Source organism: Hemiscyllium ocellatum, chromosome 18 (assembly GCF_020745735.1).
Source record: "Hemiscyllium ocellatum isolate sHemOce1 chromosome 18, sHemOce1.pat.X.cur, whole genome shotgun sequence".
Taxonomy (NCBI): domain Eukaryota; kingdom Metazoa; phylum Chordata; class Chondrichthyes; order Orectolobiformes; family Hemiscylliidae; genus Hemiscyllium; species Hemiscyllium ocellatum.
In genome coordinates, this window is record NC_083418.1 from 27,085,644 (window position 1) to 27,229,822 (window position 144,179).

Consider the following 144,179-nt stretch of genomic DNA (forward strand, 5'->3'; position numbering starts at 1 on the left):
GGTAATTTTGTTTTCAAATTTCTGTTTGCCGTAAAAATCAAAAGTTTGAAAAAATTGCTGAATGATATTGGAAGAGAGAAATAACTGATACAAATGTACAAGCTTAATACTGGACTTTCCTTTTAAAAATTCAGCAAATCATCTCTTTAAAAGCTTTGATTTTCAATGCAAAACAGAAATGGAAAAGTGGTTTGGACAAGTTCAACTTGATGCTATTTTGAGAACTGGTCAAAATGCATGCATAGGTGCACATTGGATGACGGGCATACAGTCATGGCTGACTTATGTTGTGGAGACCATCTGACCATGTGTAAGCTCCAGCTTCTATCCTTGTTGGCCATTTTTGGCATGGCATACACAAACTCTAATTAAATAAAGCTAGAACGATAAACTAGAATGATAATTGTATCATATTGCACTGAAAAATCTGGTTCACTAATGTTTGTTAGAGAAGAAAATCTTTTACTGAAAATGTGTTGCTGGTTAAAGCACAGCAGGTCAGGCAGCATCCAAGGAACAGGAAATTCGACGTTTCAGGCAAAAGCCCTTCATCAGGAAGCCCTCCAGCATCTGCAGACCTCACTTTTTACAAGAAAATCTTTTATCCTATATATGACTTCAGACCAGAGTTTTATGGTTAAATCTGAAGTACCTCTGAAATAACTGAGTAGATCAGGTTATTTTGACCGTTTTTTCCCCAAGATGGGTCATAAAGGCAGAGTTGCTGATCTGTCTGGATATGGCTATTTTAAGTAATGTCTGGAAAGTGGCCAGTTCTCCCAGTTCAAGATTTTTTCTATTTTAGTTTACTTTAGCAGGCAGTCAGAAACTACTGGTAGCAGAGAAGCTGATATGTATAAAAAAAAAGCTTCCCTGCTTCAACAGATGTTTCTTGCTGACTCTTCTGCCTTAAACCTCTCCTGCCTGTAAGAACCTGAGTTTGAATTTACCATTTGCCAAGGGGGTGTGTTTTGGGGGTGATGTTGGTATTGGAACAACTCCTTCATTAAGTTGTGATTTTGAGTCGGTTGCGTTTCAAATTGTTGTTGTTCTAAACTCTGTTTTCTTTTGTTTGTGTTTCAACTGTAGTATGTAAATAAATTTTGTTTTGCTTAAAGCTGAGTGGTTTGACCAGCTGCATCACTCCTGGAATACCCACTTCACATCTGCCTTTAAAATATGAAAAGGTAAAGGTCTGAGCTACCTTCTGAAAGTGTTTTAAGGAGGGTCTGGTCTGGTCCATAATACAGTTGACAAGGTGATTAGGATTTGTCATTACTGCTTTCCAAGGAAGGGAATGCTTCAGATTAAGGTCTCTATGGGATTTAAAAAGAACTCTTTATTGCCATTTTTAAAGGGTGACCTATTATTTTTAAACAGTGTAGCCTAGTTCTTAACTCTCCCATGAGATGAAATATCTTCCATCTATCAAGTATTCCTATTGCTTCAATATGGTTATTCCTCATTTTTCAACTCTACTGGACAAAGATCTAAGCTATTCAATCTTACTTCATAAGATAAGCCCTTCATCCCGGGCATGAATCAAATGCTATTTCTGTGGTGATAACCCCTAACCACAATTTTTCACGAGTTCCAAGTGAGTTGGGAGACATGGACAATGCATTAACTGAACAAGAGACTGTCTTGTCAGAAGTCCCTGATGTGTAAACCACAGAGATGACACATAACAGCCTGACTTTCTCCTGTGTTTCTCCTGACTTGCTCCCAGAAACATTTGGAAGTCTAACCATCAATTCTTGGTGACTCTGGGACAAGTCAGGAAGGTTAATAACTGCTTGCATTTTGCTCTCTCTCTCTGTTTCCCACTGCCTATTTTGTTTCTGCATTTGTAGATATCAGTGCTTTGAAAGGAGGTTTGCAATGTTGACTGTCTGCTGTGATGAAAGAAGTGTTCAGATATTTTCCTTTTTTGGATTCTAACTTGCTTGCTTAACGTTTTCATTATTTTCATTTTATTCTTTTATTGCAGGTTTACATGTGCTTTGGACATTGGCTTGTAAATGCTTTCTCATATGGTCACCGCAACAAGTCTTTGGAGAGGTAATTCAATACAAAAATCACAGAATGATTTTTCTTTCCAACCAAGACAATGTTTATTACATTAACAGAGCAAAGCCAACGTTCCAGCCCGAATGTGTAAGATTCCTGCGACAGACATTAGATTTGACCGTTGCCACACAATACATGGGGAAGAACAACTGAAGTCAACATGACAGCAACAGGCTTGTCAGTGAGAATGCACACTCTGAATGAGGGTTGGCCATTGGCCTGGGTTGGCTCAAGCAGATCAACTTCCCAAAGCTCAATACTAACAGCTTTTAAAGCAGAACATCATGACATTATTGATAAAGACACCATGCCATTTTACAGGGCAAGATTAAATCTTAGTAAGGGACAGGCAACCCACATGTTTAAGGTAACTCACATCAAAGTAACTCAATTGAATTATTTGATGAAGGAGCAGGAAGTTGATGAAGGTACCGCAGCACATTTTGCGTATGTGAGCTTTCAAATGTCATGGATTAGAGTCCCACACTTTCTATTGGAAGTATGTTGTGTAACTTGAAAGATTTACAAGGATGTTGCCAGGGTTAGAGGATTTGAGCAACAGGGAGAGGCTGAATAGACTGGGGCTGTTTTCCCTGGAGTGTCGGACGTTGGTGGGGTGACCTATCGAGGTTTATAAAATCATGAGGGGCATGAATAGGATGAATAGCCAAGGCCTTTTCCCTGGGGTGGGGGAGTCCAGAACTAGAGGGGAGAGGTTTAGGGAAACATTTAAAGGGGACCTAAGGGGCAACTTTTTCACACAGAGGGTGATAATTGTATGGAATGAGCTGCCAGAGAAAGTGGTGGAGGCTGGTACATTTACAGCATTTAAAAGGCACCTGGATTGATATATGAATAGGAAGGGTTTAGAGGGATATGGACCAAGTGCTGGAAAATGGGACTAGATTAGTTAGGATATCTGGTTGGCATGGACGAGTTGGACTGAAGGATCTGTTTCCATCTGTACATCTCTATGACTATGACTTTACAACAAACATATTCATAAATTAGTGGGGCTAAATGGACAGAGACAATGAGTGCATAATACCTGAAAGAATAAGACAAAAGAGGGTAATGGTAACAGGATGTGTTTCAGACTGCAGAGAAATATGCTCTGGCACTCCCCAGGGACACAAATTAGAACCACTGTTTTTCTTGTCACATACATATAAAAGTGATGTGAACTTCGATGAAAGGAGTACAATTTTCAATATTATGGATGATAAAAACTTGGCAGCTGGGAAACTACTGAGCAGAACAGTAGTAAACTTCAGGAGAATGTGGATAGAAACAGACAAACACATTTCAGACTCGATTTAACATGATTTGGATCAATTTAACATGGTAGTTATGAAGTTATTCACTTCGGCAGAAAATATCCAGAGAGGCAATTTTGAGAGAGGTGCAAGGCTAGGTGGGTCCTTTCAACACTTAAGAACATGATGAGGGAAGGGGATTGCAGCCACAACATAGAAGCCGGTCCCCATTCATTCAAGCAAGCTTATCCACTTACACAATTTGTAATCAAGTGGGGTGTGTTGCGATAACCAACTCAGCATGGCTTATCATTTTCTTTGCCCATGTAAAACAAGCTGCCCGTTCATCATGGGCAATTTTTCTACAGTGGTAAAGATCAATTTTACCTGCCTACACCTCCTCTAACACTCCAGGAGGCAAAAGAAATAAAAGTTACCTGGCAGAGGCAGTGAAGCAAAATCCCTACTTTCTTCAACGTTATGTTCCTGCCTGTTCCCACACATGGCTACATTAGAATGAAAGCTAAAAAGTCTGACTCACAAATAATGAAGCTTACAATGCAACAGTAATAGAGATGAAGTACATTCTATGATTGCATGCAGAGCCAAATGTTAGGATAAAACATTTAGTGCATCAGTCAGCAACTGCAACTCATCCTTCAGATTATCCAAAGAAGTCTTGATTTTCTGAGGATTGTCCAATACTTCCACGGTCTTGGAAAATGGATCGTATTTCACTGAAAACGGCCGCTTGATGTTGGCTGCATACTTTCTGTAAGTGCAAAAGCCAAACTTTTATCATAAATAATGTTCAGTGTAAACAACTGCTTGATTCAGATTATTAAATGCTGGTTTCAACTTTTATACCATAATCTTTTGCTTTCCAGAATGGTTCTCCTGAATAAGCATAACATCCACAAGGTTTGAACTATACAACGTTCAAGAAAAAGTTAAGGAGCAAGTCGTGATTAGCAAATTTCAGATTATTGAAAAGGTGACCAGTTGAATTTAAAAGAAAGTGCTGCTTTCTCCATACATGCAGAGCAAAATATGAGCCCTGATGTACACACCAACACTTTCCAATTGGGCAATAAATATTTGCCTTAATCCTCTGTGTTCTGCTGATGAACCAATATCAAATTATATTGTAATGTTTCCTTGAATACAATACACTTCAATTTATATTGCAAGCTTCCAGCCAAATACCTTACTGAATCTTCTAAAATACCATCGGTATGAATATATCAAGACATACCTTGCCAAAATAATCATATTAAATTTGTCACTCATGAGCTGCCGTTAACAAATCTGTGGGATGATTGACTGTGATTCTCCCAAACTGCCACAAATTTAGCATCAAGTTTGAAATATAACAGCAAGTCCTCAATTAAGAACAAACTGAGTTATAGTTAGTTGATTTAGTCTTCTCCCCATTATAAAATATTACTACATCCTTCAACACTACTAAAGGAATTATGCTTTGAGAGCACTTTTATGAATCCATTCATGAGGTGTAGGCATTGCTGGCTAAATGCATCTTTATTGTCCATCTCTAATTGCCCTTGAAAGGTGTCGGTAAGCCACCTTTGGAACTATTGCAGTCCTTGTGTTATAGCGCTGTTCGAGATGCAGCTATGACTCAACCACCTCGGTATGGGAAAGCCTTCACACTGAGGCCAGATCAGGTAAAGGGCAGTTTTTCTTCTTCAAAGTACTTCAGTGAACCAGTTGGATTTTTAACCCATCCTAACGTTTTCCTGACCATTTTGATCTGAAGCATTTTTGTCTTACTTTCAGATTCTTATTAAATGCTCAAAACAGGATTTAAATCACTTCTCTGGATCGTTAATCTGGATTATTAGTTTACTAATCCAGTCTCAAATTTTTTCCAGAAATGAGATGGTTGTGATTAGAAGAGATATCTTTAGTAAATTAGCTGAATGATCAATGCAAATGTTTATCTTTAGCTCACTGTACAAGCATTCAGCTGTTACATTTTGACAAAGCCACTTACCTCAGTTTGTCTTTAGCATCATTGAAACTTTCAGATACAAAATACACTGGTTGGTATGTCTGATCCTGATAGGGCTGCACAGCAGCAGCGTCAGAGTCAAACTCCCGTAACTCGGGTTCATCAGACAGGGAGTGCTGTGCATAAAACGTCAGATTCAGTTTCAGATGAAAAATCACTCAAACCAAACTTTCAGGTTAAGTGGTAGCATAGGTTTGACATCGGCTTTTATATATTAAGGAACACACAGATTTTTAAAACATTTTATTTATATCTAAAGCTGCACAGAACATTGTCTGTAATATAAACAAAGCAACACCTTATTCTTCCTTAGTAAATCAAACAAAATGCCAACATGTCTTTACAAGGTGCTGAGTGGAAGAATGTGGTGCTGTAAAAGCACAACCGGTCAGGCAGCATCAGAGATGCAGAAAAGTCGACGTTTTGAGCATAACTCTTCATCAGGAAGAGCCTATGAATGCAACCTCTTTTCTTCTGCTCCTTGGATGCTGCCTGACCTGCTGTGCTTTTCCAGCATCACAGTGTTCAACTCTGATCTCCAGCATTTACAGTCCTCACCTTTTATAAGGTGCTGACTCGGTAAGTTGATCTTGATGGATTATAGATCATGAGTGCAAACAGTCATTTAGTATCTACATGTATGAGCCCATACTGACAGACTAGTTGAATATTGGGATATTGGAACAAAGACCAATTCTGTCTTCACCTGATGCACAAGGAGCTAAATACAATGAGGCAAAACCAGGACGGAAGGTTTTCTTAGTAAGTTGGCAATCTGAGATGAGGTGGGAGTATTAAAATTTAAGCATGGCTTTGAAATGGAGGATCAACACAGAATAGGAAGCATTCTGAATGACTACTAAACTTACAAGGATGAGATGAATATCATGATCTCTCCTAAAGAGACAACCAATGACTTTGATCTCATCCCACCCAAGAATCTACAATATTTTGCTCACAAAACAGGTCAATGGTAATGTATCAACAATCATTCTCAAACTATCACTGGACTCTGGAGAGCCCAGGAGATTATAAATCAGCTATATTATTAAGTGGAAATTTAATAATCTGCACTGTATTGATCTAGTTTCCAGCAGTTAACATAGATCTTGAAAGGGAAGGTGCTGCCTGATCAATCCCATCATGTTGCGATGATTTGCAAAATGCCACAAAGTTCTACATTGAATGTCCATTAGTCAAACACAAAGTCATGGGAACTCCTCATGTGAGTTAAAGAAAAAAATGAGAGAGAACATGAATACAACAATTCCACTCCGAAAAACCTTTGAAGCCGATAATTTGAAAAAAAAACAATAACATGTGAGTAAAAATGATTGTTGTTTTGCATGAAACCCAGTAAATACAGCACCACTTACAATTAGCTCACCGTAGGATGACAGCAGACCAGCTCCATATGCTTTAATTTCTCCATTTTGCTTGCACAGTCCAAACTCCACAGTAAACCAGTAAAGCTGCAACAGACAGGTTGTGAAGAATAACTACACAATGCAGTGTGAGGAAGAAATGAGATAGTTTGAGTGATGTTCACTTCAAACAGCTTACTTGAGAAATTAATTTAATGAACAATCTGAATCTACTCTACATTGAAGAAAGCAAACACAGAACACAATCTGAAGATGTGCAGGTTAGGTGTATTGGCTGTGCTAAATTGCCATAGTGTTCAGGGATACACAGGATAGGTGCAATAGTCAGGAGTAAATGTAGAGTAATGGGGAATGGGTTTGGGTGGGATACTCTTCAGAGGGTCAGTGTGGACTTGTTGGACCATAGGACCAGTTTCCATACTGTGGGAATTCTATGATTCTATGATCTTGTAGGGATTCTATGAATACCTTCAGTCCATGTGTGAGCATGACCCTGACCTTCCTGTAGCTGATCATTTTAACACAGTGTTCTGCTCACACACCCATTTGTCTGTCTTCAGCATGCTGCAGTGCTCCAGCGGATCACAGCACAAACTGAAGGAACAACATCTCATCTTCAGACCAGGCACTTGCTGGATTTAATATTGAGTTCAGCATCTTCAGATTGTGAACCCCCTTCCATTCCTTCCCTTTCTTTTAGCTTTACGAGAGGAACCTCGATTATCCGAATGAGATGGTCGGGCATTATTTCGCTCGGATAATGGATTATTCAATTAATTGATTAAATGCCTTTCCTCTGGGGCTCAGAGTTTTTAAAGTCTGCTCCCCGTTCAGGAGACTGCACCAGCACACAGCGCGCAAGACCGTGTCCCCCAGCCCTCAACCCCATGCAACATCGTCCCCTGCACCCAACCCCATGCAATACCACCCTGCTGCCCCCACCTCCAACTCTATGCAACCCCACCCTCCCACACCCAACCCTGTGCAAAACCGCCCTGCTGCCCCCAACCCTGTGCATCCCCACACCCCCGCCCCCAACACCATCCAACACTGCCTCCCCCTTCAACCCCGTGCAACCCCACCTCCCACCCCCAACCCTGTCCAACACTGCCCCTGCCCCCAACACCGCCTCCAGACCCCCAAAACCATCCAACACCACCCCCTGCCTGGCCCCCAGCCCCCATACACACCTGCCCCCTCTCTGGGGCAGCTGGATTGGACACCAACAAGACTGCTGCAGTTGCCTTTGTGGGGTAAGTCTCCAAATAGTGCGCGCACACACACACACACACACACACACACACACACACACACACTTCTTGACAGGTTCCACCTTTGCCCTGTACAGGACAATGTTGGAGAGATTATCAGGGGAAGGAGGGTTTAGGGTACACCCTGTGTAGAACTCCAGGGAATGTGTGGGGAGAGAGAGAGGGTGGGCAGACAGTCATTTGGAGACGATGCCAGTTTAATCACTGTAAACGAAAAACGTGATCACTGTTGGAAGCACGTCTTTGATGTAATGTTTCCAACGGGACCTTGAGATCTCCTTTGGATATCTGATTTTCAGATAATTTGTATTCAGGTAAAGGAGTTTACTTGTTACATTCTCTGTCACAGTGTCATCCCTCCCCTCCACCCACATTGGGACAGTCTGTTCTTTCCAGTGTGGCTGTTAGACACATTATCGCTCTACCATTCTCACATTCCGATCACTTAACCTGAACAACCAATACCCTTTCTCTCCAGTATTCCACCCCACACTACTGCACAAATGTTGCCCCTCCACACTTCACATCAGCTCTGATGGAGAGTCATCTAGACTCGAAATGTTAGCTTGCTCTCTCTCTCTCTGTCTTTCACGGATGCTGCCTGACCTGTTGTGATTTCTATGTGAATGTGGTAATACTCACAGTAGAAAGCTTTTCAATTTCCTCTTCAGTTGCTCCGAGGGAGGCAAGACCAATATTCTGAGATGACAGAAGGATTTTAGATGTTACAGTAATCAAAGACAAACTAAGTGAGCTGGCAATACAGGAACTGATCATCAACTCATCCTTTCCTTCTTTACCACTTTAAGATTATTTTTCTCCCATATTTAAACTTGCTAAAATACAAAACTAATGAGCTCTGATGATAAAGGCAGCAAGTTTATGAGCACACCATACCCTTCCAGTTCCTTCCTAAGTCTCCATTTTTCTTGGTCAGATTTTGCCATTTTCTCACTATTTCTGGGCTAATGACCAGGAATGCTTAAGAAAAATTAAGAACTTCCATGCAATTTTTAACACATCTCAGTCTCTTTTATATAATTCTCCCTTAAAAGTGCTGCAGTCCCTTCATCAACATCTCTTATAACAGAGCAATCCATGCTGTAATATCATTTGCACCTTCAGTTCATTTTAATGACTCTTCATCATCAGCATTCCAATCACAGAAAAGATTCTTTTTTTATTAAACCTACTTGAATGCTTCATAATTATAAAAATGCTTGCATTTAATCTTCCATTAGCCTTCTCTAACACAAAGGAAATAGTCTCAGCACCTTGGGTCTCTGGTCATAATGAATACATTTTTATCCCTTGCCTTAGATCTATGCTGAATCTATGTTGTGCACAATATGCAGTTTTACATAGATGTGTGCAAACAGCATCCATTTCTTGATCTATGGTCTCATTATTCTCTTGTCTTATATATCATGGGGAAGGGAGAAGCTGATTACCAAACGTATGCCAAGCAGTGAACTCCTCACACTATTTAAAGATGTTAAAGAAAGGGGCAGAGAAAAGAGACTGAATCATAAAGTAGTCCCAGAAAGACCTTTGGGTTGGATAACAGTAAGCATCCCTATAAAGAATGACTTCAGTGCCAGCTCTGAACTCTATCAGTGCTCTCTGCAATAGCCATGATGTGGAGTTGCTGGAGTGGACAAAGTTAAAATTCACATGGCACCAGTTTGTGGTCCTACAGATTTATTTGAAAGGACAAGCTTTTGGAGTGTTGCCCCTTCTTCAGATAGCTAGCAGTGCTCCAAAAGCTTGTACTTTCAAATAAACCAATTGGATTATAAACTGGTGTCATGGAAATTTTAACTCTGCAATTACAAACACATTGGCATGCCAAGTGAATGGAATATATGTACAGACATTGACTGCACCTGGTCTTCCAGAGCAAGGAGCTCACCTCAATCAAATGTTGCAGACTGGCACATTCCAAAACTATGTACTGAGGGATGCATACTAAAGCTTGGGTAGCTGCTGTCAAGGCGCTGTGGGGAAAGACCACCATCTAAGGTCTTTCTGCTGAAGTTAGGCCGGTGTCTCAAATGTATGTAAAATATAATCTTGTACAAGAAAGAAATGCCTGGTTTGTTTGCTGGATATAGAGTCAAACTCCAGTGGTTGTTTGTTTCTTCATATGTAATTGTAGAGAACCAAATTGTTTTTGTGACTATGATAATGAAGATATTTTTAAGAATAAAGTGTATCTTTGAAATTTGAAAAAAAAACTTGTATCACAATACAGAGATCAAAATATGTCTTGACTGCTTTTAGGGGCAAACTGCTTCTACCAGGGAGAAACTCAGAAAAGTGATGGGGTTACCAGTGCTATGGTATCCATCCCATTTATTTTGCAGTATAGACACCATTGTGTAACAAGGCAATTGAAGTATTATGACCCACATAACGGTTGCATAATTTAAGATCAAAATCACAAAGATCATCATATAATTAGTCTGAATTTCCCCCTTTCCCTAAAACCTTGCGAATATTTCCTTTTGAAGTATTTATCTAATTCCCTTTTGAATGTCATCTGCTTCCACTGCTCTTAACAGTTCTAAAATTAAAAACTCACTCAGTAAAAACAAATTGTGTTTATGCTGCCTTTGGTTCCTTTGCATATTCTATCTCATGGTTTCTACCAGTGACAACAGTTTCTTCTTTCTTCCTCTGTCAAAGCCCTTCATTATTTTGAACAACCCTCAAAGATGACTGATCTAAAGAGAACTTACATACTCTGTGTTTGTTGTTGTACAGGGTAAATATTCATTACAAAGGAAGATGGTACTACCTGAGAAAATTGAGCAAATGTCTTGTCAGCCAGCATGGGGACATGTCCCAGCAGTTCATGGCAACAATCCCTAAATATAAAAAGCAAGAAGATGAACACCATCCAACGGTACATCTCGATTTTAATCAATACATTCTACAGTGAACATTTCTACATATTGTTGCTTTCTGTCTAAATTTCTCTTGCCCGCACCAGGGTTATGGGACAGATAATGCCACTGGCATTACATACCCTTCAGTCCATGATCCAATAAGCAAATGTGAGGCTAGAAAGTAAATCACTAAAATCTCTGAGATGTAAGAAGGCACAATGGCTCATTTCCAACCTGGGAAACAGGGATTTGAAGTGAAACCCAGGAATTCACTTGCTTTCCCCTTTTCTATTCAACAGGAGGTTAATTGGATAGAGCTTTTGACTCTCCCCATTAAGTCAAGAAGTGGTGTTGAAGAGAGTCCCTAACTACATGTGAAATTCCAGCTGGGAGGTGGCTTGAGTCAAATTGAAGGCCTTCGGTCTGAAGTCATGAATAGGAAGGGTGATAGATACCAGAGGAGATTATCTCCTGCATAAGACCTGCTAGTTCTTCAGGGGAGCAAGAGAATCTTGGTAACTCTTCACCAGTTTCTTCTTGCATAGTGATATCCATTACATCAGTGGTATCCCTAGCTGGGATTGCAGAAGTCAGGATCTACCAATCATGACAGTACAAATGACCTAATCTCTGCAATTTGGAATAATGACCACAACCACTGGGATGAGAGGCAGCTGGTGATGAGGAAGCTGTTAGGGTGGGGGTAAGGGTGCAGTGGTACTAGGGTTGGTTTGCTGAAGGTATTGTTCTGTTATGCTTGTGCAGGCATGTTAGTTCCCTAGGACCTCAGGGCCTGAATACTGATAGGCAACTGTCCTTTAGGCTTTTGTAGGTGGTAACAACTCGCGCACACCTAAAATACATTGCGTTAGTCATCATAGAATAATACCTAGTGGAAGGAACCATCTGTTTTCTCCTCTATTTTACACAGAGTCAATATGAAAACTGCGCTGGCCTAGTAACTAATCTCACGCAGCACATCAAACAATCAAAACTGGCACTTTTTTTGGTCTGTATTTCACTGATATATAATAAATTATCCAATGAGCCATAATGGAGTTCTTTCACTTACTTTATTAATTGAACAGGAGGTAGACTCTAATTGTGACTGTTGATTGTATTTCAATCACAGTGAATGCACACTATCTGTATCTGTCGCCTGGTGGTTTATGAGGAAGTCTGTCCATTATAGTATTAACCATGTGCAATAGAAGATCACTGGTTCATTTGCTATCCTGCATTGTTAGCTGTTCCCAGCTAGGATAGCAACTGAAGTGCCACAAGGGATCTCATTAACCTTGTGTTAGAGAAGTCATCCTGTTGAAAATACTCCATGATGGCAAACAAGGACAAAGGCTAACTATGAGACCACTGCAGTAAAGACAATTACTGTTACAGTAACAGACTTGCAAATGAATAATGGACAATTGGATGAGTTACTGGAGAATCGTGAGTACTTTTAGTAAGGTATCAGTGATATGGGAGAGGTGGGTAGGAGGATGTCAGAAACTGAAATTTCTTTTGTGTGTCTCCCATTTCAGATTTGTACATTTTCTTTGCAATTCATAAGCCTTATAAATTCCCTCAGTTATGTTATGTTACTATAAACACTGGCATCTGTGTTGTAATATCCTACGACACATCTAAACTACTATAGAATATTTTGTCAAAGCAAATCAAAAGTAATGCATGTGTATGAAGTGTGATTGTTGCAACATGTGTTCATTCTTACCAAATTGGGTAATCAAGTGGTCAGTTAACAATATGGATATACCCAAAAGTGTTGATCTCAGCTTGGAACTGGAATAAGCAAGTTCATTACTTTAAGGAAGGACCTTCTGGGGTATAAGATAAAAATTTGTACCATTTTTCTTTGTTCAAAAACAGCCAGAGTTTGACTCTTTTTTGTTCCCTAGGGAAGCATATGTCTATAATGCAAATTATAATGCCAGAATCCTCATTGTTGCCATGAAAGACAATTCCAGTGCTGTGCAAAAGATAGTTCATTTTCCCAATTGTACACCTACTGCATCCTCCATCACCTGATAATGCATGAATAAGCTCTGATTCTGGTTCTGGTTATCCAGTTAAGTATAAGAAAGCTATATTAGACCATCTTATATGTTTTACAACTGAAGCTAAAGAAAACAAAGACATAACAGAATATTGAAGAAAGCTTAAGAAGCTGCGAAACTAACAGTAATCCAATTGATCAAGTGTCTGCATGAAGCCCTATCAAAGGACTCAAAGAGTGTCAAGTTTAATCAACAGTAATGGGCGGGTATGATGACTGTCAAATGCCTGTTGCAGATCATATAATGTTAATAATAGTTAGCCCTGTCTTGCCTATTCACTGTGCCTTTAGGGTCTTCCACACTGCTGATCTTCAAAGGGACAAGCATGACAACATTTTAAAAATGCCAAACAAACACAGAATGCTTAAATCCTTGGACTATGATGTACTTCAGGACTTATTGTGTTTACGAGTTAGGGAAATGTCTCCTTATCAATGCTGAAAAACAAAAAAGATCACTGTGGAGTAAATCACTCCGTGTCCCTCAGCTTCTCCGATTTTCTAGTTCTGTTTGTCAAATCGATGTTGCAAAAACAATCTGTTTTATCTCTCTCAATCCCAGTTCACTAGCCTTACCGGTCCAGCTGGTTGCAGTTGACCACTCTTTCTTGCATGCTTTTGGGAGCGGTGGGGGGGGGAGCGGGTGCAAGCTGACAACAATTTTCATCCCCTTCATGCCAACACTGTTCATTGGTATGTCATTCCAGACATTAAACATACTGACTTTTTTTTTTGATACTGAGAGAGACTATCAAGGGTTTTCTGATTTGTTTTCACTTCAGTCTGCTTTAATATTATATCTACCACAGATCTTCTCAGAGCTCAAGTCTCTGAAAAAGTTGCTGCCAATGTCTCGGCAGGTCCTGCATCTTGAACTGAAGCAGCATTGACAGAACAATCTTTCAGGAGCATTACCTGGAGGAGCGCAGTCTGCAGAACACACCAATCTCAGTTGTGTTTGGAAAAGAGGTGGGTTAGGCTTGAGGCTAGCATCCACACTCTGTAAAAAAACTTACCATCCCTATAGGAACAGCAGGAAGCAGCCAAATTGGCTGTATTGAAAGAAAGTTGAAAGAAATGTCTCATCCCTGACAACCCCAAACTTTACAGCAGAATCTGTGATGTCTGAAAGCTCTTCCTGTGCTCAAGATTTGCATCAACATTTGTAGCTCGGGTACCGGTTGCCCACAACTACGGCTCTTCCAGTATTTTCTGCGTCAGTAGCAGAGAGGCTTACAAACATCCAAAATTATTGAGCAGCTGATATGGGGTAAGGCCAGCACTTTGTGCTGGGCAAGATGCACCCAAAGCTGAAGAAGGCAACAACATGACATTGATGGGGGAACTTGAAGAACATGGCAGATCATACAACCTCTGTGGCACTCTCCACCATCAATTTACCACTGGGGTTGAGAGACATTGGGGAACAGTGAGAATTCTTTAAAAGGGGGATGAAAGTGACTGCAGAAAGAACAATGGTTCACTGACCCAGTGTGGAAATTAGCTCAGAAAATAAAGCTGGCAAAGAGCATGAGGGACCAGGTGAAGAATATGGAGAAAAGCTGAAAAGATGGGGAAAGGTACAGAATATTAGATAAAGCTATGACGAAGAGCTGGAGGACAAGCAGATGGGGATGGATAGCATTAAAAGACAGAGAGGCACAAGCAGCAGCAAATAAAAATGACTCCAAGTTCCTCTACAGGGTCATATAGGAACATATTTGGTCTAAGAAGCAAATTCACTGAACCAATCCACCCCAAGAATAGGCAGGATGCCTATAGCAGATAAGGAACAGAAGGCAAGGTAAGCGGAATATTTTCAAAGATCCTCAACCAGCCCCGCAATAATTTGCAGCTGCACATAGTCTACAACTCAAACACCATCAATACACCCATAAATCCATGACTCTACATATCCATTGTATTATCTATCTTCGATTTAAACCAGTGAGATACGGAAGAGAATAGTGAAGCGGTCACATCAATTGGATGTGATCTACTAATGGTGCCTAAGTAAGATTCTGGACATCACTTGAAGTGTTAACACCAGATGTGAATGAAGACATGCTGCACAGGATTGTTCAGGGTCACATCCCGGATTTCATGACAGAGTGATGTCTGAGCCGGCCAGGTGCTTACTTCATCTCCCAGACCTGCATCTTCTTTGAGTGGCAGCAAGATGGACACCGCCAGATGGAAAAGCAAATGGGGTCAGTCAAAAAAGACTGTCTGCAGCCGAACCTGACCCACAGAAGTTAGCTAACTGCTGTAATGTAATATATGAAATAATAAGCTTGAATTGCAAATTTAAATTTGCCATAAAAATACACACCTTCCCTTAACTTAAACATTCCAACCACCTCCAAGTTCCCGAAGCAAGAATTTAAATAGCTGCCAACAAGTAGTTTTTCTGAAGAAAGGTCACAGGTCTCGAAACGTTAACCCTGTTTTCTCTCCATTGATGCTACCAGACCTGTTGTGGTTCGCCAGCAATTTCTGTTTTTGATTCAGATTTCCCAGGTCCACAGTTGTTTATTTGGTTAAAGTGGTTGTTGTTTCTTGTTGGGTAATGACACTTTTGGCCCACTTTTATTTTCCTCATCCCTTTTGAAGAAGCATGATACTGGGGGCAAGGTGGGTCCCCAAGTGAGCCAATTCTTCTCTGGCACTTCACTGAAATGACAGTCCTTGAGGAGGGCATCATTTAGGTTTTTGAGAACTGAACACTATTGTCTTAGCTGCCTGTCAAACAGCCTTACAGATGTTTGTTTGCATTGACATCAATCCAGTATCATGTGTTTTCTATTATTACTCAAAGCCAAAAGTACCCCAGGTCTGCCATAGAAAATATGTCCAACAAGCCGTATTGGCATCCTCCCCCATGAAATACTCAGATATTTGTTTGTTAAGGTCACTGGATAGACATCATGACCAGGCTAATTTTTCCACTCCCTAGCTTTTGGACACTGAAGCCATTTGCAATCTTAGAGAGAGAGAGAGAGAGAGAAAGAGAGAGAGAGATAGACACAGAGAGAGAAAGAGAGAGAAAGAGAGAGAGAGAGAGAGTGTTGTGTTTGTATGTGTGTGTGTGTCCAAGAAGTGAAGTGAAGTTTTAAGAAATATCAACAACACCTGATATTTTAGAGGTATTATTTATAAGTGCTGGATGGTATATGTGAAGAAACAATCATGGCTCATTCATTTTCTGCAAAACAGGAGATGGCACTGGCATTCCAAACTAGAAACAAGAATGTAAAAAGCTGGAATCTGCAGAAGATCTATCAACATTTATCAAGAAAACGGAGAGGGTTTCCAGCTAAATCATGAAGCGTTGACAGACCTGCTGTGCATTTCCAGCACTTTGCTGTTTCATTACAAATTTTCATCAATTTATTTCCAAATCTTGCTACTTGCGTTTATTTTACAACATCTACTTACGGCTCAGGAGTATGCATTGGCGAGGAAGCATGTCTTACATACTGCGTACACTGGAAAACTCGGAAAGCGAGACTCGCCAAGAAGTCCCGGGCTGAAAGTAACCCAGCAACAGGCCACAGCTGAAACCCTGAGTGTTCTGGCACAGATAAACACAGAACATCTGTTACATTAAATCACAACGTGTAATAAAATTAGCAGCAGTTTTTCGTTTTTATTATACAAACATTAAACTTTTGAGTTTATGACTTTATAGATAAACATTGATGTAAGGCATATGGAGGCTTGGAAATTCGATGGCACGTGCCCATTTCACAGGCATGCAATCATCGCCTGAGCCTCTGATATGGCTAAGAAGGAGTGAACGCTGATTATGATATGGACAAAAAAAGGGGAACAGAGCCCTCAACTTAAATAAGTGTTATCAACTTTGTATACACAAAGAAAACTTATTTGTTTTTTTAGGAATATTTAATGTAACCTGGAATTGGGACGAGTATGAGGGCCTTTCAATGCAGGCTGCTAATGGCCACAATTTGACCTCCACCAGATCAATCATGGCTTTGACCACCAGCACTGCTTCCCTCCTGATTACTCGCTGCCAGTTTTCCTGTCAGAAATGCAGGTTTCTTTTACGGCTCAAATAGATCAGTTCCAGAGCTGATTGGGATGGTTCTTTGGGCTTTTGTAATGAAGAGCTGACATCTTACATGGGTATTTTACTGGTGGTGGTTCGTGTCTAGGAAGGAAAACAGTCACTGTAATTTGGTGATGGGAAAGCCATTCCATTGTGTGTGATGACACTTCTGGCTATAAAACAAAAATAAAAAAAACTAAATACTAGGGGCTCTCATAGTGATAGTGTCCCTACCCGAAACTGAAAGATGTCTGTTCAAGTCCCACCTACTCCAATGATGTGTAATAAAATCTCTGAAAAGGGTTGATCAGGAAACTTCACTCGATAATGATAGGTTGATCACAATAATCTGATCAGCTTCTATGTAAAAGAGTTACGTCTAAAGGACTTATTGCACTTATGGTGGTAGTTTCCCTACTTCCAGGCCATAAGGTCGGAGTTCAAGTCCTACCTGCTACAGAGATGTGTCATAACACATTTAAGCAGATTGGTTAAAAACATCAACATCACAACAACCCAATTTGCAAGTTGCTGCCTGACTTATGTTAGTAGGTCTCAGGTGAGATAGGCTGGGTTATGCATTTTAAGAGAGGAGGGAGAAAAGACCTGTGTTCTACCTGGTCTTGATGTTACTGGCACAGCAGGCTCAAGGGGCCAATTGGCCTACTCTCATCCATATGTTCACATGTACCTGACAGATACGAGCCACAGCTGTACTCATGCACTTACAGCAATATGGAACGCTACCAGTGCTAACTGCCCAGACCTGGGAGACAATCTCTCTCCAACCATTTTCTCCAGAATTTTCTGGTCTCTCTAAGTCTGAAATACCAGTTGGTTCTACTGGGCCAGTACTACTGGTTTTGTTTTCCTTCTAGGAAATTTAAAATTGAGCCATTGTCTGGACCTCATCCCGATTTTTCAATCCAGCCCTAACCCTATCGCAGAGGCAGTTGGTCACTAAATTAGCACCTAGGATGAGCAATGAAGTAAAATGGGCTTATTCTCTCCAGAGTTTGGAAAAACGAGACAAGTAAACACTGAAAAATGAAACATGCCCTGAAAGGGTTTAACAGGGTTGAAAACTAAGAGGTTTTGTCTTTTGGCTGGGGAAGCTAAAGGAAGGTATGTAGCCTCAAGATGATGGAGTATGTCATTTCAGATCGAGAGGAGGAGAACGTCCTTCACCCAAAGGGTAACAGAGTCATAGAGATGTACAGCGCAGAAACAGACGCTTTGGTCCAACATGTCCATGCCGACTAGATATCCTAAATATATCTAGTCCCATTTGCCAACACATAGCCCATATGCCTGTAAACCATTCCTATTCATATATCCATCCAAAAGCTTTTTAAATATCATATTTGTACCAGCCTCCATCATTTCCTCTGGCAGCTCATTCCGTACTTGCCCCACCCTCTCACCTTAAACCTATGCCCCTCTAGTTCTGGATTCCCCCATGCCAGAGAAAATACCTTGTCTATTTACTCTATCCATGCCCCTCATGATTTTATAAACCTCAATAGGCCACCCCTCTGCCTCCAACAGTCCAGGGAAGACAGCCTCTGACAGTCCAGGAAAAATAACCCCTGTCTATTCAGCTTCTGCCTATAGCTCAAACCCTCCAACCCTGGCAACATCGTTGTAAATCTTTTCTGAACTCTTTCAAGTTTCACAACATCTTTCCTATCGGAGGGAGACCAGAATCGGATACTAATACTGTCCTAACCAATGTCCTATATAGCCACAACATGACCCCCCAACTCCTACGCTCAATACTCTGACCAATAAATGAAAGTATACCAAACACCTTCTTCACTTCCTATCTACCTGCAAATCCACCTTCAAGGAACTCTATTTTCAAAATGCACTCTAAGGTTTCTTTGTTCAGCAACACTCCCCAGGACATTATCATTAATGGTGTAAGTCCTGCCCTGATTTGCCTTTCCAAAATGCAGCACCTCACATTTATCTAAATTAAACTCCGTCTGCCATTCCTCAGCTCATTTGCCCATCTCATCAAGATCCTGTTGTACACTGAGGTAACCTTCTTCCCTGTCCATTGCAACTCCAATTTTTGTGTCATCTGGAAATTTATTAACCATACCTCCAATGTTCACATCCAAATCATTTATATAAATGAAAAACAGTGGACACAGCACTGATCCTTGTGGCACACCACTGGTCACAGGTCTTTTGTGAATCTTTGGGATTCTCTGCCTTGACAAGTTGTGATTCTTCATTATCTACTATATTCAAGTTTGAGGTAAATAAATGTTTGATGTCTCAAGGAATCAACCGACAGCTGGAGTGTACAGGCAAGTATAATTGAGGCATCCAACTAGCCAACAATCACACTGGATAACAGAACAATCTTGAGGGGCTAAACAGCTCTCAGTTTTTGGCTCCTTGTATTTTATTCTTAATCAGGAATGGGAAAATTCTGTAAACCTTCCCCTACCAAGTCCAGGGTTGACAATTGCAGCCATAACATTATAATTTTGAGATCTTTTAAAAGTTCACTCTAACGGCATGTGAAGCACAATTTCCAGGAACTTCTAAAACTTTATTTTCTTGGTTTCTTTGTAATTTGAGAAACTTACAATACTGTTTTCTAACATATAGTTTCTGGTTTCCAACACTGTATGGTCAGGGATGGAGATCTGTCCAAGCATCTATGTACAAAAGTCCTGTGCTGTGTGATGATAACAAGGTTATTTTGTTGGGTATTTTTTTAAAGAGAGGTCATAAAGACAGAGGTGCTGGGGTGTCCAGGAAAAGCCTAGACCCAGGGGAGTGGCCAATTGTCCCAGTTCAGGTCTTTTCTAGTTTGATTTCACTGTGGCAATCACAAGATGCTGGAGTCCAGAAAGTTTGCAAACTTCAGTAAATGATTCCTGACTGACTTGTCTCTGAAATCTCTTCAGATGTTGCTCCCTCCTGCCTGTAAGAATCTGTGTTTCAATGTACATTTTTTACCAAGGGGTGTGTTTATGGGATATTACTGGATTGGAACAGCTCCTTAGTTAAGTTGCTGTATTGCGTCAGTCAAGTTTTCCAATTGTTAAGTTATTCTAAATTCCGTTTTCTTTTGCTCACGTTTCAACTGTAGTGTCTAAATAAATTCTGTTTTGCTTAAAGCCAAGTGGTTTGACCAGCTGCATCACACCTGGAACATCCACCTCACATCTGCCTGAAAAGTTAGTGTCTGAGGTCCTTCTAAAAAAATTTTGAGGGGTCTGGCCTGATCTGTAGCAGTTGCTATCATCAAAGCAACCTGCAGTAAGGAGCAATGAATGGATGGAATCCAGTCTGACAATTCTACATTATGTGACATGGAATTTATTTTGTTTCTCACCTGAGACCAATAACTATACAGGTTGGTTTTGTGGCCTCAAATCTCCAAGCTGCAACCAAACTCTAATCCCTAACAAAATTAGCCTTTCACTGAAGGCAAGTGGGCACCATTTTGAGGGAAACAGTGAATGAGTTATTGAACTTGTTAAAGAGACAGTTGGCTGCAATGTTAGGTTTCCCACTCTGGTTTTCAGTGGTCAATGTGTGAAAATCATTGGGAGATATTTATACCAAGTGGAACAAGAGTGGATTAGGTGGCCCGAAGACTGGACCCAGGGCTAAACGTGCCAGCAGATTTTGCTGTCGAAGAATGTTACCAGACCCTATTTACTTACTGGTTTTACAGGGCCCTATCAAACAAGGAAAGAGTGGGAGAAAAAAGGGGGCTGATGGGCAGAAATATCCTAGAGCTGAAAATGTGTTGCTGGAAAAGCGCAGTAGGTCAGGCAGCATCCAAGGAGATTCGATGTTTCGGGCATAAGCCCTTCTTCAGGAATGAGGCCAGAATCTTCCATCGGCCTCCGAAAATTCCAGAATCTTCCATCGGCCTCTGAAAATCAAAAACTTTCATGTAGTTACCCCCACACTCTGGGTTCCTCAACTGTTCCAGAATCTTCTATTGGCCTCCAAAAATACTTTCCTCATTCCTGAAGAAGGGCTTATGCCCGAAACGTCGAATCTCCTGTTCCTTGGATGCTGCCTGACCTGCTGCGCTTTTCCAGCAACACATTTTCAGCTCTGATCTCCAGCATCTGCAGTCCTCACTTTTTCCAGAAATATCCTAGAGTATGAGGAGACCATCAGAGGAACCAGACTCCTCCTGTTCCCATGGGGAATAAGGACAGGAGGCAGGGGAGACCAGCTGACCAAGGATAGGCATGCCTGGAAATCAGGCAGATTATTGACCTGCTGCTGTACTTGGGGGCCAGAACAAGACAAGCACCAACAGCAGCCAGTCTGTGGTAGGATACAATGCTATCCTGTGCAAAAGGTTTAGACACTAAAACCGAATTCAGAGAGCTACTGTCTTCACTGATTGGATCACTCTATGGTGCTGATTACCTTTTAGTTATCCATTCATGGGATATGAGCATCGCTGGTTGGACCAGGATTTATTGCCCATGCCCAGTTTGGAAGGTGCTTTGGTAAATTCCTTTAGCACATCATTTAGTTGGTACAGAGTCCTACTATTGATCATCATTTGTGGAGGGAGAGAATATTTGTTCCTGTTGTGCCAATCAATTGGGTTGCTTTGGCCTGGATGGTGTTAAGCTTCTTAAGCATTGCTGGAGCTGTACCCAACCAGGCAAATGGAATATTTGTTGGGGAGATCAGTCCAAATTGCACAAGTGGACATTTTATGTCTATTACTCTCTGTGTCAGTGGTCTTAAACTTCTACTTTAGCGTTATTCTAGATATAATCACATGCTTCAGTTCATCACCGTATGATAATAGGGGCAAATGTAACACTTAGATTAGCAAATGACTTCACTTCATTCACAGGTCAGAGGAAGTGGTGGAGGCAGGTACAACATTTAAAAGGTATCTGGCTGGGTAGATGAATAGGAAGGGTTTAGAGGGATATGGGCCAAATACTGGCAAATGGGACTAGATTAATTTAGGATATCTGGTAAACATGGATGAGTTGGACTGTTTCTATGATGTTCAGCTCTATGACCACTATAAGTCAGGCCAAGAGGCAAGGACTTTGCATGGAATGTTAGATTCCCCATCATACGAAGTAAGAGCAGAAGTAGCCCATTCCATTCCTCAAGCCTGTTCCACCATTTAATAAGAACCTGCTTGATCTGTTTTCGTTTCAAATTTCCATCCAACTCCCAATAACCCTTGATTCCCTTGTACAAGAACAATCTAGCCACCTCTGTCGTAAAAACAACAGTCAGTCAGTGATCCCAGCTCCAGCACCTTCGGAGGCAGGGAGCTCCAAAGTCGGATAACCCTTAAAAAATAAATGTTCTCCTCACCTCTGTCCAGAAAGGGTGATCCCAATTTTAATGCAATACCCTTAGTTCTTGACAGGCCCATGAGGAGAAGCATCCTATACATATCCACCTTGTCAAAACCATTCAGGATCTTATGCACTTCAATCAAGTTGCCCCTCATTTTCTAACCTCCAGTGGAAATAAGCCCAGCCTGTCCAACCTACCCTTTAAAAAAAATGTCTTCCTTCAGATTTCCCACACTCTACTCCATGCGGCTGACACTTAGCCACTCACTCAACTGATCAAATCTGACAGCAATTTTCTCATGTCTTTTTCACACCATACCTTCTTGCCTATGTTTCATCAGTGAATTTAGTCACCATGCCTTTACTCCCAAGGTCTAAGCCATCAATGTAAATTGTAAAACTTTGAGGCCCCAGCACAGATCCTTCAGGACTCTACTCATCATATCCTGCCAATCAAACAAAGACCCATTTATGTACACTCTCTACGGATATTAACATTACCCCACTACACCATGAACCTTTCTACAATAACTTTTGATGTGACAACATATCCAATGCCCTATTGAAATTCAAGAATAGTGGGCCTACAGGTTCTCTTACCCACAGCATGAATTACTACTGACAATAACTCTATTAAATTGGTTAAATATGATTTCCCTTTGACAAAATCGTGCTGACTAGTCCCAATTAACTTGAGGTTTTCTAAATGCAAACCTATAATTTCTTTGATTCTAACACGTTCCCCATGAAATAAAATTAGGCTAACTATCCTACAATTTCCTCTTTACTGCCTTCCTCCCTCCCTTTCATCAAGGTGCAACAGATTGCAAGCAAATGCCCATCAAAGCTCCATCAGGACATTCAGCAGTCTTCACACTGGTGGTCAGGACTGACCTCTGGTTCATGGCTTACCTCTTTTCCCCACCTGATGTCTCACTGTTGATGCCTGATTGAGTGTGGAAGGCCCTTTGGCCCCCAAACTTCCTAATTTGGTTTTCAGTTGTCTGATTGGTGCGAAATTTACTGTGTTAAGATGGGGGTTGGGGGGAATGATTGGAGATGGTGGGAGTGAGTGCACCCCACACTTCTCATTCCACTACTCACCCCATTGGATCCTGTAAACTCTAACACTATGTATGTGCAGTCTGGCTCAGTGACAGAATTGAAATCCAAATTCTTGCAAAATTGCTTATTTCACTCTTTAAAAGACTGGGAGGAACTAATATCTCTTATTATTTCAATTGTCTCCAAGTCTGGATGCCTTTAATTTGAGCAGTGAATTTCAATTGACAAGTTGTCGCATTAATGAATCATAACCCCAAATTCCTTCAGACCACCAGGTCTTCAATTGTCTGCATACTAAGCTAAAGTTCATCTTTAGTTCTCTACATCCTTAAAGACTCAATTTAAAGCAGACTTCTTTTATGAGTGTCATCTGTCATGATGTTTCCTTCTATGGCTTAAGTATGACTTTGTAATTTGATAATACACCTGCAAAGCACCTCAGGATGTTTTGCTAATTTTAAAGTTGATGTACAAATTGATGAAAACATCAAATCTCTTCATCAAATATTAAAACTTAAGGCAAACCTTTCAAAAAGCAGGAGACATCTTCAAGTTGAGGGATGTTGTCTTTGTTGTAATTACATTGTTTCTCCAGCACTCTGAAGGCATCCAGGTGTTCGGCACATGCATGTGTTGGATACAAAGTCTTTAGGTTCACAAACACTTCTCTCCTGGGTAGCAACATGCCAAAAAGGTGAACAATGCACACAGTTAACTCAGCAAGCATACGGTGTTCCAATGCCTTTTCATTATGCTGCCTGCCTAACAGATTTACTCTCATCCTCCTGGCTGGACAACTGATGCAATAAAAATAAGGTTACATATAGGGGAGCTGATGGCCGAGTGGGATTATCACCATTGATCCAAAAGCACTAGGTAATATTTTTGGGAGTCCAGGTACAAATACTGTTACGGCAGATGGTGGAATTTGAATTCAACGAAAGAATCTGGAATTATGCATCTGTTGGGGAAAAACTCATTCGGTTCACTAATATCTTCTGGGGAAGGAAACTGATATCCTTACCTGGTATGGCCTAGGTGTGATTCCAGGCTCACAGAAATGTGGTTGAATCTTAACTACCCTTTGGGCAATAATGCTGGCCCAGCCAGTGATACCTAGATCCTATGAATAATATATACATAACATGTGGCCTAATGGAGATGGGAGGTATGTGACACCAGAGTGCCTCACTCACCTGTGAGACGTACATAATTGTTTTTCATTTAAAAAAAAAACTCAATGTTCAAGATTGACATGCAGCAGCTGACAGTGTGGGTCTCCAACACCATTGGGCTTTTGGAGGTCAGTGTACACTAAATAGTAGCACTCTTGGCAGGAGGTTTCATGCGGTAGAAGCTAAAGTCTTTTTGCCTGCATTTGAATGGAGGGCAGTTCTGTATATGCAACACTACATTGGCTGAGATCGGCTAACTCAAACTTGGCCCTTCTTGATCAGGAGATATATCTGACCAGTGACCCATCAGCAGTGTTGCCTTGCTGCAGTTTTTTTTTTATCTCTGGTTGAAAAGTGTTAAGAGCACACGTTGATCACACTGTTCTACAGAGAAGCCAACACAGCAAGATGCCACAAAAAAATGAACAGATATATTTGAGTGATATCAATTGAGGCATAACTATTGGTCACATCACCAGGACAACTCCCAAATCTTCTTCAAGTGTTATATTTTAAGTCCACTTGTGAGAGCACATAGGTCATCTATTTAACAATTCATCTGAAAGACAGTGCAGCTATCCCCCTGTACTCCAATAGTGTGCCTGCCAGGATTACATATTGAAGTCCCTGGGCTGGAATTTGAAAGCATGTTCTTCTAACCCAATGACAAGACTTACCCAAGGCTGACACCACGAGTCCCAGATAAACCAACTGGTATACTCAAGCAGTGAATTATCATAATCTGATGACTTGTACAAAGATGCTGTATGCTCTTAAAACCAGAATAGCCCCTAATTAACACAAAATTGGGAACTTCAAGCAAGGAGGACTCAAGGAAAACCTAATGGAAACCTTCAATGTATAATGTCTTGCGATTGAAAGACCACCCTTTCAATTGTAGTTGAGGAGTCTTTACTTTGCAGTTAGTTGAACACCAGTTGACTTTGCTATATTTAAAACTGGTGATCTGAAGTGGGAAATCATGTGATGCCTCCAGGCTAATATCCCTCAGCTTGATGAACAAATCACAATTTTTGAAAGTACAGCTTAAACAATATGGATAATTTGAGAATTACGAACAAGCAATTCCTTCCAAGTCTCATTCATAGACAATATCAAGTTCAAAGGAAGTGAAATTCCTCCTCTAGATCAGTTAATTATATTAATATGGAACAATCAGTAAGAAGGGGAGTACAGGGGAACCAGGCTAAATATAGAGGTGAAATATTTGAGGGATAAACTTAATTAGGCCAAATGATTTTTTTTATTGACTACGATGTTTCTTAAGATTGTTCCATTTTGTGTTAAGACCAATTTCTTTTTGTTAACAGGAAGAATTTTTTTCCAAGGAACTTTAACATACAAAAAAATGAAGTTGACTGACCACGTTGCAATTTCCTCAGGGGTGTATTCTACTCTTGGAATTGGGTCACCACTGTAGAGACAAGCATCAGTTAGTATTCATGGGTTGACATCCTTAGAGTAAGCAAAGTAAGTCAATAGAACAGACTGTATGGATTCTCACAATATAGGCAGTAGGACAACAGGCACTCAAGGCTGGATTTTACAGTTCACTCATCATGGGTATGTTGGAGGTGCAGTGGGGACAGTGCTAAAATGCCCTGGGAATCTTATTTTGTTGGCAGGCTGGAGGTGAGTAATAGGGCAGTAAACTCATTAATTGACCCCTCTCACCAAGCTGCTGGAAGGCAGTAACATTCCCCCAGGTAGCCCTTTCTGTCTGGCCTGTCCATCCTAATGCCTTTCTCTTTTACTGAAGTTTCTAGCTTGGCAATGATGATATCACCTTCCCGCTTTGCTCAGTATTCAGGCAAGGCCTTTCGTCGGGGGTGGGGTGGGGGAATCCCTATACTCCATTAAATCCCTTTGAAGTAACTGTGTACTTACTATCGATAATTTATCGCAATTTCTGCAATCTGCCTCCGCCGGTCCCTGTACTGAGTATCAGAGTAGCCCTGCAGTAAAGGAACACAAAAATCAAAATGATAAGATGACAAAATGGAAAAGTTACATTGCACAATCCAGTAAGGTGCCAAAGTTTAGCTGCATTTTTTCCCACATCCGAAATATAACATCAGAGCAACCTGCTGGTTTAATTGAAGAAGGTTAATTTTATTGATTTGTGAATAACTCCGTTATCATTGTCTGATATGATTGAACCGGAATGTAAAAGCTAAATAAGTAGAACACACTTCTTGTTCTTGCAAGGTGTATAGGATGACATCAGTCTAACCCTAAGTCTAACCCAAGACAGACACTGACATGGCAAGACAGTAACTTTGAAGAATGTGGCTTTGTGCTGGAGCTCTAACTTTCTTGTGGATTGAGGCTATATCCTGGGAGAGGATATTTAATAATTGGAGTTGATGTCAACTTTTTGTCTTACAGAAATACAGTAAGGTTACATTTGAGCAAACAATGGCAGAATTCTTTTCAAATAACACAAAAAAATTGAAGAGATTAAAGTCTCAAAACAAATACCAGCAATTGGCAGACAAATTATATACACGTTGTTATGCTTTTAATGCATACAACATTCCAGTGCAGGTGCTACTCATTCATTTTAAATAGACTTGTACCTTCACGGGAATCTTGGGAGAATATGCTGAGCATTTGTGATAATCTCTTAATTATCCACAGTATACTTGTACCTGTAGGTAAAACAACTAGATTGTATAAACAATTCACCTCATCTGAGAAGAAAATTATTAAGCAGAATGATAAAACGTTACTACTTGAAAGTTGACAATTTGATCAACAGCGTTTTTCTCCATGAGTTGCAAACACCAATCCCATCTTACTGCTGACTCCCCATAAACATCAATATTGCTTTTTTCCCCGGAGTTATTTATTTCAGAAAATGAAAATTAGCAGCGGTTTGTAGGATAAAGAATGACAAACTCTAACCATTGCCTGTAGAAATATTGGTTTCTTTAACCCTTTCATTAGTTTTCTCATGAACTTTAAGGCAGATTTCAAACCATTTGCGGCACGGTGGCTCAGTGGTTAGCACTGCTGCCTTGCAACACCATAGTCCCAGGTTTGATTCCAGCCTCGGGCAACTGTCTGTGTGGAGTTTGTACGTTCTTCCTGTGTCTGCGTGGGTTGCTCTGGTTTCCTCCCACAATCCAAAGGTGTGAAGGTCAGGTGAGTTGGCCATGCTAAATTGCCCATAGTGTTAGGTGCACTAGTTAGATGGAAATGGGTCTGGATGGGTTACTCTCTGGAGGGTCAGTGTGGACTTGTTGGGAATCTAATCATTGCTATTCACTTTTTCAGAAGCCTTCATAATCTTCAATATTTTTGTGAAGCTACCTCCTAATCTTGCAAACTTTGTAGCAGAACAACTGAGCTTTCCATTCCTTGCTTCATTACTGTTAGTCCTCACCTTACCACCGTTTTGTTGCTTTTACATCCACCCTACAATGGGATGGTCAAATTGCACATAAACAGAAATACAAGTTAACCATGATCTTTCAAAAGTCAAACATTTCAGTGTTTTGCTTTCTAAAGATCCAGAACAAAACCAAACAATTCAACCGTCCTTTCCTTTTGCTGTTTTACCTATCTATGCTGTCATCTTTTGTGACTGCTGTACTTACACACCAAATGTTCTTTCCCCTCGATGTCTTCATATGTTATTATCTAAGGTCTGGTTTCTTTAGCTATTTTAAAATGTATGACCATGGGTTTTCTATATTGAATTGAATCAGGCAATCTTTCTCATTTGTCCTTTAGCCCTGAACACGTGTGCTCCCAAATTGGAGTCGTCAGCAAGTTTCAATGTTGTTCCCTCAGTTCTGAAGGTCAGTTGTGCTAATCAAAGGGAGCCCACACAGATGAAGTCTGTGGTTCATCGTTCATCTCATCAGTCCACTTCTTTTACCTGTCCTCCATACAACCATATTCCTTCTTAATTCTACGTTCCACTCTACTACCTATTAGTCCCTTACAGCACATATAAATGCTGCCTGAAATTCTATATAAATATACTGACTGCAGTTCCTCGATCTTGAAAATTTGCAATTTGCTGGCATGTGCTCCAGGCTCAGATCCCTTTAAAAATCAGCCTCTACAGGGTCTGATTTACATTTTAGGACTTTCTGGGCAACCCAGATGTGACTATAAAATCAGCCCAGTCCAAACCACAAACAAATGCACGGACTTACAATATCTGTGGAGAGAGAGAGAGAGACATTGGCTGCAACTAGCATAAACTGAGTGCACAGAAACAGATGTAAAGAACACGATGTACCTCAGTAGAATGTTGAGTCTGGGTAGAGTCCCATAAACTTCCTGAGTTCTGCAGGGTTGAAGTTGACAGTTTATAGGATTTTAGACCCTGTTTTGTAATTCAGCTAAAACAAACCATAAAAAGTTACGCTGATCTTTTTGGCAGGCTCTTGTTTTCAGGATATACAACAGGGACCAGGCAGTGACCAAAACAAAATAAACTACTGAATGATGGTGGACCACATAATCCTCCATCCTAAAGAGGTGACTGGGTTAAGTAGCGGCTCAATGTCAAAATATAGTTTATTTTAAATAAACCACCATTTAAACTGAGTGATATATATATATATAGCATTGAACCATGTAGTTGTTTTAAAAAGGCTTAAAATATTAGACGTTATACTCTGCTTTCATCAAATACCCATGGTGTAATGAAATCCTCTTTTGTTTCCATTTTCTAATGCCCAAGCCAACAGTCTGTGAATATTGTAAAATTCAAGGAAGAGACAATTTCAAGGAAATGTTCCATTTAATGGTTTCGAAGAAGTAGTCCCATTCAATACTGTCTCGCAATATGGGTGGGAATTGTTGCAATCCTTTAATCGGTCATACAGATCAGTTCAAGGATTAATGAACAGTCAATTCCGGGGAATTGGTGGAGGCAGAGGACAAAGTTGCTAACCTTGGGTTCTCTTAGTCAATCCAGTACATAGGAGCAGAAACGAGAGTTACTACCTTCAAAAAGTGCAGGAGTAGCAAACTTAAAGTTCAGATGTCAGATGACACCAGGTCATAGTTCAACAGGTTTATTTGAAATCACAAGCTTTTGGAGCATTGTCCTTCGTTCACCTGGTGTCATCTGACTTCTCACATTTTCCAACCCAGTCCAATACCTACACATCAAGCTTAAAGCTGATAGGGCAGTGAAGTCCAGAGAGACAGGATGTGCAGCTAAATGTTGGAGTTCGGGCTCAGGAAAAGCTCTGGGAGCTGTAGGTGCTTGTAAAAGGCCATATACTATTAACAGTTCAGTGTCACTGACAGCAGGGATGAAGAAAGCCCACACAGTATGTGCCTTGTGTAGCTAAGGTAGGCCTAAGCTTGAAGTAATACAGAGGCAGTGTCAGCTTGGCGAAGCTAGCTATCTGTGAAAAGCTGAAGTTGTGGCTGTGAGCAGGTGCCTGAGTGCAATTTCCAGAACTCAGGGGAATGAACTACCAGAATTTGAGCCGTTGTGGAAGCAGTTTGTTTTTGTAAGAGCTCCAAAATCTTGGTATGACTTATAAAGTTTAATCAGGTTTGATGCACCACAATGGCACCAACATTGCGGGTTTATGGAAAAATCCATGGCATCTGCCTTGACCGCATTATGGATGCTCAACCATAGTTAGTCTGTCATCCACATATACCTGAGGTTAGTTCTGGCTGTTAGAGATAAGTTGAGTATATGTATTGTGGATTGTATCGCTCTTCTAAATTTGTATGATAAAACACTTTGTTGTTGGTTCAAATCCTTAAAATCGTGTTGCTTTATTCTCTTACTGAGTACCTGGGATCTCACACATGGTCAACTTCGTAAAAAGGTTCACTGGTTCCTACACAGATCATAATTTAAAATTTGGAGACTAGTGTGGGATCATAATAAGACAAGGGTTGCTTGATATCAGATACAGGTGGCAGAAACAAAGGCTAGAAACAGGTGCAAAGTAGAATACTTCCACCTGACCGGAGTTGGATATTAGAAGGAATGATCAACCCCAGTCCTCTTGTCATATCTCCCGTGACCAATGTAACAGAACTGAAAAGATGGATGGATTCTTGCTGTGTGCATTGCTTAGAAATATTGGGCTAGATTTCCTGAGCACTGGCAATCTCTTGCAGGTTGTCACTTCACTCCCTTTTCTTCACAAAAAGAGTGTCCTTTAGAACTGTCGAGCTCAACTTCCATTCTGACAGTTCTTTGTAGAGCCTGTGAATTAGATGCCAGGTTAGTAGGATGGCGGGAGAGCAGGGTACAGGGGTAATGTGTCTTTGGGTAGGAAGTGGTAGTACCAATCACATATGATGCCACTTGAGAAGAGGGCAGGGTGCCAGGGAGGTAGGGCACCAGGTGCAAGGTGGCAAGGGGCCCAGATAAGTGATGCGGTCATTAGGTAGCTTGGGTCGATGGGAGAGTTGGAATCCAACAGGTGATGTGGAAGGTGGGCATAACCTCAGAGGGGGTGTGGGGAGTTATAGCGGTGCAGTCAGGGGTGGAGCAGGGAAAGGGGGCGTCACCTCTCAGCAGATGTCAGATCAGGCTCTAGAGATGGTAAGGGCTCTAGCAGAGGAGCTTTGAGAGTCAAGAATGGGACCAGTTTAACAGTTACTCAGGAACTGGACAATGTATTGCATAGTCTAACCCTTTCTGAGTAACTATCTTGCTTAAGTTCATTGGAACCCTCTGAATCTCTGATTTAAGTGAGAACTTTGGAAGGGTTAAGGATGTAGTGGAACCTTCAGTGTCCCAGGCTACCCCTTTGGATTCTGCTACAATGGAGATTCCAAAGATTCCCTACTGGCAACTTCCATTTACACTTCATCTTCCAGGAGGCCAGCAGAAACCCAATGGATTCAGACATTTCGGCTTCAAATGTTGATTTATCAGCCAAAAGTACAAAGCATTGTTTTTTTCACTAATTTTAGTTTTGGCAAATGCGAGATATTGCATTTTGGTAAAACAAATAAAGATTTATACAATTACAGTGTTGAGGACCAGAGACACCTCAGGGTTCAGTAACATAATTGTTTGATGTTTGCATCACAGGTAGACAGGGTGGTTAAGAAACCATTTAGCATGCTTGCGGTTATTGCTCAGATCTTTGAGTATAGGATTTGGGACGTTATTAGATTACTTACAGTGTGGTACACACTGACCCTCAGAAGAGCAACCCACACAGACCATTCCCCTACATTTACCCCTTCACCTAACACTACAAGCAATTTAGCATGGCCAATTCACTTAACCTGCACATTTTTTGGACTGTGGGAGGAAACTGGAGCATGTGGAGGAAACGCACGCAGACACGGGGAGAATGTGCAAACTCCACACAGACAGTTACCTGAGGTGGGAATTGAACCTGGGTCTCTGGCGCTGTGAGGCAGCAGTGCTAACCACTGTGCCACCCACCAGCCCACATATATTAAAGTTGTACAGGATGTTGGTGAGGCCTCTTCTGGAGTATTGTGCCCAGTTTTGGTCACCCTGCTATAGGCAGGATAGTTTAAGCTGGAGAAAGTACAGAAGAGATTTACCAGGATGTTGCTGAGAATGGAGGGCTTGAGTTATAAGGAGAGGCAGGGTAGTTTGGTGTGATTTTACCCAGAGCATTTGAGGCTGGGAGGTTTATAAAATCATGAGGTACATGGAGAGGGTGAATAGCCAAAGTCTTAATCCCCAGCATTAAGGAGTCCAAAACTGGAGGGCAAAGATTTCAAAATGACAACACTTTCATGCAGAGGGTGGTGCATGTATGGAATGACCTGCCAGAAGAAGTGGAGGAGATGGATACAATGACAACATTTAAAAGGCATCTGGATGGGTACATGGGTTTGGTGGGATAACAAATGGGACTAGATTAATTTAGGATAAGTGGCCAACAAGGAGAGTTGGACGACAGGGTCTGTTTCCGTGCTGTGCATCTCTATGACTGTACAAAAAATCATATTGCAATATACTATACTTAAATGGAGCTAATACTGAAATTGTACGCAATCTTTCAGTTTTCATTTTACTGAGGGGCTCCCTAAGTATTGTGATCCCTTATCACAAGCCTTTAGGCCTCTGCATTATTCCTCTCAGTTTAATGAGTCTGGTTTTTGGCTTTGAATGGCAAGTAGCTTGAATAAACGTGAACATTGGGTATGAGATTAATGGAGGAAGGTCGGATTAATTCAAATCAATCACCTTATTACAATATGTTATGATGTTAATTTCAGCACTCGCATACAGCTGGTGAAGGAGCCATCAAATGGCAAAGGGGCTTTATCTTCTTGGAAAATGTTTGCCGTTTTGACCATTGATTAACAATTGTACAGTCTAATTTGCATCATCTCGATGTTCCATAAGGTCTTCTGACCGACTCTGCATCACCTGCTTATCGTACGATGGATGAAGACGTTGACAATTCAGTTGGCTGTGACAGACTAATCAACAGCAGTAATAATGTACATATTGATGCTTAGTTTGGGTTCCATCAGGCGCACTCAGCCCCTGACCTCACTTGGTCCAAATGTGGACAAAAGAGCTGAACTGCAGGCGAGGTGAGAGTGATGATCTTTACCCAGTGTTCACTCACAGTTGCATAGATGCTCCAAGACCCTGAGCCTGCAGAATTCAGAAGTCCATGGACCATGAGCAGAAAATTAAAAGGACAGCTTCCCTTGGCATCAAGCCTTCATTTGACTGAGTGCGATATCAAGGAGCCCTAGCAAACCTGGAGTCAATGAGAATCAGGGGAAAAGTCTCTTTTGGTTGCTATCATACTTACTACAAAAAAAAATGATTCTAGATTGCTGGAAATCTATCGCTGCTGCTTCAGCAGAGCTCTGCAGGAGTTCCTCAGGGTAGAGTCCTTGGCCCGACTAACTCCAGTGGAGCTCTGCAGGAGTTCCTCAGGTTAGGGTCCTTTGCCCCACCATCTTCCCCTGCTTCAACAATGGCATCTCCTCCATCATAAGGTCAGAAGTGGGGATGTTCACTAATGACTGCACAACATTGAGTATCATTCATTACTCCTTCTGATCTGCTAAGTGACAAATAGTAGTCATACCACACAAATGTCAGCCAATGACCATCTTCAAAAAGACAGAAGCTAGCCAACTCCCCTTGATATTCAATGGTATGTACCTTGTTGAAATCCTGTTGTTGACATCCTGAGGTCACCATTGATGCTAAATTGAACTGGACCAGCTGTGTAAAGAAAAGACATTACAACAGCAGATTGAGGCTAGGAATTCTAGAGTGAGTTACTCCTGACTCACCGGTAACATTACCTACAATGCACAAGTCAAGAATGTGATAGAATATTTTCCTCTTGCCTGGATGAGCCCAGATGTAACAACATTCTAAAAGCTTGACACCAACCAGGCCTAAACAGCCTACCTCATTGGTGCCCCATCTATCAATGTCAGCATTTCACTCTCTTCACTGCCCAATGCCTAGTGACAGCAGTGTGTACAGTCTTCCAAATGCGTTGCAGCAAATCAGCCTGGCTCTTTCAATAGAGTCTTCTAAACCCACCAATTCCTAACAGCTAGCACAGGACAGCAGAACATTTGGACCAAGGTTGTAGTGAGGTCAGTGACTGAGTGCCCCTGCTGGAGCCTAAACTAAGCATCAATGTGTACATTATCACTGTTATTGTTTAGTGTGTTACAGCCAACTGAGTTGTCAATGTCTTCATCCATCGTACGATAAGCAGGTGATGCAGAGTCAGTACACCTCCACCCACCAGTTCCTCTGCAAGCCACCCAGCCTCCTTACGTGGAGCAATATTGCCCACTGTCACTGGGTCAAAATCCTGGAAATTCTTTCCCAAAAGCACTGTGGATGGAGATATATCATAAGGACTACGGTAATTTAATGAGACAGATCATCATCTCCTTCCCAAAGGCAACAAGGGATGAGAAATTTAGTGATATCCACATCCCATGAACGAATAATTAAAATCAGAGCAATTGCTGTTAAAGGCATTATTGCTCTGGCTAACACCTGGTATGTGCCTGATCTCACAGTATGTCCTATGCCGCCCTCTGTTGACAAAGTAATGAAATGACTGAAGAATGTAGGGTGACAAATATGACAAGCCTTCAAAGTTTACAATTTTTTATAATATGTCATTATCATCATATATTAGGACAGTTTTTTGACATTTTTGCTGAGGATATTTCTGGGATATAATCCAGCATTCAGAGGTAAAGGAGGGCAGAAGACAAACAATGCAGCAGAAAGGAATATACGTATGAGGGGTAGAGCATTGACTGGAAAATTATTTTTCCAGCTGTAGGTGCAACTGGTTGACTTAAGGGCTTACCCTTTAGATAGTCTTAAACTGTTCTAACACAAAATGCACTTATATGCATTCAGCATATCCACATTAAATGAGCAATATCGAGCAGGCAGGAACATTCAAAGCTATTTTGCTGTATCCTGCTGTATGAATTCTAATCAGAAGCTATTAACGTGAGGCATCCATTCAGTTTCTCTACAGGTATTGCCTGACCTGCTGAATATTTCCAGCATTTTCTATTACATCAGCTTTCCAACGTCCATACTTTGCTGCTGAAATTGCAATTCCTAATATTGAATTGTGTGCTCATAATTCTTCACTTTTGAGGAGTACAGTTCATGGATATGAGGCTGCATGAGAAGTGCATATAGCCAGACTTAGCCTTGCATTTGTGGGCATAGATTCTGGTAATGTCCAAAGACATTCTTCACATTTTGCAGGGTACACTTTTCCAGGGCAACACTGACATCTGCTGGTATCTTTTCTGCAGACACCAATACAACTGTGAAAATGGTCATAACTGTGAACAGTCTCAGTCTCTCCTTTTGAACTCCTGCTACAGAGTCCAAGGTTTATGGGCTCAAGTAGCACTGCACTGTTTTGAACAAGAAATCACAGAATTGTAAATGATCCAAATTGATACTACCTCCCCAACGAAAACCAGCCTTCCATGCATTACACCATCTACTCTTCCGGCTGCCTCAGGAAAGCAGCCAACATAATTAAGGATCCCTTCCACCTCTTATATACTCTCTTCCATCAGGCTGAAGACACAAGAGTTTGAAAATACTGTAGCTGCAACACTATATTCAGCATTCTGTTCTATTACCCTGATGTACTTATATAAAGTATGATTTATTTGGTTAGCACGCAATACAATACTTCTCACTGTCTCTTGGTACATGTGACAATGATAAATCAAATCAAATAAAATCAAATGCAATCAAATCATATTTCAGGCAATATATTTCATACCCTAACTACTTTTCACATTGCCTTTGCTTATTTTGCACAAATTGAGGCTGATCTCTTAGTGGAGAAAGTGAGGACTGCAGATTCTGGAGATCAGAGCTGAAAATTCCCGAAGGGGTCATGCCCGAAACGTCGATTCTCCTGCTCCTTGGATGCTGCCTGACCTGCTGCGCTTTTCCAGCAACACATTTTCAGCGCTGATGCTCTTAGTGCAGGACTAAATATGTGTTTCACAATTCAAGATTCTGCCTTTCAAAGGAGACATTAAGCCATAGCTCTCTGTCCTATCAGATGGATGTAAGTAATCCCTTACCACTACTTCAATAAAGAGCAGGGAATTTAGATTTAGATTCCTTAAAATGTGTAAACAGGCCCTTCAGCCCAACCAGTCCACACCGAAGAGTAACCCACCCAGACCCATTTTCCCCTCTGACTAATGCAATTTAGCATGGCCAATTCACCTGACCTGCGCATCTTTGGATTGTGAGAGGAAACGCACGCAATCACAGGAAGAATGTGCAAACTCCACACAGACAGTTGCCCGAGACTGGAATGGAACCTGGGACACTGGTGCTATGAGGCAGCAGTGCTAACCACTGTGCCACCAGGCCACCCTAAACTTAAACCCAGCGGCTTAGACCACTCGATCATAGGAGACTACCCTGGAAGCAAATATCCCTCAACCAACATGAAAACAGGGTATTATCACATTGCAGTTTGACAATTTTGCTTTAATAGGCTGTCACATTTCTTACTTTACAACAGTGGCCCCATCATGGAAGTATTCGTTGAGTGTGAAGAGGTTTGTGACTTTGTGAGCACATGAGGGATGCTATATAAATGCAAGTTGTCCTCTACATTCTTTCTCTTTGCAGATAGCTCAGGGTACATCTGTTGTGAGTGTAATGACAGTAATTTGCAGCACAATTTATATCCATCTGCACTGATCATCAACAATGCAAGACATGTCTATAAACGTCACTCCAGTGCTATACTTCTTAATAGTTGTTTGCTGTTCACATCCATGTGACTATCCAGACTCCTCCGCTGCCCACTACTATGCCTCCTCCTACTGCCTCACCAAAGTGATAAACCTACAATAACTCGAATTTCATTTCGCTGATGACACCACCATAGTCGGTTGAATCTCAGATGGGGACAAAACAGACTACACATGGGAGAAGGAAAACCTAGAAAAATGGTACACTGAGAAAAACCTAGCTCTCAATGCCAGCGAAACCAAGGAACTCATTATTGACTTTCGGCGGAATATTAATCATGCCCCCTTACACGTTAACAACACAGAGGTGGAACGAGTGGAAAGTGTCAAGCTCCTGGGAGTGGTCATCCACAACAAGCTTTCTTGGACTCTTCATGTGGATGCACTGGTTACAAAGGCCCAACAATATCACTTTGTCCTCAGGCAGCTGAGGAAATTAAGCATGACGGAGAATACCCTTGCCAACTTTTATAGGTGCATCATCGAGAGTATTCTGTCTGGATTCACTACTTGGTATGGCAGCTGTATAACAGGAGTAGGCCATTCTGCCCTTCAAGCCAGCACCACCATTCATTACCTTCATGGCTGATCATCCTCAATCAGTATCCTGTTCCTGCCTTATCCCCATAACCCTTGATTCCACTATCCGTAAGAGCTCCATCCTACTCTTTCTTGAAAGTATCCAGAGACTTGGCCACCACAGCCTTCTGGGGCAGAATATTCCATACACCCACCACTCTCTGGGTGATGGAGTTTCTCCTCAACTCTTTTCTAAATGGCCTACCCCTTATTTTTAAACTGTGTCCTCTGGTCCGGGATGCACCCATCAGCGGAAACATGTTTCCTGCCTCCAGAGTGTCCAATTCTTTAATAATGTTATACGACTCAATCAGATTCCCTCTCAGCCTTCTAAACTCAAGGGTATACAAGCCCAGTCGCTCCAATCTTTCAATGTAGGATAAGACCATAAGACATAGGAGTGGAAGTAAGGCCATTCGGTCCATCGAGTCCACTCCGCCATTCAATCATGGCTGATGGGCATTTCAACTCCACTTACCCGCATTCTCCCCGTGGCCATTAATTCTCGAGACAATAAGAATCTATCGATCTCTGCCTTGAGGCAGGGACCATGAGGAACCTTGAGGACAATGAGGGACCTTGTCAAAAGCCTTACTAAAATCCATAAAGACAATATCCACCCGCTCTACCCTCATCGATCACCTCCTCAAACAATTCAACCAAGTTAGTACGACATGATCTGCCCTACACAAAGCTACACTCACTGCCCCTAATTAGGCAGTGCTTTTCCAAATGTGCTTAAATATGATCCCGGAGAATTCTGTCAATAGCTTCCCAACAACTGATGAAGGACTCACCAGTTTATAATTTCCTGGATTATCCCTTATTGCAGTCTTGAACAGAGGAACAACATTAGCTGCTTGCTAGTCCTCCGGTACCTCTCCAGTGGCTAGTGAAGATACAAATGTCGTGGTCAAGGTCCCAGTAATCTCTTCTCCTGCCTCACTCAAAAACCTGGTGCAGATAGCATCAAGTCCTTGCAACGTATCAACCTTAGTGTTCTTCAAAAAAAAAACAATACCACTTCTTTCTTGATCTCAAAATGCCCTTGCATATTAGCATGCTGCACACTAATTTCACTATCCTCTAAATCCTTCTTCCGGATCAATACTGACACAAAGTACTCATTTAGGATTTTGCAAGCCTCCAAACATAAGTTCCTCCTTTATTCCCCCTCATTATCCTCTTGCTTTTATTTTTTAAACGTATGCCTAGAATGCCTTGGAATAGTCCTGCCATTCTGGGAATTGACCTTGTGAACCTACGCTGCACTCCCTCAATAGCAAGAATGTCTTTCCTCAAATTTGGAGACCAAAACTGCACACAATATTCCAGGTGCGGTCTCACCAGGGCCCTGTCCAGCTGCAGAAGGACCTCTTTGCTTCTATACTCAATTCCTCTTGTTATGAAGGCCAGCATGCTATTAGCTTTCTTCGCTGCTGTACCTGCATGCTTGCTTTGAAGATCGGAGATGGTTACAGAGAGTGGTGAACTCGGCCCTGACAATCACAAAGGCTAACCTCCCATCTATACAATCTACCTACCAGGTCCAACACTCAAAGATGCATTCCACCCTGGCAATACTTCTTTACAACCTGTACCACTGCGGAGAAGGTACAGAAGCCTGAACACACACACACACACACACACACACACACACCAGCCGGTTTCATAACAGTTTCTACCTTACTATTATCAGAATACTGAATGGACTTACAAACTCTAAACATTCGCCTGTACCTGTGTTTTTTTTCCCCATTGTTTACCCTCTATTTACTTATCAATGTTACTTAACTCTGTGACCTGTATTGCTCGCAAGACAAAGTATTTCACTGTGCCTCGGTACACGTGACAATAAATTCAATTCAACTCAATTCATCATCTGGTCCGGTGCTTGATAACATATCGACACAAAGGAATGTAGGGCGGTAGGAGTCACTGACTAATTCTTGACCATCAATTCTAATGGCAGGCTACATGTCCAGAACTACAGGAACAGCAACAAAACAGAACTTTTGCTCTAGAACTGCCTTTTCCAAATAAGATCTCGAATGTGATATATACATTTACAAGTGTCTACCAGGGACAGCACCACCTTCTAGTTCGGTTACTTTTTTTGTCACACGTGTTAAATCTTCCTTTTGATGTGAAGCACTTCCAAAGTACTTGCTCCAGAGATGCCAAGATTGAAGATAGTAAGCAACAGACAGCACTTGTTATTCACAGTTGAGCAGAAATGAGCTGTGAATATGCTGAGAAAAATGTTGCACAGATTATATAATCTGATCTGGAAGCAGCAATGCTAAAGCACACAGCATGAACACACAAAGTGAACGGTATCGAGTAAGACACACTTATCTCTTTTTATAGTATATTGTAATTGTTTGGTCAGTCATAGAGTCATGCAGCACAGAAATAGACCCTTTGATACAACCAGTCCATGCCGACCATAACCCCAAACTAAACTAGCCCCAACGGCCTGTGCTTGGCCCTGATTCCTCCAAACATTTCTTGTTCATGTATTTATCTAAAAACGGTAACTGTACCCACATCCACCACTTGCTTTGTAATTTCCTTCCACATATGAACCACTCTTTGTGTAAAAAAAAGCCCCCCAATTCTTGTCTAAATCATTCTCCTTTCACTTTTAAAATATGCCCCACTCTCTAAATCTCCCACCCGTGAGGTTTCAAGTGCCATTTATCCATGCCCCTCATGATTTTATGAACCTCTATAAGGTCACCCCTCAACCTCCGATGCTCAAGCGAGAAAAGTCCCAGCCTCTCCAGCCTTTTTAAAAAATAACTCCAACCCTCCATTTCCAGCAACATCCCGGTAAAACTCTCCTGAACCCTCTCCAGCTTAATAATATTCTTCCTATAACAGGGTGACCAGAATTGTTGTTTTAATTATGGCAGGAATGGCAAGAGTTTTACAAAAGTTCTACAGCCCAGAAGTGGACCATTTGCCCTGACCAGTCATTGTTCATGAACCTGTTCCATATGAGATTCCTCCTAAACTGCTTTCTCAAACTCTTCTCCTTTGGAATTGAAAGTTTTTGATTGGTCACATTTTCCCAGCAAAGATTCCTTCACATAAACTCGAAAGCTTACCGGATGATCCAGATCCAATTCCGGCTCATATTTTGTAACTAATTGATGACATCTATCCAAATCTGATAGCTTTTTTGGAAACCAGTGAACTAGAAGTGAAAGAAAGGAGATAAAATGGAAGCACAGGTTAACTAATTGGAATGTTTCAAAGCATCAAAAAGCACCTGTGATGCACGTATTATTGGAAGGTAACCACTTAATGCAGAGCTAGCAATGGAGAGAATAATTCTGCAGTGTTTTTAAATGATCAGCCTGATAAACAAGAGTAGGATAATGTCACATATCACCAGTATTTACCTGCGGCAAACCTGCACGTCCAATCAGGGTTGTGGCTGATTCTAACTCAATGAGTCATTGAATGAATTTAATTATCAGCAACATCAGAGGAACAACAGTCATTTAATAAGATTTGACCTTTGTCCTGGTCCAATTGTAGAATTCATGCTAAACATAAACTCTGCTCTAGGGCATGAAGATAGCTGGGAAGAATTACTGCCGAATGCTTTTCGGCCTCTTAGTTTTCCATTACATTATATCAGGCAGTGAGAGTTTGAAGTATCTATTGGAATATGTATATTGACTGCTGTCTGTATATTATACATTATAATGTAGATAATGTATATTAAATAATATAATTGAAAGAACTCATGTACACACTGGATCTATGCTACTTAAAAGCTAAAATAAATTATTACATGACAGTGCATAACAAATATCCTGCAGTGTGTCAGCTTATCTAGGTTGATAACATTTTCATCTCTGATGTATGGAGAGAAGGTTATGTGATAAAGTCAGAGTTCAGGATTTGGATATATAAGTAAGGCCAATTTTCAGTGCAAGTGCTGAGGGAGTGTTGCACTGTCCGTGTTGATCTGTTTGTTTCAGATGAACATAAAGAACCATGGTAATTCAAGGGGGAATGAGGGTCTCCTCAATTCACCTGCATAACATTCATCTAGTTGCTACTTGTAAGACATTGATGGGTGCTGTTCATTGATCAGGACATTAATTATAATCCATTGTATGTGAAACACACTGACATTCTTGAGAGTTGTACTAAGCATTGCATTACTGTAAAAAAAAAGTCCCAGTTTCTGAGCATGCCCACAAATATTTAACATTTACTTGTTGCCTGCATCTCATTCAATGATGATCTAATATATAATTTATGCATCATATTCAAAAGGCGTAGCAATTCTAATGCCTGAGACTTTTTTGTTAAACTTTCCAATTTCCTTCCAGATTTGCTCATTTCACCCTCCATCTGGATGAAGGTGGTAATTCAAACTGGATGTAGGTCCATGGATGTTTTTAAATAATTATGAGAGTTTATACCAATGGTTTGCGTTAGGAAAATAAAGCACCTCATTTGGTTAAAATCTGGCATTTTCTTTAACAATGAAATAAGCTTCTGACCACATTTCCATTAGTTAGGTCAGCAGCTTGAATGGTACTCCATCCCACCCACTTTCAAAATTCACTCTTTTCCACAGATGCACAGTCAAGGCAGTGTTAAAGTTGCACTGCAGTAAGTCACCTTTGACAGGACCTTCCAAACTTCTAACCACCACCATCTGGGAAGACCAGGTGTTTGGACACAGCCCCATCAAGTTTCCCTCTAAACCACACAACATCCTGACTTAGAACTACATCACCATTCCTTCATTGTCACTGGGCCAAAGTCTTGAAACTCCTTTTCAAATAGCACCCACTGTCCTCCCACTTCAGGGACAGCAGCAGCAGCTCAAGAAGGCAACTCAGCACTGGCTTCTCCTGGGCAATGAATCAATAATTAGGCAATAAATCAATAATTGGACAAAAAAATGTTGTCCTGGCCAGCAAAGCCTACATTCCATGAAGAATCAAATTAAACCCACTCTCATCACTGTCTGTAAAGCACCAATCTCTGCTGTTGTTTCAGCTCATCTGTCATTGAAACCTTTAGTCGTGTCTTTGTTGCATCTAAATTTAACTTCTCCAATGCACTTCAGACCAGCATGCTCTTTTCCACCTTTAATAAAATTGAATCTGCCACCTGTGTCTTATCTCACAGCAAGTCCTGTTTAACTCAGTCTTCAGTGAGCCACACTGGCTCCCAGATTGTCAATACGTTGAGTCTTCTCTTTGATTATTAATTGCTGTCTATCTTGGTAATACCCTCCAGCTATGCAACCCTCCAAGGTATCTGAGGCCCTTCAGTTCTGGCCTCTTGAGCTTGCCCAATTCTATTGCTATCCTGTTGGCAGTCATGGTTTTAACTGACTAGGGCCCTGAGCTCTGGAAATGCCTCTCCTAAGCCTCTAAGTCCTCCTTTAGGAACCAAGTCACAATTTCTTATGTAGATGAGAAAGAAATTTTATTGAGTATTTCTCCTGTGTGAGGGAATTGGACATCTTACTTTTTTCTATATAAATGCAGTTTGCCATTACTATTGAATCCTGGAGTTTCTAAGAAATAGGCTCAATCGCTGGTCTCTTCTTGAATTTTCTGATCTCCATTAGGACAGCAGTCAAGCTGCACAGCTCGTTTCAGAGTTGAAAAGTTAAACAGAACGATGCCTGGTTCCTGCTCAAGGTTAATGTCCAGTTGACGCATCCAACCCTGTAGTAGATATCTTCCTTAATCAATCTGTTCAGAGATGGCCTGATACACTTCTAGAACAAATGCATGAAATAATTCCTTCAGCGAAGGAGAACATTGGAGAGGATCTGGGAAAATTGAGTAAAAATCTTCGAATATTATGGGTAATAATTATATTCACTGAAGACTAAAATCTGTTGGTCACACTACTGAAGAGAAAACATACAATAGTCAGAGATGGAGAAAAGTCATCATTCTTACATTTTTCTTCTTTTGTTGTTTTTACATCATCTGCAACTCTTTTCAGGGAACTGACCAAGGTGCTGATATCCGAAACGTTTGTTTCACAACGGATGAAGAATTCCAATATCTCTTTATCTTTTGGTTTCTTGGATGGCCTTGTTTCAATGTGGTGTATTTTAGCTTCAAAGGTCTGTGTAAAAGAACAGGGTGAGGGATGGAGGGGATATTATATGTAACTAAACCAAACAATACTCTGTAATTACAACCAAAAATCCAGAATTTAAATAAGAAATCCCTGAGCAATATTCAGTCCAACCAATCCAAATCCAACATAAGATTATTCTATTTCATAACACATTTCCTATTACTTATTGATCTTCTGGCTTTTATAAGTCTCTGAAATTAAGTAATATTGATATCTTTGTAACCATCAATCTGCATTCATCACTGCATACATCACTCTAGTTGCCTTTTAAATGTATACCAAATTGACCTGTTTCAACTACACTTTCTCAGAGTTATTTCCATATATACAGAATAAAAGACTATTTTTCAACACCTAGCCTTGTTTTAAGTTTCTGACTTTTATACTGATGTCTTCGATTCATGGATCAGACGTTCTCTCCTGATGTTGACAGTTTTTATTCTACTGAACATCTGTATCATGTGCTCATAGTCTTTTTCCCTAGTTGCTGATTTTTTTCTTTGTAAAATTTGTCTGAAAAACATCATTATCCTCAAACTTATTGATGATCTGTACCTTTTCTGAGGGAGAGTGGCCAGAATACTTCACAGAATACTCCATAACTCCTTAGCATCGACAGTCAAAAGTTAACAGAATACCTAAAGACTTGTGAAGAAATATAATTATGGAAATATGCAACCTCTTTCCCTTTGTCACACTGATAGCATTTTAAAACATTATTTCGATGGTTTGTCACCTTATATAATTGCAGATTACCTCACACAATCCAATTTATGTTTTAAATCAGTAAGTCTCCTATGATGCTGCTTATGATCAAATACTAGAGATGGTCTTTGATTTATGAACATCTGACTTAACAAACACTCATACTTATGAACACGATCCCATACTGGGGTGTTAATTTTATATACCCTTCATAAGAACATTTCCTGTACTCACAAACATCTGTTTGGTATTGCCCTGCATTGTGTTTTCTGACTTGCATACAAATTGACTTGCAAACAGATTCCACAATGGAACCCATTTCCAACCCAGGGACTGCTGTGCATTATTTTAGAATAAGTTTCAGTCGTGCACAATTAATTTTCTCATCAGGGTGAAGTGATAGCACTTGTACAAGCCTATCTGGCTCACTTACATCTTTTAAGAAAGGAAATTTGCTATCTTAACCAAGTCTTGCCTATATGTGACATCTAACCCACGGCAACATGCCAGACTTTTAGACAGCTTAGCAAGGCACCAATTCATGCGGGTGCAGTCAGGATTGGACTTGTAAATGACATGCATATCCTATGAAAGGGCAATATACTGTATTATTCCATCTACTAGCATGGGTCAGCATATATCTTAGACAACAAAATAGATTGCAGTTAAGTAAACAAGGAGTGATTTTATTCAATAGTTAATTACTACACAGGCTGGAACCCTGCCTTTGCATGTTAAAGAAGATCTGTTGGAATTGTACCTCTGCAGCTTCTGTTCCTGATTTTGTTTTTATTCCTTTACTGGCAACATTTTTCATTTGTACATTTTAAAAATTATAATGGGAAAAAATACACGAGGTGTCAAGGGTTTAGCAGGAAACGCCAAGCATTAGCAAAATTTCAATAGTATACTATAAATAGGTAAGTATTGCTTCCTCAGGTTATTGTACATGGTTGGGTTTGTGTGGGTAGAACAAATACTTTGAAGCACGCTGCAAGGTATCAGAAACAATGACAAGATGAAAACTGGATAATATTCTTTGTAGTGACATTGATATGAAGGACATATATTGTTTGAAACAGCATGGAAATTGCTCTACTCTTTTTTTGAATAGATTCATTGAATCTTTTACTCTTTCCTTAAAAAGGCTGAAGTCTTGGCTTTACGTGTCATTCAGACATTAGCCTACATCTCATGCATAACTGGCTCTTAAACCCACAAATCTCCAAGTCAGAGACATAAATGCTACATTTGAGTCACAGCTGACAGCTGTAACTTGCGCCATTTTATCACAGTTGCAGCTCTGTAAGTATGATATGACAGACAAAATATGAATTTGGTGAAATGTTTTGATGGATGAATGGATGGACTCTAAATATGCCTTTTGAAATTCTTTAAAGTTTTATTTTTTAAGAAGAAAAGGTCTCTCGGATCTAACATAGCATTATGGTGAATACTATATCCTGAATTATAAAGTATAAGAGACACAAGCCAGGATTCTGAGAAATTTCTGGAAGACATCTGAAAGCACTGCAGTGAAGATTTAGAATTTTATATTCAGTATCTGAATCCCCTGAAATACAACTGTAGTTTTCATATTACTCTGCAATATATATATATATTCTCTTCACAATATGTACATGGTTCTAAGATTGGAGGGGTGGGTCTCTTATGGATTTGATTCAATATTGATTTCCTTGACAGCCACTATCACTGACCATTAACCTGTATTGTTGCCGTGGTAACCTGAATGCCACAATGACCTTTTTCACCTTGCTCATGCTTATGTTTTTGCCAAGATAGTTTATTAGGTATATATGCATTCTCCACAAAATATTGGGTAGTCAACAAAAGGTTCTCTTTTCACTATCAAAAAAAAAACAGAGGGAGTGAAAATGCTGGCTAGCTGTCATGTCTTACTAATGTGTTTGATTTTATTGTGCGCTTACCACTTAATCCCAGGATGCACTGACTGATCTCATCTGTCCTCATCCACCCAGGTACACCTCCAGTGCAAATCATTCGATCATGATCAAGACTTGGGTCTTTCCTATTGGGGTGGCACGGTGGTTAACACTGCTGCCTCACAGTGCCAGGGACCCAGGTTCGATTCCATCCTCAGGCGACTGTCTGTGTGGAGTTTGCACATTCTCCCTGTGTCTGTGTGGGTTTCCTCCCACAATCCAAAGGTGTGCAGGTCAGGTGAATTGGCCATGCTAAATTGCCCAGAATTAGGTGCAATAGTCAGGGCTAAATATTGGTAGAGGAATGGGCCTGGCTAGTTACTCTTCAGAGGGTTGGTATGGACTTGTTGGGCCGAAGGGCCTGCTTCCATACTGTAGGGAATCTAATCTAATCTCCCCTAGAGATTAGGTTGCTGAGGCCAGTTGTGACATGCTAATTGTTGCCCTGGATGAAACTAGCCAATGCAGCAAGCATTATGAAGCTTTCTGGCCACTGTTGTATTATGTGATGTGTTTAAAAAAGCAAAACCTTCTCAATCACTGAATTACATGACAGTTTCTTATCGGACTTGAAGACACCTATCGTTGGCCACCCCGTATTTTGTGAAAATGCACATTTGCCTGTTAAACTATCTTGGAAAATCAATGCTGCTTCAACACTTCACAAATCAGCTTTATGACCACTTCTCTCATGTTCCAATTTTTACACTAACAACCTTAGACCATAACCTAAGAAATAGGAGCAGAAGTCTCATGGCTCATTGAGCCTGCTCTATCATTCATTAAGGTTGTGGCTAATTTCTGCATAATTCCACTCTCAGACCTGAAACCCGTGCCCCTTAGTTTTCTTAGTGTTCAATGACCTATTGATCTTAAACAACCCAGTGACTGAGCATTCACCACTCTCTGAAACCTCCAAAATATTCATAAGTTTGAGTGAAAAACCTCTTTCTCATCTCAGTCATAATTGGAAATATCTTATTCTGAGTTTATGACCCCTAGTTCTGGACAGGGTAAATAACTCTGAGCATCTTCAGTACTGAGGACTCTAAGAATTGTTTAAGTTTCAGTGAGATCATTTTTTTTTAAGACCTCAAAGAACTTGAACCTTATTTATTCATGTATTTAGCTAATCACTTGGCTTGCCTGACTCCATTTTCATGCGAAAGTGAGGACTGCAGATGCTGGAGATTAGAGTTGAGAGTGTGGTGCTGGAAAAGCACAGCAGGTCAGGCAACATCCGTGGAGTAACAGAATCGATGTTTCAGGCAAAAACGCTCATCAAAAGCTGTTCCTGATGAAGGGCCTTTGCCCAAAACGTCAATTTGCCTGCTCCTCGGATGCTGCCTGATCTGCTGCGCTTTTCCAGCACCACATTTTTGACTCTGACAATGAAAATCAGTCTGTTCCTCAGAGTTCACTTTCTCACCGAACTTTATGTCATCAGCTTTTTTCACTCATTCACCTATCTAGAAATTTTTAATCAACTTCTTCAGACACACTTCTGTAGTAGGTAGGACTTGAACCAAAGCCTCCCTCCCAGACAAAGGGATATCACCAATGCAGCAATAAAGCCCCTAATATTGGGGGATTGTTGTCGCTGAGTGAACTATAAAGCAAAGGTGCAAATGCTTTTTTCTAATCATCCTTTTCTGAAACATTATTACACACCTCTGAACAGGTGGGACTTGAACTAGACCTTCTGGCTCAGAGGTAGAGACATTATCACTGCACCACAAGAGCCACTCATTCACTTCATATAGATATTTTCTAATTAACCTTTTTAGAGATGTTATTACACATGTTCAGAGCAGGTGGAACTTGAACCCAAGACTCTTCATCCAGACACTATCACTGTGACACCAGTGCCCCAGCATCGCCCATTTACCAGATATGTGTTTTAATACCCTAAGCAACGGCACTGATACAAACTGTGAATGGCTGAAGACCAGACATGGATCCTTGCGTCATTCAGTTAGTAATCCCTACCATCCTGAAAAATACTTGTTTATTCCAACTCTCTACTTTCTGTCTATTATCAAAACCTCAATTTATGCCATTAAATTGCTCCAAACCCAAGAATCCTGATTTTGTATTTTAAAAAACTCTAGTGCAAGCTTACTGAATGCTTTCTGAAGGAACAAATATACTATATTCACTCCTAACTCATTGACCTTAAGGAACTGCCATTTCATTTTAACCATTTAAAGTATGACTGAAATTAAGCAGAAACCTACAAAATTCAATTTAAAAATTCTGCTGCTATTGACACTGGGGCTGAATTGATGCTAGACTGGTGTGTGAGAATAACGTTATATATGTCACTGAATGCTTTGACTGAAATGTTAATCTAAGGTTTTTATATTTTCCTCTTAGGATAGTACAACAATGTTAAAGATACATTCTGAAGAGTATTTTAATGTGCATTACTCCAGATCATCGAATCCCTACAGTATGGAAGCAGACTATTTGGCCCATCAAGTCTACACTGACCCTCCAAAGAGCATCCCATCCAGAATTGCCCCCTACCAATGCTCCAGCATTTCCTATGTCTAAACCACCTAGAAACTATGGGCAATTTAGCATGGCCAATTCATCTGCCTTGTATATCTTTGGACTGTGAGAGGAACCTGGAGTACCTGAAGGAAACCCACGTAGATGTGAGGAGAATGTGCAAACTCCACACAGACCCAGGTGTAGAATCTAACCTGGATCCCTGGCACTGTGAGGCAGCAATCCTAACCACTGAGCCACCCCACCTCCCCATATGCTGCCAAACCTGCTTGATGATTTTTTTTCTCAACAATCACATTTTTATTATAGTTGTAAAGATGATTTGGCAGCTTCTTCATAAACTTTGAATGGTTAATCTATCAAGTCCAGGACAGAGTGAAACTTGACCAGTTTTGAACAGTTTGCCATGTATAACAGTCCCTCCATCTTTTGCCAAGATTTCTCCCCTAATCCCTAAAACACCCTGAGGATAAGGGTCAAATGAGCACTGACAATTTTATGGAACCTTGCCCAAGCAGCCATTCTCTTTGTCCAGCTCTGTATAATGAGTTGTAGATTTTACAGCACCTTTGGTCTTTGTGGGTAGATGGGAGTTCAGGATGGGTGGACATTTGTTGAGGTACAGACTCTGATGGGTGGTTGCTTCTGTGCACAGCCACACACCAACACCAACTTCCCCCCCTCCCAGTGTTCTGTTGGTCAGCAGCGGAATCACAAAGCCCAATGTTAACATAATGATCCGGGTCCAACATTCTGAGTTTAGCAAAGGTGCCTGAAGAACACTTTAGGGGAGGCAATCTCAATGTACTGCAGTTCACTGATCAAAAACAAAGCAGCAGATTATTGTGAAAGTGAATGTAACCACCACTCTGAAAAACCCCCCAGCCCCACTCTGAGACTCACTGTTCCTATTCTAAGTGTTAATGGGGTATAGTGGTAATGTTGCTGGGCTAATATGTCAGGCACCTGGGCTCTGGCTTCAATCCTGCCATGGCAACTGATGAAATTTAAATTCAACTTTTTTTAAAAATCTGGAATTGAGAGTTTAGATTAGATTAGACTTACAGTGTGGAAACAGGCCCTTCGGCCCAACAAGTCCACACCGACCCGCCGAAGCGAAACCCACCCATACCCCTACATTACCCCTTACCTAACACTACGGGCAATTTAGCATGGCCAATTCACCTGACCCGAGTTGTCTCAGTAACAGTGACCATGAAATTCTCACGAATTGTTACTTAAACCAATCTGGTTCACTACAGTCCCATTTGCCAGCACTTGCCCCATATCCCTCTAAACCCTTCCTATTCCATCGAGATACCTTTTAAATGCTGTAATTGTACCAGCCTCCATCACTTCCTCTGCAGCACATTCCATACATGTACCACCCTCTGCATGAAAAGGTTACCCCTTAAGTCTGTTTTAAATGCTTCCTCTCTCACTGTTAACCTGTGCCCTCTCGTTCTGGACTCCCCCACCGCAGGGAAAAGCCCACTCATTCCCTTTAAGGAACAGAATCAACTGTCCTTATGTGGTCTGGCTTGCATGTGACTCCAGATCCACAACAATGTGTGCAAGTCTTTATTGCACTCTAAGGCAGTTAGGGATGGGTAACAGATTCTGGACTTACCAGCAAGGCCCACAGGTTGTGAATAAATAATACACCTGTAAAAAAAAAGTCCCAATAACAATTCTCCGCCCAATTTCCTATTGCTAAGAGCCCATCTCACTGATGCGAATAGTTTTAAGGACCAAAACCTCAGGTGGGGGTCAAAGACTTACTCTCATGCTGAGTTTAGTCCCATCAGAATTGCAATGCAATCAATGGGGGACCAGATACCACCGACCTGAGTGCCCGTAGGCTATTTATCCATGTGATGACAACTAAGCGAGACCCATACTTGTCCTCAACAGCAGCTGACAGTGAGTCACAAGTGAATACAAGTCATGACTATGTTTCCCCTAACCCAGAATCTTGTTGTGATACCGCCCCACTGACAGTCACCTTCAAGGAAATCAGCAAACTGAGCTTTGACAGCTCATGGAAGAATATATTAAAGCAAAGTGACTTCAATTCCTTGAATTCCCTTAATTCAACTCCCAAATCAAGAAAAACAACATTGTAAATTCAAATGATTGACATAAATCAACAAAATGTCAGGTCATATCTCAATTCAATTTCTGAACGCGTGGCATTCAGCCTCCCTTCTTTGTTAAAGCCACTTGTTCAATCAATTTAGATGGGGAAGAAAAAAGCCTGACATTGAATATTAAATTATCCTTCTGTGTGACCACAATAATGTAGGGCTGGTTTCTGGTTGCAGCCCCAGAGGCTGTACGTTAGCATACAAACACTATTATATCTGAATCTGTTTCAACAAGTTATTTGTTTTGCCAGAAGGAACCTTGAAACAAATGCTGCTATTACACATATCACTCACATGGGTTTGCAGATCTCCTAAGCTAATTACTCCAATTGGAAACAGCATTTCACTGCCATACATCACAGCACATAGGCCTGACTTTTTATCAACTTCATTTTCCTCGAAATGTACACTCTTCTTCCTCCCTGCGTCCTCATGATGCAAGTGAAGACTCACTAGAATGAGTCCAGAGTGCTCCAATTAATTCTGCATCAAAGCCTCTCAAATATAAGACTTGCTTTGTGGACTCTGTCTACCCATCTCCCTATAATCCCTTAAAAACCTGGTTTGGCTTCTTGATTCACTTCCAGTATTTACAATTCCAGCTGTATAATGCACAGAGTTCTCAATGCCACAGTGGTGACTGGTTGAAAATCATGTTGTGGAACTTGAAAGGGTTCATAAAAAATTAGAGCTGAAAATGTGTTGCTGGTTAAAGCACAGCAGGTCAGGCAGCATCCAAGGAACAGGAAATTCGACGTTTCGAGCCAGAGCCCTTCATCAGGAGTGAGTTGATGAGTTGATCATTCCTGATGAAGGGCTCTGGCCCGAAACGTCGAATTTCCTGTTCCTTGGATGCTGCCTGACCTGCTGTGCTTTAACCAGCAACACATTTTCAGCTCTGATCTCCAGCATCTGCAGACCTTACTTTTTACTCGAAGATTTTAACCTACTGCGAATCCTCTTGCAAGGATGCCTTCCTTGAAGAAGCTCTCTTCCTCCCTCTACAGTCATTCCTGATGAAGGGCTCTGGCCCGAAACGTCGAATTTCCTGTTCCTTGGATGCTGCCTGACCTGTGGTGCTTTAACCAGCAACACCTTTTCAGCCTTCATAAAAAATTAACAAGGATGTTGCGAGGGTTGGAGCATTTGAGCTCCAGGGAGAGGCTGAACAGGCTGGGGCTATTTTCCTTGGAACTTGGGAGGCTGAGGAGTTATCTTGTAAAGGATTTTAAAATCATGAGGGGCAGGGATAGGGTAAACAGACAAGGTCTTTTCCCCCAGACTGGGGAGTCCAAACCTCAAGGCCATAACTTTAAGGTGAGAAGGGAAAGATTTAAAAGTGACCTTGCACAGAAAACTGGGAAATGCTTGTTGTTTGCAATGATATGTGGGTTCTCCCATCATTAAGAATGGGGATGTTTGTGAAGCCAGTTAGTCAGAGTCCTGATCTGATTTATTAGTTGTGGAATTGCTTGGCCTTGCTACTGTTTGCTTAACACTATTGTCCAAAGTTAAAATTCTCCCAATAGCGATTGCTGAGGTACACTTCCATCATTACTCAGTGCACACCTCACATACGACAAGTGGACACTTGTCATATTAGATCCTAAAAGGTGAGGAATAATGAGTTTTTCTGTTGACAGGGCACCTCTGTACAAACTCGTCTGCTGCTCAGATATGTGCTTTTCCGGGCAGGAGTCACTGCATAGAGTGCAAGAGCATGAAACAGTGGATGACGTTCCCCTTCTCAGTTCCTGAGTTTCCGAATGTAACAGTACCCATACTTCAGAGCCAACTGAAGCTGGCCATCTGAACAAAGACTAGGAAAATCGGGAACTGTTGCTTTCTTCTGCTGTGTAGTGGATTAATATTCTCATGACTTCCACATGGCAACTTGAATTATGGTCCTGAAGTCAGGGTAAATGCTAACGCTTTAATAAGGATCTAAATTAGTCAGGATCTTACTGCATCCAAGGCCTAGTGACCTTAAGTGGTGCTCCCAAATGATTAATAGTCACAAAATAGGATATATCTTGAGGGGAAAGTTTATATATTGGTATCAATACAAAAGGAAGGATATTCTCTCCTCAGGGTGATAGATGGTTCACACCCTGTCTCCTTCCTGTAAGGATCAATTGTAGCTGAACTAGAGGGAGATGAAGCTGCAAGAAAACCTATTCCCTTCACTAAGTGAGTGCAGCACTGCTCCTGGAGGCTGTCACTTGGTTCATGGGAGTAGCAAAAGAGAGAAATCCATTCGAGTTGCCTGTCCCTCCCCTATCCTACCGCTAGTCACACGTAACAGCTGAGGAAGAAGAGGTAGCAGATGATCTCTTAGAAAGTGAGATGTTGAAGTACAGATAGGTCTCATCTTCAGATGCATCTGTGGCCAATATTGAACGGGATTGTGAAGCAGAATGCCAGGCAAAGTCTCTCACTATCTTCCTCTTCACTGCCTGATACATTATATTTCTGTCGTCAATGGTGTAATATCAAATACTGCTGCAAGTTCGTGAAAAGGCTCGTAGGGGTCCCAAATTGATCCCCTGCTAATCTGTCTGGCAGAAAACTCCATAAACCTAGACCCTGTTTTCAGGCCCATGAGATATGAAAACCTTTGAAACTCAAATTGTTAGCAAACATTTGAAAAGATGAAAGGAAGAAATTAAGCCGGGTCTGTTTTTAGCTCACACTCAATGCTACTCTGACTGGTCTCTTTCAGTACAGGATCCTGGTCTGAAAATCAAGGTTGGAAACGTCCACACAATGGAATCAATACCCCCCCTACCCAACTCCTCATCTCCAACACTGATAATAACAGCCTGGCAACCATTTATCACATGAAAGGATGCAATCACATGAGTAAGGAATCATCATCTACTTTAGCTGTGCTGAGTTGAACCTGATATCTCTGGGGCATAGGCTGGATTCCCTGAGGAATGGAAACATCACACAGACTGCCACTTCAATCTCTTTCTTTTTTAAATGAAAAGTGGTTACTCTGCATTTCTGAGAGGATTTTCTATTCAGGGCCCCTTCAGAAATGCTGAGCTGTATGTCCATTCTGACAACTCTCTCATCATGCTGAAGTGTCAGAGGAAATCAAACTATTCCCACTTTTTCACATCACTCACCTATTGTACTTTGACATTTAATGCCCCTGACAAGCACTTTGACAATGCTGTCAATCCATAAATACTGAAGGTAAGTGTGATGTTAGAGTGCCAGGAGGGTAGAGTGCTCGGTGTAGGATGCCAGGTGGATAAGGTGCCGAGAGAGCTAGGTAGGTAGAGTGTAGGTGCCAGATACATTGGGTAGGGTGTGTTCTGAGTACCAGTTGGGTAGAGTGTCAGATCAGTAAGAGGTAGGATGTTTAGATGAATAGGATGCCAGTTAGGTAGGAGATAGGATACAATCAGGTCCAACAGAGGAAAGGAAGGTTGGGGGCGAGGTCTGGGAGTTTATGGTGAAAATGAATACTGCAGATGCTGGAGATCAGAGTGGTGCACAGCAGGTCAGGCAGCATCTGAGGAGCAGGAAAATCGTTTCGCGCAAAAGCCTTTCATCAGGAATGAGGCAGGGATCCTGCGGGATGGAGAGAAAAATGGGAGGAGGGTAGGACTGGGGGGGAAGGTAGCTTAAAGTGCAAAGGTGGTTGGAGGTGGGGATGAAGATGATAGATCAGAAAGGAGGGTGGAGCAGATAGGTGGGAAGGAAGATGGATAGGTAGGACAAGTCATGAGGATGGTGCTGAGCTGGAAGGTTGGAACTAGGGCAAGGTGGGGGCAGCAGAAATGAGGAAATTGGTGAAGTCCACATTGATGCCCTGGGGTTGAAGGGTCCCCAGGTGGAAAATGAGGCATTCTTCCTCCAGGCATCAGGTGGTGAGGGAGTGGCGGTGGAGGACGCCCAGGATCTGCATGTCCTCGGCATAGTGGGAGGGGGAGTTGAAATGTTCAGCCATGGGATGGAGGGTTTGATTGGTGCAGGTGTTGCAGAGATGCTCTCTAAAGCTCTCTGCGAAAAGGTGTCCAGTCTCCCCAATGCAGAGGAGACGACATCAGGAGCAACAGATACAATAAATGACATGTGTCAAGATGCAGGTAAAACTTTGATGGATGTGGAAGGCTATTTTGGGGCCTTGGACGGAGGTGAGTGTGGGGCGGGAAGTGGGGTGGGGGGGTGCGCGCAGGTTTTGCAATTCCTGAGGTGACAGGGGAAGGTGTCAGGAGGGGAGGGTGGATTGGTGGGGTCTGTGAACCTGACTAGGTAGTGACTGAGGGAACTGTCTTTGCGGAAAGTGGATAGGGAGGGTGGTGGAGTCCATTTGTAGGTGGTGGAAATGGTGGAGAACGATGCAATGTATATGAAGGTTGGTGGTGTGGAAGGTGAGAGCCAGGAGGTTCTGTCCTTGTTGCAGTTGGAGGGATGGAGCTCGAGGGCAGGGGTGCAGGACGTGGATGAGATGTGCTGGAGGGCATCATCAACCATGTCGGAGGGGAAATTGCAGTCTTTAAAGAAGGAGGCCATCTGGTGTGCTCTGTGGTGGAACTGGTCCTCCTGGGAGCAGATGCAGCAGAAGTGATGTGGTGGAATGGATGAAGGGCTTTTGCCCAAAATATTGATTTTTCTGCTACTCGGATGCTGCCTGACCTGGTGTGCTTTTCCAGCATCACTCTGATCTCCAGCATCTGCAGTCCTCACTTTCGCTTTCATATAGGATTCAGTCTGGCCAGTAGAGGAGAAACGTGTTGAGGGGTTGGGTGAGCTCTGGCAAAGGTTCAAGTCTGGCATTGGGAGAATGGGGGTGGGTCTCTGGGAGGTAATGGTTCACAGTCTGGATGAGAGGTGTAAGGGAACAAGGGAGGTGTGGTTGGAGGTCTGTGGGGAAAGTAATGGGGCAATTTAATAGTTACTGAGGAGTTAGGGAATGCATTTATTAGGGAAACTTCTCCTGAGTGACAATTTAATTTCATTGGGGCCCTCCAAATTCTCTAATTTAAATGGATACTTTTGGAGAGTACCAGACAGAGAAATTATACTGCAGAAATCTTCAGTTCCTGAGACTTTGTAGTCAGCTACAATGGGGATCCTACATGGACCCTACGCTCAACTGCCACCAGTGCTGGGAGAACATCTGGCTGGCCATCGGAAATTGCAGGCTCCTGGGCTACAAAATCCAATTTGGATTTTGCAAGCCCTAGTTTATCTAACAGGCTGTCTTCAGCTAACAAACTCTCTGGAAAAGTCAAGAGAGAACTTGACATTTAATGCCCAGCAAGCAAAGTTGGAATTCCCTGAAAACATAGGTGGGAATCCACACAGGTTTATTCTCAAACCACTGAAATTAAAAATTTCAGACTTAGTCATAGAGTCATAGAAATGTACAGCATGGAAACAGGCCCTTTGGTCTATGCTGACCAGATATCCCAGCTCAATCTAGTACTACCTGACAGTACCTGGCCCATATCCCTCCAAACCCTTCCTATTCATATACCCATCCAGATACCTTTTAACATGTTGCAATTGAACGGGCCTCCACCACTTCCTCTGGCAGCTCATTCCACACACGCACCACCCTCTTTGTGAAAACGTTGCTACTTAAATCTCTTTATATCTTTCCCCTCTCATCCTAAACCTATGACCTCTAGTTCTGGACTCCCCCACCCCAGGGAAAACACCTTGTCTATTTACCCTATCTATGCCCCTCATGATTTTGTAAATCTCTGTAAGGTCACCTCTCGGCCTCCGATGCTACAGGCAAAAGCAACCCCACCCTATAGCTCAAATCCTCCAACCCTGGCAACATCCTTGTAAATCTTTTCTGAACCCTTTCAAGTTTCATAAGATCCTCCTGATAGGAAGGAGACCAGAAATGCACGCAATATTCCAAAAGTGGCCTAACCGATGTTCTGTACAGCCGCAACATGACCTCCCAACTCCTGTACTCAATACTCTGATTAATAAAGGAAAGCATACCAAACGCCTTCTTCACTATCCTATCTACCTGACCACTCTCTAAAGTTAACTTAACGCTGTGCTGGAATTAGACTGCACTGGGTGCCAAGTTCCAATGAGAAGTGGTCCTGGATGTAGCTTAATATTGTTGCACTCTGCAATCACACTGATCTGATTTTAAGTTGAAGAGTGGAAGTATAGGGTTATCCAGCAGGTGCGTGCAGCATGCTTTAGTGTTCCCCGAAGTACAATCTGGTAAAATGTAACATTACTGTTAGAAACCAACAACTTTATTCTGAACTTGTGAGTTTTGTAAAGTCAGAACATGCAGGAATGGGGTATGATGTGAAAAAGATGCTAAGACAGTCTGGAAAAAAATATATCAAGTTTTATTTATAAGTGAAGATACTTGCAGCAAAAAGCCAAGTACCTGGGGCTGTCAGTGGAAATCTTTTGTGCATTCAAAAACAAAGGATTTGAATATCTAGGTCCATCGAAATGAAAAGACTCTGGAATCAGAGACAGTGGAATGAAAGGTGGATGTGTAAAGCTTTAGGGTGAGGTGCACATAAAAGAACTCTCAATTAGGCAAGGAAATTGTGCTCAAGTACAGAGGCTGCAGAGAAATGGACTGAGAGAGGAATTAATTTGATAAGAGTCAGGACAAAAGAGAACCTCCGGATCAGATTGACATGGTGGTGAACTCTAGAAAATAAGACAACAAACAAGAGAAGACGGAAAGGGAGTGAGAGAGGAACAGGGAAAAAGAGGTGCAGGTGCATAGCTCCTTGAAAGTGGAGTCAAAGGCAGTGAAGGAAGCGTTTGGCACAGTTGCCTTCATTGGTTAGTGCATTCATTATAGGAGTTGGGAGGTCATGTTGTGGCTGTACAGAACATTGGTTCAGCCACTTTTAAAGTATTGTATTCACATCTGGTCTCCCACCTCCAGGAAACATTGCTAAATTTGAAAGGGTTCATAAAAGATTTCCAAGGATGTTGCCAGGATTTGAATGTTTGAGCTATAGGGAGAGGCTGAATAGGCTGGGGTTTTAATCCCTGGAGTGTCAGAGGCTGAGGGGTGACCTTATAGAGGTTAATGAAATGATGAGGAGCATGAATAGGGTGAAGAGGCAAGGTCTTTTCCCCAGGGTGGGTGAGTCCAAAACTGAATGGTTTAAAAGGGAACCAAGGGGCAATTTATTTATGCAGGGAGTGTTGTGTGTATGGAATGAGCTGCCAGAGGAAGTGGTGGAGATTGGTACAATTACAATATTTAAAAGGCATCCAGATAGATATATGAATAAGAAGTGTTTAGAGGGATATGGGCCCAATGCTGGAAAATGGGGCGAGATCAGTTGAGGATATCTGCTCAGTGCAGACGAGTTGGATTGAGGGGTTTGTTTCTGTGCTGTATGACTCTGTGATTCCATGACTCTAAGTGCCTGAATATTAAAAGCTGCAAGATGAGTCATTCTTGATTAACTGGACCAAGCTTCATGCAGGAACTGAATCATTGTCTGGGTTTATTGCTATTGTTTACCCAACAAAGTTAATCAACTTGCACTGACTTTATCCCATTCAAGTAGGCTCACAACTAAACTTCCTAGCAGTCCATTCCAATAACAGATGGGGGGGGGGGGGGGGGAGCGGTGGTGGAGGGGGGTGGTGGTGGTGGTGATGGGACATGCATGTAATATAGTTCATAACAACTCAAAAACAGGAGCAGGTTCTGAATTGAAACAGAAAGTGATGTTTAAACTCACCATATCTGACAGTATCTATGAAGACAGAAACAGAATGAATTGTTTGAGTCGGACATGACTCTTTTTCAGAACTAGCAGGGGCAGAACCTGACCGAACCATCTGTGGAAGACTAACTCCTCAGCCAGTCTGAGTTAGCACCAGGTTCAAATTTGCTGATTTAGAATTTCCTGTTTGAGATATCTTTGGAAAACTTAGAATACTGATTTTTCAATGTATTTATGGAAAACAATTGCTCCCTACTGCCTGCTGTCGTGCTTGTTCTGCCTGCACCCTTATGCCCTTGGAATGACAAGTATGCTTCAGGTCACGAGCAAGGTATCTTCCTACAAAATGGCATTTTAAGTTAATAAGTTTCCTTTGTGATTTAATGTTTGTTACGGTGTCTCTTTGGGGTGGCTGTTTGCACTCATTTTGTTTGCTGTTACTTTCAAACAGCAGGAAGTGAATGTCCGCTGTGTATTGGCGAATATATATTGGTCAGTTAGAGAGTTTTGTTTCGTTTCCTGTACCCAGAGGGTACAGGATCTGTTTTATGAGAAGTTGAGCAGGTGGGGTCTGTACTCATCGGAGTTTAGAAGAATGAGATGAGACCTTATTGAAACATACAGAATTCTGCTGTGGGTCTAACAGGAGAGATTGTTTTCTCTTCTGGGAGTGTCTAGGACCAGAGGGGATAAGATCTGGGGTTTCTCATTTAAGATAGAGATAAGGAGGATTGTTTTCTTTTGGAGGGCAAGGAATCTATGGAATTTTTTAACCATAGACGGCAGTCAACGGAAGGTCATTAAGTATATTTATGGCCGAGATGGACAGATTTTTGATCAATGAGGGTATCAGGGTAATGGAGAAAAGGCAGGAAGGTGGTGTTGAGGATAATCAGATCAGCCATGATCCTATTGAATGGGGAAGAAGACTCAAAGGGCCAAATGGCCTACTTCTGTGCCTATCTCTTGTGATTTTAATGCAGAACCTTCAAACTCCTTCATTCATAATGCTCTAATGATTCCAGCTTTACACAGCCCTGGTCACACTGTCACAGCTTCCATACTGACATCAGCGCAGTCAATAGCCAGAAGCATCATTGGCCAGTGAGTAGAAAATCACCTCCGAAATGGACAGTTCAGGGTCAAATCCCATTCCAGGACCTGACGGGTTGAGCAAGTCAGGATTGTGCCGCTGGAAAAGCACAGCAGGTCAGGCAGCATCGCAGGAGCAGGAACAACCAACGTTTCGGGCAAAAGCCCTCCATCAGGAATGGCTTTTGCCCAAAACGTCGATTCCCCTGCTCCTTGGATGCTGCCTGACCTGCTGTGCTTTTCCAGCACCACACTCTCGACCCTAATCTCCAGCATCTGCAGTCCTCACTTTCGCCAGGTTGAGCAAGTCTTCAACCGAACTGACTGCCCTACCCTGAGGTTGGTAGCACTGCGGACCTTTGGAGGGAGGTAATAACCAGAGAGATGTGTAGGACAGTCACTGTCATCCAATGACAGCTCTCCATCCAACCTTCCCAAGTAAAAGTTTAAAAGACATTTGGTGTACTTTACACCCTTTGCAGCTCTGTCTGATTCATTGCACACAATTACCTCGAACACTTTGAGGGTCCGGGAGAATGAAGAGCTCTTGGCAGAGCGGATTGTGAAGAATAAATTCACCATGGCCCTGCCTCCTTCCTCTTCGAACACCAACTGCTCCCCAGGATCCGCCGACTCGGAGGCGGCAGCGGCCGCTTCTCGCTCTTTGCGAGCATCTTCAATCAGAGATTGTCGGCGCCCGATGAAATGAGGAGACTGTCACCAGCAAACAAAACAAGAAGCAGGGTCAGAGTGAAGCCAGCCAAATCCCTGTCTGTTGCTGTAGGGTCCAAACGGAGCTCAGCAGCAAATCTAAACAACCAGAGTGAGGAAACCCCAACTCCAGGATGAGATTTGGAAGGAATCAAGAGTGGAACAAGGAGAATCACTGATAGAGGGATCACATCAACAAAGGGAACTGAGGCAAAGAGTGCAGTCAGAAACAACATGAACCCAATCGAGAGGATAAATTGGAAGCAAGTGTGAGAGAGAGAGAGAGGAGAAAGACATGAAGAAAGAGAAAAATGCAAAAACAAAAGAGAAAGGTTTGCAGTGAAGGTGAGAGCCATGGGAGAGTCAGAAGAACAATCTGTTGGGATCACTAAGCAAAATATCTGCAACAGAATGAGGGGAATTGGGTGCAGAATGGGGTCAAGGAGATTAACAATGCTAAGATCAGAGAGATAATTTCGATCGAATCTCAGCAAAAGATGCAAAAGAGACATAGGGGTCAAGGAGAGGAGAATCCAAGCGAGGGGAATGAGAGTGAGGACTTCAGAGTAAGTGAGGGGGATCAAAGAGGGAGATGGGGACCAGAGAGAGGGGGAATCAGAGAGAGGGGGAGAAATCAGAGAGGGGAGAATCTAGACAGGGGAGAAATCAGAGAGGTGGGGGGGGGGGGGGGGATTCCAGAGGGAGGAAATCCAGAAGAGGGGGGGGGATGAAATTCAGAGAAAGGCGATAATCCAGAGAAAGGGGATAATCACGGGGGTGGTGGTGGGGGGGTGGGGGGGGGGCGGAAATCCAGAGAATGCGGGAAATCAGCGAGAGATGATAATCAGAGAGGGAGGACAATCCAGAGAGGAGAAAAATGGGCAGGTGGAGATCAGAGAGGGGGGAAATCCAGAGAGGAGGGAAATCCAGAGAGGGGGAGGGGGGGAATCCAGAGAGGGGCAGAAATGAGATAATGGGGGACTCCAGAGAGGTGGGGGGGATTCTGTGTGGAATCCAGGAAGGGGGGGGGTGGAAATCAGAGAGGGAAGAAAATCCAGAGAGTGAAATGTAGAAAGAGGGGATAATCTGGGGAGGGGAGGGGAGGTGGGGGAAATCAGAAAGAGGGGAATACCAGAGAGAGGAAAATCCAGAGAGGGGGGATCTCCAAAGGTGAGGTGAAATCCAGAGAGAGGGTCAATCGGAGTGGGGGGGGGGGGGGGGAGAACTCCAGAAGGATTGGGAAACCAGAGGAGAGGAATCCAGAGAGGGGGGCAAATCCAGAGTGGGGGGGGGGGATCCAGAGTGGGGGTGATAATTAGGAGGTGGGGGGTGGTAAGGGGGAATCAGAGAGGGGAAATTCGGTGGGGGGGGGGAGAAATCAGAGGGGGGGAGATCAGAGGGGGGAAATCAAGGGGTAGGAATCAGGGGGAAATCAAAGGGGAATCTGGGGTTGGGGAGTCAGAGGGGGGAAATCGGGGAGGGGGTATATCAGAGAGGGATGAGAAATTAGAGAAGAGGGGAATCAGAGAGGAGAGAAATCGGGGGGAGAAGTCCAGAGAGGGGGGATATCAGAGAGGGCGAATATCAGAGAGCATGGAGTAAATCATAGAGAGGGGGGAAAATCCAAAGAGAAGGGGAAATCCAGAGTTGGGGGGGGGGGGGGGGAGGGAAATCCAGACGGAGGGGTGGGGGGTTCCAGAGAGAACGGAAATCCAGAGATGGAGAAGGGCAGAGAGAGGTGAAACCCACACACATGGGGAATCCAGAGAGAGGGGGATCCAGAGAGAGGGGAAAATCAGAAAGGGGTAGGGAAAATCAGAGAGAGAGGAAATCCAGACACATGGAAAAATCAGTGAGGGAGAAGCAAATGAAGAATAACTAAAGAGAGGGAAACCAGAGAGGGGAGAGATGAGAGGGGGAGTGAATCAGAGAGAGGAGGAACAAGGATAGAGGGATTAGGGAGAGGGCACTCAGAGAAAGGTGGTAAATTCCTGAAGAGGGCATCAGTATAAGGAAAGAAGCAGTAGGAAGATTAATGCAGAGCAGAGACAAAGAGAAGTGATGGTTGATAAACGAACAGCAAGAAAGGAATCAAAAAACCAGAAGGTAAAAGTGCAAGTGAAGCTAAGATGATAATTAGAAATTGAAATGATGGAAGGGAAATATAAGAGAGATGTATTTTATTCCAACAATCTTGACTATATTAGTAAGTGTTGGGGTTGGGTTGGGGGTCAGTTTTGCTTTTCTCTTTTAACAATTTTAAAAGTAATGCATTCCTGTCACCAATTGGAAATCATTCACCTTTTGACTGTTGTCAAAGACTTTCATCGACATCTCGGACATTTCAGAAAGAAGATCAGTTGGGGGAGGGTGTGGAATTAAACAGAGTGAAAAATTCTGGGCATGAATCAAAGAGGGAGAAGGAATAATGAAATCAATAAAGGATTTGATGGGAAAGAACAGATTAAATAATGGCACAAATCAATGAGGAATGGAGAAAATGGATCAAAACCATGGATTGTAACAGGAGAGGATTGATGGACAGCTCCAGAAGATCAGTGAGAGAGTGAGGGAGAGAGAAAGAGCAGGAAAGAAAAAGATATTCACGAAAGGGATCACAGAAAGAATGACCAGAAAAAGGGGTCTGAATGTCAGAATGATTAGAGAAAGAGAAATTGGAGGCTTAAATGAGATTCTGATAAATGGGAAAAGGGAGAGAGAATAATCAGGAAAAACAAATCTTGAAGAAGGGGACTGAAGGAGTAAAAATGAGATACTGGTGCTAGGGATGGAAATAATGTGACAGAAATGCTCACAAGTAAACAGCAAAAAAAAGAGAGAGAGGGCACGTAGATCACAGAGCAGCAGAAATATAAACAGGCTGGATCAGAGAGAGAACTGGGGGGCAGGGAATAGATTGGTAACCAGCATGAATGAACGAACGGGAAGAGAGACTGGCCTTGAAACAAAAAGTAAAGGAGCTTCAGAGAGACGATCATCATGCAGAGCAAGGAAATCAAGTTTGGAATGGGTTGGGGAACTAGAATTGATGACAAGGGATTGGCAAGAATAAAAACCAGAGAGCACCATTAGCATTAGATGGTGAGGGATAATTGATTATGAAAATCAGAAATAAAGAAAAATGAGAGGAAAGAACTACATAGAGAAGGAAGGAAACCAAAAACAGACAGTTGTAGAATGGAAAGTCAAGTACGTTTGAACGAAAGGAGGACAAAGTTGATGGTTGAAAAAGTGTTAGAAAGTGTGGTATTACACAGAATGTAAGATAACTTGTGACGAATCACAATGAGAAGATAAATGATCAATTAATGAAAATTTGTTTATCAGAAATTCCTAAGTTTAAACCAAGGAAAATCTTTGAAGTAAAGACTAATATTTCTGATGGAGGATCAGAGTGATAGAAGGAGGATTTGAGATAGAGTTAATAGAGAAACAAAAACAAAAGGAATGAGCAGAGGTATCAAAGAACATACAGAAATAAACCCCAAAAGATAAGGGAATAGAAAGAGGGAACAGACAGTTTATCAGAGATGGAAAAACTTGCATCTCAGTAGCACTTCACATATCCTCAGAGCTATCTAATATCCTCCACATCAGTAAATGCCTTTGAGTATAGTAATGAACATACAGCAGCCAGGTTGGGATTTATTGCAGCTATGATACATTCACTGTTCTCCCACTAATATTGGATCCTAGTCCCCAAGGTTCACATCTCATTAAGAACATAGAGAGTGTTGCCTTGGGGGAAATACTATACACCTCTGAAGTGTCCTTTTACCCTGGACGAAGGCTTGAGCCTACAACCTTCCACCTCAGAGGTGAGAGAGAATATTAGGAGTATTCATGATTAACATCTGAAAGAGTTAGAGTGATGAACAGAACAGGAGAAAGAATAAGAAAATTGTACTAACCAGAGAATAAAGAGTAATTTAAAAACAGAATCAAAGACAGACCATTAGAAAATGAAAGGATCAGAAAGAGATATAAACACAGTAGACTGGCATAAAGGGGAAAATAATATTTGGGATCAAAGAGAGGAAGAATCCAAGACAGAGGAATTAAAAAGTGGTGTCAAAAGACAGAAATCAAAAAGACACCAGGCAGACAGGAAGAGAGAATAATTAAAGAAAACGAAAGAGAAACTATAGGAAGAGGAATCAGAGAGTGATTAAGAAAGATGTTAAAGACACACAGATGGAGGCTAGAACTTTCAAAGTAAGCAAGTGATAAGTGAGGAAAGCACTCCATGAGATCCAGACATTATACAGTCAGCACAAGCAAAGGCAGTCAGGGAATTTGTGAAAGACCAAAACGGTTTGCTGTGAGAGACAACAAAGAGAAAGACTGAGATGAGGGACTAAGTGACCAGACAGCAGGGTGAATTACATAGACTTACCGAGCTGAATCATCAACTGCTTCTCTCTCCGTGCCTGCTGCCTGACCTGTTGAATTTTTCCAACATTTTGATTTCAGATTGACAATCTTGTCCTACTTACAAAGAATAACCAGGGAAGGAAATGTTTGGAGTTCAAGACAGGTTGTTTTGACTCCTCTAAAATGTTTATTGTAAATTACTGGTGATTTCCTGACAGATGGGCAGGTGGATGAAATTTGCTTTCTCTGTTTACATTTGTAACTGAAAGTAAATTCAGGAGATTACTTCTGTTCAAAATCCAGTAATGTTTTACTTGGGTGTTACACTCTGTTCTGGAACATGGGATGTAGGAATAGCACTAAGTAACTGCAGGCCATCTCCTGATGTTCATCCCCAACCAACTCCACATCGTAGTGGGCCCTAGCTGATCAATTGCCTGCGGATAACAACAGCACAACTGACGGAGTGTTGATGCTGTTTAGGGTTGTATTTGAAGAAACACCTGTAATTTTGGTGGATTTTTATATTTCTTTCTTGAGTTCGCCAAAAATGTTTGTTTTTTCTAACTGAAAAGCTGCCCACTTTATCTATTGTTTTACAATCACATCATCTGTTCGCAGGGGCTGACCTCAAGGGAACCTTTCGGTCACTCGGCAGCGGGAGTTCTCCCCAGTCAATGACTGAGGCAACATGAAATGATATCCTATCCAACCCTGTCGCTCTAGCTTTTATTGCGGTAGGTGGGTAGGAAGGGAGAAGTACAGACACGCTCTAAATCATAGACAAAAAGAGGTACCATCATTTCCATTTCTTATGAAGAAGCAGAGGTCCAGATCACTGGTCTCATCACTAGCGTTCCACCGCCAACATAAACACAATTGCCTCTGTATACTTGCAAATTAAAACAAACTCTCCCCCTCCCCCCACCCCCAACTTTTCTTTAAAGTTCGATTTTATAAGGTCTAATTTTCAACGTCAGCTCAGCATTACGCCTCTCAACTAATAAAGCAGAAAATGAGTATCTTTTACAAATGAGACATTTCTTTGTCTTGCAGTGATCAGGACAATTCGCAAAATGAGGGGAAGTCACAGTGGAATGGTCCTGAAGCGTGCATTTCTTCTTTTTGTGGTCAGTGAGAGAGAACTTCTGCACCACCAAACGACTATTTGGAAAACGGTGGAAGTGCTCAACAGGTCGGGCTGCCTCTGTGGAGAGAGAGAGAGAGAGAGTCAACGTTTACGCTTCGGGTCGATGATTTTGGATTAGGTGAGTTTAGTCATCCCGATATCTGGCCAGTTTCCCTCCAAATGTTACCTTCTCCCGTGGAGCTGTCCAGAGTAGGTCAGAAAGAGTGTCTCTGTTATAGTCAGGCGGTACAAGCAGACACAGAAACTAACGCCTGTGAGGGGTTGCTCCCACACCCTGGTCGATGCTGAGGGGAACGCTGCTGTTTTCGACAGCAAACCGTGCGACCGAGTTGAAAACAAAACCAAAAATCTCTAGCTTAGACACCCCTGACTGTGGGGTGATGATTGTTACCCGTTAAACATACTATCCCCATTCCGAACGGGAAGCACTGCCTCCTCGCTCAAGGTAAGACTTTGCAGAGATGTCCTTTCATTCCAATTGCACCTCCACAAATACTCGTGGACAACCCTCCTTTAAAAAAAAAGAAAATAATGATCCTTACTTTAGAAAGGCATCAGTAAGATGCCGAATTCTGGGGAAGGGGCTGGTTGGGTTTGAGTTGGGCACAGCGAGACTTGACAGAGACTATCTTTAACTTGGAGACCCGGGCTTAGCTCAAGAGGAGAAGGGAGTGCGTCCAAGATTTGTCCCAACAAAAAGGCAAAATTGAAGAGGGGGGCCTCACCGTCACCGCCTCAGCCTGTTTGGAATCCAGCTCGGATACAGCCCTGCGGAACCCCTTGGCCGAAGAGGTACTCATTGCTGGGAACGCTGGCTATGAGCTCACCAACTCCTGCCCACCGCCCGCTATTTATCACAGGGAGCTGGGCCCACCCTCTTTACGTCAAGCGCCTGCATTTCCTGATCTGACTCCCCTCCCGCCTCCGGTCACTGGATTATCCTGAATATTGAGCAAAGACTTCGTCCGCCACCCGCCCAGCAGAAAGCCAGTTATGAGTTGTGTTAACACTAATGCCGTCCATGTGAATTCTCCCAGCCCAGGGAGAGCACAAGTCAGTCAGTGATCTCTCAAACGCTGCTGCTCAGGAGCGGTCCGCTCTCCCCTTCTGTCTGCACACCCTTCAGCCCCTCTTCACATTAGCCAGATAGATCAGCGCTGGAGTTCTGAACATGGGCTACAACCTTCTCCCCACAAGTGCTGCTGAGTGTCCTCAGCACTTTCTATTATTGCTTACGTTGGTTCTTTGGTGGGACATTCCCCCTTCCCTTACAGCGAATACCCATCCTATACTGACCCCTTTAATAGAGTCCTCTGCAACATATGTATTGCGCGGTCTGCTTTCATCAGCGCAGTCCAGATCAAAACACCCGAACACCTAGACACTGAATTGCCTCATTCAGCGCTGTGACAATTCGTGATTCTGATATAGGAACGGAAAGGTGCTGGAGAAACTCGGCAGCTCTGTAGAGAGAGAGAGAGAGAGAGCAGCAGAGTTAACTGTTCAGTGCATGCACACTCAAAAGCGTTAATTTGGTTTCTCTCTCCCCAGACTTGCTGAGATACTCCAGCAGTTATCTCATACCCCCAGCGGCCAGAATTGTTTTACTGGGTTACTAGCATTTGGGTTTTTTTCTCTCTCTCTCTCGCCAACATTTTGTCTGAATGTTATCGCAGTAATTCGAGATTGAATGGCAGACTGCCCAGTCCCGTATATGATGGTGGGGTCCCAAATGAGGAAACAAACCGGGGAGCAGCACTTTTGGAATTGAGCCTTTCCCGGCAGACAGGTCCCCGACCTTGGAGAAGGGAAGCGGACCAAAGGGATCGAGCCGAAGCATGAAATACGAGCCGCCCGGCAACGATGGGAGCGTTGAAACGCTGCTCTCTCATCCAGTTTCGCGCCTGGACATCACCCGTTCCGCACAGCGGGGTGTGGATCACGACCAAGGACTTCAACCTGAGCGGACACCCAATAACTCCAAGGACTTTCTGGCGAACATCTGCTGAACACAAATAAGCTTCCAATTCAGGAAACGAAACCAAGTCACCGTCCTTAACCGAGTGAGTGCGGAGGAGAGGAACAAAAGGATGATTCTTCGGATGACATTTCCCCCCCAAACACTCGGCATCGGACGGGAGGTTCCATTCCCAACAGGCCCGGGGAAATCTGCTTCTAACCCCTGAGTTAAAAAACAAACCCGGAGGAAGGGTCGCTGGTCCCTCAACGTTAACTCTGATTTCTCTCCACAATAATGCTGCCAGACCTGCTGAGCACTTCCAGAGATTTCTGTTTTTGTTTCTAACCCCTGAAGCTGCCTTTTTGTTTACAGACTACACCAGGGGGTTGATAATACCACTAGAGAAGTGAGTGTCACAGAAATTTGCGACACGGGGAAATCTACACCCTCGAGCCGACTCAGGGACTAAGTTGAAGCGAAAGAAGCTCAGTAGAACCCTTCAAAGAATTCTCCTATATGGCGTAAGAAGGGTTAACGACCATTCCAACTGGTAATGAGGTAATTAATGGCCAACAGAATGATTTACTGTTTAATAACACTCCAGTTAAAGTAAGATTAACGTCTTAACTACTTCATTTTTACATGTCATTTAACGCCTTTATTGGAGCAGTAACAAAAAACAGATTGGCAAATTGGATTAAGTTGTTGCTTCCCTCCCCACCCCGACTCACTCTCTTCATAAATCGCAACAATCAAAAAGTGATCAAATTATTCCCGTTTCCACCCTGAGTAGATCACTTCCATCAAGTGGATCGAGCGCATCAGCTGCTAACTGAAGTTATTCGGATTATCAAAAGGGAAGGTTTATCAAATGCGAGGAATTTTGGACTTTCAACCGCATTACACCAATTGTTATCCTGAAGGGAATCCGGATGCTGGCATGTGTGTCACATCTGTATGTCATGTGTCAACTGTATCGGCATGTGTCAGTGACATGTGTCACATCTGTATTATTTAAATACAGAGAAAGCTGCAACACAAAGGGACTTGGGAGTATTTGAATATGAAGCACAGAAAGCTAGCGTATAGGTAGGCAGGAAGGTCAAGAGGGTTAGGGTATAAGAATAGTGAAATCTTACTATAACTGAAGAAGGTGCTGGTGAGACTACACCTGAAGTATTGTGAGAGGTTGTGGTCCCTACATTTATTTCATTGGAGGCAGTTTAGAGAAGGATTGTCTCCAGCAACTTTATGAGCAAAAGTTGAACAGCCTGGGGTCTCAACTCACTGGAGTTTAGCAGGAGGAGAGTTGATCTCATTGAAACTTTATGGGATTGTTAAGGGCTTTATCAGGATAAAGGCTGAGAGGATTTTTTTTCCCCCTCTGGTGGGAGAGTCTAAAATCAGAGGGCAGAGTCTCAGAATAATGGGACACCAATTTAAAGCTGAGATAAGGAGGGATTTCTTCTCAGAAGGTTGTGAGTCTTTGGAACTCCTTAGCAGAGTTTGAGTGTATCTAGGCAAATCCAGGCTTGGCAGGGAAAAGGAAGAAAATGGAGCATGAAGAATGTTGGATCAGCCATGATCCTATTGAAAGGTGCCATTGCCTGAAGGGGCTGAATGGCCTGATCCTGTTCCTATTCCCTATGGTCTTAGGTTAGTCTTTCAAGAATCACCAAAAATCACCATTTCTAGGTCAGAGATGGGAAAGACATAAAAGCTTAAACTTAATCCATGTGCTAGACTCAAACCTCCACGAGTATTTGTCATTGAAGAAAGCTTGGAATTATAAATGGAAGACATGGCATAGGAATGGTGAGTATGCAGCATCCAATATACAATTGCACACATTGTAGGAACAACAGAGGCAATTTGAATCAAATTTCCCCATCATGGAAACTGTTTGATTTCAAACTCATTGACTCTCTTGACTAATCTCAATTTCACCTATCCACACAACCCTGAAATAATTATTTCACATCTACCTATCCTGTTATGTACAATGGCTGGGTTAAAAAGAATATTTGCCAACCAACTCAATCTCAAACTCACTTTCACCCTTTGTCTTTACTCATTGTGGTCGATCCCAATTTGTGCATCAACTATATACCAGTGATCCTAAAACCCAAACTCTATCATCTATACTAACTGATCACACACCCACTCTTCTACGTGGATTGACATAAAATTTGAACTACCTTCATTATGTTTACAGATTGATCCACCTATACTTTTGATCGCAAATTTTGCCTCTCCTTGTTGTTTAATAATTGAACTTAAAACTTGTTACCTAATGCCTGTACCAAATAAAACTTCTCCCATTGTTTATGCTGATTGTTTTCAACCCCATTTTCCCCTATTCTCACACTAATTAATCTCATCTTTACATCTTCACCTACTGTACTGATTAACCTGAAATCCACCTTTGTTTGTAGTTGTGCTACAATGTATTTTATACCCATTGCTCTCACAGCTTAATCTCAAATCCACCTTTCCCCATCATTATACTGATTGATTTCAAATCTCCTTTCCATAATCATCTACATAGTTTAATGGCAAACCCTAACTATCCTCATTTTTTTCTGTTCACTGATCTCAAATCTCACCTTTCACAAACTTTACATTCTCACCAACCCATTTTCCTGCCTTGTTTTCCTGGCCTTTGAATCATTCCTTTCTTTATCATCAGTGCCTGTCTCCAATGATTTACATCATAGCTGTCACCCTTCATATAATATTCTGGCTGGATTTTCTGCACTGAAAGTTTAGAGTCCCTCAGGGACTATACATAACATTTAAGGTTAATATTTAGAATTAAGAAATTAATATAGCTGCATGGGAACCACTTATTGCAATTCACAAATTCATGACTCTTGATATTTGTATAATTTTACTTGCATTTGTTTGAAAAACTGGAAACAAATTGTTGAAAATAATTAGAAACTGATATAACACTGAGTACATGTTAATACTACACTGAGTATTAACATGTAAATCATGTAAAACATGTAAATCAGCAGGGGTGCATATCGTGCTGTGCAAATGACTGACTCAACTGACAGAATGTTCATGGCAGACCTTTCTGTTCATTTGTTCATGTGCGAAAATAATGGAAGTTCTGAGAAATATTTAGACATCAAGTTGCTTTTTAAGGATAATGTACACAGGTTATAATTTATCTAAAAAATGTGCAAAGCTATGAACATAACATGGCATACTGGAGTCTCAAAATATATTTGTACAAAATATTAATCTAAACAATTCTGTTAAAGAAAGTTTAGATGTATAATATTAAGATAAATATAGCTTTGTTTTATTAAAAAATATTTAAGATGAAATGCTTATTATGAACAATTGCAACAATCCTTACAATAGCATTGGGTATGCAACACAGTATTTGGGAATAATTAGGCTCTAACATTCTCTCCCCATCACAATTTTTTCTATTCGTTCATGGGACACAGGCATTAATGAATGAGGCCAGCATTTATTGCCTATCCTTAGTCACCCTTGAGAAGGTGATGCTGAGATGCTTTCTTGAACCAATGCAATTTAACTAATGTAGGTAGATTCTCAATGCAGTTAGAGAATGTCCAGAGTTTTGATCCAGCAATGGGCGGCAGAGTGGCAGCAGTGGTTAGCACTGCTGTCTCACAGCGCCTGAGAACCGGGTTCAATTCCCGACTCAGGCGACTGACTGTGTGGAGTTTGCATGTTCTCCCCGTGTCTGCGTGGGTTTCGGCGGGTCGGTGTGGACTTGTTGGGCCAAAGGGCCTGTTTCCACACTGTAAGTAATCTAATCTAATCTAAAAAACACTAAAGGAACAGCAAAATATTTCCAAGTCAGGAATGGAGGGAAACTTTGCAGAAGACAATCCTTTGGATGGTAGTGGTCTTGAGGTTGGTAGGTGCTTTCCTTTTTCCTCTTTTTCTTTTAGGCACTCCCTCATGATTAAAGATGATTCCTGAGATGTGTGATGTATGAAATACATCATCTCCAGATATGGCATCGGTGATGTTTGAAGATATGAACTGATGGTATTGGGGAGTTGTGCGAATTCTCCAAAACTTTGACTTCCCCTTCATGATTTCAGGGATAATTTGAGGACATTCCGAAAACATTGCCACTGTCCAACTGAATTCAGAGAATAACAATTACCTTGCTTTCCTTGCATTCCTAATGATGGGTGTTTCTCATTCCTTCCTGTGTGGAAGTTATTCACTAGGTGTTGTGTTGGGTTCAAACCAGACCGTCAATGATTAATCTTTAATTGGACAAGACAATGAGCAATTAAATTAAGTGGAAAATTATATGAAAACAGGCCAAATGCGAGAACAATCTGTTTTGACTGGGAGGCAGCCAGGTGACACTGAATTCTCCTGTGATAACTACCCTGTTGTGCTGATATTTGGCTACCTGGATTTTTTTTCTCAGTCTATTTTGAAGGTTGGAAAATCATTTCAGAATTGGAAAATTCAGCACATAATCTTCAATTCACAACTGTATTAATATTTGTCCCACTCATGGGACTTTTCACCTTCGGGCTGGGATTCATGAGTCCTGTGCCATGGAATCTGAGATAGAGTTCCAAGTGCCACCATCACCAATATTCCCAATGGATAGAAGGTAGTGTGAGGCTCATTTGTTCATAGATATACTTTGTGTAGCGAAAGCTAATAGACTCACTCATTAGTTTGCATACGTCTCTAATATACATTAAGTAGGTTAAGCCAATAAATTTGCATCATATCAAAGTGTATGCATGTTCTTGTATTGGTTTTGATCAGAACTTAAAGAACCCATTTGGTACATTTAGCCTCGCAATGCATTTGGCACTGCAAGCTGGATTTGAGCAAATTATTAAAGACAGAGGATACTGTGGCTGGGGAAGCATTCCATGTTGCAGAATGGTCCTCTAATGATAGGGTCAGATGCAATGGCCAATTGCCTGGCCGTACTGGGGCCCCTGCAGTTTTGGGAGGATTTGTCGCAAAATTCCAAGGGGCTATTTAATGCTAAGCAGAGGTCTGGAGGAAGTAAGATTTCCAAACAAACCAAGGGTGTCACTCGCAGGGTAGATTATGCTGATCAGGCTCTGTCAGTTGTCTCAGGAATGGCAATAATTAAAGGAGGTGAATGGTACATTGACCGCTGTACTGAAGAAGAACAATAGAAGTTTGTGCTGGCAGCTAGAGCTCAAGTTGACCACCAACCAGTCCAATGACTGTGCAAAATGTGAAAGGTGAACCTGATAAAGGTGCGCTCCTTTTTTAGCTTCAGCTGATTGAGAGAGACAGGGTATCTATAATGAACCTTTTGATACAGCAATTATAAGCTAGGTGTTGAGTGATTTCACTTAGTCATTCCACTGGTCCATCCTGTATCGAAGGGTATAAGATAGTGAGTTAGTTGTGTGAATCTATGGAATGTAGTCATCACCGCTTGGATGGTTGAAAATTAGCTCAGTGCAGCAGCTACAAGTCCTGAGAGGTGGACTCTGGGAGTGGCCACCTATGGGCAGGATTTGACCACAAACCTAAGCTTATGTGACTGATAGTTGAACAGAGGTAATCATAAAGAAAACAAAACAACCAAAACAATGTCATGATGGTGTATTAAATCTGCTGATTCTGGAAAGTAAATCATTGGATGTAAAACTACTAATATATTTCACTTTGAGTAAAGGAAGAAAATGTTTACAAATTGCAGGAGAGAGAAAGAGAGAGAGACCAGCTTTGTGATAGATTGAGGTAATACATCTTTTCCTTGATTGCTAACAGTGTCTGAACTAACTGTTAATCCTTTTGTGATCTGGTTCATTTGTGTTTTTATTTGTGACCTGCCAAATGCTGCCTTGTGTCATTTGTGTGTTTTCCTCCCTGGAGCTCGAGATTTGGGAAGGCTTTAAGTTGATGACCCTTTGAAGAACTATCAGTGTTTGATTAAAACATGACCTTCTGAGGAGTGTTAGTGTGGAATTAGTTTCTTAAGGACTTGTTAAAAATTCACCTCTTGTAGTCTTAGGAAACCAATTGAATAAAAAAAATGGCATAACTTATTTCCTCTTTCCTTAAAATAATGTACTATTTCTGTTGCACTTAGTTTAAGAAAAGAGTGCTGGGTAACTAGTGAGTTACAAAACCTTTATGATTGAACTATTGTGTTTGGAATTTCATTTTCTGGCCAGAATGAACTTCCTAATATTATTGTAATATATGAGTGAAGCTTTAATTCCAGATTATAAGATTTATCTTAAATGTTTGTTGGTGTGAATTAGTGCTCTGAAAAAAAAAGGGAAGAATTGTAATTTTGGAAAGGTAATTCCCTCTGCTGAAATCTGAGAAAAACAATGTCAAAGAGTTTGATGATGATGAAATCTAACAAACGAGATAGATTTTTCCTTTGTTCAGAAAGGGAATATAATACATAGTCCTTCTCTCTGACCAGCTGGAAGAGAGGGAGTGTTGATGTAATTACATCCATGAGCCTTCACCTTATATTTTTGGATTAGCTGCATCAGCTCAGAGAATTTATATATTCAATATATATATCATTTTTCAAACTGAGAACTTTGGACTAGTTAACCTACTCTGCTTCAAGTAGGATGGATAGATGCTGCTTTGTTTTTTTTTCAGATAATGGCAGATACAGTAGGTTTTTATCCCAACAGCTTCAAATTTCTGAATTTGCAGATTTCTAGCATTGCTGCTGTACAGGCTTGATGCTGATGTTGAGGCTGATGACGAGATGGACTTCTCCCTTGACGTAGCAAAACACATCAGGTAGAAATCCATGAACAGACAGCAGCTGGGGCTGTTATCTTGTAAGACAAGGAAGTTAAGCTTAAGAATGGAGGTAATTGACTTTCCCCAACTGTTCCAGCTCTGAGAAGTAGACAAAAGCGATGAGTATGAAACCCACAATCTGGAAAGGATGAGCAAAGGAGTAAGACTCTTCAGCACGGTAAGGAAAAGATCAACAAGTCCTTCTCTCTCAGTGAAGTTAAAGAAGTCCTCTGTGAAAATTGACTTGAATTTACAGAGAGAGCAGGAAATATTTACAAAAATAATGCAGGTGTTGGAGAGGCTGAATAGGCTGGGATTATTTTCCCTGGAACATCGGAAGCTGAAGGGTGACCTTATAGAGGTCCACAAAATCAAGAGCAGCAAGCAGATGGACTTTTTCCCAGGGTAGGGAAGTGCAACACTAGAGAGCATAGGTTACAAGGTGAGGAGGAATGATTCTGCATCTTCTTCAAGCAGAGGGTGGTGCGTCTATGGAATGAGATACCAGAGAAGCCAATGGGCATGGGTATAATTACAACATTTAAAAAAGTATCTGGATGGATACATGAAAAGGAAGGATTTATAAGGACATGGGCCATAAGCTAGCAAACGGGACAAGATTAATTTAAGGTATATGGTCAGCATGGACAAGCTGGACCGAAGGGTCTATTTCCATGCTGTACAGCTCTATGAATTCCCATACAATAGAAACAGTCTTGGCATTCAACTGAAATGAGTGTTAAAACAAGAAGTAATCTGAGAACATTATAGATTCAAACTTTCAAGTTTCATTTCATTGAAAAGTATAAAAATGTTCTCTTTCAACGTGGTGTAGAAAAGGTCTTGTAAAAAATGTGGTTTAACTAGTCAAGAGTAGTTTAACTAGATAAACCTTTTTGGAAGACACCAATTTGAACTCAGAATTTGGAATGAGAATTTTTTTTCTGCATACTTGTATTGTTTGGTTTTGAAGCTGGTCTTCAAAGAAAGATTTAGATAATGTTTTCTTTGAAACAATGGAAATTTAGAATGCCAGTTTGAAATTCTCAGAAGATTTTTGTTTTGACAGTTTTTGAACTATGTATGTGATGTCACCTGGTGATTTGGGCTCTTTCCCTTATCAGAGTTAATGCTTCTGCTGACAACGTTAAATCTCACACAACGTCTATGTGGTGAGTTGGGTTGTGTGGATATTATTAACCCACTAGGCTTCTTTCAGACCTACAATACATCTTGTTCATTTGTTTTTTGAACAGGTTTCAAGAAAACAGCAAGGGAGCTGTAAGTCTTGTGAAGACAAAGTCTTAGAAATCAGAGGAACCTGAACTGACTACAATCTCTGGAATCTCCAAAAAATCATCACTGTTTAAATAAAATGCCTGGATGTAATTGTTTCTCAAATTGGAATTGATACAATTATATTTGATATAAATTGCTAGTTTAAACTCACATTGGGAAATTCAATGGAATTTGAAGGGCAAATAAGTTTAAATCTTCAATTTAAAATTTAAAACAAGAGCCAATGGAAACAGTCTAGGTAGTTTAATTTGTGAAAAAAAAATCAGAATATTGTTTGGGTAGATACTAACTGACCACTAATGAAAGCTATCAGCCTACAAACATTGCTGAGGCTGTCCACAGAAGAAAATTGTGTTTGTTGTTGAATTTGAAATAATCTTGAAAGAAGGAAAGACCAGTATAATCCTTTGAGTTACATTTGAGAAAATTGTACACACTGTTTGGGAAGCATGATGCAGGGGTGCCATGCTGGACTGGGATGGACAAAGTTAGAAATCAATAGGTGAAAGTGAGTACTGCAGATGCTGGAGATCAGAGTCAAGATTAGAGTGATGCTGGGAAAGCACAGCAGGTCAGGCAGCATCTGAGGAGCAGGAAAATTGACATTTCAGGCAAAAGCCCTTCATCCTGACCAAGGGCTTTTGCCTGATATGTCAATTTTCATGCTCCTCGGATGCTGCCTGACCTGCTGTGCTTTTCCAGCACCACTCTAAAATTAAAAATCACACAACGCCTGGTTGAAATCCTGTTAGACTATACCCTGGTGTTGTGTGATTTTTAACTCTGCTTGGTAAGAATGACCAAACAAGCTAAATATGGCAATGCTTGAAATAACACAGTAAAAATATTTGTTTGTGTCTTTTCAAGCTATTCCAAAAACATGCTTCTTTTAGTTGTTCGCTCTGGACAGCAAGGTTTACTCCTGAATCAGTTTTAATGGTAAATTACTGGGGGTCACACTTAGAATAAAAGAATAGTGACAGGGAAAAAGGGACATAGCAACAGATGGAAATGGGCAAGACTCACCGGGGGTGTAGTTAAATGGAATACGTCCAATGAAATCAAATTACAGATAGAATTAGAAAATTAATAGTTTTCACTTGGAGATTTGTGTGCCCTCACCTGTGAGTATTTTTTAAGGGAGCTGGAGTAGCTGATTTGACCACCGCATGGAACATTAGGGCCAAGCAAGAAGGATATGCAGGCACCCTCCATCAAGTTTTGATCTTTCGAAAGATCGGCTGATAGTCAAGAATGCATAGTGTGATCTTGGGATATCGCTGTAACTGTACAAATTGTTACATCTGAAGTAACAAACTTGAGGAAAATAATACATGGTGAAAATGCATGGAAGAACAGGTCCCAGACATGTACATCCATTTAACAAAATTGTTATGTGCCTTGGAAGGGCATAAAAAAGGTAGTTTAAATTATAAGGCACTGACACATAATCATAGAGAAACTGACTTGAAAACAATGTAAGTAGTATGAGTGAAAAGGAAGTAAAATTAAAATTGGAAAGGTGATTGGCTATCATGTCAAAACATTACGGAGACGAGGGGAATTGGATTCTGGAGGGAGTTTGGTGGAATGAGTGGATGAGTCCTTCAGATGATACAGAGTTACCCTATCTCCAGCAGTTGTGTGGTACATGGACTCAAACCTATAGGTGAAATTGGAATGTGTTAGAACAGTTAGTGTATGTGAAAGAAGGCCAAACTAAGACTCAGATGGTGTTGGAGAGTGGAGTGAGGGAACTCTGTGGGAAAAGATGAGAAGCGTAAGCAGAAGGTACACAAATTGAAATGTTTGCTGCCTTATTGAAAACAGGAAAAGGTGCATTAAATTTTATGGATATTAAGACACTATAAAATGTGATTGTTAAGACTGAACAACTAAATTAGGGAAGCTATTAAATTATCTGCTGTTTGGACCAAACCATTAGCACATAGCAGTTTAGCAAATTGGTTCCTGACCAGCATGGTTTGGAAATTTGCTAAAAGCACCATTGAGAAAATGTATTACACCCAGATGATTCATTGTGCCAAAGCTATTCAAACACATTGTACTTTGTTAGAGGTATATGGCTTGATAGAATGGCATGAAGTAACTGCTTTAATGTTATCTGGACACCTATGTTTTATAGTAAATACTGGATGATAACAACCAAATGCACCAGGAAGATGATTGTGAACAATGGCCAGAAGGCCTAGTATGCCCCTTCCATAACCCTATCTTTGAACCATGTACACTGCAGCATAACAGGAGTACTTGCGTATGGAGGAGGTTACCACTCAATGATATAGTCATTCATGAAATTGGCCGTGACCACGTGTGTATAACCTGCCCTCATACTGTCTATCTTAATGATAAGAGAGAGGAACCACCCATCAACCTATGAAGGGACAAGATTTATGTTATCTATGATGCAGTTAGACATAAACACTATCTGATTAAAGAATAGAGGCAACAATCACATCTCGCAAAAGCAATTGATTGAGTAGGGTTCTTCTGCATGTGACATTTAAGAACTGGGTCTTTCTTGCACAGTTATCTCATTTGCAACAGAACAACCATGATCAGTTGATCTACTTAGCAGATGAAAGTGAGGACTGCAGATGCTGGAGATCAGAGTCAAAAAGTGTGGTGCTGGAAAAGCACAGCCGGTCAGGCAACATCCGAAGAGCAGGAGAATTGACGTTTTGAGCATAAGGTCCTCAGATGCTGCTTGACCAGCAGTGCTTTTCCAGCACCACACTCTGATCTACATAACAGACAATTCAGGAACTCTTACTGTGCATGATTGGTAGGACAAATATAAAGGGTGGTGACCTAAAGCTTCTACAGTACCCTTGCTCTTATAGCCTCCATTTGTTGTGTTATTGTTAATTCCTGTTTTATTCTGTGTGATGGCCTGTAAACTGTATCACATGTATAACCAATTGTAGCTATTGAACAATAAGTATGAGTTTGCATAATGTTTTGATCATCTGCTTTGAAGGTGGTTTATAGTGTTGGACTTAAAGTGATATCTTCAAACCATGCCATGACAATGAGCAATTGGAATAAAGTGGAAAAGTGAATGAAAAAAGGGCCAAATGCAAAAGCAGTCTGTTTTGACTGCGAGGTAACCACATGAAACTGAATTGTAAGTGAGAACTGTCAGGTTGTGTTGTCACATGGGCCCACCTGGACTTGTTTCTCAGCCTGTTGTGAAGGTCACAGTGTAGTTTAAGCTAATAGACTTGCTCATTAGTTTGCATATGTCTCTAATACATATTAAATAGATTAAGCTAATAAATTTGCTTCATATGAATGTGCATGTGTCTTCTTATATTAATTTTGATCAGACCTTAATGAACCTGTGAGGTAATTTCAGCCAAAACTAGTAAATGATTGTACTTACAAATTCTAATTAGGTTCTTCTGCCCAATTGATTAGATGACAGAATCCCTACAGCATGGAAACAGGCCATTGGGCCATTTACTTGGTAGTTAATTTAATGCGCACTGATAAATTGTTCTATAATTTCAGTCATATTCCCATATCTTGGCAGTCAGCTTCACTCAGATCTCAAAGATATCATAGACATGTCGTATCATTATACTATTTGCGCAGTTTGCAGTAGCATGCCTTGTGATTTATAACTTTCCTGGAACCCTTCGGTTCGAAATAGCCCTACCTGTAAATTGCTGTAATTAAAAACTAGTAATGAAACACCAAGAGAAACGGCACGGAAGGGATCTTGGCCTATCAGAGTATTAAGAGTCTATGTCTTTAACCAATTTGATTTAAAGATTGAGTAATAGAGGAATAACAAACGGGAATAGGGTGAATTTGAGACAAACCAAGATAAAGAAAACAGAGAGGGCGGGGAAATTGGATTAAGAAATGGAAAAAGAGTAAGAAAAAGATGCAAAGTATTAATTTTAAAAGTCTGTAAGAGCAAAATGCTACATGCAGAAATGAGATTCTGCAGTTTTAATATGTTCCTTTCTGGGAAAGAGGGATTAATTAACTGTGTGCAGACTTAAATTTCATCACTCAAAATATCCTTACACTCTAAAGTACGAGCCTTAACTTGCTGCACTGTGTTAATGGGTAATTGGGTTTAAAAGAGCATTGTTTGCATTGTAAAACTTCAGTAATTTGTGATTTGATTAAATTTATTATTGTCGTATGTATTGAGATACAGTAAAAAGTATTGTTTTGCATACGAGCCAGGCATACCATACATAAGTACATCAGGGTAACAAAACAATGTGGAATGGTGTTACAGTTACAGAGAAGGTGCAGATAAAGATCAACTTTAATGTAAGAGAGGTCTGTTCAAAGTTTTGGTAACAGTTGAAAGAAGCTGTTCTTGAATGAGTTGGTCGGTGGTTTCAAAATTTTGTACCTTCTGCCCAATGGAAGAGGGTGGAAAAGAGTATAATGGGATGGGAGGTGTCTTTGATTACGTTGGCTGCTTTCCTGAGGTGGTGGGGAGTCTAGACAGAGTCAATGGATGGAAAGCTGACTTGTGTCTCGGACTGGGCTGTATTCACAACTCTGTTATTTCTTGCAATCTTGGGTTGAACATTTGCCATACCAAGCTCTGATGCATCTGGATTGGATGCTTTCTATGCTGCATCTATAAAAAGTTGCTAACAAAACCATGGAGGAGGAAAACATTTGTCTGCAAAATCCACCTGTCCAAAAACAAAATTCTGTGAGAATGTAAATGGCACATAAATTTCAGTGTGGTTTAAAGAAATGAGGCAAATAAAGAAAGAGCACACCAAGATTATTAATGTCACAAATGTCAGCAGTTTAATTATAAAATGATGCATAATAAATGGTGAATTTTAAAATACTACTGTGCTTCATGAGTGGTATTTAGATTTTTTTTGACATAAGAAGTTAAACTGTGCCTCAAAATACAGACTTGTTCAGGATGTCAGTTCTCAGTTGTCTGGTAGGACATTGCTCTCTGAGTCAGACGGTTGTGATTTCAGTACCAACTTGGAGTTTCCAGAATTTGAACGTTTCTGACAGCACGTGCTGAGGGACTGCTGCAATATTGCAAAGCCATCTTTCTGATACAACATTAAAATAGACTCATAATTATCCTTGCTGATCACCCAAACACTTCACAATATTATTTCAATGAGGGAGTTCTTTGAGGGTACAGCCAATATTTATTCTGCAATCGGCAACAGCAAAGACTGGTCATTCTCTCAATGCTACGGGGCTGCATGCATTGCCCACTTTATAGCAGTGGATACACTTCACAAATAATTCATTGATTGTGATGTGATTTGATTTATTATTGTCACATGTACCTAGGGATCACCAACCCAAAATGTTAACTCTGATCTCTCTCCACAGATGCTGCCAGACCTGCTGAGCTTTTCCAGCAATTGCTGATTTTGTTGTTGTCATTGTTGTTGATGTCAATGGATAGAAGGTTGGCTGGCCTGATGGACTGGACTGTGATCACAACTCTCTGTAGTTTCTTACGGTCTTGCCAGAGTAGTTGCCATACAAGCCATGATGCATCGAGATTGAATGGTTTCTATGGTGCATCTATAAAAGAGTCTTTACGGCCATGCCGAATTACCTTCGGCTGAGGATCGTCACATCAACATGAGTGAACAATGGCAGATAGTTGCTGATCATTATTCCTGGGAACTTGACTCTTGACCACCTCCACCTCAGCACCATTGACGTAGATAGGACCGTGCCCTCCACCTATTTCCAGAAGCCAGTGACCAGCTCTTTCATTTTTCTGACATTGAGAGAAATTGTTTTCTTTACACCAGCCACAAGCACTCTATCTCTATTCTGAAGTGGAGGTGCTGGTGTTGCATTGAGGTTTACTTAGCAACACTAGCTTTCCGAGCGCCGCTCCTTCATCAGGTATCTCCATGTAAACTTGGTGTTGTGTGATTTTTAACTCTATTCTGAAGAACGTTAGATGCCTCGATGCCATGAAAGATGCCAACCGAATGCAAGCTTTTTATTTATTCTTTGCTGCCTTTACATAGGTTCAGTTTCATTAAAGTTTAGAAAGCACAGAGGCAGATTAAAAGCGATGAGGCGTCCGGAAACCTTTGCTGTGTACACAACTTGCAGTGTGCTAAACAAACTATGGATCCCAACGTGAGCGCTTGGAAAATTAATCTGCGAACCAAATACACAGGAAGGAAGCAGAGTTATTACCGTAAGTGGTTGCTCCATTGATAAATCGACAATGTAATCTTCAGTATTGAAACCGGTCTGCCAACGATGCGTTACATAAATCTCTCGAAGTTGAACTATGACTGTTACACGCGTGTACTCCTCAGCCACATCTGAATATTTACCTCGGGTTTATAACACATTACATACAGTGACAGGGATTGGCGGATGATAAACTGCTGGCACTCGTTGAAGGTTTCAGCAGAAAAAGTAGTGCTGTACCTAATTTTCCCTCTGATTTCGAAACGAGTATAATTGCTTGATTTCAGCGTTGATAATTATAGTGTCACACAGTCTGCAGGCGAGCCGAGTTGCTCTTCCTGTATACTTGCCGCCCCTTAAAAAAGTCTCCATCACAAATAGCCAGAGACATGTTTTAATAACAGGTAATTATACCTCAATGAATTAAACTGCTGCTCCCCATCCCCCACTCACAGCAGACACTGGCGCTCCCTGGGATCAGCCAAACCAAACATACAACAAAAGGTTTTGTTCAAAACGTCGATTTTCTTGCTCCTGGGATGCTGCCTGACTTGCTGCGCTTTTCCAGCGCCACACTTATTGACTGACCTCCAGCATCTGCAGTCCCCACTTTCTCCCCTGATCAGCTGTGCCACAAACATGCAAGAGACCACTCTCTTCCTTCCCCCCCCCAACCCCGTCCAAGAGCGGGGACGCTACCAATCTGAAATAAGGAGAGAAGGGGTCTAGCTGACAGATCTGCTGAGTTTTTCCAGCACTTTCTGTTTTCGTAAATAACTGAAATGCAGGTTCCCTGACAGGGCTTGGCCGAGACAGGGCACGGTCTTTGGAGCTGCGGCTCCCTGATGTCGCTTTGAGAGAGCCGGGCCCGGCCGGGTTAAAAGCCCACTCCAGCGATTTGAGTGGGGACACTGCAGTGCAGTGCCGGTGGAGTGCAGCACTGTCAGAATGTCGAGTGCCATCTTTCAGATGAGAGGTTAAACTGAGGTCTCCTCATGTGAAGGTGTGATTTCACCCGGGGTCCTGCTCAATATTTCTCCCTCAACGAATTCTCCTGCTGGCTGTCTTGCTGAGTTCGAGGTGCTCCTCGCTACAATTCAACAGTGTCGAATTATTCTTCATACAAACCGCAAGATGCTGCAAGTCAGAAAATGCTGGAAAAACTCAGCAGGTCACTCTGATTTCTCTCCACAGAATGCTGCCAGACCTGTTGAGCTTTTCCAGCAATTTTGTTTCTAATTGGTTTTGTAAGATTTTGTATTCCTCATCAGAAACGGATTCCAACAGCCACTTGCAATCAGTGTCTCTAAGACTGGGCTCCACCTGATCTCTCCATCTTTATTGTACGCATAGAACTCTCAGGTTACATGTGGCCCACTCTGCCTCTCTCCTGGTTTCGGAAACGTTTTCTGACGGGGTGGTCTACAGGACCTAGCCGAACGACGACACCTCCGCGGAAGCCTCGTTCTCTAGCTCCCGAGGCGAACAGCACTTTCAGTTCTGGCGGGAACACCCGAGATAGACTCTCAACCCTTTACTTTTGATCTCCCTCTCTCTCTCTCTCACTCACTCACTAACGTGACCACAAACCGGGCCAATTCGGGGCCTTGAAATTAAGATCAAAAAAGGGGGGGAAAAAAGCATTGACAGCCAAGCCAAAAATAAGAGGTTAACTTTGTTAGTGTTCAATATCAAATACCCTCGCCAATCTGTTGCATTGACTGTCACGGTAATATTTCAGTGTCAACTCCAACACTCATATACTGATGTCAGGAGGGTTAAATGTCATAATTACAGATTGTTTTTACAGAATCACTTCACAAATCGTTTCTTTAACATAATGTGTAGAAAATATTACCCACTCGCTTATGTCGCTTTCTACATTTAGGAGTTTGATTAAGCCATCTGTTAAACGATAATGTACTGGTGTGTAATGTATTGTCCTTTTTCTCAGCAGCCTTGAAAATTTGGTAAAACTGTTAAGACATAGAGTTCCTTTACCCGAAGTTTACTGAAACAACAGGCTTTAAGTATTGGAGTGAGAAACGTGAAGGCTCAATACAAACTCCTCACAGCAAGAGTTGCCTGTTTACAGAGAACAGTTAAGAACATTCCAATCAATGAGCCCCAATATACCGGGAGCAGCACACACACACCAGGCTGTGTCAGCGCCGACCTACAGACAGTGAACAAAGCCGGCAGGAACTCTTCCTGTCCGCATCGATTCAGCCCTACTTAAGTGTAATTTTCTCTCCATAAAGAAGCGTTTTGAAACAGTAGTGTTTAACAGCACTATTAATGAAGGAAAATGGGAGACAAAAGGGCGTTCAGACTGTGGAGGAACCGACCACCCTGCATGAGTCAGAGTGTCCATGCACAAAAAGATAACAAGTATTTGCACACAGATCGCCCCTAAGCACCCTCAGCAATTTGTCAGTTTTGACAAATTACATGTATAGTACAGCAATAAGGTACGATTTGGAGCGATTACTCATTCACTCCGAGCTTCAGATCAAAGAGGCAACAGCTGTATTTTGACAGACCTTCTAGCGATGGTCGTAATTGTACATCAAAATCTCGATAGAAACGCAATGATGTGCTTTCTCTCGCACACACACACACACACTAATGGGGCTTCTATATTTATCGCCAATTTGGTGAAATAGACGAAGTAAAACGTAGGCAATCAGGCTACACATCACCCCTTTTCCACTTGAAAGACTGTCAGCGTTGAATTCCTCCTGAACCAACTTTCAACTTCACCTCCTTCTTGGAGAGAGAGAGAGAGAGAGCTGCATATTCTGTGTTCCTAGAATTGGGCATAATACCCGAGAAGAGACAAACCCGTCTTTTATCGAGAACCATTAAGCTTTAAAGAAGCTTCGGGACCATGGGAGCTGCTTTCTGACGAGAGAGAGAGAGAGAGAGACGACTGATGGTGGTTTAACCTGAGGGTCTTAGGCGAGTGGAGAGGTTGAAGAGAGTGGTAATGCCAGCCAGTTCAAGATTAGAACCCACGCAATTGGCACCACTTTGCATTGTAATCCAGCCGTCCAGCCAACTAGGCAATTATTATTGACATGCAAGCCCCAATTGTGACCAATGCAAGTTGGTTAGTTTTAGCAGCATTTAAAAGCAGAGCTTATTGTTTTAGTGTAAATTATATAAAGGCACTGTTTTGCTCCACTGCAAAAGGCAGCAGATTGTGATTTTAGTTCGCGATGGGCAGGAAACCCTCTCGTTTCTATTGATTAGCAAGATTACAAATTGATTCCTTATTTGTACTTTAACAAGACCTGGGTTTTAATAACAGAAAAGTACGTTGTTGGAGGAAAATGACGTTTCTTCAGGTTACACATGAAAATCAGTTTATAGTCTGTCTTCAGACAGATCTCTTTGCAAGATCTGGAGAGCATTAGCTGGTGTGGTGTTGGAACTATGTGTCTTGATGACTTAGATGTAAATTTGCAGGGCACAATGTCAAGGTTTGGAAATGCTCACTTTAATTGTTTCAACGTTTTGAGCTGTAATTGTGATTGCAGGTTGAATCTAGCTACATGTTAAATGCGGATTTAACTGATATTGCCCAACCCCAAATCACGCCTGCACTTTGTTTTCAAAGCCATACTGAATCTGCATCCCAATCTTGGAATTCTTTGGATATCATTTGACTATGTCATAAGGCACAACTGCTGTTTGCAAGAGGTTGCTTTCTGCTGAGAATGAGGTAGTCAAATCCCTCATTAACCTTGTTCTTAAGTCTCATCCCGTTTGAAGTTTCCCTGATACTTCACAGGTGCAACATTACATTCGCCGTAATTTCTTTCTCTCTGTAGCCGTCCCTATTTATATCAAAAAACGTATTTAGGGATTAAAAATGAAAGATGTCTACAAATAGTTTAGGGTTCTTCAGTCATTCTAACACCAGAAGAAACAGCTCCAGCCTGTTCAGCCTCAGAAGTAATTTCTTCATTCCAGGTACAAATCTAATAATTTCTCTAATTAATTTACCTCCATCTTTAAATAAGAAGCCCAAAAACAACATATTTAAGATATGCTCTCACTAATGTTCTGTATAATGGAAACTGAACATTCTTATTTTTGTGATCAAATCCTTTTGTAATAAAGGATTGAATGCAATCAGCCTTCTTAATTATTCAATGTACCTTTATACATAAGAATAGGCATATCATAGGGATACCTAGATCACCTGCACCTTGGAATCCTGCAGTCATTCACCATTTAACTAAGTCTCTCCCTTTTCTGCTAAAGTGAACAATTTCATATTTCCTCATATTAAATGCCATCTGCCAGATTTTTTTCCTGTTCACTGAAGGCATTATTCAGTCAACCTATTTCAACCTCTGCAACATCACCACCCATGTTTCAGTTCATTTGCTCCTGAAACCCTCACTTATGCCTTTATTATCTCTTAACCTGATTGGTTAAATGAACTCCACCTTCTATCTTTCATGAATCTGAGATCATCCAAAGCTTTGTATCCTTACTCACCTGTGTCCTCAATGATCCACAGTGGCTTCCCATTTCCAACTCTGGGCTCAAATTCTAATTGTCGTATTCAAGTTCCCCCGTGACCTCAAGATCACAGAATGATTACAGCACTGATGGAGACCATTCAGTAATGTTTGCACTATCACCACTGAGGGCAATTCAAGCAGTGTCATTCCCCCGATCTCTATCTGTAACCCTGCATATTCTTTCTTTTCAGATTACAACTCAATTCACTCTGGACTGTCTTGATTGAACATAATGCCGTTGTACTTTCAGGTATACATCCCAATCCTACCTACTGACTGTAAATATATTTTTCCTCATGTTGCCACTGTTTGCTTTCCTAATTACCTTAAATCTGTACCTTATGTATTTGATAATTTCACCAGTGGGATGATTTTTTCCCTTTTCTACTCTGTCTGGATCTCTCATGATGTTAAATAACTCTTTCAAATTTCTTAAATTTCCTCTTCTATGAAGAAACCTGCACCAACATCAACAACTTATCAAGGTAACTGAAATTTCTCAATCCTGGGATAATCTGACAACTAACAAATCAGATCAAAACGTATACCAATTGGAGTGCAGCATTTCAAAAAGGCAGCTCACCACCATCTTCTCAGAGGCAATCTGGGACAAGCAATAAATGCTGGCCCATGCAGTGATACTCATAATCATGAAAGAATAAATAAAACTTCTGCCACATCCAGTCATGAATGGTGCTGAACAGTTAAACAACTAACAGAAAAGAAGGCTTCACAGATGTCACCAGCCTCAATGATGAGAGAGCTAGCATATTAGTACGAACCATAAGGCTGAAATACTTGGATAATCTAATTTGGCCTCCTCCAGTGGTCCCCAGCATTTCAGATGCCAGTTTTCAACCACATTGATTCACTCAGTGACAGCAAGAAATACTTACAGGCACAGGATTCCACAAAGTTGATGGACCTTTGACATTCTGGCAAGAAGTCTGAAGATTTGTGCTCCAAAATTAGCCATGTCCTTAGACAGCTGTTCAGATCCACTATGAGGCTGATGTCTACTTGACAGTGTGAAAAACATGTCCTGGGCAAGATAAATTCAACCTGGGTCAATTACCACTTTCTCAGTGCATTCTCAATAGTCAGTATGGTGGTGGATGAGGTCACTGTCAGTGCTATACTTGCCAAGGAACAACCTGCTGACTGATGCTGAGTGGATATTTCATCAGGTTCTCTCAGGGCCACATTATCCAAATATTTACAAAAGAACTGTACACAGGAAGTGAGGTGATGGTTTTGACATCAAAACTGTATTTAGTTGAGTATCAAGGAGCCTGAGCAAATCTGGAATGAACAGGAATCAGGGAACAAACTCTTCACTGGTTAGTGTCGTTTCTGCTACAAAAGAACATGGTTATGCCTGTTGGAGGTCAGCCATCTCAGCTCCAGGTCATTTCCATAGAAGGTCCTCAGGGTAATGTCCTCAAACTAACCATTTTCAACTGCATCATGAATGTTGTTCCCAACATCAGAACGTCAAGAGTTGGGCTGTTCAGTGAAGGTTGCACTAAGTTCAGCGCCACAGGTACAGAAGTAGCCCCTGTTCAAATGCTGTAATGATATCCTGAATGATCTCCAGACTTTAGCTTTTAATGCAGCAAAGCATACTTTGTGCCACACATTGTCAGCCAAAGACCATCTCCACCAAGAGAGAATCCAACCATTGCTCCTTGAGGTTCAATGTCATTAACATCGCTGAACCTCCCACAATCAACATCCTGAGGTTTACCATTAAGCAGCAATGGAGTGGAACAATCATATAAATACTAGAGCAAAGACTCGGAGCAAAGGTCAGAGGCTCGGAATCCTGTGTTGCATAACTTATATTCTGACTCCCCAGTGCCTTCCAAAATGCTGTTCAGGAATATGATGGAATGCTGTCTATCTTGTCCAGATGAGAACAACTCCAACAATATTCACGAAGCTTAAATCCATCTGGAACAAACTAGCTCACTTATTTGACACCCTATCCATTAGATTTAATATTTACTTTCTTTACCATTAACACACAATGGCTGCTGCAGTAAAACGTACAAGATGTATTGCAGTAATTCCCCCTCCAACAGCACCTTCCAAACCTGTGACCATCTAGAAGGAGAAGAGCAGCAGATGCTTGTGAACACCAGCATCTGGAAGTTCCCCTTCATGTGACACATTCTCCTAGCTTGGAACGAGATGTTTGCTTCTTGAACTTGCTTCCTAGCAGCACGATGAGTATGCTCACACCTCATGAACTCATCAGCTCAAGCAGCAGCTCCTCACTGTCTGCTTTAGTGCAATTACTGCCAACTTCACCAGCTTGAGTATGTCCTTTTGAAGTTCTACACTACTTACTACACACCATTTCCAAGTTTCACCTCATCCAAAAGTTTTGGAGTTATATCTGGTATACCAATGTCTAAGTCATCAATACATATCAGAAAGGCCAACGGTCCCTCACCAATGCCTGAGGATTGTGTCACCCATGCAACTACAAACTTCCATCCAGTCTGAAAACAACCAGAAACAATTGCTCTCAGTTTCATGTCACTCAGCCAGTTTCATGTTAAGTTTGCTACTGTCACTTTTATTCCATGTTTTGTGCACAAGTGTGTACTGTATCAAATGCATTCTAGAAATCCATGTATATCATGTTAAACACATTATTCCATTAACATATGAACATACATAAAAGGAGCTGGAGTAGGCCATTCAAACACTTGAACTACTCTGATATTTAAGAAGATTTAATGTTAATTTCAAATTCACATTTCTACCTATCCTTGAAGCCCTTTTGTCACCATGCTTACCAAGAATCTGTTCACTTCTACATTAAAATATTCAATATTTTTTGGGCGGCACGGTGGCACAGTGGTTAGCACTTCTGCCTCACAGCGCCTGAGACCCGGGTTCAGTTCCCGACTCAGGCGACTGACTGTGTGGAGTTTGCACGTTCTCCCCGTGTCTGCGTGGGTTTCCTCCGGGTGCTCCGGTTTCCTCCCACAGTCCAAAGATGTGCGGGTCAGGTGAATTGGCCATGCTAAATTGCCCCTAGTGTTAGGTAAGGGGTAAATGTAAGGGTATGGGTGGGTTTCGCTTCGGCGGGTCGGTGTGGACTTGTTGGGCCGAAGGGCCTGTTTCCACACTGTAAGTCTAATCTAATCTCTATTTCCTCCACATTTTCAGTAACAAAGTTCCAAGGAAGCTCAAAACTTTCAGAGAAAATAGATACATTATATCTGTTAATGCATTAAAATAACTAAAGTGAGTCAGTTAAACATAATTTGCCATTAACAATTTTGTGCTAACCTTTCTTAATTAACCCATACTTGTCCAAGTGACAATTTTGTTTCAAATTATCAGGGATAGACAGAACAGGCAGCTTAATGTTCCCTCTAGTTGCTATAGAAGGATTGAAAGGGGAGCAAGAGAGGATGGGAGAGATGTTTTTGATTTGGGATAACCTGACGGCTGTACTTAGGGAGGATATTCCTGGGAATATGTCCAGGGAAGTTATTTGTGTGAAACTGAGAAATAACAAAGAGATGATCACCTTATTAAGATTATACTATTGACCTCCCCAATAATCAGTGGGAAATTGAGAAACAAATTTGTAAGGAGATCTCAATTATCTGTAAGAGTAATAGGGTGGTAATGGTAGGGGATGTTGACTTTGCAAACATAGACTGGGACTGTCATATTGTTAAGGGCTTGGTTGGAAAATAATTTGTTAAGTGTGTATAAGAAAATTTTCTGATTCAGTTTGTGGATATATCTACTAGAGAAGGAGCAAAACTTGACCTACTCTTAGGAAATATGGGAGATATGGTTAGTAAGTTTGCAGATGATACCAAAATTGAAAGTGTAGTGGACAATGAAGGAGGTTACCCCAGAATACAATGGGATCTTGATCAAATGGGCCAATGGACTGAGGAGTGGTAGATGGAGTTTAATTTAGATAAATGTGAGTTACTGCATTTTGGAAAGGCAAATCAGGACAGGTCCTATACACTTAATAGTAAGGTCCTGGGGAGTGTTGCTGAACAAAGAAACTTCGCAGCGCCGGTTCATTGTTCCTTGGAAGTCTCAGATAGATAGGATAGTGAAAAAGGCATTTGGTATGCGTACCTTTCCTGCAGAAGATGATGTTCCTCCTGCTTGATGTCTTCATCTCCCTCCTCAGGAGACTGCTCCTGCTCTCCCAAATCATCAGCCTCCATCATAGAGTCATACAGCACTGAAACAGGTCTTTTGGTTCAGCTCACCCACCTTGATCAGACATCCCAATCTGACCTAGTCCCATTTGCCAGCAGTAGGCCCAGATCCCTGTAAACCCTTCCTATGCATATTACCATCCAAGTGCCTTTTAAATTTTGTGATTTTACCTGCCTCCAGCACATATCCCCTCTTTGTCTCTTCCAGTTGTTCAGGGCACAGAATACAAGAACTATACGGCAATTTCTGCCATACAGTCTGTATTGTAAACCCCTCACCCACCCCCACCCCCACCCCCGCCACCCCAAGGCTGAACCAAGTTTCAGACACTCATCTTCAGGCTTACCCTCTGATCCAACATGGTGCTGGTCGAAGCATGGCTGCATTTTTTCTCGTTTGGCCTCAGGTGGTGGTTATGCAATGGCATCATCAACTGCTTTTGCAGAGTTAATGTCTCCCAATAACCACCCATGTGAGACATCTGTCTCCTCAATCGCAGTAGGAAGCTGAGCATTCTCAACGATTTAGGCAACTCCCAGGGTACCTTCTGAGGTGTATTACTGATGATCATCTGTGACCTTCAGACTGTTGGACTGGATCCCTTCCTGTCGATGAATTCTGCTGCATTATAATAGGATATTTTCAACACATCCTGTATACAATCCAAACCTGCTCTGTATCTGGGGAAGACAGCTCTGTTGCTAAAAGCCACTGCCCAGGTTGTAGCACTGACCTCATCACGGGGAAATGAGATAAAATGGCGTGATCGGGCACAAATAGCATCAGTAACGGCCTTGATACATTTGTGGGTAGATCCCACACAGCTCTCTAATTGCCTGAAAGTTCAACGTAGCTGTCACCTCAACAGTCACTCCATCATGTCGCAGGTCCCAGTCCAGTAGTTGATGTGGTACTGTGACAGTGTCCCAGCACGTCTTTAGCTTGTGCTGGCACTGTGCTTTCTGGAGTAACGATGAAAGACTCTAGTCTTCCTGTACATCTCACACTTTCTGTAAGGATCATTAACAGGTGGCTTAGCAATTGCTGGAGGTTGCTGTAATTCCTGGGCTTGCCGGTACATCTGTTCCTCCACCATTTCTCTGTGCTTTTGCTGTGTCACAGTAATACTTCCATAACCCATCCTTTTTCAGAATCTATCTTCCATGCTTGCATTGAACCTGGGTGGGAGCAGAATAAGCTGAACATGTTCTTTCCTATTGTGAGCAGTCAGCATTCAGTTCACTCAAAAATGATGGGTTAACATTTTTCTCCATCTTGCGAGCCCTCCAGCAACAGAGCCGTGGAATGCCAATACATGAGGTTGGACATTATTCTGATGAAGGCAATGCAAAGTTATGTGACAAAGAGACAGCAGGCAATTGGAAGTCTTCATGAGTCCTGAGATTTTGGTCTTCCAGCCTCAAATTACCCAAGAAAAGCATTGATGCAAATAACAGCATGTTGTAGAACACTTATAGTTCACTGTGATAGAAGTCAATTCCGTGATCCTGTTCAGCCTAAGAAAATTTGGATTATCTTTGTGAATTGTGACCCTCAGGTGCCACTTTCAATATCACCTGTGGTTACCTCTTTACAGAGAAGATTGTGATGAAGGCATAAAGACCAATAATATGGCCAAGATTGCTCATGGCCAGGATTTGCAGCCCATGCAATTGGACACTGCTTGCATTTCACATGCATGGTGCTATAAATGCAAATGACATTAATCTACACTATACAAATGCATTATTGAGGCAATTGCCCCTTGAAGAGTCTCCCATCACTCAGAAGTAGAACCTGTAGGGTTGGGACAGAAAAGAAACTGATTCTGCCCATCCACTGGATAGAGATAGAGATTAGAAAGCAAGAATTTCCAACATGAAAGTCAGACCAGTTGCTCAGGGACTTCCACTCATCACTTGTTCTTCCAAGCGCAAGCCATTTGCCATTTGCAGTTTGCAGTTTGCATTGAGGACTTGTGTGAGCATAGCAGGAAACAGAAGTTCCACTTGGTACAGTGAGTCACTGGCCCAGCCTGGTCATCAAGGCTAACCCTAAGCCCCATCTTTCCTTCTATCTGTCACTCCATGGACAGCACATCACAACTGATCCTCCACATGTTCCCCATACACCATTTTGAATTGCAACTGTAACTCATATTCTTATCTCCTTAGCCTGTCCTTACAGTTTTGGCCTGTCCATTATCACGGTGCACAAGGCCCTCATCAAGATTACAGTAACTGCAATAACTCTTGCTCCTATAGTATCCAATGTCCTGCCAGATCCTATAGTCTTCCCTTCAATTCATATGTCAAATATTCCCCCTTCACCATCTTTGTCTCCACTGCATCCCAGGTTACTGTCTCCAATATACAGCGATGAATTCTCCCACTTCCCTATACAGCAGTGTTCTTTGATAACAACCTTGACCTCCATTCTGCTCACTCTTAGGACTGACTGTGGCCTCTTGGTCAACAACTTGGTTCCATTTGATGACTGGTGTCACTGTCCATGGAGCTCACCCTAAAATGTTGGCACTGGAGTTTCAAGATAGAGGCTCGGAGGAGCAAATAATGGACAGGAGCCATTGGGCAACTGCCCTGACTTTCTTGTTAGGAATTCTTGGTATCAAGTCTCTACTCAATTGGTGAATGTAAGGGAAACTTAGTGAGGCAAAACTAATTAATAATGTGATGCTTATATTTTTCAGGAGAAAAGCTTGGGAGAAAATAAAAATGCAGCAATTTTAAAGCATTTCAATGATCTTTAAATGTTGAAATATTTATCTCTACAAAAATAGGAGACTGTTCTGAAACACTGAAGCGTTAATTTATAGTATTAAAGAAAATCGTTGAAAAGGAAAATATGAAGATAGAAGTTAAGTATTTTTGCTTAAGCAAAGCTTATTAATAAAGCATTATTTCCAATTCAGTATCCAGTAATTAAAGAAAATAATTGCAACATTTAAAATAACATGCTGAAGAACACACAATTTAACACAATTTAAAACACCGATCAAAGAAATCAGCTACATCTACAAAATAATGCAAATAATCCTGTGACAGCTTTAAGTAAATTATTTAAATAAAAGAAACAACAATAGTTAAATACAACAATGCAGAAAGATATTATTCCGCCAAGAAAATTTAAAATCACAAATCCTTCAGAGAGTGAGTTAAATCGGAATATAGGGAAGAGATAATTCATGTGATACAGAATTGTTTCAGTAGTCTAGAAAAAGCCCAAAGGTGGATATGTGAGCACATTTCTTTATTCTGTGAGTTGTCATATGGAAAAACAATTGCAAGATTGTGATGACATTTGACCCAGAACCAATGCAATAAAGAGCATTTATAATTTCATTAAAATGTTTGTGAAATCTGTAATAATTTAAAATATTTAAAATTGACTGACAAGAGTTTGTATCCATTGTAAAAGAATCAATTGCAACCTTCTTGAGTAAGAAGAAATGCTGGTTCATATGATCTGGTGACCCTTGACCTGGAGGCAATATCAATAGGGAGGAATGTAATATAAGGAAGACATATGACCGGGCACAGGGAAGACAGACAAATAAGGTACTGCTGTGGTTATCAAAGAAGAGCTGCAGCAGAAAGGAGAAGTGAGAGGCACATTTATAAGATATTGTGCATGTATTACCCAGTATTACAGCACAGATTGTCAATTGGACAGTTTTACTGCTGCCACTTCAGTTTTGCTAGTGCTGACCACTTACATCCAAGGGGTCAGATAAATAAGCTTCTAAATTAACTGTAGTCAAATGTTGTACACTAAAGAATAGAATCCCATTTGCTTCATTAAAGCAGTTAAGTTCAGATGAGCTGTATGACAAGTAGTTTGTGAAGATAGAGAAGGGTTGACAGTGTCCCAGCAGCCTTTACATGGGCCAAGACCTCAGTGTGCCACAGAAGCAGAAAAACTCTGGTCTCTGCAAAAGGATGGGAAGTCTCTAAGGGAATAGACCAAACTTCTGCAAATGGTACTTAACCCAGGTAGATGGATAAATTTAACTTATGGTTACATATTCTGTTCCTAAAAATCAATAGATTTTACGATATAATGAGATCGAGTGAACACAGATGAATGAAACACACAACACATGCAAAATATGTACTTAAAAATACTCTTGAAAAAAATGATAATTTGATGATTAGGAACACAAGCATGCTCTAGCTCAATGCTCATTATATTGGCAAATTCAAACCCATATAAATCTAAATGCTCCCACCCTGACTATGTGGCCTTGTGAACATTTCTGATTCAACTGTAGGGCGGCACGGTGGCACAGTGGTTAGCACTGCTGCCTCACAGCACCGGAGACCTGGGTTCAATTCCCGACTCAGGCGACTGACTGTGTGGAGTTTGCACGTTCTCCCCGTGTCTGCGTGGGTTTCCTCCGGGTGCTCCGGTTTCCTCCCACAGTCACAAAGATGTGCGGGTCAGGTGAATTGGCCATGCTAAATTGCCCGTAGTGTTAGGTAAGGGGTAAATGTAAGGGTATGGGTGGGTTGCGCTTCGGCGGGTTGGTGTGGACTTGTTGGGCCGAAGGGCCTGTTTCCACACTGTAAGTCTAAGTCTAAGTCTAAGTCTAAACTGATTGTACCAAGTACAACTCCATACAAAGAGAAGTAATTAGAATCAAACGTCAGCTGATTAGCTGGATTTGTTACTTATCAGTCTTTTTTTCCTTTGTGCAGTGAGGATCAAATTAATTCCTGACTTCTGTATTTTATCAATAGTTTTACACATGTCCCCAGCCTCCCGATACCTTCCCCGATTCTGTCAAACTGATCTGCAGACTTACCCTTCCTCCTTTAAGAATATCTCCTGTATTTCTGATGTCTGTGTAATCCTTTTGATGTTCATTCCCAAAGCTTCATACACCTCAAAGGAAGTAAGTTCTTCAATCTTACTGGTGATGTTAGATTACTTTGGACATTCTACCTTTCCTTACCTTCCTCAACTAGTCACCACTCTGCTCCCTAATTGTATCTCAGTGGGATGACAACCATTTCAAATTCTGTCTAGAAACATCTTGAGAGCCCAGGTATGTTAATTACCTCCAAACTATATTCAAGGTTCAAATTGTGAGCTGAAGTAATTTGAATTGGAGACACTTCCTAAAAATGTGTCCATCCAACATTGACAATTGTGAATCAACAAAATTTCTGACACATTAAACCAGGACCAGCCTCTTCTGTGTCGTGCTCTCTGCTTGAAGTTGTTACTCTAATTCATTAGTTCTCAAAGCCTCAAAACAATGGAATTCCTTATCTGTTTCAGTTTGATCCTCAAGCATGCAGACTTACAAATACTAGTCTTTTGATTGATTAATCTTCTTTCCTATTATTTTCCATATAATTTGTGTATCCGTTCCCACTTCTTTACAGATGCACAAATGATCTTGATCCTTAATGCCCCAAAACTACCCTGTTCCCATTGGTTGAAGGATTAACGACAGAGCTAAAGTAATTGGCTAAAGAAATAACTGTGACATGAGCAAAATGGTTTCATGCAGCAAATGGTTGGGAAGCTGGAATTAGCTGCCTGAGAGTATGTTGAATTCAAGAGGAAATTGGTAGAGGTAGGTTCAATTATCAACATTTTCTGACGAAAATAATAGACAATTTATGTTTTATTTTGGTTTAATCAATTCCACTGAAAGCAAGAAAGACACTTAAAATGACCAATCATATGTTGCTAAGGTTTAAAAAGCCCATCCTCCACTTGTTATGTGCTAAATAATCTGTAACTAACATTTCAAAGAAAGTACTACAAAGAAAGCTATTTAGACTCCTAACAATGGTTAATTTCTCTACTTCAATGGTAAAAGTTGTTGACAATAAGAAAGCTGGAAATTTCACTAGAAATGTACAATTTTGATAAACAGAATGAGCCACATGCAAACATTAATGGGTAGTAGATAGCTTTGTTGGAGAATTGTTCTAAGTGAATTCTGGAAACAAAATCATAGGTTTGCAGCAATTACATTGTGTTGTCATGTGCCTCTACAAAGTTATTCTGCTCTAGCAGGAACAGTAATCTCTTTGATTCTGTTATGCTGCAGTTCCCCAACTACTGGAGTGAACATGCTTTGGGCAACCACAATATTTTAAACAAATTACATGATAATTCTGAGCACAAAAGAGAAATTCTTGCAATAGCTGCTCACTGCCATTTCTCTCTAGATTTAATGTATTATGACTAATCATGTAGCATAGAGATATGGAACATTTTCCTCGCTATAGTAGTGCAGGCTGTTGTGAAGTGCTTCAGAATAGATGTTGCATTTTCAGAGAAAAAGAGATAAGAAGTCAAATGTCATAGTATTTGTGAAGAGTGTAGCCAATGATGAAGAAACAGTGTGAAATAAGTCATTTTATTTCCACTAAGACTAGTTATATAACTTATCACTGAATCACACAATGGTTAGAGCACAGGAGGCGGCTACTTAGTCTGACGTGTCTGTGTTGGGGAGCTATTCATGCCCAGCCTTTGCCATGTAGCCTTTCACTTACTGTCCCTTCAGAGAGCAATCCAATTTCCTCTTGAATGCTTGAATTGAATGCACTCTGCCCTATTCTCAGGCCATTCATTCCAGCTCCTGACCAATCGCTGCATGAAACCATTTTTGCTCATATCACCCTCATTTCTTCAGCCAATTACTTTCAATCTGTCCTTCCCATTTGCATCAATGGGAATGGGATAGATCTTGGAATTTAAGGATTAAGAACATTTGTGCATCTGTAAAAAAGCAGGAGTCGCTATACAACCTAAGTTAGTTGCTTGTTCGTTTGTGTGTGCATATAAACTGTGCAATGAGTCTACAGTATGAATGGTGCATAAGTGGCATGTAAATGAATTTAGAATCACTCATACCACATTATTAAATTTCTGGAGCCGTGTGTTGTGTTTGGGCAATTTCCTCTTGAATTGCGTTAGCTGCCCCTACTTTACCATACCGGTAAACGATACCACCCTCCTCCCTACCTTCATTACAAAAATCTCTACTGCCTTTCCAGAACCTGAGCCCCCGTCTCCCTGCTATATTCCTGAGACATTTTCTGTATTGACTTTTCACAATGCCATTGGAAGTAGGGTGAGCGCAGACCCCATGTACAACTCCACGTAAATCGCATCTGATCATTGCCCGAGTGCAAACCCTGAGGTTATAGTTTTAGTGCCTGCAATCACGTTCGAGCCATGATAATCATCAATTAGCTCAAACCCTGGAAAATTCATGGATGAAAACAGGCATGTCATATTACCCACTTAATACTTGTTTCGCTCTTTAACCAATATAATAGCAAAAAGGTTCAGAGATAAGAAAAAGCAATTCACATTATTCTTGAACTTTCTTCTCCCAATGTAGTTCCTCCTGAGCAAGATCAGAGTATAATCAAAAGATACATATTCTGAGCTGCTTCAGCTAAATGCATTGTCTTAATAGTGAGATTTAAGGCCTTTAAATTGGTTTGCCTGTTATTCGATTAATCAGTCATTACAGCACCATGTGCTGCATCTGCTGTTATCTATGTGGTTTGCCTTCAGGGCAAGTGGAAGTGCTTGTGATAATTACAGTCCAATCAGTGATGAACATCAGAATGAAACTCTGACATTTTCACTTTAAAGAGCTCACTGGCTCTGCAGACAACCAATTTTATTTATTTTTGTTTCTGAGAAGGGATGGCAGAACTTATCTGATTATCTGCCTATAAATGATGGACAAGGGATCTGCTATACGTAATGAGATGTGTGCAAGTGGCTGACTTGGCCTCTGCTCTTCTTTTCCAGTTTTGTCGCTGGGGGCTTTGTTGGAATTGTTGTACTCTATTCGGGTGTGGAGCCACAGAAACTGATTCTTCTCTGGTCGTCTTAGCACGGTTCACTATCACCCATAAGGCTGTGGACTTGAAGCTCATTTTACAGAGGCTTGAGCACAAAAAGTTATGGCTGACAAGTCTAAGTGCTGTTTGTCAGAGATGTCAACTCTCAAATGAGACATTAAACTGAGGTCTCATCTTTCCTCTCATAAAGTCAGAGTCACACAGCATGGAAACAGACCCTTCACTGTTACCAGTCCATGCCGACCATAATCCCGAAATAAACTAGTCCCACCTGCTGGCACTCGGCCCATGTCCCTCCATACATTTCTTATTCATGTACTTACTGTTAAGTATTGTAACTGTACCTGCAACCACCACATCCTCTGGAAGTTCATTCCACATAGAACCACTCTCTGTATAAAAAAACTTTTCCCATCATGTCCTTCTTAAATCTCTCCCCTCTCACCTTAAAAATATGCTCCCTAGTCTTGAGGTCCACCACCTGAGGGAAAAGACACTTGCTGTTAATCTTATTTGTACCCCTCATTTTAACAGATCCCAGGTTGCTCCTTTGAAGTAGAACAAGGAAGATTCCCCCTCACCCTGTCTCGGAACGTAATCACTCAGCTATTATCTGCTTGGTCCTTAACACACGGTTGCTTGTGAGAGGTAATTGGGCATAAATTGGCTGCCATGTTTCCCAAATCAAAACTGTAAGCTTTTGTGATAGCATCTGGCACCACTGTGTGTGTGGAATCAGGGCCAGTTGATTGGCTAGAAGGTGACAAGGGCTCATTGGTGGGGAAGGGAGGAGAAAGGAATTAGGATTTGGAGAGAGCAACAATGGTGGTTAGCATCCAGTTCTGGCAGGGACTTGCCAGGCACCAATTCTCATTTGGTTTCCAATGTATTTTGGGAGTTGGAGGTGGGCAAGATTACAAAATCAGACTCCAATAGTGTGACATCGTTCCACAGGCCAGGAGCTATCCTCTGCAAAAGCAGGGCCATGTGACCCATGGGTGTGATATGAGAACAAACTCGTGTGACCAGGCTTGAGGAAAATTGCAAAGCAGTTGCAAAAAGAATTTTACAGGTCATGCAACTTGAACCAGAAGATGACATAAGAAAACTGAATGTGTCCCAGCAGTAAAACAAATTCTGGGTTACAGGAAAGTTGAAACTCCAAGAAATCTTTCAAAGTTAGCACCGCAATTATCATTGTAATATACATTTGGTTTTGTTCTTGGTTAAGTCCTTATGATTTTGTAAATATGATATTTATAATTGTGGAAGAGAATGAAATATTATTTGTACAGTACATAAGCTATTTGTTAAAATGTTTACATTAAGAGCTTACAGCATTTCAAAAATATTATAAAGATTATTTCACAATAGTAAACCATTTCTTTTTTCATGTAAGTGTGGTAATGTCCAGTGCCATTGTGTGTGTGTCGAGTGGGTATTTTTACAGGCAGTGAAGAAGACTGGAATTCCACCAGGGGCAGAAACAATGGCCACATGTTCCAGTCCCTGTCCCAGGGATTGAGGGAAACTTCCTGGGCAATAGTTAGGAATAATTCCCCGTCAAGGCCTGTATACTTGAGGGATTGAGTGTTCAGATCCAGCAGTGAGGCAATGGAGCTTAAAGCAATCCTTTAACTAAAGTGTAGTATGAGCTGAGTTCACATGCAAACATGGTCCATGCACATCACCTGGTTTAAGAGAAGTAGTGACGTCGGTTAATTTTTTTTTTAAAAAAGTGGAATTTGGGAGTGGAGATATAGAAAAAGAATGTTACTGCCGCTGTTTCATTTTTTTTATCCAAAACTGGCTGCACAATAGGCTATGATTGAAGGTTTGAATAAAGGTGTTTCTGGTAGATCGACATCCTCGACTGTTTTGTGCAGGTTCTGAAGAAATACTCATTTCAATCAAGATCATGTCTATAGAAAGGGTGAGAATTAGTGACTAAATCCTGAAAGATAAGGGGCTGGAATTAAAGCTGCCAAAGTGCAGAGTTTGGAGGGACCTTGTGGCTGAAATGAGTGAAATGTCCAGTAAATCAGAGAAATCTATCTTTGTTACCTGCTATTTTATGTTTGGTACATGGTTTATATTGAATCCAATTTCCTTTAATTCAGGGGTTTAATTTACATTGGTTTTGGTTTGATTGTTAAAGTAACAGTTATAAAAGTGAAATTTAGCCTATTTGTTTTCTTGCTGTTATTTAAGTAAATTTTGTTCTACTCTTGTTGGTCTCCATTAGGATCATAACTTTGAAAGTATTTCATTAGCGGTAAAGTGCTCCATGAATCCTGAGGTTGCGAAAAGTGCTACATACATTCAATCTTCCACTTCTTTTGCACAGCCCCCTCCTTAAAGTCTCTGCCAATTGGTCATACTTCCTGTGTGAATTTGAGAGGTGAACTTCAGCAAGCTATTAGAGTCCAAGTTCAATCATACCCTTGTTTAATGTCCTCACTGCACAGACCAATGGAAACATTTGTTATTAATAAGTGTTCTCTACCCTCAGGGGCTGAAAACCTATTGCACAGGCTGTGAGATGAAAACAAGACCTTCCTGGGCCTTTTGTTGACTGCAATGCGCAGCCAAACCATCCTCAGGAAACATAGCCATTTGAGAGCAAAACACTGCATGGTCACGTGTATCTGCCTGAAGGTTATTTCTAATTTACTTGACATTATATTTTTGTGCCTTTCCTTTTATAGATTTAACTGCGCTTCTTTCATGCTATGCACCATTGAGCCAGCAGGTAGCCAACCCACTCCTGTGCCTCTGACAACACAGCTTTGTAAGACTTGCATGACAGACCAGTCTTGTGAAGAAACAACTAACCTCCTACTGCCTTTTGCCACTTTAACAAGCTGTACCAGAGGATAGGAATTCAAAGCATAGTGAATCATCAGCATGATCATACATCTTCAGAATTAGCACCATTTTAAAGAAGCATGCAACTTGATTTGAGATGCCATTCTTGACCATTCAACTTACTAACAATTACAGGTAAAGTTAATTATGACTCATTAAACCCACAAAATATTCAGTAAGTCAGACTGAAATACATACTTATATTTATCGGAAATGTAAAAGTAATTTACAGTGTACAAAATACTGAAGCAGATCATAATAAAGTGCTGAAGCTGCAGTTGACAGGGCCTAGGTGATTCTGGATTATAGTGGTGCTGGAAGAGCATAGCAGTTCAGGCAGCATCCAAGGAGCAGCGAAATCGATGTTTCGGGCAAAAGCCCTTCATCAGGAATAAAGGCAGACAGCCTGAAGCGTGGAGTACTCAATGCATACTGTATTGTGCATCTGTAGTGAAGCGAGTGAATGTTGAGGGTTGTTGGATGCTTTGACTTGGATGGTGTTGAGCTTCTTGACTGTTGTTGCAACTACAGCCATCCAGGGAATCATCTCATCTCACTCCTGACCTGTGCCTTGTAGATGGTGGACATCTTTTAGAAAGCTAAGAGCTGAGATCAACATAGGGAACCTTCTGTGGACTGTCACCAATGTTAATTTATCTCTTCTTAGAAGAGGGGACCATAACTATTCTAGGTGTTGTCTAACGACTGCCTTATATGGTTTTAACAAAACTTCTCATTCTTCCATTCTCTTTGAAACAAAAGCCAACAACCTATTTTCCTTCCCAAATACCTGAACTTGGATACTCCCATTTCTTGTAATCCATATATGCTGGTAGTACATTCACTTCCATCATCCAAATCATTAACATATATTGCAAATGATTTGATCCCAGCACTGATCCCTGTGGCACTCCATTAGATAAAGGTTGCAATCCTGAAATGCTCCCTTTGTCTTAATCCTCTAAATTCTATTACTTAGCCAATCCTCTATCCATGCTAATATACTATTCCCAATACCATCAGCTCTTATCTTATTAAATTATATATACTGGATCTCCTTTATCTGCCCTGTTTGTTACATCCTCAATGAAATTTGTCAATCAAAGCTTCCCCTTCATGAAACAGGGGTGTTACATTAGCCATTTTCCAGACTTCTGGGACCATTCCTGACTCCAGTGATTCCTGAAAGATCACCAACAACACCTCCACAATCTCTTCAGCTATCTTCTTCGGAACTCTGAGATGAATCAATCTAGTCCAGGTTATTCATTCACCTTCAGACCTTTCACCTTCAACAGCACCTTTTCCCTAGTGATGGCCACTACACTACCACTACCCCCTGACTCTCTGGAATGCTGCTGGAGTCTTCCATTGTGAAAACTGATGCAAAATACCAATTCAGATCCTCTGCCATTTCTTTGTTCCCCATGGTTTCTTTGCAAACCTCCTTTTCTAGTGGTCTGATGTCCACTCTTTCCAGTGGTCCACTCGCCCCTGAATTAACTTTTAGATATCGAAAAAAAACTCTTTCAATCTTCTTTTATATTACTAGCTAGCTTACTCTTTTATTGCATCTTCTCCCTTCTTATTGATTTTTTTTAAGTGTGCTCTGCTGGTTTTTAATGGCTTCCCAATCCTCTGTCTTCCTACTAATGTTCACCAAGCTGTGTTTTTTCTTTTATTTTTGTGCTATTGCTGACTTCCCATGTCAGCGATGGCTGCCTTGTCCTCCCCTAAGTATGTAGTATGTTACTTCTTCCTTGGGATGAATTTCTGTGGTGCTTCCTGAATTATCCCCAGAAATTCCTGTCATTGCTGCTCCACTGTTTTTCCAATTCATCCATGCCGAACAGATCTCCTAAATTAATCTAGTCCCACTTGCCAGCAGTAGGCTCATATCCCTGTACACCCTTAGAACTACAATAGTTAAAAGACATATGAGTATATCAGCCTCCACCACTTCTTCTGGCAGCTCATTCCATACACGCACCACCCTCTGCGTGAAAAAGCTGACCCATAGGTCCCTTTTAACTCTTTCCCCTCTCACTCTAAACCTATGCCCTCTAGTTCTGGACTCCCCCCATCCCGGGGAAAAGACCTTGTCTGTTTACCCTCTGCATGTCCCTCATGATTTTATAAACATCTATCAAGTTACCTCTCAGCCTCCCTTGAGATCTGCTCCCAAACTGATTTTCCCAGTCCACCTGCATGTTGAAGACCCCCAGGCTTTTTGTAACAATGCCTTTCCGAAAGGTCTTTTCCATCTCCTGATTTATTTTTTCCCCCACATCCTGACAACTGCTAGGAGGCCTGTACACAACTTTTGTCTTTTCTCCTTTGCGGTTCCTCATCTCTATCCAAACAGATTCTATGCCTTCCATGCTGTATCACTACTTGCTATTGATTTAATGTCATTTCTTACTGCAAGGCAACCCATCCCCCACCTGTCCTTTTCAATGGGACAGGTATCCCTGGATATTTGATTCCCCACTCGGATCCCCTTGCAGCCATGTCTCTGATATACCCACAACATTGTACCTGCCAATTTCAATCTGTGCAACAGACTGATTTACCTTGTTTCATAGACTGTGTGCAGTTAAGTCCAACACCCTCAGTCCTGGATGCGTACTCCCCTTTTCATAGTTGTCTCCTTATCCGCTGTGTCTGGAGTTAAATTCCTGATCCTTTCCATACTCTCTGTCCTGTTTCTTGTTCTGGAAATTTTAATACCTCTGCTGACCTTCCCCCTCTTTAACCTTTTCAATAGCTTTCCATGCCACTCAATCAATGCCCCATTATTTAGTTCAAAGCTTTGGTTATGTGATTTGCCAGGACTCATGTCACAGTATGAGTCAGGACAATGTAATGCATTTACTGATTAAACAAAGCAGACTGCAAAAGTGAAAACAATGAAAGGTGGACCTCCTGCTTCAAAAATCCATTGTAGGCAAAATTGACCAGACAAGAGCTTTAAAAATATTAATTAAAGTGTCATTAAATCATAGAGATGTACAGCACAGAAACTGATCCTTTGGTCCAACTCATCCTTGCTGACCAGATAGCCAAAATTATTCTAGTCCCATTTACCAGCATTTGGCCCTTATCCCTCTCAACCCTTCCTATTCATCTAACAATTACATCATTGAAATGGCATCTGATTTGGATCAGTCTCCACCACATCATTCCTGATGAAGGGCTTATGCTCGAAACGTCGAATTCTCTATTCCTGAGATGCTGCCTAACCTGCTGTGCTTTGACCAGCAACACATTTGCAGCCATTTTGAATCTAAGCCCATCTATTGCTGACTACAACTTAATGACAGCACTGGAGATGTACCTCAACAGCAGAGTGGGGTGTTTCAAAGAGGCAGCTCTTCACCACCTTTTCAAGGCAGCTCAGGATTGACAATAATATGCACATCCCATAAATTATTTTAAGTATAAATGCATACATCATTGAGATAAAGTGTATACATCTGGATAACAAAATCATTAAAAAAAAATTCAGAACGGTAAATTTTCACTTTAAAAAGCAGCACATGCAAATCTTGCCTTTCCCAAATCACATTCCATGAATTGTTTTAGAAATGGTAAAGGCATGGTAAAATTGTGGACTGAAATGCAAGAAGGACTGTTTTAAATCCCAAGGATCATGAAAGGAATTAGTGTGCTTTTCAAAAGCAAGTTACCTGTCATTCATTGAAAGTGTAGTTTTACTCTGCTGTTCAAGCAGTGGGGGAGTTTCCAACAGACAAGCTTGAGTTAGGAGACATTAGAAGGCAGATTCAGCTGGCAACAAGTAGCTAGTTGGTCTGTGGAGTGATGAGTAGTCATCAGTAACAAAGGTCTTCTATCTGCCAACTTTTGTGTGATTGATTTGCAGCTTGTGGTTAGGAATGTTTAATCAGAAGCCACTGGACCTCTGAAAAAGGAGTTGACTTCCTTCTGCAGTGAAAAGAACTCGAGCACTTTTTTTTCCCTCATCAGTTCTGTAAGCTGTGATTTCTAAGTAATAGGTCTGTGTTTATCAATTTGAACTAATTGCATCATGCCTCTTGAAAAATATGGAGGAAGTGAGGACTGCAGATGCTGGAGATCAGAGTTGAGAATGGTGCTGGAAAAGCACAACAGGTCAGGCAGTATCCAGGGAGCAGGAGACTCGAAGTTTTGGACATAAGCTCTTTAACCTCAGTGAATCTCTCTCTCTCACACACACTGCAGGTCATCCCCTCTGCCCTGAAGCTCTTAGATTCCTGATGAAGGGCTTATGCCTGAAACTCTCGACTTTTGAAAAAGTATTTGGGGAAGAAAGGTCAAAGAAAAGTAGTCCTGAAAAACCAAGAAATATCATTTCAGTGAATCTTGTGAACAGTGATCATTGAACCACCTTTCTAGTCTTTCCTCCCACCCATACAACCCATATGTTTTTTGTTTTGTCCGAATGTGGGTGTTAGGCAATGTTTTATAAGGGGTTTAGAGTTTTAACAAGTTATTGTATATCAGCAATCCATAGTTATTTAATTGCATCTAAAATCTATTTATTTGTAATGAATAGTAATTCTTGTTAAGTACAGAATTCTGGTCCATACTTTGTGTCAACTTAAAGGCAAGTAAATCGAGGAATTTTCATGCCAGGTTCCCTGATTCCTGGGAAACCTATTCAGCAGAGGTAAGTTTAAATTAGACCTAGTCATAAAGTCCTCCAGCACAGAAACAGGCCCTTTGGCCCAAACTGGTCAATGCTGACCAAAACGTCCATCTACACTAACTCCATTTCTCTGCACATGGCCCAAATCTTTCTAAACCTTTCTTATCTATGTATTTATCCAAATGGCCTTCTAAATGTTGTTAATGTTAACAACTTCTGCTGGCAGCTCATTCCATTTCCAATGCAATGGCTTGTGGCTGAATTAAATATGCTTATGAAGCTAATTCTCATCTTTCCAAGATGGTGCATTTGCACATGGAATGGGATCATAAATGTTCCAGATTCCCATTTTAAAGGTAGGAAAATATTTTCTGCCAATATATCAGAAAGAACTTGCATTCATGTAGCAACCTTATCACCAGTCTTAGTATTGCCCAAGTATTTTGTATCTGGTGGATTGCTTCTGCAGTCCAGTTTTCAATGTAATATAAACAAATGGGAACAGCAGCCAATTCACCCATAATCAAGAATTTACACGCAACGTTGAGACAAAAGATGATAGCCTTTTTTTGAGTGTCAATTATTAGCCAGACACAGAGAGAAAAAATAAATCACCATATCTCGTGGAATAGTTTATTGAGATCTTACCATCCATTTGAACAAAAAGGTAGGAACTTCAGTTTAGCATCTTTTTCCCCCTCTGATAGCATCCCCTCAGTATTGACTGGCAGACTCCACTCCAGACTGAAATAAGGTTCATAACCACTGCTTTTGACTTGGTGGGATGAGTTCAGAGCCAATTTATTAAATAATTGAATGAAACTGTCCCATAGACTCCAGATATCAGGAAAATAAACAAATGTGTGGCACTAGTATCCAGTCTCATTCTTACTTAAGGGTTTAGATGACAGTTATAAACCATGTTCAGTTGACCAGATGATCACAGCTCCTTTGAGATTACTGCCCTACAATCACATTCAAAGATCTATTGTCCCTGTTGAACTGAGATTTATTTAAATTGCCTAATTAGCTGTTTTGTTCTCCGATAGTTTTTAATTCCTGAATATTTGCTTGGCTTCACTTGAAGAACCGCTTTCCCTTTGATTTTATTGCTTTTAAATGAAAGTTTAATGTGGTCATACCGTGAGTTCACTTTTATTAAACAATTATTTGAATTTAAATCTTTTTTCAATAAAGTCACTTCCCTGGAACCACAATTTCAGCCTTGGCCAGGCGATATGTTTCCTTTGTCCGACATGAATTTAGTTCAAGCATTGTCTACTGGTGAGCAAGCAGCCAGTAGGACAAGACTGCACAGTCATAGAGTTATATAACATGGAAATAGACCCTTCGGTCCAATGAGTCCATGCCGAATATAATCCCAAAACTAGTCCCACCTTCTTGCTTCTAGCCGATGTCCCTCCAAACCCTTCCTACTCATGTACCTATCCAAATGTCTTTTAAACATTGTAATTGTACCCACATGCACAACTTCCTCAGGAAGGTCGTGTGTTGATAAATCAGGGATTTCATTCATATCCATCGCTTGGATGGGAAATGCAGATAATTTCAATTACTGTAGTAAAGACTACTCCTCCAAGGATAGGGCTAGAATACTGATAAGGTACAGTTGAAAACCTCAAACTGTTTCATCTGAATTCACATTTACAGTAACTACAGATATCACAGTCCATATTCCCCTTTGCAAAAATAGGCCATACAATGTGTGTCTGTATACAGAGGGCCCCAACTGTGTACATTAGCTCGAACATCTACACGTGACCCTTAAAACACACAGCTCCCACAATGTACACTCTATATACAGAACATGTCATACCTCTACATGGCCACTGTGTACAATTACTATGTATTCACATGATGTAGAGCATATATTGTCACAAGGAGACCTCTTACACAAAATATACAACTTGCAAAAGCCTGGGCAACACGTGCACTTTGATTTCAATACAAATTGTATAGCAACAGTTATAGTCCCTTCAGCCCTTCAAGTCTGTTCTACAATCTTAATTCCAACTATCTGTCTTGGCTTATAATCTTTAAGAAATATAACCAACAAAAGTCTTTCACTCTCTCTCTCTCTTTTGAGATTTTTAACTGGCTCTCCTTCAAGGGTAATAGAGTCCTGACAGTGTGGAAGCAAGCCATTTGACCCACCAAGTCCACACTGCCTCTCTGAAGAGCAACCCATCCAGACCCACCTCCCTAACTTATCCCTGTAACCCTGCATTTCACGTGGCTCAGCCTCCCAGCCTGCACATCCCTGAATATTATGAGCAATTTAGCATGGCTAAGCCACCAACCTGCACACCTTTGTACTGTGGGAGGAAATCCACGCAGACATTGGGAAAATGTACATATTCCACACAGATAGTCGCCCGAGAACGGAGTCAAACTGAGTCTCACTACTGTGAGACAGTAGTTCTAAACACTGAGCCACTCGGCCCTCCTGGGAGAAAAAGTTCCAGATTTTTGTTACATTGAGTTCTCCATTAGGTGTTATGAATCTGAGGAGCAATACAGTATACACAAGAGTGGTTGGCAAATCTGCTTCATATCGCCAAGGAAAATCTATTCAATGGGGTGACCAATCAAAGAAAAATGACCCCTGCAAATAGAACAGAAGGAAAGGGTGAGGAGTTGCTCCTCCAATTGTCTTATCAGGCTTGTTGCTGTTAGGTTTACTAGTAAGGTCAGAAGGCTGCTGGGAGGAGATAGGGAGACCACAAGGGATGGTGACAGGGAGGCCATAAGGATAATCACTGGGTGGAATAATGAGGAAGGCAAATTGGGGTTGGACGAGGATAAGAAAGAAATATAGGCATTACTGTGAGTCAGGAAATAGTAAACTCACTGATTTAATGAATTACTTGTAAATGAATGTGATATTTCTAGTTTAAGGTTGCACTTGTTCAGGAATTACTCTATGGGGCAAATTTAGTGGATTCTATTATGACAATAATGTGTCTGAGGTATGGTAAAAAGGGTAATACCGCCTAGTTAAAATATTGTAAGTATGCAATGATAACATGTTTGCCATGTTACCAGTCTGAAAATAGTATGCTCAAGGTGATGGCTTTTTACGTGCAGAAATTTATGCTATTTATTTTGAAAAATAATTTGCAAATTTATGGTCTGTTGTCCTATGCCAACTTTAATAGAAAATGAATGCTTTCCTCATGCATTGTGACTTTAAATTCAAAAGATTTGATAATTTTTGAGGATGTTGATGAATACCCCTAATTCTGCTTCTATGTGAGTCTAAACATCCTTAAGTCAATACAAGTGCAGAAGGTAACGTTGTTACATTTATGCATCAACTAAAAAATGAGTTAATGAGAATGAAAATGAGCCCTTCATAGCAACCCCTAAAAGTAAAAAAAATCCTCAAGCAGACCCTGCGATTAAAAATAATATTGTGCCCTACTGTGGAATTGTATAGTTTGTCAAGTTGCCTTGCCTGTCATTGGTGCATATCAACAACATGTTGTTGTACCAACTGGCGCTAGATAGATGTGTTCACAACAAGTACATTCTTTCACTTGCACTGTGAAGATGGAATATGGCAGTCTCTGTATAAAGTTTCACTGTCTTGTTCCAGGAGCAAGCAAAACAAGATGCCGCATTGTTCGAACAGTATGTTCAGGGTAAAGCATGAGCTAGCATATCTAGAAACTTTTTGTTGACAGATCGATATCAGCAGCAGGTGTCTCAGATGGCTTTTGCAGCAAAAGAAGGTATATCCGAATCCGTCACAAGTGGCTCAGCAATTGCTGAAATCCTGACCTGTCCTAATATCATTCTGGTTAGCCCGGGGAGCTAGAATGAATGGAGAGACATCCTCAGATTGCTGTGAGGTTGAAGTGGGACTGGAAGGCATCACCCATATCAATGTAGTAATCAACATGAGTGTCATTTCGGTCAAGATGGAATGAAGGTATCAATTGTTGTATTAACATATAATAACCTACTCAGTTGAGAACCCTGACAGTGAGTGTGTTTTTAAATACATTCGATATTCTTGCCTGTGGCTTATTTTCTACATATCAAAGCTGTCAACCTAATCTTTTTCTTAGCATGAGTCATAAATGTGCCAGCTGTCAAATATTTCCACTTCCCAGTATTGACAAGTAAGATGACAATTGTTTCCCAGTTAAGCAGTTTAACTTTAACAATTGCACTGTGCTTCATGAGTCAGTCACTTCGAGTAACTTTCCTTTTATTTTGCAGACTCAAGTTTACGAGTTTTTTCTTTTGCTCATGAATAAACAGCACAGGACAAAAGCTAACATCTTGAAGAGGAACACATTGATACTTACAACGACTGTGGCTGGTGCCAGGAACACACAACCTGTTAATAGTGATGGACTTCTAAAGATAATTGCTGGAACAATTTTTTAAAAAATAATGCAAATTACTAATTTATTTACTCATCTGTTAACACACAAAACAACTTTTAGATTTGGTCTTAAAGGTCATTTCTAGGTATTTGAACTTTGTGGAAAATCCAAACTTCAGTTTCTATTGAAGTTGCAGATTGATATAGGTCGAGTAAGTAGGCAAAAAAAGACCGATGTAATACAAGATGGAAAACATGGAGTTTTTCACTTTGAGGAAGAATTAAAAAGCAGAGTCAGATGCATGAAAGGTTTCTAGGGAGTACAGCAAGTAATCATGAAACCTAGTGGATACTATCCTTTATGAGAGAAATTGAACATAAAAGTAAGGATATTATGCTTCAGATATGTTGGGCTTTATTCAAATGCTATATCCAGTTTTAGTTTCCTTATGCAAGGAAGGATATGAATGTGTTGAAGGCTTTTCAAGGGATGGTTACTAGATAGATACCAGAAATGAATGAGAACAATGATTGTTCCATAACAAAGTTAAACATCATTACAAGAACATGCCAAATTATTAAAAATGTCCTCAAATGCAGAGAACTCATTAAAATAAGTCTGAATAGCATTGGGGTGCATTGGTTCCATCACAAAGCTCACCACAGCCACATTACAGGACTCAAAGTGATGTTCTGCAATGTTTTGGATGCAATTTTATGCAACATGATGTACCATAGTGTTGGGGCTACTTAATCCTGGAAGAGGCTCTATTTAACTCTCTTGAAGCAATGTATCCCCAGTTAAGTTAGAGGATGGAAAGGACTAATGAAGAATTCCCAGTCGATAGTGGTGGAACGTTAATAAGGCTTATTAACGAGCCAATTTACATCTACCATCCCTGAGCCTCCTGCAAGTCCTGGTGGCTCAGGGATTATATGGAAGCTGCATGTCTTTCCGGAGTATTCAGGGAGTCACCCTGTTAGGTTGTCAGCAACCTCCAAAGGGAAACTCCCACTATGAGTCACTCGGTGTTCAGTCAAGGGGCCCAGCGTTCAGAGGAGTGGTATCAGCACTCTCCTGACCTCCAACACTCCTCTGCTCCCTTCTTCTGCAGCACCCTCTCCATTCTCACTCACCATTGTTTTGGGATCTCTAGGTGATCGTGAGCCTTTGGCAAGTGCTTTGCCAGCAGCTGCCATTGCTTTTGGTGGCAGTGGCGGAGCAAAGGAGATATGTTGACTGGCAGGTGGGACTTGCATAAGCAGACTCTTCAATTCTGAGAACTGCCCAACAACGACCATTCAAGTGCCTGACAGGAATTTCATACCTACCGGGCCATCACCACAGAATAGATTGAATGGGTGAGACCTCCATCAGGCTAACTAAATCAAGTCTCTTAGCTCCTTTGACTTGCTTCCTTTGGTTTAGCCATTAAGTTACCCAGTGTTACACAATGTTAATATACCACTGGCTCACATTACATTAAAAACATTTTAAAGAAAGCAAATATATTAATAAAAGATGTTAGGTTAATTATAATTTTACAAAGCTATGTTAGCAATGCCTGATCACTTGTGATTTTCTAAGAATTCTGCTAAGACCTCCTTTATAATGCATCCTAATACTTCCCTGCAACAGATGTTAGGCTAACTGACTTATACTGTAGCTTTATAATTGTTGTCTCCATCCTTTCTTGAATTAAATAGTTACATTGCTAATTTCTAAACTGCTGTAACCTTTCCAAGGAAGGAATTTTGTAGGACTTCTCTATGATTGTAACCAACACATCTACTATCTGTATTGTCACTTCTTTTAAGACCCTAGGATACATATCATTTGGTCCTGGAGACTTGTCAGCTCTTAGGTTCATTAGTTTTTCTTGCAACTTTTCCAGGCTGATGGTGATTGTTTTAGATTCATCTCTCCATTTTACTTTTTATTTTCAAATATTTTTGGAAGCATTCTAATTCTTCTACTGCGAAGTTAGACCCAAAATATTTGTTCAAAACCTCTGCCATTCTTTGTTATTCAGTATCAATTCCCCAGACATCCTCTCTAGAGGACCAACATTAGCTTTATAACTCTTTTCCTATTCAAATACATGTAGAAACTCTTACCATCTCTTCCTATTTTATTCAAGAAAGGATGGAGTCGACAATTATAAAACTATATTACCAGCTAGCTTTCCCTTACACTGCTTTCTGCCTCTTCATTACCTTTTTCGTCATTCTTTGCTGGTTCTTAAAATCCATCTAATCTCCTGAGCTACCACTAATCTTTGCAGAACTGTGCAGTGTTTCTGTAAATTTAACACATCCTTAAATTTCTTATGTAGCCACAGATGACGCAAGCTTCTCAAAGACCCTTTCTTTCTGACTGGATGTATCTTTGCTACATTATAAAGGATCTCCTTAAATGTCAGCCACTGCAATTCTACTCACCTACATTTTAATCTGGCTTCCTACTCCACTTTGGCCAGCTCTGTCTTTAGACACTTCATACTTGAGAGGTTTATATTCAAAATTGGGTTGTTCCTCTCATGTTCTACTTGTGAGGCAAATGGCCACATTTTCCCAGGGCCAACCTCAAGCCATTGATGGTGAGGATTTCTTGGTGATGGACCTTTTAGTGGTAACCTGTCATTGTGCACTACCCATGAGTGGAAACAGTGAAGAAAAATGCCTTTGCAAAAAGCATGTGCTTGACATCACTTCCTACCATGGGGTCCTATGCCTGTGATTAATCTATAACCAGTAATCTATAAGTAAAATTTAGGACATTTGTACCGGGTATACATCAGTAGGCGGTGCCTGAGGAACTTATGGGAGGTGATCGGGCAGCATATTTCTGCCCAGATGCGGACGTTCTCTGGGTCCAAGTGCTCAACAGCAGCAGACATCTCAACATTCACCTCTTGTAGCTACAAGCTCTCAGATACTAACACTGACTCATAGATGTTTACAACATTTGTTCCATTGTGGCTATGTTAGTCAAAAAGATCTGGGTTAATCCCATTTTCCAGCTTTTGGCCCATATTCCAAGAGACTGCAGCCCCTGCAAGTGAATATCTAAATACTGCTTAAATGTTACCTAAGTTTCTGAATCAACCAACCTTTCAGGTAGTGAATTCTAGACTCCCACCATTTTTGAAATGAAATAATTCTCCTTAAGTCCCCTCTTGACCTTGTACCTCTTACCTAATTCTATGGCCCTGGTTATTGACCCCTCTACTAATGGGGTGCTGCTGTACCAAATGCTGTTGGAAAGCCAATGATTTTGTTCAGGGGAGGAGATTGCGGTTGGTCCTGGAAGACAACCGCAAACATCTCTGGACCCAGTTTCGGCTACAATACCACAAACAAAAATGGACCCAGCAAACCAGCGGCATAGATATGAGGCAATTTAATGTTTACAAATGCTTCAGAAGAGACTTGCAACTTATTTGTGTTGGGAAGTTGGTGCCTTCCTATTTATCCTACCTACGTCCCTCATAATCTTATACATCTTTATCAGGTCCCCTCTCAATCTTTGCTTCTCCAGAGAAAACAATTCCAGCCTTTCTCATCTTTGATTGTAGCTCAGAACATTAATCCCAGGCTGCACGTTGATTATTCTTTCCAGCCTCGTCTCTAATGCAATCACATCCTTCCTACTATCTGGGCGCCAGAACTGTATGCAATACTCTAGCTGTGGCCTCACCAGCATTTTACACAGTTCCAGCATAACACCCTTGAATTCTATGCTGCAGCTAATAGAGGCAAGTATCCAATGTGGCTTTTCAAACATCTTACCTACCTGCCTAGCTTCTTCAGATGTGCACATCAAGGTCCCTCTGATCTTCACTACTTCCCAGGATCCTATTATTCATTGTGTAATCCCTTAGTTTGTTAACCCTTTCCAAGTGGATAGCCTCACACGTTTCTGGGTTGAATTCCATTTGCCACTGCCTGCCCACCTGAACAGCGGCAGTGTTCCCTCTAAGCAGTGTGGCAGTGCAGCGCCATCCCTGATGTTCTGTGCATGGTGATTGGCATCGGCATGCCCATCGGACCATTGACCTCTGATTCCCGAAGTCACAGTCACACACAACCCTCGTGAGAAATTACAGGGAATGCTGCTGAGCAGCTATGTTCCCTTTCATTTCTCCAGCCGCTGCCTTGCACTGACGCTCCCATCACCACAGCCCCAACCCCACCCCCACCACCCCCAAGGTCTTTGAGTGGCAGCAGCTGAGAAAAGTGGAAGTGACTGTGGTGGCATTCGATTAGCGCGTGTGGAATCTCAGAGCCGTCGAGCTGCCAAGCAACTTGGAGGAGACATCGCTGAAGAGACTGCAGATATCAGACAGAAGGTGGTTGGTGGAGACTGTTTTCTCCATTAGGAAGCCTGCGACCAGCAGTGCTCCACAGGGATCAGTATTGGGTCCATTTTTGTTTGTGGTATTGCAGCCGAAACTGGGTCCAGAGATGTTTGCAGTTGTCTTCCAGGCCCAACCGCAATCTCCTCCCCTGAACAAAATCATTGACTTTCCAACAGCATTTGGGACAGCAGCACCAGGAGCAAACCAGTGGCGTAGATGTGAGGCAATTTAATGTTTATGAATATTTCAGACGAGACTTACAACTTATTTGTGTTGGGAAGTTGGTCACTAAGAGAGTGTAAAAGGTGGCTAGCTCACATTTGAAAGCAAGTTGGTATGATTCCAATGGTAAATGTGGTTTGATACTTTGCACTGTTCCCATGTGAGCACAGTGATGCCCAGTGATACGTGGAAGATCGGGAGTAGGCCTCTTGATGAATAGGGAGGAGTGGTGCATTTCTGTGGTCAAATGATTTCTTCTTGAGCAGTCCAAACAGAAAGGGGTTTCCTCCCTTTTTCATCCCCACTTCCACCACAACATGTGGAAGGATGTGGAAGCTTTAGAACGAGTGCAGAGGAGGTTTACCAGGATGTTGCCTGGAATGGTAGGAAAATCTTATGAGGAAAGGCTGAGGCACTTGGGGCTGTTCTCATTGGAGAAGAGAAGGTTTAGGGGAGATCTGATAGAAGTGTATAAGATGATTAGGGGTTTAGATAGGGTAGATACTAAGAACCTTTTACCGCTAATGGAGTCAGGTGTTACTAGGGGACATAGCTTTAAATTAAGGGGTGGTAGGTATAGGACAGATGTTAGGGGTAGATTCTTCACACAGCGGGTTGTGAGTTCATGGAATGCCCTGCCCGTATCAGTGGTGAACTCTCCTTCTTTATGTTCATTTAAGCGGGCATTGGATAGGCATTTGGAAGTTATTGGGCTAGTATAGGTTAGGTAGGACTCGGTCGGCGCAACATCGAGGGCCGAAGGGCCTGTACTGCGCTGTATCCTTCTATGTTCTATGTTCTATGTCCCTGCTCTTCAGCTACTTGCTGTACGACTGATCGCACGGGCTAACCCTTCATGAGGCATTTAGCAGACCACCATTGCACCTCCACCACCAGTTCTTCCAGAGCAGTCCAGCTGTCTGGGCAGTGGAAACATCAGTGCAACAATGTTCTCCTCTACCACATTCCACATGATAGCATGCATACAATGAAAGCTATGTTATCAGCACAAGGGCTAAGTGAGAACTGGCTTCATCAACTATATTATCAGCAGATAGATATTATGCCCAGTAACACCTTTTGGATGCCATGGTGGCAGTGGCCAAAGTAGAATGAGGCGTCATGCCAACAAAGACAGAAATTGCTGGAAAAACTCAGCAGGACTGGCAACTTCTGTGGAGAGAAAGCAGAGTCAACATTTCTGGCCCAGTGACCCCTCTTCAGAGTTGAGGCATCAGGCCGACTGCTTGAATACCAGACATTGATTTGTATGATTTGCTGTCACACACTAACTGGAAATGAAGGAAGCTGAGTCCTTTTTAGTTGCAAAGGTTCACTAGAATGGAGATGGCAGGATAGTGATGAATGGAGATGTAGGTTTGACCGGGCCTGTATTTATGAGAGTTCAGAAGAATGAAAGGAGGTCTGATTGAAACAAGGGTGTTCCCCTTGGTTGGGGAGTCTAGACCCACGGAATCACAGTGTCGGGATATGGAGTAATCCACTTAGGACTGAGATGAGGAAATATTTCTTCACTCAGAGGGTGGTCAACCTGTGGAATCTCTATCTCAGAAAGAAGTGGAGGCCAGGTCGCTGAGAATTGTTAAGAAAGAGAATGATAGATTTATTACATATTAAAGGCACCAAGGGGTATGGAGAGAAAACAGGAATATGGAGTGGAGATAGAGGATCTGTCATGATCAGATTGAACGGCAGAGCACTTACTTCTGCTCCTAGTTTCTATGTTTCTGTATTGGATAGAGTTGACTTGCAACAGCCACAAAGTAGTCAATGTTTCAGTCAATGAGATCTTACACAATGGGGAAGACTAATCCTAATGAAGTTTTGTGTGCTCACTGCCTCTGCAATACAGAGTTTCAGTCACCTCTCTCAATTAACAGTTGGCAATAACCTGTGAGATGTCACAACTATTTTCTAGCTCCAGCCGAGAAAAATCCTGCCATATGCAAATTCATAGATATGGTCACCTTCACAACCATGGCTAAAAGACTTCTTCGAGTAAAAAGTGAGGTCTGCAGATGCTGGAGATCAGAGCTGAAAATGTGTTGCTGGTTAAAGCGCAGCAGGTCAGGCAGGATCCAAGGAGCAGGAGATTTGACGTTTCGGGCATAAGCCCTTCATCAGGATGCCTGAAACATCGAATCTCCTGCTCCTTGGATGCTGCCCGACCTGCTGCGCTTTAACCAGCAACACATTTTCAGCTCTAAAGGACTTCCCTTGCTCTGAGGCAGTGATGTAGTTGTAATTTGACACTGGACTAGTAATCCAGAGGCCCAGGTTAATCCCATGATGCTAGATGATGAAATTTGAATTCAATAAAAATCTGGAACAAGATCGCAACCGTGTATCCATTGTCAATTGTTGTAAGAAACCATCTGGATAGGAGATGATAACTGCCATTTTTACCTAGTTTGGCTGACATGTGACTCCAGATCCACAGCAATGTGGTTGATTCTTAACTGCCCCCTGGGCAATTAGGGATTAATACAGCCAATGAAGGTAACTTTGACGATGTTATTGCCAAAGCACAGAATTCTAATGTAACTGTCTTCACTGGGTCTCCAATTGGAGACTTGCTTCTTGAATGCCCTGGGCTAATTTGGTATCCTGCTGAAACCCCTACTCCTCCTTCTCTCTTATCCAGCAGTTTATCTTGCTCTGCATGGTCTCTATTCATTCTGCCAGTCATGCTTTATTCCAAGGGAAATGGTCACCAGCATACTGAAGTCTGGAAGCTGCTGTTTTGTGTTGAAGGCTTTAAGCACTCTTTGCTGCTCTGTACACTGAGTATATAAAAAAAAATTCAGTCAAGAAAATAGCTGTATGTAATTTCCAAGACATTAAAGGCCTCAGTGTGTAAAGAATTCAGTTTGCTTAAAGACAGAAAAGAAAGTTTCAGCTTGTACTTGCTCAGACGAATGTAAAAGGGCTTCATATTGATGAAGAAATGATCAGTTCAAACGACTTCAGTGATTCATTCCTCTACTTTAACTCTGCTAATTGCCTAATAAGCAATGCAGCAAATTCCTTGCAGGAGAAAATCAATAAAGAATCTCCTTACAGTCTTGGATCTATATGTCAAACAACAAAAAATACTGAAGTGTTGTGCTGTCTGTCAATATTTTTGACTCTTTTCGATTGTCTGCAAGTGTGTAGGCATGTCACATTTTAATATCCTATTATTTGTACTGTGCTGAGTTGTATTTGTTTCTTATTTGCATTTTGTAAAATCTTCTGTCTTTTAATGAATCTATCCAACATGTACTCTGCTGTTTGTGCAGAACACAGCGATAAGTCCCAACAGGGAAAATAAGATTAATTTAGGGCTTAATTTTGATTAAAAAGTATAATGTTCCTTGATAGTGAACCTTTGATATTTTTTCAATGTGTCTCTGAATATAAACTTTCATTTAAAATTCTGGAAAAACAAAGGTACTGCAGTAAGAAGGGCATGATATAATATGAGCAATATTTGAGGGGCTTTGTAATACAGTGCAGTCGATGTGAAAAATATGTCATGCTGTTTGGATTCCTTGAGTAAAATATTATAGGGGTTTGAGCGATGTGGATTGTGGTGAAATGTCAACAGACGTGGATAAAAAGTCTGGTGAGGCTCATCTCGTTCTATTCTGTATGCTTTTCAGAAGCGGTGTGGTAAAACTCTTGCTAGTTAGTGATGAGATGCCAATTCATGGAGACTCACACTTGTTAAATGGCCTGCTAGCATGACATTTTTGATGATTGGACTTGCAACCCAACGCACACAAGTAACTGGCATTGAAAGGCTGCAATAGGGACATTTTGCACATAGGCAGGCATCCATCTTGGATATTGGACCAAGCTGTATCTCAGGGATGTTCATGTGTTTCCAAAATACTTGCTCACTTCGTACCTGCCTGCAAGTTTGCACCATCCCTGCCCTTCCTTGCTTTGCCAATTTGCACAATAACAAAAACAGGCAGCCTACCTCACTAGTCAGCAGTCCCAAGAGTAAGCGCCGCACATCTTATGAAATGGCAATGTGCTAAGCCACTCTTACATTTGGACCATGTGGCACCAGCTCTAGTGGCCACTGCAATGCATGTACACCAAGCAGGCTACCATGTTTCAAAGTCTTAGGGGAGTACTCCTCACTGACACCCTTGGAGGCACTCATTAGTCACTGGGTCCTGGCAGAGAGGGAAGGGCCAAAGGAAATGACAGTGGATTAGGCACCCAGTTGGGATCTATTTGGTCAGGACATCTATACCTCTGCTGTCTGGGGAATGGATCACAATCAGTCCATTGACTCTGGAGCAATAAGGTGAGGCCAGGACTAATGTGGTCAGGGAGATGTACAGGCATTACAGATGAATAGGTATTACAGATGTGCAGGTATTACAGATGTATAGGAATTACAGATGTATAGGTATTACAGATGTGCAGGTATTACAGATGTACAGCTGTTACAGATGTACAGGTATTACAGATGTACCGGTGTACTGGAAAACATGGCTAGGAAAGGTGTAACACAGGGTCAGGGTTTGTCCACAATCAAAAAGACGATCACTTAGTACAGATATGTCAGCTATGGATACAGAACTGGGGACCCTGGTGTTGAGTTTTAACTTCACTCTATCACTTGGAAATATTAATTATTTGGAAAAAGCTGGTTTCAGTAAAATGGAACTTGACGTGTTTTGTGTTGGCCTTGCTGGTAATATCCATAGGACAAATATAACAAAAACAGACCAGGGTGGGCCATTGGTGCCCAAAGTACATTTATTTCTTTTCTATCTTTCTGATGGCAGATGCAAGTGTTGGTAATTTATACAGCAAGCTCGAATGTCAGGGGATTCTGGAGCAGAGAGATTTTGGTGGCCTGTGGATGTAAATGGATCTGGGAGGAACATTTTATGCTTATAGGATTCCTACAGTGTGGAAACAGGCCATTGGGTCCATACTGACCCTCCAAAGAGGATCACATCCAGACCCACCCTGTAACTCAGTATTCCCCATGGCTAATCCACCTAACCTGCATGTCTTTGGACTGCGAGAGGAAACCAGAGTAAACACAGCAGGAATGTGCAAACTCCACACATACAGTCACCTAAAGTTGAAATTGAACTGGGGACCCTGGTGCTGTGAAGCAGCCATGCTAACCACTGTGCTACCCTTGGTTCCAAAGTCTGTTGCGCGATACATTTCAAACTCATCCTGCAGGTAGCATCTGGCAGTCCCATTAATGATCGCTAGTCTGTATGTTGGGCACTTGGAAAATCTGTCCACATCATCATGGAATAAACTGTGACACATTAAACATTGAGAAGAGAGTCAAAAATAACTGCTGGATTCCGAGTTTGCATACACAAACAGCTGAACACCCATTTCAGGTGAAAACTTCAGACTGCCATGGATATGGATCTCCATCAAATAGGGCGCACTTCCATCTTGACATGAGCCCGACAGACTACCTGGTATATTCTAGGCCTTTCTGTTTAGCACAAATATAGAGGAAAGGGTTAGAATAGGAACTGTCACAACTGTATTAAAAATGGACAATTGATTTTCAAATTCCATCACTGATTTTAAGACCAGGAGCCCTCGTGGACCAAAATAATTTGAAAAAGGAAATAAACTCTGACTTAAAGTAGTTATACGAATCAGCTGACTACACAGGTTAATCAAGCTTTGTGATGTGCTGGTGTTGGACTGGGGTGGACAAAGCTAAAAAATCACACAACACCAGTTTAAAGCCCAACAGGTTTATTTGGAAGTACTAGCTTTCAGAGCACTGCTCCTTCATCAGTGAGGTGGGATCATAAGACAGAATTTATAGCAAAACATCGCAGTGTGTATGCGAGAGGGTCTGCGTGACTGTGTGAGTATGCAAGAGTGTGTGTTTGTGTGTGTGTGTGTGTATAGTGTAGTGGGGTCACCTGTAGTGTGTCTGTCGATTGTTGCATGGTGTCCATTTATCCATTGCCGTAGCGTCTGCTTGGTCTCACCAATATACCATGCCTCAGTGTATTCTTGCCTGCAGTGTATGAAATAGACAACATTGGCCAAGTCAAATCAGTACCTGCTGTGTACATGGTGGGAAGTGTTCCCACACGTAATGGTGGTATCCATGTCGACACTGACACACCTTGCAGTGGTTGTTGTGACAGTGTTGTACCGTGTTGCAGCCGAGTTGTCCTGAAAGCTGGGCAGTTGCTGCAGACCCTCTCTCTCACACACATACATCCCCCACACTCACACCCATGCACACACCCTCTCACAGGCTTATACTCTGTTGCACTCACACACACACTCTACCAAGCATGCACACATGCAAACACACAGTCTCTCATGCGCACACACACTCACATGCACACACTCATATTCTCTCTCTCTCTCTCTCTCTCTGTCTCGCTCTTCCGCTCCCCCCACCCCTAAATGCATACACACATACACATATAAGGCTATGGGGTGAATTTGCATTTGCAGAATTGTATTTGCAAATACATTCTATTTTTGCTCAAAAAGCACACAACATGCAGGCAGTCAATCCATATAACATTTTACAGATTCCTACTTTGGAAATAGAACCAGTCTGACTCAAGATTGGGATACAGACAGACACTAACCTTACACCTTTAATACTTGTCTGAAGCTGAGAGATGGTTTTGTGAATGGAACAAACTGGAACAAGCTTTGTCTCCCTCAGTTTCTCAGAGGCCAAAGCACACATTGTGAACACAAACTAGAGAGAAACATCCAGACCCTGAGAACTCAAGGAGATCAGGTATACTCAGTGGTGCTGAGGGCTACATGACATCAGTTAAACCAATGTTCTCTTGTATTAAAACCTTAGTGTCTATAAACTATAAATTATTTTTCTTTTCTTTTTGTTTTGGCCTTTATCATTCTTTGCAACTGTCTGTGAGCTTGCTGTTCTGACTTTTTCTTATGGCTCTCAGACAGTACTATCTTTCACTCAGGAAAACCTTGCAATTTTTGCAAGGTTCCTTGCTGATGCAATAAACAAGAGCGTAACTTCTTATCACAGAGTAATATTACCCTATGCTATAAGGACATAATAAGGCCAATCGAAAAGGTTGAAAAGAGGGAGCTGATTTACCCTCCTCACTGAATTGTAACAGAATGAAATTTACTGGTGATTCTCTTGCTATTTTCCACGCTTTTTATACATCTTCTGTCAACAATTCTGAGTGCTTATTTGAGTAGTTAAAGACATGCGTCGTAGTAATGAAATTCTTCCCTGATGTTTGAGAATTTTACGACTGCAATATCAATGCTTATTAATGTAACCAAGTCTTAAATTGGGTGATGAAGATCACCTACTAAATTTATAAATGTCACTGAAAAATTGAGTTCACAGGAAGCACTGTAACTGCACTCACTTTGTCCCAACACTTACAGCAGTACATGTCTCCATGGATTTTGCATGCTGACACCTGGTTAAGTGGTTCCAGTTCTGCACTGCATGATTGAGAATTGTGCAAGACAAACAGTTAAATGTTAAAAAGCAATTGCAGGAATTGAGTTTGTCTCCTGATGCTGTCGTTGTAAATGAAGAGTCTAAGAAGTGAAAAGAAAATCTGTGCACATGAAAAGAAGAAGCAAAGAGAGAAAATTTATGGTTGTTAACCCTCTGTCCATTTGCTTTAAGAACTGAAACACTCTGCACTGACGTAAGAAGGAACTGCTGGATTGGTTCTATGGCAAAACTGTTCTGATCCAGGTCATCAAGAAAAATGCAAAATAAGGAAATACAAACCAGAAATGCAATACACTGCTCGTGATCAGCTGTTTGAGGGCATTAATTATGTTGCGTTTCCGGCAAGTGTAGAGCAGATATTTTGATATTTTGGTTACATTACTATGGGGATTGACAAAAAGCACAAATTTAATTTCACCACCTACCCTCTGGACAAGTGCAATTTGTTATTTACTTCTGACATGCTTTTCACATGAAAAGTTATTCCTATAATTAATTTAACAACAGTGTGCTGTCTGTTTTCTGACTTTTTTTGCATGGTACATATTCAGCCAGTTACAAAGTGTTCAGGGCCAACCCCAGTGTGATTGTCTGAATTTTGATCGCTAAAACTAAAATTACACAAAGATTTCTTCAGTGCTTCTTTCTTGCTGAATCTTTTTTGGAGGGCAAAGGAGATGGAGAAAGATGTGATGTCAGCAGTGAGTGCCCGTCCCAGATCTTTTCTCAACTCATCCATTCCTTAAGTTGTGTGCAAGCAGGTATTGGACTGTATTAGATGATAACTACCTTTGGATGATCTGTAATATCTATAAGATTCACTGCTCCAATACTTTATCAGCATCTTGCAAAACTGTAACCCCCCATTATTCACCTCTTCAACACTAAATGTGTCATTTTATATTAATTTTCTGCTAACAGTCCAAACACTTTTCAAGGCTCATAGAATTTTTAAAACTTACTCTATTTTTTGTACAGTTTAATATTATGTCAACTGACCCAATTCTCAATAATTAATTGTCAGCTTTTTTTATAAGGAAATAATATATTATAAGCTAATGCATTATTTGCCCTTGTATTGTACCAGTGATGTTTGATCATCTAACTGTTCTTTTATTTCTTTCATAAAAATGAACAAAAACTAGTGGCATTAAAGTCCACTGTGTAGAGTTTAAATCAAGATGATAGACTGGAACATTGAAGAAGAGATGATTGAAGAATTGCATTGCTGGTTTGAAGCAGGATGGGAAATTAGTTCAAGGCACAGACATGCTGGGATGAGCAAGTCTGCAGATTGATTTAATACTGCGCCAGAGGAAAGGAGCCTTTTACTTTGACCATAAATATATCTCTTCTGTTCTAGCATTAGAGTTATGGATAATAGCCTGAAATAAGTGCCAGAGTTTGTTCAAACATGGCCTTGGGATGGGTGTTCATCTGGGAGGAGATTTGGTCAGGATGGAAACATAAATAAAAATAGCAATTGAATAAACCAAAAGTAAATATGACACAGCAATAGTAAGGAAGAGGTATAAAGAAAGACTTGGTGAAGGACTTGTAGCTGCAAGCACGGGGTGGGGGCAGGTGTCAGGGTCACGGTGACTCAGTGGTTAGCACTGCTGACTCACAGTGCCAGGGACCCAGGTTTGAGTCCACTATTGGGTGACAGTATGGAGTTTGCACATTCTCCCCATGAGTATGTGGGTTTCTCTCACATTCCAAAGATGTGCAGGTTAGATGGACTGGCCATGCTAAATTGCCCCATAGTATCCAGGGATGTGTAGACTATGTGGATGAGCCATGGGAATGGATGTAGGTTTGCTCACTGAGCTGGAAGGTGAATTTCCAGACATTATCCTAGCAGGTAACATAGCATTCCTAATGGAACTCTAACAACAAACACATCGAGTTAGACCCCATCTACCAACCCCTGAGAAAAATAACAGGAAATGACATCGCCACAGGAAATGGCATCACCAACCCAAAGAAACCCAAACATATAAATAGAAAGCAGGAATTATCAGCAGTGTTTCACCTGGAGGCCCACTAAAGATGTTACCTAGTAGGGTGACGAAATGTCTGGCAATGAACCTTCCAGCTCAGTGACCAAACCTACATCAGAACCTCAACATGAGCTACAAATCTTCTCAAAACACGCTAAGCCATGGGAGTGCAGGGTTACAGGAATGGGGTTGGGGAGGTCAGATACTCTTCAGAATGGCCTGCTTCCACACTGTAGGGATTCAATGCAGTAGGAGGTTGTGGTACTGTCACTGGATCAGTAATCCAGAACCACAGGCTAATGTCCTGGGGGCATAGGCTTGAATTCCACCAAAACTGATGATGAAATTAGAATTCAATAACTAGAATTAAAAACTAGCCTAATACCAACCACATGACTATTATTGATTATCATAAAAATCTAAATCGTTCACTAGTGTCCTTTAGGTAAGGAAAGCTGCCATACTTACCCTGTCTGACCTCCATGTGACTCCAGACTCATAGAAATGTGGTTTGCTCTTAATCTTCTGAAATGATCTAGTAAACTATCCAGTTGTATCGAGCTGCTTAAAGTTTTAACAAGTAAGTGACACCCAAAGGACCACATGGCATCAACCCAAGCATTGCGAACGACAACAGCAAACACACCCCTGCCAACCTAATTGAATGTTTTATTTTTGTCAGTTGTACTGAGATACAGTGGAAAGTGTTGTTTTGTGTACTATACTGGCCAAAGTGCATCAGAGTGGGAGAATAGAGTGTAAACACATGTTACAGATGCACAGAAAATATAGAGAGATCCACATTGATATAATACAATTGTCAGAATGCCAATTGTCAGAGTTTTCCTTAATGGGGAATTGAGTTTTTATTGGGAAGGCATAAGCCAAATCTTTTTCCAGAGAATTGAAAGACTGATTACCCATTTTTAATGGTTAACATCAGTTGCACTGGTACCAAATGCAGAAACCCTTTCCATTCACCACCTTCACCAAGAGTTGATGATATGGTAGAGTGTTAAAGCTAGTGAAGAAACTTTTTCAAATGTAAATATTACTTGTATAGTAAATTTTCCACTAGTTGCTGTATTAAACAGAGCTACAATTTGAGTCATCACTACAAATTATTCACTCCCTTTTAGGTAGTTAGATTTCATACTTCTGCAGATTTAGCATAGGTGGGTTTTTAAATTACAATTTAGTTCAATTTTAGCTTAGTTTTTGTATTTTCTAATTTAAAGGTATTTTGCTCAGTCTATGGGCTATAGCTTATAATGTATTAATCCATTTAAAAATTATTTTTTTTATTGAGTGGAATAAAATTTGAAGGCTGATAAAGTTCAACATTGTTTAACAATAGAAATAGTAGATTTCAATCTCTGCAGTTAAACCTGCACTGTTGATTACCTCTGTGAGGTCAGTTCCAAAGTCTGATAATGGTGGGGAAGAAACTGTTCTTGATCCTGTTTGTACGTGTATTCAATCTTTTATTTCTGGCAAAAGAGGGTGGAAAAGAGTATAATCAGGTTGGGAGAGGTATTTGATTATGAAGGTTGCTTTCCAGAGGCAGCAGGAAGTGTAGATAGTCAGTGAATGGTAGGCAGGTTTGCGTGATGGATTGGACTGTGTTCACAAATCTGTGTAATTTCTTTGGAGAGTAATTGCCAAAAACATGCTGTGATGCATCCAGACAGGATGCTTTCCATGGTGCATCTATAAAACCTGATAAGAGTCCTTGTGAGCACACCAAATGTCCTTAGCCTCCTGAGGAAGTAGAGAAATCATTGTGCTTTCCTGACTACTGCATCAACTTGGATGGACCAGGACAGACTGTTGGTCCAGGTACTTGATGCTTTAGACCGTCTCCACCTTAGCACCATTGGGGCAGACAGGAGTGTGCTCCTGAAGTCAATTACCAGCTCCTTTGCTTTGCTGATGTTGATGGAGACACTTTACAAAGCTGCTTATAAGATAGCTCAGCCCAATAGTCAGGACTAAGCGGTCCCACAACCAATAGATCAGATTTAAGCTCTGCAGTACAGTCATGTCCAGTTGTGAATGGTGAAGGGGGGGGTGGGGCAATTAAATAACCAGCAGGAGGTGGAGACTCCACAAATTTGACCATCCTCATCAATGGGGAAACAAAGGGCCCCATTGCAAATTATATGGCTCAAGTAGTTGCACCTATCTTCAGCCAGAAATGCTGAATGGATGAGTGATTTTGTTCTCCTCCTGAGGTTCCCAAAATCACAGATACCAGTCAGGCCAAACATGCACACACAGTGTCCAAAACACCAGGTCAGAGGCTAGGAATTCTGTGGCAAGGCAGAAATCTGGATGAGTGCAGCTCCAACGGTACTCCTTGATTGTCACCACATCCACCACCTTCTGTATGCATTCCCTCTACACTTCATCAAACAGTGACCCCCCCCCCCCCCCCACATTTCTTTGAATAAATAAAAACAATTCTAAAGATCCACTTGAAGATCTATCGATGCATTGAGATGAACCCTAACTTGCAGGATCTCCAAGCAACCAGTGTCATCATAAGTCTATCATTGTGATGTTGTTTAACAAAGAGTACCGCATTTCATAGAACAGTGTCCAAGTTGATGTGAGCCATTGATATCCAAAGTATAGAGGCAAGAATATTTAGACCAGAGTGTGAGTCTTGGAATATATCTATGACAGAGAGAAAGAGAAGGGGTAGGGGTGTGGTGGAGAAAAAGAGAGAGAGAGGAAATGGACCCAATGCTTATTTCTGGAGGACAATACTATTTGCATTACAATAGTCCCAAAAAAAATTAATCACTATTCTTTAATTTCTTACCCTGTCGTCAAATCTGTATCCCTGCTCCCAAGTCCTTTGAAGATTACATGATTTAATTTTGAAAACAAATGTGTCATCTTGTTAAAACTTCACTAATTATTACTGAGCATTTATCGTTTACCTTTCTCCTCACTGAAATGTAAAAGAAAATGATAGCAGTTTTCACAGAAGATCATTGCTAGAGGCATCTATTTGGCATAGAACAAAGATGAGAAACCTTTTTAATTGATGTCATTAATTCTGGAAACATCTTCCTGTTTTTGCTGTGACTTGCTTCTGAAGAACTATGTTTTCATACAGTGCAGTCTCCCGTTGTCTCCTCCTCCTCTGGACCACAATCCTGTGGAAGATGGGTGCATCTGGACAATAAACCTTGCTATTTAAGGTAATAGATCTGAAATGGTTAATGTTGAAGCTGTATTAAGCAAAATCCAATCTGAGGATGTTGCACCATCTTTTGGTGGAGAAGGGGGAATTGAGCACAAGATCCTGTTATTCTCTGTAATTGTGCCAAATTACTCATTGTAACTTGCGCCTGTTGCTTTCATACAATAGCCTACATCTTGTCATTAAGAAAAGTTACTCATTTCATTTAGGTTCAATTGTGGTTTGCTCTCCACCCTTGCTAATTAGTTAGGCTCTCAGACTCAGCATTGCAGGGTGGACTGGGGACAACACTGTACTTCCAACCACAAGCATTGAATATTTGATATCATGGTATTCATTTATGCTGCCTTTCACATCAGCACCTCAATTACCATAAGCCACAGTGTTCTTTTATTGTACTGCCAATGCTCAAAGTCCACATAGTTTCTGTATTTTGGTACAAAAACGACCCTTTAATTTAAAATAAATCTTCTCCAATATTCAAAATTGTTGTAGTAGTTCTAGATACCCCGGGAATGCATCTGTGAACTCCCAACAACTCGCGGACTACACTGTCTTAGCTGACAAATAATATCGAACCATGGCCCGTTCAGAATGCTCATTGGGTCAGTCATATGTCTACTGTATCATATCTTACATTATAGGCACATTGTTACAACAAACAGTTGTCAGCTTCGAGGCTTCAATGTTGTCAAAGCAATTACAGAAACAGAAACATGCAACAGTATTTCATGTGGAACCTATGCTTCCATAATATCTTTGTCACTTAAGCTTTCCTACCTTCTACTCCAGCCCAGATCTTCCTTTATGTTCTTCCTCTCCTTTTCAATGGCATAAAACTCATCACATCTCTACTTTTCTTCAGTACTGAGGAAGAACCATACATAACTCAAAAGGTTGACTCTCTTTTTCTCTCTCTCCACACTTGATGCCAGACCTGTTGGGTATTTTCTGGTCTTTCAGATGTTTTACACATAGAGCTTTCTTTTAATCAAATGTAAGGGTTCTCAGTTTAAAAAAATAAAAGATTTGCAGATGCTATAAATCAGAAACAAAAACAGAAGTTGCTGGAAAAGCTCAGCAGGTCTGGCAGCATCTGTGAAGTAAAATCAGAGTTTATGTCGCAGGTTCAGTGACACTTCCTCAGAACTGAGGTCAGGATTCTCAATAACAGTAAGGAAAGTTGATATCTCTCTTCCAAAGAGGAAACAAAAATCTGGGATTGAATCACCCATTATGAGGATCTAGGTCAGATGGAGTGACTTATGATGCATGTGGCTGATGACAAAATCCTTAGCACAATTTACTCCAGCTTAGACTCTAGCACCACGATTAAGATTTGAGAAAATTAGAAAATGTGGTGTATTCACTACAGATTGGGAGAAAACACAAGGGTAGCAATCACTGGTGGGGTTGTTTCCTTGAAATAGCAACGAAGAAAAGCAGCAAAAAAGATTTACAGACAAGGTAGAAGGACTAGACAGTCCCAAAAAAAATTTGACAATTCATCCTTGCCCACACTGTTGAATGCCATGCAGTGATGTAATTAGGCTCCACTGTCATGGCAGAATACACAACAGACAAGTAAGGACTATCTTCAGTGACAAAGAGAAAACAATAATGATGAGCAGGATACACATAAAATATTGCTGTTGCTATTTTGGGCTCTTTTGTGTTTTTGTATCAATGTGCCATCTCTTCATACTGAATCTTTTTCTGTAATGTGATGTGCATTCTTAATAAGAAAACAATGTGGACAAACTTTTCATCGATAACACAGATCACTATTGGTCTCTGCACAAAGTGGATATAAAAGCTCATAAAAGCAGAGTTTGCAAAATGTTCTAATGCTAAACATGGCATTATCAGACAAGAGCACTTGTGCAGTGCAAACAGTTATTAACATAAAGGATGTAATTTCAAAGCTTGATGTTTTCTTTAGATAATTGACAGCAGAAGATAGGAAGGAAGCTGCCCTTTTAATGGCCTCATTGACGCATTCTGTTTCATTATCAAGCTAATATTTAAACGGAATCTCTATTATTGTGATCACATTAACTCAGACAGAATGAAAAGGTTTTGCATGCCACCAGATGAAATATTGTGTAGCTGCAAACGTCACAGGAGTTTTGCAAGTGGTCTGTCTACTTGAACTGTGGCCCTTTATCTGACAAATTTGAATTATTTTCAGTGGGTCCAATTGTCTATCTTTAATATGTTGCACTAGTTCTATGAACTCAACCTATTAAAGCTGACATTTTGACACCAGGTTGTGATATTTTTAAAAATGCATTCATCTCAGCACTGCCCAATTTATTGCCCAAATAGCCAGCACAAAATTGAGGCAAGGACTAATATGTTTATCTTTATTGATTTGTCAATTTGGACCATCTATAAAAAGATTTATCACAGATAATTATCCAGAGAGGCCACGGCTTTCGGTTTGATGTGATACTTTTCAGTAGCAAACGTAGGATTTTCAAAAAGTTTTTGATGATCGAAGAATTCCACAATGCCTAACGTGATCAAAAAGTCATAGCCCAGCATTTGACCCTTGTGCAAATTTGTCTGTATTGTCTGACTTCTCTCTCCCTTAGTTTGTCACCACTTCTCAAATAATAACAGTTTCCTTAACAATTTTAAAAGGTTAATTTCCTCTGTGGTTAATCAATATTATTTGTGTGAAACTTCTCCATGCTTTATTTTAGTAAAAAAAGCAAGTTGATAAAATGATTGAAGAAAATAGAGTCTGTGGAAAGTACAGACCATTTCTTGTGAAGAGAACTATGATGTATAGGAAATATCTACTTTCCAATGGGCTAGATATAGGTACCAGTCTCAATGGTTCCAGCCCAAAATACCACTTGGCCAGATCAAGGAATATTGCCTTCTTGGATAAAGCATCTTGGATCCCCAGAAAGCTTGAGAAGGTTTACATAGAAGTATATTTATACACTGGAGAAATGGATGAAATGTTATCACTTTGTAACGTTTACAAGGCTTATTATTTATTTATGTGAATACATAAAACAGTATATGGACGTCTGACAGTCTGAGAGAGTGTATGTAAAAGTGCGTATTTGAAAGAGTATGTGAAAGTATGTATGTGTGTGTGACAGTGTGAGAGTGTGTGGGAGTGGATATGTGTGACTGTGTGTGAATACATGTGTGTGTGAGACAAAGAGTGGGTGTGTCTGTGTGTGAGTATGTGTGGCTATGTGGGTGTGTGAGTGTGTGTGACCGTGAATGAATGATGATATATTTCCAAGTCGGTATATTGAGTGGCTTGGAGGGGAACTTGCAAGTGGCTGTGTTCCCATTTACCTACTGTCTTTGTCCTTCCAGATGCAAGTTGTTGTACTTGGGAAATGTTGTATAAGGACCTTTGGTGAATTTCTTGCAGTGCATATTGTAGGCAGTACACACTGCTGCTACTGAGGAGTACAAACTGGGTGGCCTTTCATAGAAACATAGAAAATAGGTGCAGAATTAGGCCATCCAGCCCTTTGAGCCTACTCCACCATTCAATATGATCATGGCAGATCATGCAATCTCAGTATCCCATTCCCACCCTTTCTCCATACTCCTTGATTCCTTTACCAACAAGGGCCATGTCCAGCTCCCTCTTGAATATATCTAATGAACTGGCCCCAACAGCTTCCTGTAGGAGAGAATTCCACAGGTTCACAACTCTCTGAGTGAAGAAATTCTTCTTCAGCTCAGACATGAATGGTTTACCCCTTATTCTAACACTGTGACCCTGATTCTGGACTTCCCCAACATCGGGAACATTCTTTCCACATCTACCCTGTACAGTGCCATCAGGATTTTGTATGTTTCTATGAGATGCCCCCTCATTCTTCTAAATTCAGTGAGTACAAGTCCAGTTGATCCAGTCTTTCCTCATTTTTCAGTTCTGTAATCCCAGGAATCAGTCTGATGAACCCTCGCTGGACTCCCTCAATAGCAAGAATGTCCTTCCTCAGACTAGGAGACCAAAACTGCACACAGTACTCAAGGAATGGCCTCACCAAGGCCCTGGGTATGAATTGCGACTTTTTTTTGTTATTGATATATATTGTTGAAGGTGTTTACTATTTCTTGAGTGAATGATGCCATGGTGAATTTATCATGGCAAGTTTGAAGTGAATGTACAGTAAGGGAGTAATGAATTTATGTTGGGGGTAGGAAATTAATTTTCATTGAAGCACAGGTTCATAATGCAGCCCCTTGAGCTCTGTCCAATTGTGCCCGGCCATGTGTTGTTCTCCCCACCTCATACGCTTCTTGAGGGGGTCTCCAGATCTCAGAAGTCGGTCTTCAAAATTGCACTGTTCTGCCATTTACATGAAGGCCCTCAAGCATTGTAGCACCGATTCTCTCCCACCACCTGAGAAATGTAATAAGTAATACATTTGCTTTTGGAGACTGACAACACCTGCTCCACAGTGTTACCAGTGACTCCATGGTCATTGACAACTCACAACTTTGGGAATAAGGACAGAAACTGTGGCGAGTTGGGTGTGGAGTCAGAGGAAATAGGGGAAGCGCTAAATGAATATTTTTTGTCAGAACTCCCACTGGAAAAAGACAATGTTGTCGAGGAGAATACTGAGATATAGGCTACTGGACTAGATGGCATTGAGATGTTAACAATTCTGGAAAGTGTGAAAATAGATAAGTAACCCTGGGCCGGATGGGATTTATCCTAGGATTCTCTGAGAACCCAGGGAGGAGACTGAGTTATGTCGTCATTGTCTACAGGAATAATGCTGGAAGACAGCAATTGTTGATCCCCCGTTCAAGGAGAGTAGAGACAACCCTGGCAATTATGGACCAGTGAACCTTTGTTCAGTTGTGGGTAAAGTGGTGGAAAAAGTTACATAAGTCAGGATTTTTCATCATCTAGAAAGAAATAAGTTGATTAGGGATAGTCAACATGGTTTTCTGAAGAGCAGGTCATGCTTCACAAACTTTATTGAGTTCTTTGAGGAGGTGACCAAACAGGTGAATGAGGGTAAAATGGTTGATGTGGTGTACATGGATTTCAATAAGGCATTTGATAAGGTTCCCCATGGTAGGCTATTGCACAAAATAAGAAGGCATGGGATTGAGGGTGATTTAGCACTTTGGATCAGAAATTGATTAGCTGAAAGAAGACAGAGGGTGGTGGTTAATGGGAAATGTTCATCCTAGAGTTCAGTTACTAGTGGGGTACCACAAGGATCTGTTGTTTTGCTCCACTGCTGTTTGTCATTTTTATAAATGACCTCGATGTGGGCATAGAAGGATGGGTTAGTGCAGATGACACTAAGATCGGTAGAGTTGTGGATATTGCCAAAGGATGTTGTGGGTTACAGAGGGACATAGATAAGCTGCAGTGCTGGGCTCAGAGGTGGCAAATGGAGTTTAATGCAGAAAAATGATTCATTTTGAAAGGAGTAACAGGAGTGCAGAGTGCGGGGCTAATGGTAAGATTCTTGGTAGTGTAGACAAACAGAGAGATCCCTGAAAGTTGTCAACCAGGTTGATAGGGTTGCTAAGAAGGCATACACTGTGGTAGCTTTTATTAGGAGAGGGATTGGGTTTTGGAGCCATGAGGTCATGCTGCAGCTGTACAAAACTCTGATGCAGCCGCACTTGGAGTTTTGTGTACGGTTCTGATCACTACATCATAGGAAGGATGTGGAAGCCTTGCAAAGGGTTCAGAGGAGATTTACTGGGATGTTACCTGATATGGAGAGAAGATCGTACGAGGAAAGGCTGAGGGACTTGAGGCTGTTTTCATTAGAGAGAAGATTAAAAGATGACTTAATTGAGACATATAAAATGATCAGAGGCTGACATAAGGTGGACAGTGAGAGCCTTTTTCCTCGGATGGTGATGGCGAGCATGAGGGGACATAGCTTTAAATTGAGGGGTGATAGATATAGGACACATGTCAGAGGTAGTTTCTTTACTCCGAGAGTAGTAAGGGCCTGCCTGCAACAATAATAGACTCGCCAACTTTAAGGGCATTTAAATGGTCATTGGATAGACAAATGGAATAGTGTACGTTAGATGGGCTTCAGATTAGTTTCACAGGTCAGCGTGACATCGAGGGCCAAAGGACCTGTACTGCACTGTAATGTTCTATGTTCTAAGTCAGCATCTGTCTGAAGAGGGCAAGTTGACACTTGAAGTGCTGCCTCTTAGAGTCACAGAGCTGTACAGCACGGAAACAGACCCTTTGGTCCAACTCGTCCATGCCGACCAGATATCCAAACCTCATCTTATCCCATTTGCCAACATTTCCTTCTAAACCCAACCAATTCATATACCCATCCAGATGCCTTTTAAATGTTGTTATTGTTCCAGCTTCCTCCACTGACAGCAGCTCATTCTGTAACCATACCACCCTCTGTGTGAAAAGAATTGTCCCTTAGGTCCCTTTTATATCTTTCCTCTCTCGCCCTAAACCTACACCCTCCAGTTCTGGGCTCCCCCACCCCAGGGAAAAGACCTTGGCTATTCATCCTATCCATGCCCTTCATGAAGGCTTGCACCTAAAATGCTAACTTATCTATTCTCTCTCCTTACTTGACAATTGACCTGCATTGCCAGATTTGTGACAAAAACAAAATTGGGGTTGTGCCATTGCCAGTACAGCAGACATCTGGAACTTATTCCCATCAGCCCAAATGATCAGAGCCGGAGAGCTGCCGTCTCCCATTGATCTGGAGTTCCTGATCACAGACAGAATTTTGGTCAGGATATTATAAATGGCTGCTGAGGTATTAAACAAGTGAAGAGGAACGTCACTGAAGGCTTTTTACTCTTTATGCTGTGTTGAGAGTGTCGTGCTGGAAAAGCACAGCAAGTCACACAGCATCCAAGGAGCAGGAGAATCGACATTTTGGTCAAAAGCCGTTCGTCAATTTTCCTGCTCCTCGGAGTTTGCCTGACCTGCTGTTCTTTAACAGCACCACACTCTCGACAGTAATCTCCAGCATCTGCAGTCCTTGTTTTCTTTTCTGTATGCTGTGACTCTTCCCGGAAAGTATCTGTATCTTAGGATAGGATTTTGTGACACTGTGCCATATTCCACCATAATCAGCCCATTTCTAGATTGAGACAGGAAAACTGGCTCCAAACAACATGGTCATAGGGGGCTAACACAGCCCTTCTGGAAGCAGACCACAAGCCCTTCTGAAAATTTAATTTAATTTACATAAAAGTGAGGGGTTGTATTTTGGTAAGACACACAAGAGCAGGATTTACACAGTTAATGCAAAGTGTTGTCAAACCAAGAGACCTAGGGGTGCAGATACATAGTTCCTTGAAGGTAGAGTAATGAAGAAGGCATTTGACATGCTAGCCTTCATTGGTCAGAGCATTGAGAACAGCAGTTGGGATGTCATGTTGAGGCTATACAGGATGTTGGCCAGGCCAGTTTTGGAATACCGTGTACAGTTCTGGTCACCGTACTTTAGGAAAGGCATTATTAAATTGGAAAGGGTGCAGAAAAGATTTACTAGGATGCCACCAGGACTGGGTTAAAAGGAGAGGCTGGATAAGCTGGGACTTTTTTTCTCTGGAGCTAAGAAGATTGAGGGATGACCTTAGAGGTTTATAAAATCATGAGGGGCATGGATAGAATGAAAAGATAATTTCTCTAGTGGAAGGGAGTTCAAAACTAGAGGGCATAAGTTTAATGTGAGAGAGGAGAGATCTAAAAGGGACCTGAGTGGCAACTTATTCACACAGAGGGTGGTCTGTATACAGAGGAATCCTCGATTATCCAAATGACATGGGTGGGGAGTATGTTGTTTGGATAATGGAATGCCAGATAACACAGTTTAGCCAAGCATTGGGACCTTGCAGTCTTGTTCAGATAACCTGAAATTCGGATAATCGACGTTCAGATAATCAAGGTTCCTCTGGAATGAACTGCCAGAGGAAGTGGTAGAGGCAGATACAATAAGAACGTTTAAAAGAAATTGTTCAAGGACATGAATAGGAAAGGTTTAGAGGGATATGGGCCAAATGGGATCTATTTAGTTTGGGAAACCTGGTTGGACTGAGGGATGATTTCATCCTGTATGACTCAAAAAATAGACGTGGAGAAAAATAGCAAAGTTAAAAATAGAATGCCAAATTTTCGATATTAAATTCATTCAGATCTCAGTAATTAATTAAAAAGAATAAAAATGACAACTTCAAAATGTTGCATTTGGTTTTGTCTTAGAAGTAAGAGCTGAGAGACCCATGGATTGCTGAGAAATTGATTCTCGTTAACAGATCTGATTGGAAGGAGCTTAATCAAGCAAGCACATTAAGTTGAATATTAAAATGTGACATTCAGCACTTCAAAATATGTTGATGAAAAAGCACATCAGGTCAGGCAGCATCCAAGGAGCAGGAGAATCGATGTTTTGGGCATAAGCCCTTCTTCAGGAACATCGATTCTCCTGCTCCTTGGATGCTGCCTGACCTGCTGCGCTTTTCCAGCAATACATTTTTCAATTCTGATCTCCAGCATCTGCAGTCCTCACTTTCTCCTAATTCAGCACTTCAAGCAGGCCAGCGAACCAGTGCTGGAGGAGACAGGGTGTTGCAAAGTTGTGGTGCATTTTTTACAAAACTTTCCTTCATTACAATTTCTCTGGATTTACTATACTTGGGGATGAATATTGAATAGGGCAAATCTTGTATTTCATAGAATCATATTTGTCCCACTCATCACCGGTAAATTTCCTGATAGGTCCTTGAGTTACATAATTGAAAAGGTTGGCTGCTGTTTTATACGTATAGTCAGGGCACCAACATAAAGCATGTCCCAAATTTAGCTGGGACTAACATTGTGCAGATGAGCTGTAGTCAGGCCCATTGTTTTGCTTAGTTTGGTTGTCGTGAAATGATCCATGGCAGACCAACTCTGCTCTTGGGAAACTACAAAAGGAGTATCCATCATGGAGCAAATACTTCATTGATTGCCAGTGACGAGGTCATAACAGTAAGTTGGCAATGACTTGTTTTTGTTTCCTGGTGAGTGGGACTGGCTGTGAAATGTCGCGTCAAGTTATTCACCCTCATTGACAGCAAGGGGCTTGGGCACATCAACAGTTGCCTAAAGGCTGCAGATTCATCAGAGAATATTTGCAACTCAGTGAAAGACTGACAGGGAAATGATCAGCTTTCGCGAATGCCACTTCAAATCAACCAATAAATTTCAAGTGCACGTAGCAGAGTCCCTTGTCCAAGCCTTCCTTCACCTTGCCACTTTTTTGGTACTAACTGCCCCTTTTACCTTTTCACAAGCACCCACAGAGTTTGTATCATGTGTTTGTAATGCATTGTTGCCCTTTCAAAGCTTAAGTTTATACTCTCAGGCCTGAATGGAGCCACACCTGTGACTTTTATCTGCGAAGAATACTCTGGACATTCTGCAGTTTTATGTTTTGTCACCTTTACCCTGATTTGCTGCTGTTGTGGTTCTGTTCGCCGAGCTGGAAGTTTTTGCTGCAAACGTTTCGTTCCCTGGCTAGGGAACATCATCAGTGCTATTGGAGCCTCCTGTGAAGCGCTGCTTTGATGTTTCTTCCGGTATTTATAGTGGTTTGTTCTTGCCGCTTCCGGGTGTCAGTTTCAGCTGTAGTGGTTTGTATATGGGGTCCAGGTCCATGTGTCTGTTAAAGGAGTTTGTGGATGAATGCCATGCCTCTAGGAATTCCCTGGCTGTTCCCTGATTTGCTGCTTTGGGATTTTATTATTCAGTAGAGCTATGTAGTTCCATTGCCTGCAGGATCACCCTCTCTGAGTGAACAGTGGATCAGAGATTAGGAACAGTCAAAAATACAGTGATACAATTGAAAGAATTGGAGTGAGAGTTGTTGAGGCAAAGTGATTGTAATGTTCCTTCTATGCTCAGCCATCCCTTCCTGTCTAAGTGGACTGACTTGGTTGATGAAAGGTTTCTCTGATGCAAGGTACGAGTCTGAGATGGACCTTACTCTTGGTTGCACACATTTCAGCCTGGTCTTTGAAGAGCTTATGCCTGAAACATCAATTCTCCTGCTCCACGGATACTGCCTGACTGGCTGTGCTTCCCCAGCACCACACTTTTTGACTCTAATCCCCAGCATCTGTAGTCCTCACTTTCTCCTTTTGCATTGATGTGTCAGACTTTGCCAATGCTGAGAGTGAGATGTTTGCAGAGGGTCCTCCCTCTGTTTTAGTCATTCTTTCATAATCTGCCACCAGTCAGCACCTGATATGGTAATCTGCAGAGCTTTGATCTGATTTGTTGGGATCACTGAGTTCTGTCCAGGGTGTACTGTTTCTACCGGTGCTGCTCCCAGCAAGTTGTCTCAAGATGTCATCAAGATGGTGGCAGAGTAGGGCCAATGATCGTCTGCTCCAATCATTGTTCTTTTTTCTTTTCTTTTAACTTACCTCTTGTGCTGAGCATGGACGGCATGAGTGGCAGTAAGTGAGCCCATTTACTTTATCAGGGCAAGCACGGGAACTGGCTTCAGAATTGGCAGCTGCTATATCGGTGGAGGCCATGTTGATGAGGTAGGCCACAGGAGTGAGAAATGGCGCTTGAGAATTAGTGACTTCATCGTTGGCGGGGATCTAGTGCTGGCAGGGGGCTAAATTGATGGTGGAAGGGTATCATTGTGACAACAAGGTGGGCCCAGCAGCGAGAGACACAACCCTCACGTTAGTTGGTCCAGCGTAGGCAGGAGGTGTAAAGATAAGGGAGGAGAATCAGCCAGCAGCAAGAGATGGCGTCTGAAGAGTGACAACTTCAGCACAGGTTAGTTCAGTGTAGACGGCAGCACAGGTATTGGAGGAGGGATGGTGGTACTGGCCATAAGGAGCTGGATCAGGACTGATGCCCTCTCTTTACGTTATGCAGAGTCATAGATAGGCACAGAATGGAAACACACCGTTCCATCCAACTTGTCCATGCCGACCAAATATCCTAACCTCATCTTGTCCCATTTGCCAGCACTTGGCCCATATCCCTCTAAACCCTTCCTATTGACATAGCCATCCAGGTGCCTTTTAAATTTTGTAATTGTAGCAGCCTCCACCACTTCCTCTGGCAGCTCATTCCATACATGCACCACCCTCTGCGTGAAAAAGTTGCCCCTTAGGTCTTTTTCATATCTTTCCCCTCTCACCCTAAACCTATGCCCTCTAGTTCTGGACTCCCCCTGCCCTAGGGAAAAGACCTTGTCTATTTATCCTACCCATGCCTTTCATGATTTTATAAACCTCTATAAGGTCACCCCTCAGCCAGGGAAAATAGCTCAAACACTCCAACACTGGCAACATCCTTCTAAATCTTTTCTGAGCCCTTTCATCTTTCACAGCATTCTTCCTATTTTCCTATTTTTTTCTTATTCTTAAAACTGTTCAAAATGGCAGGGGATCGTGGCGACTGTGGGAAAACTTTTCACCGTAATTTACTGTTCTACTCACTGTAAAATCCATGTGGCAATTATTCATTCATAGCCTCCACATTGAATCATGGTTGATCTTTCTCTACTTGGTCATAATGGTGGAATGGAGGATATGCCAGACCATGAGCTGTTAAATTCATGGTGAGATACAACTCTGCTGCTGGCGACCCAGAGTCTTGTTGATGCCCAGTTTTGAACTCTTGTGTTCTAAAGCAACTTAGGAATGGGAGTAGGCCGTTCAGTCCATTAAGCTTCCCTCTGCCATTCAATATATTCATGGTGGATTGATTACTTCAATGCCTTCCGGCCACACCATCCCCATAGCCTTGTACACCACAGGTAATCAGGAATCTATCAATCTCTACCTTAAGTGCACACAAAGACTGACCTTCCATATCCTCCTGTGGTAAAAGTTTCTACAAGTTCACTACCTTCTCAGCTCAACAACATCTCCTCATCTTGAACCCAAATGGCATCCCCCCTTATTTTTAAATTGTGTCCCTGGTTCTAGCCACCCCAATCAGTGGAAACAACTTAACATGAGTTATAGTCGATAGCATGTAAAAGCCGACCCCTATTTTTGGCCCAAGAATCTGGAATTTTCCATCTATCTCATGTAAAAGTCAACCCTAAATCATCATGGATAACAGATCAACTTTTACGAGTCAGTGTGCTGCCCATTATGCTTCTCTTTGGGTTTTCAGAATTGCCGTAATTCATTGTGGTTTTTTTCTTTAATTTGTTTAGAGATCAATTGTGTTTCTGCTTCTGATACAGTATGAATTTTGATGGGGATGAATTGCAGCTGCTCAAAAGTAGTATCCATGTAATAGTTGACCTTATAAATTAACCTTAAAATGTAGTAAAAAAATTTGACTATTACTCAAACATATACAGTGCCTATATCTAACCTGTATATCGGTATACAGTAAGTTTCAATGGGATCACTTCCCATTCTTTGAAACTCTGCAGAATAAATACCCAGATTGTCCAATCACCCTTTATAGGACAGTTTAACCATCCCAGGAACAAGTCTGCTGAACATTTGCTCCATTTTGTTTATGGCAATATGATTCATTCTGCTGTAACACTTGTTTCGTTAACGCAAATTTGCTGTAACACGATTGACAAATTGGGGACACTGTTTCTAAAGCGCAAATTTTTAAAATGTGTTGGCTGTAATGCGATTACATCACCAACACGTAAAGCACTGTTTCTAAAGTGTGATTTTTCTATAATGTGGAGTTACACAAGAATGCAGCCATCGTGTTATTGAAGAACTACCTGTAATACCTTTCATGAGATATGGAGACCAAAACTGCACACACTAGTCTGGGTGCAGGCTAACTAAATGCCTACACAACTGAAAAAGGATTTCACTGTTTCCTATATTACTCGCATCCTCTTGCAATAAAGGTTCAAGTCACGCACTTCTGGAGCAGGCTGAATAACGTCTCTGAACAAGTTGATTAGAAAATGTTTTTAAAAATACAAACGATTCCATTACTATCAAAGATACCCAAGTCTTTACACATCACAGCCCCTCTGTTTTAGTGTACCCTGCACATGTTTCCCCCTAATGAAGTAGTTAACCTTATATTTTTTCACACATTCCTTGTCCCCATTCACTAAGCTGGTCGAAATCTTCCTAAGACACATTCCCACTTAACTTTATATCATCTGCAAATTTCGAAATATTACATTTGCTCTCCTACTGCAAATCATTAATATAAATTGTGAAGAGTTAGAGCCCTAGTACTGATTCCTATGGTACTGGTCAGTCTGCTTATGGATAAAACACCTCTTTATTCCAGTCTTGAAGCAAAGCACACTTTATTCATACACCACAGTTAAAATACAACAAAAGAAAGAAAAAATTGGAATAGCTTAACTCTATTGGAAGACTGAACAGAATAATAGATCATTTAACTACTAAACAGTTACTGTTCCAATATAGTAACATCCCATAAACACATCCTCAACAAAGGCAAATTCAGTAAAATAGATTGTCACATGGGCAATTCTCTAGTTCAGGAGGAAAAACATCAAGAGAAAAGTGTGTGTGTGTATATATATATATATATATATATATATATATAGCAGGGAGACATGTACTGCAGCTTCCAAACCCAGCTTCAAGACTCCAACAATGACTAAAAAACTAAAACTACGAAAAAAATCCTGGTTTTGTGGGAGCTTGACCCCACCCATTCAGGCTGCTTCTATTGTTCCAACTTAAAAAAAAAACACCAAGGCCTTTCAAGCTGGTTATTGGATTCAAATAGGCAGCTCTTCACCTCTGTCTTAAAACCACTGTTCAAAAATAAGGACAAAAATCCACCTCTTAAAGCCACATTATCATCATCATTACCCATCTCTATAGCCACTTCGTTCAAAACCCTTAAATGAAATCCATCGTGCCTAGTGATTTATCAACTTCCAGCCCCATGAATTTCACCAATATCATCATCTTATGAATTCCTCATTCTGGCTAGCCACTTTACATCTCTAATTCTTGAGATTGCCTGTATCTCTCTCTGTGAAAAAAACCCAATATAATCATTCAGTTTCATTATTAATTCTCAAGAGCCCATTATAAATTCTTCAGATTCTGCCTGTGATGGATTCACATGCATTTTAGCCACATATTATCTTTTACATACCTGCAGAAGTTTTTAATGTCTGTTTTTATGGTCTTTTGCTAGGTTGTGTTCACTGTCTATTTTCAGTTTCTTGCTCCTTCTTTGTTGTATTCTACAAAACTCACCAATTCTTAGAATTATTGCTATTTCTGGCAAATTCATTGGCCTTTTGTTTTAATTTTATCCAGTCCAGATCTTCCTGTTAGCCATGGTTGGTTGATCTTTGTTGAGCTTTTGCAATTTGAAGCAATGTATATTTGAAGGAAAGATTGTAAGTCTCCCAATTGTTCCTTAAAGATTATCCATTGACTACTGTAGGTATGTCTTTTAACATATTTTCACAGTCCACATCAGACCATGTGTATCATACATTCAGAATTACTCTTTATTCAAATTGAACACCTTTGCTTCAGAATGAGCAATCTCACATAATGTAAAATTCCATTAGGTGGTAATCACTCACCCCTGAAGATTTTTTTTTCAATAGGATTGTGAATCAGTCCTTTGTCACTACAGAATGCTAGATCAAAATACTGGTTCTAAAATAGCATGTCCTCCAGTTGGCTCCTTGACATGCAGTAGAATCCTAACAAACTCCAGATGTTCTGAGTGTGGAATTGGGAAAGATGACAGGATAGTATTCCAGTGCAAGGTAACGACCAATCCATAACAAAACACAAAGAGAAGGGATAATTGCAGAGCTTGGCAAAGTTGTACTGTTACCAAATTGGAAGAAGTCAGCAGACCAGCCTTACAGTTCAGCAACACTTGAGTAATTAATATGAAAATGCAAAAATATAAGTATTTGCACACAATTATATTTTATCAATTCACATATTTATCTTTCAATTTAAGGAAAGGGAGCTTTTTTAAAATTCATTGGCCAGCATTTATTGCCCAGAAGGCAGTTAACAGTCAATGACACTGCTCTGGGTCTGGAGTCACATATACTCCAGACCGGGTAAGGATGGCAGTTTCCTTTCCTGAAGGGCATTAGTGAACCAGTTGGGTTTTTTCAACAATTGACAATGGATTCATGGTCATCATTGTTAGCCTCATAATTCCATATATTTATTGAATGTAAATTCACCTTGGCAAGATTTAAACCCAGCTCCCCAGATCATTATCTGAGTCTCTGGATTAACAGGCCAGCAGTAACACCACAAGGCCATCACCTCGCCTAATGTGGATTTCATTTCTTCAATACTGATTAACATCCTGATAAATAAGTAAATCATTTTGGATACATTATCAAAGGATAATATTATCCTTTAATAAAGAATCCTTAATTTAGTTTACCATTCATTGTTAGTGTTTGGTAGATTGGTTTAGGTCCAATAATACAAAAGATATCTGGGTCAGATCTTCTTCAAGAAGACAGGTACAAGCTGTCTGTTCAAACCTTTGCTATTACTTAGTTTTCCATTCTCATTCCCAGTCTCTCACTCTAGAGTGCCAACATTTACTTTAATTACTCTTTTCCTACTCAACTACTTGTAGAAACTCTTACTATCTGATTTTCTCATAGTCTTTATTAGCTCATCAGACAGTCTTTGCTGGTTCTGTCCAATCATCTAGCCTACTGCTAATCTTTGCAAATTTGCACACACCTTAACTTCCCTATTTAGCCACAGATGATGCATCTTAGAATCACAAAATGTCTAAATGCAGACTGAGGCCATTCCATCCCAGCAAGTTCATACTAACCCTCTGTAGATTATCCTGCCCAGACTCACTCCCATAACCTCACTTTTACTATGGACCATTCACTTAGCCTACACATCCCTGGATACTATGGACAATTTTGCATGGCCAATCCCCCAAACTTGCACATCTTTGGACTGTCGGAGGAAACTAGAGTACCTAGAGGAGACCCACGCAGACACACGGAGAATATTGATGTGGAGCTTGCACAGTCACCTGAGGGTGGAATCAAACTCAGGTCCTTAGTGCTGTGAGGTAGTAGTGCTAACCACTGAGCCACCACACCACCCATTAAAAAAAGACTATGTCCTAGCACCCATTCACAAGCACAAGTACAA

General features: G+C 41.2%; 1 protein-coding gene across 1 annotated transcript; it reads right to left on the minus strand.

Moving 5' to 3' along the window:
- Nucleotides 1–3,938: 3,938 nt before the first annotated feature.
- Nucleotides 3,939–66,798, minus strand: th (tyrosine hydroxylase). Its single transcript, XM_060838436.1, has 13 exons — nt 66,724–66,798; nt 60,253–60,456; nt 43,428–43,599; nt 40,587–40,675; nt 26,527–26,594; nt 26,003–26,053; nt 23,969–24,114; nt 16,418–16,553; nt 10,815–10,884; nt 8,657–8,713; nt 6,735–6,830; nt 5,341–5,474; nt 3,939–4,098 (listed from the first exon to the last, which is right to left on the minus strand). Exons 1-13 carry the CDS (start codon nt 66,796–66,798, stop codon nt 3,939–3,941), a joined length of 1,458 nt encoding a protein of 485 aa, XP_060694419.1.
- Between the last annotated feature and the right edge of the window lie 77,381 nt (nt 66,799–144,179).

What these genes read in the sequence shown, in the direction of transcription:
- th (XM_060838436.1), bottom strand. Translation starts at nt 66,798, where the DNA reads ATGAGTACCTCTTCGGCCAAGGGGTTCCGCAGGGCTGTATCCGAGCTG. An exon ending in ATTGCGATAAATTATCGATA is followed by an intron (nt 26,054 to 26,526) that starts GTAAGTACACAG and finishes TTGTCTCTACAG; the next exon opens with TGGTGACCCAATTCCAAGAG. An exon ending in CATTTGCTCAATTTTCTCAG is followed by an intron (nt 8,714 to 10,814) that starts GTAGTACCATCT and finishes CTGTCATCTCAG; the next exon opens with AATATTGGTCTTGCCTCCCT.